General features: G+C 39.2%; 2 protein-coding genes across 3 annotated transcripts; both read left to right on the forward strand.

The window, feature by feature from the left end:
- Nucleotides 1-2,146: 2,146 nt before the first annotated feature.
- ntng2b (netrin g2b) lies at nt 2,147-105,372 on the forward strand. Of its 2 annotated transcripts, XM_049466593.1 has the most exons (15): nt 2,147-2,525; nt 5,611-6,269; nt 34,762-35,405; nt 65,823-65,995; nt 73,175-73,204; nt 77,347-77,400; nt 78,455-78,670; nt 84,856-84,999; nt 85,269-86,267; nt 86,325-87,758; nt 87,798-88,577; nt 90,057-90,131; nt 95,397-95,564; nt 98,946-99,080; nt 103,509-105,372. In XM_049466593.1, exons 2-15 carry the CDS (start codon nt 6,036-6,038, stop codon nt 103,736-103,738), a joined length of 5,316 nt encoding a protein of 1,771 aa, XP_049322550.1. In that variant the 5' UTR covers nt 2,147-2,525; nt 5,611-6,035; the 3' UTR covers nt 103,739-105,372. The 2 variants fall into 2 exon arrangements, with proteins under 2 accessions (XP_049322550.1, XP_049322551.1); XM_049466594.1 differs by lacking the exons at nt 77,347-77,400; nt 78,455-78,670 and having other exon boundaries at nt 2,148-2,525; nt 85,269-87,758.
- A 12,856-nt stretch (nt 105,373-118,228) lies between these two features.
- Nucleotides 118,229-123,675, forward strand: LOC111193922 (uncharacterized). The gene is made up of 2 exons (XM_022676387.2): nt 118,229-118,280; nt 121,949-123,675. The coding sequence occupies exon 2, from the start codon at nt 121,957-121,959 to the stop codon at nt 122,983-122,985; it is 1,029 nt and encodes a 342-aa protein (XP_022532108.2). The 5' UTR covers nt 118,229-118,280; nt 121,949-121,956; the 3' UTR covers nt 122,986-123,675.
- Nucleotides 123,676-125,108: the final 1,433 nt, after the last annotated feature.

Below are 125,108 nucleotides of genomic sequence, written 5' to 3' on the forward strand. Positions count from 1 at the left end.
GGAATTACACTCTTTTAAAGACCGTAAACTTTCCATTCCCGTTCATGCAACTAATTTTGGAACTCTTAATTCCCAGCTTGAACCACAGTTTTATATATATGTCACACCATGACACATAGCCACAGTCTGTCCCAGCTGGCCCGCGTTGGACCAGAATAAAGACTCTGCCTCGGCCTTTACTGGAGATGGTGAGAGAAAGGCTGAGGCATGTTTTGAGTTCATTTACTTCCTGTGTCTGTGTCTCTCTGTGCTTCTGCACTACCAGGTCACAATGGCCACGCCCACAGTCACAATGTAAGTGTATTTTGTAAGTGCAAATACAGTGGCCGATATCACGATTATTAAAATGATTGAGGTCATGTCCATTTATTGAACTATAAGTTTATAATGTAGTTATTGTGACAGGCCTATTCCTAGTTATACCGCTGTTCTGTGTCTACAAGACCTGGAAAAGCCGTCTGCCGTGATTGGCTGAACTTTTCACCTCGGAAGCGGAGGTGTATTTTTCCTCGAAGTGTTTCCGAGGAGGTGCAGAGGGGCGTGCTAATAAACAGGCGGTGGCGAAGGCGGGGCTGAGAAGTGGAAATCTTTCCTTTCGACACACGGCAAGGACAAGCTATCGATCCAAACCCTGCTCCTGTCAGCGTGCCCGGCCCTAAGCGGAGAGTGGCTTCCAAGTCGCACCACTTTGAGCTCGCTCACACACACACACACACACACACACACACACACACACAGCCAAAAAAAGTCACTTAAGGAAAAAGTTCAGGGCTTTCGTTGCTATTATGAGTTGAGAGTATGGACGCTGGAGCTTTGATTCTGTACCATCTGTCTTTGTGTGTGTGTGTGTGTGTGTGTGTGTGTGTGTCAGTGAGTGAGTTATTGATTGTGGGTTATTTGAAGAGTGTGTGAAGCCCCGGTGTTAAACCCCGCCGGTTATGTAACTCAGAGAGCGGATGGTAATCACACAGAGCTACAGCACCTGCACTAATGAGGGCTATGAAATGAGTGAGAAAGTGTGTAAAGGAGAGAGAGAGAGAGAGAGAGAGGGAGGGGTGGGATTCAAAGACTTGTCCTTCTTGTAAATGATGGATTCGGGTCTCATCTACTCCAAAGGTAAGTGCTGGACCAATAGCAGCTCAGATCAGCTGAATACAGTGACAGTAGAGTAAATGAACACAGCTGGTGTCATTAGATCTCAGGGTGACGACCATAAACAGGAAGTAAATGTTGGAATTCACCATTCTGCTTTATATGCAGCTCCATTACTTAACACTTAACATTCTTATGAGGATGAGGAAAAGAGCTTGGCTGTTAGCCATAGCAAAAACCTAGGAACAAACAGCAAGCAACAAGTAACAACATGGGATATCATAGCAGCCATGTCGGAACACCACATCAACCACTTGAGCAATAACAACCATTTAAAATACAATAGCAATTACCTACTTCCTACTGACCAAGTAGCTACAGTCTTTTTGGCCTCGAAAATAGGGTGGTAAATGAGAAAGCGAGAGAGATGTAAAAGTTAAAAATGAGAGAAGAAACACCTGAGCTATAACAACCCTAAGATACCCTAGCAACCACCTGAGAACCAAGCAAGTGCTGGTGAATAGGGATGAATAGATGGATGAACCAGGCCTACAGATAAAAGCTCAGTGATGGAGAGTGGTGGAAAAGAGAGCAAGAGAGAGAGATAGCAGGGATAGTGAGTGAGTGAGTGAGTGAGTGAGTGAGTGAGAGAGAGAAGTAAGAGAGAAAGTGTGAGAGAGAGATTCACAGATAGGGAAATAAAATACTCATAACAAACACCTGAGCCATAACAACCATGAGGTACCCTAGCAACCACATGGAAACCTAGCAAGTGCATATAGAGGTGCGATAGTATATTAAGTTAAACAGACAGACAGATAGATAGATAGATAGATAGATAGATAGATAGATAGATAGATAGATAGATAGATAGATAGATAGATAGATAGATAGATAGAACCCATGCAGATAAAAGGATAAAAGCGAGTGATGAGAAAGTCAGGATTAGAGATAGAGAGAGCGCAGGGGTAGTGAGTGAGTGAGAGAGAGTGAGAGAGAGACACAGATGGAGAGATAGAGTGAGGGAGGGGTTAAAGGGGAGGGAGATTCTCCGCGTGTGTGTGTGTGTGTGTTTTCTGTCCTTCAGCGCGCGGGGTAAATCCTCCTCGCGCTCTAAAGTGCAGAAGCAGCAGAAGCGCGAGCGGCGCCGGACGCAGCGCGCGGGAACTCCACCGTTCTTACTGCTCTGAAGCTCGTGCCGCGCTCGCGCTCAGAAGTAGGACACTGGGCTTGCGCGCGCAGCGAAACTGCAGCGAGTTAAAAAAAGACGGAGAAACACGCAGGAAGCGCGTCCGCGCGCACCGGGGGAGCAGTTACCGGCACACCGGCGCGGCTCACGTGAGGGAAGCGCCGCCGGCGCGGGGAGGAAGAGGAGGAGGAGAAGGAGGAGGAGCACGAGCACTCACTCAGCACGCGGGACAGAGAGAGACTCGGTAAGTACTGAAAGTCCGAAGCTGCGATTAGCGCGAGAGCGAGCACGCGAGGCTCGAGCGGGGACAGTGCTTGAGGCCGCGGGGCACAAACTGGACTCGAGTTCTATTAAACGGAACCGGGAAAACCGGAAAAAACGAAAGAACCTGGAGAAACGGGAGAACTTCGCTTAATTTCGGTTCGGTTAAAAAATCAGATACAAAAAGTTGAATCCGAGCACGTTCACGAGGAAGCGCGCGCCCCGGTTCCGCGCGGCGCCCCCCTTTGCTGGAACTCCTCTCCGCTGAGGTTAACCGGGATAACGGGACGCGCGCGACACGCCCCACGCTACTGAAGCGCCCCCCTTCCTCCACACGCGCCGGTTCTCTTTTGATCAACTTTCAGAGCGCGAGAGCGGACGGATACCGGCGCGGATTCAGGTGTAGGTTCGAGGCTGTTTGAGAGGTTTTTGGGGGGTTCTTGGGGCTCTGAGGCAAAACCAGCATAAAAAAACAATTAAAATCAGAAGAAAATGTGTTTGTTAGCAAATCTATAATAACTAACTTGAAGGCAGTTTTGTCTATTTAACATAATATTTAGTCGTTTGATATAATTTAAAGTAAAATTTAAATCATGTAAAGCAAAGAAAAACAGTGGACATGTATAAAAAGAATTCATTTTTAAAGGGGGAGAGGAAAAGTCTATTACGACCTCCTTGTTTCTAAATACTCATTATCCGTTTCTTCAGCTCCGCTGAGCATATAGCTCTACAATTACAGACTGCAGTCCATCTGTTTCTCTGCATACTTTATTATCCTCCTTTCACCATGTTTTTAATGGTTACGAATCACCTCAGGGCAGGTAACATTAAAACGGGTAATTTTCAGCACTGCAGACACAGCTGTGCTGCTGGAGTGTTTAAACACTTTAGGCCCTATCCGGACAGGATTAGTTTTCAGGGGGTGTCTGTGAAAAATATTTCACACTTTTACTCAGTGACAAAACTCTAGCATCCGGACTGCAATTGAAAAAACAGGAGGTCCAGTTTTTAGGCTTTCTCGGTCATGTGACATCACTTTCAGCTATTGTATTAAGCACCAGTTGACAAACCTCAGAGATGTGAATCCAGACAGGACTAAAATGACCAGAACACCACAGAGTTAATTGAAAAATATTAGGAAATTTAGAAGCAGCTCTACTGTGTAGAGCAGCAACTAATGACTGTTTTATTAGTCTAATAATATGACAATATTCTTTTCAAATAGTTGATTAATTGCAGTTATTTTTAGTCACGTGATCAGCACCTCCTCTACATCTTCTCTCTGTGCGGCAGCAACTCGAATTAAACTCACTCTGCTTTTTTCTATCGCTTCAGAAAATGCAGAAGGCAATACATTTGGGAATTAAAACTGTGAGAATGTTTTAAAATGTATAATGAGCTGATATCCAGTAAGTACAGCTGTTGTCTCGTCCCTTATCTGGTGTGTTTAGACATTTGAGAGAGTGAACCATGTGTGTGCACCCATTAACCCTCCTCGGGTTTCTCCACATTCCCTCATGTACTGCACTCCATCACATATTAACGACACGTGCTATAGGCGAAGATGATTTGTTTATATACTTTAGTAAGCGGACACTCACAATATGCAAATCAGTCAATCAATATTACCGCCCCCTCTGTGATATCCAACCATCTGGGGGTCTTACCGCTATCAAAGGCACACTGCTCAGCCCAATTAGCTCTCGTTCCTGCCCCACCCCTAAACCCATACATCACAAAGTGTCCCCCTACCTCTCCCATATTTTTTCGCATTTTTTAAATTTGAGCTAAGGGTGGAGTCAGCCAAAATCAGGGGGTTTAATTATTGTTTAAAGCTCCCTTTTAGAAAGTTATTACATCAGATAGTTCATGAATAAACTGTATGGCACAAGAAATACTGTTTTACCAGTTTTGAGAAGCTAAAGTATATACATGGTGGAGGGATACACAGAAAAATAGTCCCAAAGGAAAACTATGTATAGTAGTTTTATTAGATTTCACACTATTTTAACATTATCAGCAGTACAACATATAACACTCAGCATATGTGTGTAGGTTCACTGGTGGGTTTAAATAATAAAATAATTATATTTCTGTATTTGTGAGTCACATGGTGACCTCTGGTTCCCTTCAACCACAACTGTTAAATAACTTGTGTCGGTAAGTTTCTCTAGAAGTCAGAGTTTGTCTCCAAACCCAAACCCATTCTGTAGGAATGTTTATATCACATACATGGAATTATGTAGGAGGTTTAGTAAGTTATTGGACTTTGCCTTTAACTTTATCTAGAGCAGATAAACACGAACCTGTTGGTAGGACTGCACGATATTGGAATTTGTTTTTGTCAATATATATCGCCCATGACGTCACCAGCCCCGCCCCCACCTGTGCTCTGTCTCGCGTCCGGACCAATCAAAAGCTGAGTCAGCGTTGAGCAAAAAAACAGAGGAAAATAGCAAAACAACAGTAAAAACACTGTTTTTCTGGGATTAAAAGCGTGACTGGTAATATCTGCGAAAAACTGTGCTGGAATGAGGTGCACAGCTTTCGACTTTTACAAGCACGTGAGGGGAGGTAACCGCATGGTAACCTAGGTAATCGCATAGTCATCCACATGGCTGGACACGTGCTTAAACCTCTTGTTTACTCCTGCCCCCCCCCTCGTGCTTCCCCTCCCCTCGCGCTTCACAGAGACAGCACTATGTATGTATTGCAACATGAAGTGTTTGATTTAATTGCCTTAAGTGTCATCGCACGTCCTGCGATGTGACTATTGCGCATGCACACATCGTGATGGCGATGCTTCAACGATATATCGTGCAGCCCTACCTGTTGGTAACTGTGCAACATCCTGATCTTGCTAATGCTGCTCTTGTTGCTGTATGCAAACAAATTTGTAGAGACAGTAAATCAAACAAAAACAGGATAAAATAACTTTTTTAATACCTTTGATTTTAGAGGAGGTAGTGAATGAGTGGATGTCCCAATACTTTTGTCCATAAAGTTTAAGATAGAGACTGAAGTTAGCATAACAAGAATCATAACATATCTTTTTTTTTTGTTTTCAGGCCCGGTGGTGCAGAACACTGTTCAGAAGTTTCTGAGCTCTCTTTTGGATCTTTGCTCGCGCACCAGCGGGCGTCTCCTCGCCCCGATGAGGGAAAAGAAACGGCGGCCGAGGACCAACAGGTTGGAGCACAGTGCAGCAGCAGCGTCTGAGGAGGACCTGAGGGAGAGCACAGGTGATCCGCACTGATCGAAATGAGCTGGACAGCAACAAAAACTCTCCCAAACTTTACAGATAATCTGTAGAACTCTGAGAGCGCATGAACATATCGAGAACTCAAGGCTTTTCCCGCTGAGGGACACGTGCAGGGCGATCATGGCAAAGTCTCCAGACGTTTCCACTTGACCGCTGTTCCATGTTAACGTCCCCTTCCTCTGAAGTTCCAGTGGACCCCCTCCCTCCCCTCCCGTTTCCGGTGCTCCTGTCATGCTGGTGCAGGTGACGCTCCTCTCTCCGCTGCTGCTGCTGCTGCTGCACGCGCCGGTGCTGACCCAGGCCCAGTACGACATGTGCCGGTCGCTCGTGAGCACGGACGACGGCGCCGTGTGGGAGCAGTATGCCTGCCAGCCCAAATCACAGGACATGAAGGACCACATGCGGATCCGGGTGGAGCCTCCAGGTATCACTTGTGGAAACCCGCCGGAGAGATTCTGCACGCTGGTGAGTCTGAATCACTAGTAGACTTAAGAATTAAACATCACTGAGGGGCTGATATTATCGTAATCAGGGATCAGGGGGATCGGTCACTGGGTCGGGAGTAATAAATAAGAACAGTAAGCTCTATTAAAATACTTACCTATTGTCTTCATCCTCATGGAAATGTGAAACTACAATTTACTGTATAGACTTCAAACAAATTATATATTTATGATAGTTGTGTCAATCAATTAAAAAATCCAATCTGATTAATCACAAAAATATACTGTGATTAACTGCGAGACACCACACTTGCTCTTCTTAAAACGGAAGTGTTTATTATGGATATTTAAATGTAAATAAAAGAATGAATATAAGAAATGTAAAATGGGCGCTGGAATAAAGAATGCAGGACAAATTTAACACAGATTTTTCTTTTACTTTATTGTAACAGTCTCAGTTTGGTTGTAAGAATTTCTGAATTAGAACTTAATTTCCTGAGTATAAAAGGACGTTTTTACACGTATAATTGGTTTCTATGGTCCGGATCAGTTGATGAGTTTGTTTATTTGGAGCGCTTTCTCCTTCTGTTTGGTTTGGTTTTACACAGGCACAAACCTAAACGTACCAAAAATGTGCACCAATAAACGACGCGAGCACATCGTCTCCTTCAATTGGCCAGAGCTGTTCAGCGCAGGAGCAAGAAAATAAATATAGCGAGAAGATTCTGTGTTTCAGGGTGTAAATTTGTGCTGTGTGAAGCTGCTTTAGCACTGAAAAGCACTGAAGCTGAAAATTTGTCGCTGTGCTTTTAAACACAATGTTTTATAATGGGATGTGCAGCGCAGATGTAGTAAATGTAGTAAATGTGAGCAGTGAATGCAGGACAGGCTGCATGTGTAAACAGCATTGAGCAGCAGCAGAGACAGCGTTTGTTCATCGTTCACAGTATATTATCTGGCTAATATATCAGATTAAACTGCGTCTTATCAGCAGTTTAGCGCAATTAAAAAGAAGTATATTTGATAGCTGGGTCAGTTTGAGACCAGATCACGTTCTCACCACAAGCGAAACGCTCCAGAAAAAACATCTGCCGATTGGACATGGGTGGGGCAGATTACGGCGGAAGTTGGGGTCAAACTTGTTGGCATAATTAATTGTGTTAAAAAATAGTAACGCGACACTGATTCCAAATTAATCGTGTGCATTGACGCTTTAACATTGACAGCCCTGTATTTATTAATATGTAGAATTCTTTTATTTACAGTATATGATGCCTTGCACGAGGAGTGTGATTTGTAAGTGGCAGGTCTTATTTGAAGGACATGTATTTTGTAATTAATGTGTTTTGTGTGAGGGGTGTGTCTTGTATAAGCAATGCTGTATTTGAAGGGGTGTATCTTGTAAATGAAATATATTTTGTGGAAGTAGCATGTTACATAAGAGAGGTGTGTTTTTGTGTTGGGCCGCAACTAATGACTATTTTATTACTCGTCTAATCTAATGCATGTTTTACTGCACCTTATCAGCTAATCTTTTAGGGATCCAGACCAAATTTGAAGTACATTTTGAAAGTTTGTACTGTATTAAGGCTACTGTCTGTTCCTAAATACACCATATGTCATAAGGCAGTTAATACATTTAGAGTAAAAAATGTAGGAGTCTTTATGTATTGTGCCCTGTGTTCATGCAGAGGATGCTGCTAATTCTGCTCATTTTAGGCTCGTTTACGTGGACTGAGTGGGTAAAATGCTGTATTTTTCTCCTCCAGAATGAAGCTCTGTAAGCGTTGGTTTCTTTATTCTGTCTTGTCAGAGATGTGATGTGGTGTTGAAAGAAAAGTTCTTCTGTGTAAAACTTGTCACAGGATTGCACTGAGCAGAAATCAGCGCTACACATAGCACCACAGCTTAATGCCCACCCTGTCTTTTGCGCTTCATCACACATTAACTAAACCTCGACAATGAAATTCTGCACAAAAACGTTTATAGTCGTTGTTCTCAATTATGTCAGCTAATTGTTGCAACCCTAATTTCAAGTAATGGGTAAAAAGTCTGGTAAAAGGAGTGTATTTTGTGGGAGGAACATGTTACGTATAAGCAGCATGTTATATGTAAAGGGAGTGTCTTGTATAATAAGCATTAGGGACAAGACAAAATATTGATATTGCAATATTTCTGTTTTCATTTGCGAAACATTATCGTTATCGGGATATTTTATTATTAAAACATAGGTGCCCTAAACTTCCCAAGATTTGCCCCCAATTTGACTTACTTTTGAGTTTATGAAATTCTGTAAAACTGACACCAATAAATACATAATTCCTGGTATTTGGTTATTTAGGAGTATTCTATCCTCCGTAATTCCCACCCCTGATAAGCCTGTTTTGTATTATAAAGTGTTTTTTGTGGTAAGTGGGAAATACATGTTTTGTGGGACAGGCAGGTCTTTTAGGAGGGATATACTGTATTTTTTGCACTAAAAGGTGCACTGGATTATAAGCCGCACAATCAAGAAACATCTATTTTCTGATCTATTTTCATACACAAAGCACACAACACTAGTAAGGAACAGGGGTCTCGCCATGTTTTTCTTCTAATTCAGCAAAGACATGTAAAGCTAAGCTACATTATGTAAACAAAACTGTAATTCTTAAAAAAACATTTTCTTTTAAAGTCAAACGAGCACTGTATGTTAATCTTTATAAATGTTTCTTCTGAAAACTGTTTATGTGGGTGAGTAAAACGCTTTCGTTCATTTACAGTAAGCTTAAATTTTCAGATTTCCAATTAGGCTAGCTGTGGTTAGCGGCTATCCACTAATGCTGCAAGAGAGAGCTACTCTGTCTAATGCTAATACTGCTCCAGTGTGTGTGCTGGAGAACTAAAACTGAACTGACACTCCTGTATAAAGCTGCATTTCAGCGTAGTAGGTTTACGGCTTTACAGATGCACTGACGATTCTTGGGAAAATGAAAGGATTTTAAGTGTGTCTTATTGTGCAATATATATTCATATATTATATTCTATATACAGTTTATATACAGTATATACAATAGGTGTAATGGTAGTGGACGTGCGTGAAATAGTGTGTCTTACATAAGAGATATTTTGCATTAAAAAATCTCACATTTTTATTTAATACATTAAAATATCAGAGAGAGTTTGTTCTGTAATACTGTGAGGGGCGTGTTTTGTGTGTGAGGGGCGTGTTTTGTGTGTGAGAGGCGTGTTTTGTGTGTGAGGGGCGTGTGTGGGGGCGTGTCGGGGTGGGATTTGCATAGAGTATGTATACGGTAAGTCTTATACTACAATATAAAGAATTATTGAGAATTATAGTGGGCGTGTCTTGTAGTAGTGAGTGTGTGTTTTTCATGTGGGATCCAGAGCTGAGTGTGTGGGACTGATCACCCACGATTTCTCTCTCGATTAAAGAGAGATAAAAACCTAAAAGGGGGAAGTGAAAGTGGCTGAGGTCAGCAGAGAGCGGGGGGCTCAGTGGGGGGCTCAGGAGTTCACACGCTGAGGTGTTGTTTACCCAGTAAGGACGTGCGGCCCCGCGGTCAGCCCGTTTATTCTCAAGGGCAGAAGGGCGAGCGTACAGGAGGCCTGGCACAGAGAGAGAGAGAGGGGGAGAGAGAGAGAGAGAGAGAGAGAGAGAGAGAGAAAGAGAGGATTAGTTTAAGGATTATTTCAACCCTGACGTAATCATAAACTCTCCACAGCGTAACGTTTTAGTATTAGATAACACACACTCGGCCCGAGCCATAAACTGTTCAACTGGGGCTCATTTCTTTTTGTCTGCTTGCCAGAGACACACACACACACTCACACACACTCACACAAGAGTCAAACACACACTCAAAAACACATTAAACAACTATTGGTATCAGGGGGGAAGAGAAGTAATACAACTCTGATTACTCTCAAGATCAAATTATCTAGACGGTCATACATATGCACAGGTATACACACACACACACACATACACACACACATACACACACACTCTTACAAACACACAGGCTCACAGCAAAAAGCCGAAAATGGACACAGCTCACAGATACTTAGCCATAATGATCTGTTTAAAACTACAGGAAAAGCTGATTCAGGGAAACAGCTTTACATGCACACTCATAAACACACACGCACACAAACACACACACACACACACGCACATAGTGAACTTTTTTAGCAGCCCTCCGCTACAGAAAATTGAAACATGCTCACTAAACTACTTAAGACGTTTATTCAAAGCCATTATCAAAAAACAAAACCCTAGCAAGCAGAACCCACACTCACAACACACACACACACAACACACACACACACACACACTGTAGCGTCCCATATTGATGGAGCAGGCTGCTAATGGACTGGGCTCTAGAATGTTCCTTGGGTCTTGCGGAGCTCTGAAATATTGATGGGGTCCTTAATGGCCCGGTACACGGGCGTCCGCCTTTTCCGCAGCACTCTGGACGAGAGCGGGACAGACAGGCAGGTCAGAGTCAGCAAATCAGCCCACGCAGGACTCCACCAGAGCCCTCCATCACTCAAGACGCCTGTCCGTCTCTCTGTTCGCCCTGTCCTGTCATCCCTTCTTTCGTTTATCGCTTCACAGGTGCATTCACAGCAGAAACAGATCTATCTGCTATTAAAACAGCTGTACTGTGACAGACGATTTAGGAGAATAGTAGAATACAGCAATCTTAAAAAAAAACACTTTAAAGGGTTAAAAAGTATAAGATCCATTATCGGGAAAACAACAATTTAAGTGTAGTTGTTGTGGTTTTAAGCAGAACTATTGCTTTTACCAAAGAATTCTTTACAAGAACAAGTGGCTTTTCGTCAAGGGTTCTTTAGTTATGGCCCAATAACATCCACTTTAATTTTCCCCATGTTCTGTTTTATTTGTTCTCATTTCTTTTTTATTTATTTTTCTTTTATTTTTTCTACAGTTTTTCCCTTAAAGACTTTAAAGACAAAAAAGCACTGCATCCATGTGTAGCACACAAACCCATGACTTACAGACAGTTGGTTTAAATTTGGATCAGTTTGTATTTAGTGAGAGATAAAATAATTTTGAATTTGAAAAAATGGTGCGTTTAATATTCCATAACCAAAATTATTTAAATAATTAATCATTTATAGGGAAAATGATGCTTTCAATTATGCAATCAAATTACAACAAGCATAGAGTGAGCTGCTCTTTGAAAATGCAGGAATTATATAAGCTGAGTGAAACATTTTAAAGTGTTTGACCCAAAAATGTATGTTTGCATACAAACTGTAGTTCTGCTGATAAAATGAACAAAATGTTGGTATTCAGAATTTATCCATGTTTCATTTTGTTTGCTTTCAGTTTTGGCACAATTTTTCGTTTTGTTGCATCTGTATTTGAAAGTATTGTGTGTTACGGTTTTGCTTGTATGGGTGACTTTTTGTCATTTTGTCTGTTTTTTATTTTTTTTTTAATTTGTTACACATTTTTGATAAATAATATTTTTTTTACTCTTTTTTTTCATGCTTATCCATCTTTATACCTGAAATCCGTTTTGTGGAATTAATAGGGCCTGATTTATTTAAAGCCAATGGTGAATAGAACCTTGAGAACTCGAGGAAAGCTTTGAAGCTTTTTTAACACTGCATTACATTACATTACATTACATTACATTACATCGCACACAAGGAATGATTGTAGGATCCTAATAGCCTTCATAGGCAAATGTGCAATAAGAAAATCTTTCATCTCAATAGTATTAACAAGGTGATAGATATGAAACTGATAGAAATATAATCTCTGTCCAGTGAAAAACACGTACATACAGGGGTTGGACAATGAAACTGAAACACCTTTCATTTTAGTGTGGGAGGTTTCATGGCTAAATTGGAGCAGCCTGGTGGCCAATCTTCATTAATTGCACATTGCACCAGTAAGAGCAGAGTGTGAAGGTTCAATTAGCAGGGTAAGAGCACAGTTTTGCTCAAAATATTGCAATGCACACAACAGGACATACCAGAGTTTAAAAGAGGACAAATTGTTGGTGCACGTCTTGCTGGCGCATCTGTGACCTAGACAGCAAGTCTTTGTGATGTATCAAGAGCCACGATATCCAGAATAATGTCAGCATACCACCAAGAAGTACCAACCGCATCCAACAGGATTAACTGTGGATGCAAGAGGAAGCTGTCTGAAAGGGATGTTCGGGTGCTAAAAGACATAAAACCACGGCTGCCCAAATCACGGCAGAATTCAATTTACACCTCAACTCTCCTGTTTCCACCAGAACTGTCCGTCGGGACAATACATTATTGTGGTCTAAAACCAGGTGTTTCAGTTTCATTGTCAAACCCCTGTATAACCAAAAAGCACTTTTACAGGAGAGAGATAAAACTTTCTTACATTTCAATGGAAGGCAGTGTAAAGTAGTTTATTTCAGGTCATTTTGGAAAATTTCTATTGGTCCATTCATCAAGAAATTTTTACACAATGTAAGGAACTTTTTGTGTCTTGACATGATGTAATTAACTAAAAATCTGCAGAGATTGGATAGTGACAATATGAAAATGAGATGTATAAGTGGAGGTCTTTTAAAAACAGGCAAAACTGGTGGTTGCTCGAGACATAAATGATGTGGATTAGAGTCTCACTATATAACCTATGTTAAAGCTTCTCCTTCAAGAGGTTATTGGGAAGTGTAGACACTTTACCACGATGTAAAAAAGACCCAGGCTGCCCTCATCAGTTTTAAGAAAAAGTTGTTAGTTCAGTTGTTTAGGAACAATTAAAGGCCTGCTATGAATTGGAAGATTCTGGAACACAAGTGTCACTGAACACAGTCAATAGAAATGTACATTGCCATGGCCCGAGAGTCTGCCACCCAATTAAAAGATTTAATAAATCACAGTTTCATTGTTATGTTGATGTGAATTTGTCACCATAAACACATTGAAGGAACTGTAATACCATTGCGAGCACATGTTAACAGCGAACTCAAATTGCAATACCCTCGTACAGCAACAGTGGGAAGCTTTTCATGCTGCTGACTGTTCTTATGTGACATAACTAGTAGGGGTGGGAATCGATTACTATCTCACGATTCGATTCGATTCCGATTTTGGGGGCCACGATTCGATTCAAAATCGATTTTTGATTCAAAACGATTTGAATTATAAATATTTCTGCTTCTGGCTTATGAATCGTATTGAAAAAAAACCCTCCATAATATACACTGGTCCTGGAGCAAGTAATGTGTTACAAAAACAATAAAATGTGCAGGAATGTGGGTCCTCAGTGACAGAGGAATCACTGGGATATCACAATGACGTTAATGAACAATAAATAAATAATAAATAACACTGCTTTATTACCAGGCTACTAGCGGTGGTGTGTAGGTGACGCTGCTGGGCTGATGTGATGATAGCAGTGGAGCGCTAAAGTTCAGGAGCAGCTGCTGATTAACTAGTTAATTTAAGGTCGTTGTATTTCTTCAGAAAGGGGGCAGGAGGTGGAGAAATTAATTCATATTGTCCATTCCTTAATTCCTCTGTGATGAGGAGCTGAAATTAGCTCTGATTAGCTTATTGTTATTTTTCCGTTCCGCCTTAAATGCTGCAGCCCGCAGCCACCTGTAGCGTTATTTAAGGTGGAACTGGAAAGTTAGCTTGTTAGCTAGCTAACAGTTACTGAAACTAACTACTAGCGATCTTTTTTATGCTTGTTATGAAGCATTCTGCCATAAAACATTAAAACTACACGTTAATCTAAGGTAATATAGTGCTTGTTCTGCCATCTTACCGGTGATTCTCAAACACCTACTACGCTCTGTGTGGGTCTGGAAGACCTCGGTTTGAAGGGACCAACGGATTGAAGCGGGTTGCCAGGTCCAACAAAAATACCCAGCCCAAAATCAGTCCAAAACCCGCCCCTCAGAATCGATTTTGGGACATTTTAAATCGATTCTGAATCGTAGTAAATGAGAATCAAGATTCTTATGTGAATCGATTTTTTGGCACACCTCTAATAACTAGGCTGGAGGCAGAGCGAGGTAGAGTGTAGTAGTGTGAGGTAGAGATCCAAAGTGAACACACACATTAAACAACTTCTACATCTGGAAAATATAAGTGCTATTTTATTAGTGAAAAATATTGGGTTTGGTGGAGTTCTAGCTTTGGACTGTCCATGTTTTCTATACTCCAAACGGAGCCATCACCCTCAAATCAGCATTTTACAATACACCAGTACATGTTCCCACCACAAACAGATTACCAGCGTATAAAGGGTTCTTTGGTTGCACAGGGAACCCTTTTTGTAGGAGATGGTAGTGTGCTCAAAGAACCCTTTGTAGCACCTTTATTTTCCAAGAGTGCGGACTCCAGGGATCCTCCCTCCATCCATCATTCCATCCCTTCATCAGTCTGTCTCTTCATCCCTAAATCCTGTCATCCTTTCTATCTTTCATCTCTTCATCGCAGAAAAGCAACGGGGGAGAATCAAGCAGTGCTGTTCTATGTAGGACAGACAGACTGGCAGGTCATGGGCCACCTCTCTCCGTCTCTCCATCCAGCCATCATTCTATCCTCCTAATCCCTTCCTCCCTGCACGAACCCTAAACGCTGAGACGCAGACTCAGACGAACAGTGGAGTTAATGTTGTAGGAGCTCATTTAGCACCACTGATCGTCCTGCAGGCAGACCTGGAGGAGAAGCTGGATGTTGAAGCTCATTTTGGGGAAGAGCTCAGATAACCCATATAGGACACACAGGACAGAATCAGTGCTTCTCAGCAGAGAGAGGGAATCGTATCTTTGCTCTACATCTGTACTCTGTCTTACCTGCTGATGTCTGTCAGTGTGTCTGTGCATCCCTCTGTCTTTTCCACTCTTCTGTTTCATCATAGGGCAACACAATAGTGAAATTTTACAGACTATTGTTTCACAATATGGACAAGAAATGGTACATGCTGATAATATTGTTAGATATCCTGAGTTTTTTGCGAAAAAATCATCAATTAGTTTAAGCCCCTTAAAGGTTTTCATGACTTGGTTTGACTTTCGTTACTAATTTTTCCCAGGCTAGGAAGTAGTTTGGTGTTTGCGTTCACTGTGAACCTCTACCTCGCTCTACATCCAGCTTTGTTATATCATGTGATCACTGTGTGCAGCGTGAAGAGTTCCCTTTGTTGCTGAACACAGGCGATGCAGATTGACTGTGCTGTTCTTCACAATGTTATTCCAGCTCTTCGATGCATTTATTGTAAAAACCCAATCACGATAACATTAAAAATACAATTTATCTATCAAAGATGCACTACCAAATTTTTACAAGATTTTAAAAGATGAGTTTCACCTAAAAGCTTATCCATAATGAAAGGATACATGCAGTGTGTACATGCAAGCAAAATAGTCCCACAAGAATGTATATATATATTAGATGTGCCTAGATCAGGCCTGTTACAACATATTAAGCAAATACTGGCATGAGCTGTTATAAGATTCATAAGTGTGTTATTCAGTGTCACAGAGAACCTGTATGTTCCTCATCTTGTATCCAGCCTAGAGGTGCCCAACAGGCCAACATGGTACTAGAGCCTCATTTCAAATGTAAATTTAATTCTACTATAATATTGTAATCACTTCCATATAGGGTTGCCACTTAACTATTTTAGTAGTCAGCTTATCTGGCGATAAGTCGATAAGTCACAATTATTTTTATCATGCTCTCCATTTGTGCTTCTTATTAGTGAGGCTCCTCATCCAATGCATGTTTTACTGCATCTTGACAGCTAAACTTTAATGGTTCTACTAGATTTTGCAGGACATTATATAAAATTATATGCATATTAGAGGGGACATTCACACAGACAGGATGTTGTTATTTTCAGGAAATTCTACTTTAATGTCTTCAATTGAAAGAGGGAAAAGTAAATGTATTAATACTCTAATGTTTTTTAATTAATGTAAATTGCCAGTAAGTCTGTTCATTATTTCTATATTACTTGTAATATTGCCACTGTCACCTGTGTTGCCAGGTACACAGTTTTCCTGCCAAACTAGGCTTGCTTTATAGGGGCAGGTGAAAATTCAAAGGACAAGATGTGCATTTTTTGTGCAACTTTTCTGTTTACTGAGGTTGCCAAAAGGCCTTAATGGTAAACTGTTCAAAATGAAAATATACTATGTTGTGATCGTCTGGTGCAAGCTTAGATATTGGGCTAGTTTAAGCTTCTGATGGGCAGGATTTTGAGCAGACAGACACTGAGCGTGTACAACATGCACGGCGCGCCTGCATGGCTAAGATAGAATTGGGCGGCTGATGATTCACTTGTTTCATGGTTTTAATCAGTCAGTGGCGCAATTGTAGTGTTGTATTTGCTGCCGCCAAAATAGAAACACACCAGAAATTTACTTGAACACACGTCACTTCCAGACCACCACTATGTCCATCGCTGTAGATATATTCCTAAACTCCAACACTATTTCACAGTGTGTTAAATAGCAACGAACATCATGACTCGCCTTCCGCAGGGTGTATGATAGAGCCCTATGTGTTAATATTCTACACTGAGGAGAAATTTTGTGGGAGTGGATGACGTGAAATCTTGTAGGAACCAGACGAAAACTTGTGAGGGCAAAAGGAATTCTTGCAGAAGTGAAATTCTTGTGGGACGAAGTGGAAGAAGTAGGTTGAAATCTTGTAGGAGTGGACTTATATCATTGTATAAGAGTATATGGAATTAAATCTAATGGGAGCAGGATAAAACCTTGTAGGAATTAATGGGGTCAGATTTAGTGGGAGTGAGAGGAAATGTTGGGGGAACAGTGAAATCTTGTGGGGGAAATTTTAATTTTATCAAATAAGAATTCATTCTTAATTCTTGGAGAGCGTGGTGCCCGTGTGAAGATAAATGTGGGCAGTTTGAACATATTTGCTGTAAATGAGTCAGTTTCACTCTGGAGATCTGAATCAGAAACAAGAAGAGTGAGATATATAGGAGGACTGGAGGAGAGGGAATGAGAAACAGTAACAGAGAGAGTGAGACGAGAGATTTTAGAAGACTGAAGTGTGTAGAGTAATGTTAGGGACCCTCGCTGAGCACTCGGACCACGCTGTGAGGTTTTCTCTCGCTGGCTTTGAGCGCATGACGTAATGCTGGAGCGGCAGCAGTGCAATTCTGTTAGTAAGTCAGATTGTGTGTATTTTTCTGCCTGGATTTGTTTTTTTATATATTGGCCCAATTATCTTCCCCAACTTCAGGCTCAGCCAGCCCAGCCCGTCTGAATCGTCCCTTTCATGCAGCACCAACCAATCTGGACCCGCCGAGGCTAACACGTGTTTCCTCTGAGACGCTTGAAGCCAGCGACTCTTTTTGAAGTGCGGCTCACGCAGCAGTGCAGGGTATCGGGATACGTAGGCAGGAGAACGCTGACCGCTCGGCTTTGTGTACGTGAGCTGGCAGATGCTCCTGATTAGCCAGCACTGCTCGGATGGACAGAAAAGAGAAACCGGGCCAAGTTTTCTGCCCAGAGAGCAGCAGGGATGGCTGTTTTCTGTTGGACTAGAGGTCTGCAGTCCCGCGGGAGCCACCACAGTATCTTGCGGCGCAGGCTAATTATCAGTGCGTGAGAGCGGGACAGAGCAGGACAGTATATACATTTAAAAAAATTCAGCAAATTAATCAGCAACCTAAATAAAATGATAGAATGAATCACATGATACACATTTCAAAATATTTGTGGATACCCCTTCTAATGAATAGATTCAGCAATTTTAAAGTTACACCCATGTCCTGGTGCAGGTGTGCAAATGCACACACACACACACACACAGCTTGTCTAGTCCCTATAGAAAGAATTGCCAATAAAGAAAGGTGAATCTTTTGTGCAGATAAACATGAACGTATTGGCACAATGCCTCATGTCAAACGTGGGATAGAGGGATATAAAGACCCCAGCACTGATCTGTGAAGCACTTGAGGAGTTGGGGATGAGGCGGAGTGGTGATGATCCAGCATCCTGGCCTCACTAATGCTCTTGTCACTGTATTCACTCAGAGGTCCAAAATCTAGTGAAAATTATTATGGGAAAATCTCATAAAGGTGGATGAGATTAAATCCTACTGGAGTAGACAGGATGAGTTTTTGTGAATCTAGGATTTGATTTTGTGTGAATAGTATGAAATATTGTGCTAGCAGGCAGAGGTGAAATGGAGTAGGAATGTGGGAAATGTTGGGGAACCTGTTAAGTTTTGTTTGAGTGATTAGACTAAAATTTTGCATCACCACAATGACATCCATGGAAGTCTATGAAGTCTTATGAGAAAAAAATCTTGTGGGGCGAGATAAAATCTGTCTTGATTGGATTGGATAAAACCCTATTGGAGCGGGAAGAAATCTTGAGGATGAAATCTTAGGAGGCAAGATAAAATCTTATGGGAGTGGGATGAAATCTTGAGGGGCATAATAAAATCTTGAGGGGTGGGATGAAATCTGGCTTGAATGGACAGGATGAAATTTTAAAAGGCAAGATAAAATCTGTCTTGAGTGGACTGGATAAAACCTTATGAGAGTGAGAAGAAATCTTGAGGGATGAGATGAAATCTTAAGAAGCGAGATGAAATCTGTCCTGAGTGGATAGGAAAGAACATTATGGGAGTGGGATAAAATCATTAGGGGCGGGATGAAACCTGGCTTGAGGAGCGGGATGAAATCATTAGGGGCGGGATGAAATCTGGCATGAGGGGCAGGATAAAATCTTGAGAAGTGGGATGAAATCTTATAGGAGCCAGATGAAATCTTGAGGGGCAGCATGAAATCTTATGGGAGTAGGATGGAAGCTTAAGGGGCAGCATGAAATCTTATGAGAGTGGGATGGAATCTTAAGGGGCAGGATGAAATCTTGGGGGACGGGATGAAATCTTGATAGGCAAGATAAAATCTTAAGGGATGGGATGAAATCTTATGGGAATGGAAGGAAATCTTGAGGGGTGGGATGAAATCTAGCTTGAGTGAACAGGTTAAAATCTTTTGGGAGCAGGATGAAATCTTATAAGTTATGATAAAATCTTGGTGGAAAGGATGAATTCTTGTGAGAGTGGACAGAAATCTTGTATGAACGAATAATATTGTAAATCTACAGACAATTCACGTTTTGCTGTAAAATCATAATAAGAGTCCACTGTATCAAATCTGTATCATGGGTTTTATGAATCAATACAACCCAAATGCAAAACTGAAAGAACTGGTAATATGTCTAAGAGGAAATAATAGTGTAAGAGAAAGGGGCTGCACTGCAAAAAATCCATTGGCAAAAACTAGACAAAATATATGCAAATTAAGACAAATATATGTAAATTAAGCAAAATAAAATCTGCCAATGGGGTAAGCAACATTTTCTTGGTAAGATTTCTTCCAAAAAACAATGTCAAAGTCTCAAAATGAGTGAAGTAACACCTAGTAAAGGAAAAAAGTCACTGTTTTTGGACACAAGAATCAGAATAACTTGATTGCTGCTTGATTGTGCTTACTTTGAGTTCAAATTACTTAAAATAAGGTACAAATTCCAAGTAAGAATAATTAAGATAATTATCCCTAAAATAAGCAAAACACTTACTATGCTTAGTAAGACAAAACGTTTTTGCAGTGTGAAATTAGGTGATTCTTGGTGGAAAGGGTCAGGGGTCATCTTTAAAACCCTAAGTGATATTACCCAGTGAGCACTCTGTCGGTCTTGTCCTGTTTCTTGAGGTTTTTGTGGCAGTGTGTCTGTGTGTACGCACTGCCGGTGCATTTTTTCATGAGCTGGCAAAGCTCCCTGGCGTAGAGTGTGTGTTTGAAGTGTGTGTGAGTGTAAGTTTGGCTTCGCTAATGATAGAGAATAACCAGCTAAGCGGAAATCAGAAAAAGAGAGCGTGCACACAGCAGCACGAGCATGCGTGTGTCATGCGTGAGCAGTTCAATTCAGCAGAAGAAACATATTGCTGGCTAGTATTCAAAACCTGCCTGTGAGAACATATGCCTGTGCAAGTGTGTGTGTTTGTGTGTGTGTGTGTGTGTGTGTGTGTTTGCTCCACAACAGAGCTGCCTGTTTTAGAGGCACAAATGAGCCAATGCTAAAAATAGCTCAGAGAGGAGGGAAAGATAGGTGGAGAGAGAGAACAGGGGAGGAGATGGGCAGACGGAAGTACAGTTAGAGAGAAAGAGAGAGAGGGAGAGAGGTCTCTGGGGGCATCTAGGTTAAATCAACATTCATACTCCAAATCAACACTGGCTTTAGTGCTGAAATTGCAAAAATAGAGTCATCACTGTTTCTGGTTACTAAATGATGTGTTTTGAATTAGCAGCTATCGACATATCAGGCCTGTGCGAAACTGCAGTGCATGATGAAATTCCTTGTAGAGAGACAGAAAGGGAGGAGCAAAAAAGAGGGGTGAAAGATAAAGGGAGCCACAAAGAGCCTCTGAGAGAGAGAGAGAGAGAGAGAGAGAGAGAGAGAGAGAGCTGCTGGAGGTGCAGGGGGAGAAAGGAGAGGATGTACACTTGAAAACAAGGTTCTATATGGGCACTGAGTGGTCCAGCAGTCGATTGGTTCGAGTGGTTCGATTTCAAATCCCAGGATCATTCAGATTCACCATCAGCAGCCGGAGTCCGAGAGAGAACAACTGGCCTCTCTGTCTTAGGCGTGGGTAGATGGTGCTTGCTCTCCGTATCACTGCTAGTATGAGCCAGTTAGCTGATGTATTGAAGCTGGGGATCCTTAGCTTTCCTCCGAACACACTGGCTATGTAGTCACACTTCAAATGTATCAGAGGAGGCAATAAGAGAACTACTAATTAGTGGATATGGAAATCTACCTTTCAAATTGGGGAGAAAATGGGACAAGATTAGAATTAAATCATTATTTAAGCAGTATCATAATGAAGGAGTGTCATTTAGCTCACTAAGGTTGATTTCAAACCTAATTTGTTTGGTTTGGACCACTGAAGTCCTGATCAAATACCACAATTTGGCTTTAGCAAAAGAGTTGTTTTCACTCAATTATTTTGAGCGAAACCTAATAGTGACCTCTAAACTATATTAACAGTGTTTATTTTAGGCTGTGTATCTTTTCTAGCCTTTACAGTAGGGGTGTGCCGTATTGTATTGTACACAATAATACCGCCAAACTTTTTAAATACCTTTATCGCAAATGTTCCCTGAAAAATTTTGACATTTTTGCTGTATGTTGAAAAAGAAAAATTCGCACTGTTCTCATTTCCCAATAAATATCTACTAGATACAGATTATATCTGTGCAGTATCATTTATTTTACTTTAATTCTAGATATATGGAGATATTTGGAGTGCGTTATTAGTATCATGACATGTTGGATCATTGACTTCTCTTATAATCTGGTAAAAATCATAGGCTGTTTCTCAATACGGAGTACACAAGTCTGGACTCATGTATTTGGCAAAAACGTAAATTTGGCTCGCGAGTGTGCACACTCCCGAGGACAGGAGGAGGCAGTACTTTTATTCTGTAATTGGAACAGCTGCGTACTTGATGACGTCACCCTCTCTGGGGCGTGGAAAGTGTTCCGAAAAATTTTCCCATAGTCACTTTTTTAATAACCACATATCTGAAGTCTAAGTCACCTAAAAATAACTTTAAACTATAATTTATTACACAGCAGTATTATTTTTTTTTAACGTAAGGTATCTTCCCCTCCGCTGATACTGCTGCGAGGTGCATTGTGGGTTATCGGACTGCATGAAAACCACACAAGTAACTGTGATCTTCTGAAAGGAACAGTTCTTGGGCTGGAGCTGATGACGTTAAGAGTCCATAAGAACACAAGTACATACAAGAATGCAGATTGAGAATCGGCCTCAGTTAGAGGTGTACTATATCATATTTTACGCAATAATATTGCTAAATACAAGTTAAGGTTAATTTTGTTACAGTAGTTCAATTCTTTTTTTTTAAACCAATGTTTTGTCATATTATTATCACAAAAATAGCCTAAAAATATTGTAGGATTATTTTAGGACCATATCACCCACCCCTGCTGTACAGTACAGGCTTTGCCGTTCAGGAAATTCACAGACCAATCACATGCGTCATAATTATTCCAAAGGTATTACTCAACCAATCAGATCTGTGCATTCTGTGACTCTAGGGAGAGGCCTCAGTGGAGATTTGAAGCGAGAAACAGCAGTGAGAGGATAAAGTGAGCAGAAGGAAGATTCATTCAGACAGATGATGAACCTCCACTTCTCAACTGAATCATACCTATTTATTTATTTATTAATTAATGTAAAACACCACTACTAACCTAAATACCAATCTTTAGAGTAGACACACCCATTCAAAGCTGAACTGATAAGCTCCTCCACATGTGTATGGAAATAGATCTAACAGAGTTTCTGTAAAGAAATTTTTTATTTATTTTTATTTAGTAGTAAAAATATATTTGAAGTATCTTTTTGGTTTATGATTGATTAATGTAATTGAATGTGACTTTCAGTATATAATACTTGCTGATACTCAGCTACTCCAGTATACAGGATACAACCTGCTAATTAAATACCCCTGAACTAAGCACTGGTTTATATCATTTGTAGTTTTCATTTACACAGTCAGAACATAGAGCATATATATATATATATATATATATATATATATATATATATATATATATATATACAGAGCCATCATGATAAAAAAAAAATAATGTGTGGCCACGACTTAATGATATCATAAAGGTATGTAAATGAGATTATTTAAATCGGGTTATTAAGGTGTGGGAATGGGAGAATTAAGTCATAGCCAGAGAATAATAAAGCTTCCTTTTCTTTAAATAAATGCCCATGAAGAAACTGAATATTACATCAAAGCTCGAACCTTTACCTTAAACCTTATCCAAATGGCAAAGCTGAATTTATAGTGCGACTCACTAAAGCCACGGCTAGTATAGAGAGGCTCTGTTTTGAGGAGAACTCCTTTAGGAATCTACTGGTGCATGAGGGAAAATATTTTAAAAATTTCATTTTATTACTATTTAAAACAGAAAATGATCAAGAAGAGCCATTTTCTACTTAAGAAAGTGTCATACCCATTAGGATTTAAAATAGTATTAAAAGTGTGAATTGCATTTATTCCCAGTTATACACATGACAGTGTTTTCCCCGCTCCTTGACAGATCTGGGATGAGCCCACAAAGCCAAACTTTGCACTAACTATCGGGAGACTGCGACATTTCAAGTCTGACAACAGTTCCACACCGAACATGAACATCCACACCACTTTACTGCTGATTCTGACCCACATGCAGCTTCTGCCTGATGCAGGCCAGAGATACAAATATAAACTTTCACCAACAAAATCCAGCAACTAGCAGGGCATCACTAAATCATTAAAACAAAAACAATGCATTGTGTAAGTCCTGCCAGGTCTGGCTTAAAGGCTGTCTTCAAAAGGTCATTCTCTGCTTTACACCAGTGCTTCACTGCTATCCACACTCTTTCTACAGTGGTCAGTATAGTGATTTTCTTCTCCAAACCTTTCACAACACAATCCCACATAGATTCACATGTTCTGATTGTGTTAACATAACTTCATCTGAACCTGCTCAGCTCCATTCACATCAGTATTAATAAGCTCAGAGACGCTTCTTCAGCAGCTCCTTCTGAACCGCATAGAACCGTCTTTATAATAGAACTATGATTTTTTTTATCTAATAAATCATTTATAAATTGCTGAGGGCCATTGACTCATGTATCTAGATTCAAGTTTTAACATTTTAATGAAGATATACAAAGCCTGCTTTTATTAGAGGTATTTCTATTTACCAAGTTGTTTTGTTTCTTGAGAAAATATGCTTAAAAATACAGATAAAAATCCCCAAAAAAGATGTGGAAAAGTCAGGAAATACTCCCTGTTCTACTCTATATTCCCCTATAATACCCTACACTACCCTATACTCAACTATGCTACCGGATACTTTTTGTACTCCCTGTTCTACCCTATACTATAAGGTGCAGTTAAAATCCTTTATAACCTTATAATCCGGTGCACCTTATGTATAAATTTTACGAGCCACTCAGGAGTATACAGGAGTTTCAGTTTCAGCATTAGCTGCTAACCGCGCTAAGCTCTAACCCTTTTGCCGTTCTGCTAACCCCCGCTATCACTGCTGGAGCAGCATTAGCATTAGCCACTAATCGTGCTAAGCGATAGCTCTTTCACTCAGGGTTGCGCGGAAAGAGCTAGAGGTTAGCCCCAATGCTAATGCTGCTGCACTCAGCCTTAGTGGGTAGAAATTAGGAAATCTAAGCTTACTGGAAATAAATGGAAGCGCTTTACCCACCCAGATAAACAGTTTTCAGGGCAGAAATCGGTGTAGATTAACATCCAGCACTAGTTTGACCTTAAAATATGTATATATATTTTAGGAATTACAGTTTTGTTTACTTAGCTTAGCTTTACTTAACTTAATTAACACCCTATTGGTTTATTAATTACGTCAGATTATGTGGTAAACTAAAAATCAACAAAAATTTAAATACTTGTTTTTCATTGGACAGTGACAATATATTTCCCTTTAGTACCTAGTGCTGGGGAATTATGGGCGAAAAAATAATCTTCGGATTATTTTAAAAAATCCGCTTTTAGATTATAATCAATTATTTTCCCCCCTACTAAAAATCAAACTACAGATGACAAAGAAATGGTTCAAAACTATGTTTTGCGCGTTGGTCCGTGGGAGGTGCCAAGTTAAAACAGATAAACAGTTCAGAAATGAGGAGTGTTTTTGGATATTTTAGATTTTAAAAAAAATCACATTAAAACTGTAATTCGAATTATCAGAATTAAATGTGAAAATCGCCCAGCACTAGTACTACATTATGATTCTCCTTTATTTTTAGATTATTTATAGATTTTTTCCCATATCGCCCAGCCCTATACAAAATGTTTCTACTGAACTACACACAGACTGCTTTTCTTATAAGTCTAACAGCCTTTGTATTACTTTATAGAGGAGAAGGACGTAAAGGATTTCAATATAACTATATATAGACTTGGTCTAAAAGCATTTTGGTATCTTTGGTTTTAATTTAGAGCAGGACATTGTGCTGGGGCTCTCTGTAGGTTGCTCCAAATATGTTTTATAAAGGACAAATGTTTTTTTCTGGGTCTTATAATCAGATGTGCAAGGATCATATTTCTTCGTCACCTTTTTGTGGTTCATCAGTATTCACACCTGGGCTGAAGCTCAGCTGTTTTTTATATATATATCCTTAAAGAAAGGGCTTTTAATAACTTTACTTTGTGTGTGTTTGTTCATTTTTGTTAGGTTATGATATGTTTATAGAGTATAAGCAATGACCTGAGACTCAGACCCCAGAGAATAGACACCCCAATATGGACTCTAGAGACTTAAATCTGGGCTCACTGATAAGACTCCCATTCCAGAGAGTGAGAACTTAACTCAGACTTGGAGTTAAATTCCAGTTAATCAAGACTCCTGCTGACAATCTACTGTCTACTGAGAGACTCAGATCTTGCCTCAGATTTACACTCCAAAGGTGAGACACAACTCAGCCTCAAACCTCGGAGTCTTATCTCAGAGTCACACCCTGTGACTTGAGACTTGATATGAATTGACCCCTCAAAGATTAGGTCTGACTCTAGGTGAGTCTCACACCCCAGAGACTCTAAACTCAATTTGAGCTCATAGATTTGAGTTTTAGCTTTGCCTTATTTCCCAAAAACGTAAGACTTGGACTCCGAAGACTTGGCTTAAGCTTTTTTTGAAGATTCAAGTCTTAGTTCTTCCTCAAACCCCAAAAACGGAGACTTAATAGACTGGAGTCTTGTTATAATTTGGTCTGAATTAGTTAACAAGTTAGTTCAATTTTAAAGTTTTCCCCCATTTTGTTTGGTTTAGTTTCACACAAGGAAAACCACAAAAGGAACAAAATGCGGCACGTGATCATGCTGTCTTCACTTATTGCTCGGGCTATGAGAAGTATATTTAATAGTTGGGTCTGATTGAGGTTGGATCACGTTCATACCAGAAACAAACTGCTCTGTAATTCGATTGAAATCAGGCTGAGACCAGTTTTTCTAACAGGTTTTGGTGCAGTTGTTTTGTGCACCAACAATACAAACAGACTAGAGTCCATTTTAGCCAAACTAAACTGTGCAGGTGTCAAAACTGTTTATGCAGCTTGCCTTTGGCTGCCGAAGCCCTGAGAGAGCCCAATTGGCCTTGCTCTCTCTGCATAGGTAGATGGGTAGACTCCAGGCAGTGATGGACTTTACATGTGTCGGAGAAGGCATGTGCTAGTGTAGTGGCTTTGTAAATTAGGGGAAAAATGGAATAAAAAATTGAAATATAATTATTTTAAGAAAACATCCTAAGAGGTACACTCCGAAGATGAGACACAACTCAGACTCAAAGTTTAGACACTTGAGTTGCACCATATAGATTTCAGTCCCAACTCAGACTGAGAGACTAAACTCTTCACCCTCAGAGACTTGAGTCTCAACAGGGATTTGCCCCCAAAGATCAACCCAGACTTAACCCTGACTTAAACCCCAGAGACTCAGAACTCGACTGGGAATCGCTTGAAATCACTTGTGAACATCTAGTGTTTTTATTGATTATTAAAAGTAGGTTAACCAATAAAGTGAGTAACTTTACAGATTAATTTATCAAACAGTGTCAATACACACACACACCCACACACACAATCACACACAAAACGAGATTAAATCAGCTGCAGCGTGGATCACATGTTGCTGGTGTTAAAAGCTAATTGATTTTTTGAGTCAGTGGGTGAAGTTATACATTCTAACTAGTGTGTTTCTGCTGATTCTCTCACCTCTCTTACTCATTCACACACTTTTTCCACACACACACTCTGGGGAGGGTCCATTTATCAGGTTGCCATGTGTACGCGGCGACAGGGCTCCAGCGCCATGCCGATTGTTGTTGCAGCGATGGGATTCCAGTGAGGATAATTGCTTCAGGGGCTTAGTGATGTAGGCCACCTGCTGAAACAGTTGGCCGAGTGTGTGTGTGTGTGTGTGATCCTCTGTGGGCCAGGCGGCTAAGTGAGGGGGAGGAACGGATTACACACTCTTGCTTTACTTTTGTAGGTATCCCGCATTACGCATATTTTATCAGCATCACACACACTCTCACACAGATACAACTAAACTGACATGATAAACATGATGTACAGGTAGATATGCATGGAGACATATGGAGGGTATGTGATGACACACTAACACTAATACATACATACAGATGCACATCAAAGCTCATGACCTGCATCAGGTGGAGTAGAAGCTGGCAGGGTTTCACTGAAGGTCTCTTGAATACGTTTGTCCTTTTAGTTTATCATCATATACAGTTTCTTTGATTTTTTACCAAATTGAAAACTTCTCATAATAATCAAGAGGAAGATGGATGATCACAAGCCAAGCTGAAGTGCTTGAATATTTGCACCAGGAGTGGCATAAAGGTATCCAAAAGCAGTGTGTAAGACTGGTGGAGGAGAGAAATGCCAAGATGCATGAAAATTGCTATTGCTGCTTTTGGCTTTTGTTGTTTGCTGCTGGTTGATTCAGAGGTATTGCATTGCAACAAGGTATTGCATTGCAACAACATAACACTATGTGCATTGATGCAATTCTTATGGAGGTAATGTTTTCTTGACACTGTCTCCTTTTTACAAAGAAAGCATAAAAACATCATGCAGCTAAGTATGGGATTGGTCAATGCTGAAAAGGAAAAAAAAAGTAAAATCTTATTATATTAGCAACTCACACACACACACACACACACTACATGCATGCATGTCACAGTCCACTGTCTGCATCAGCTGGCAGGGTTCCAGTGGAGGTCTCTGTCTAACATCCTCCTCGTTAATCCAACTAGAGTGCTAGTTTGTGGGGTTAATAGGTTGAGGAAGTGTTTACGTGTGTGTGTGTGTGTGTGTGTGTGTGTGTGCGTGTTCATGCACAGATGCAGCCTGTCTGCTTTCTAGACTTTAAGAACTAGATCTCTTTAACCCTTGAAAATCCATAGCTATTGCTTTAAGTTTGTTAAACCATGAGTCAAAACATTATGCCTAATATGCTGCCGCTGTTCGGTGGGGAAGACCTCTCAGTGTATGGGATTTCTGGGATCTGGCACCAGAGCATTCCAGCAGATCCTTTCAGTCAACTGAAACAGATTGGACTTTGTGTTTCAGCACCTCACGGGTGAAGTAATTGGCTGTCCACATGATGGAAAAGAAGGTTGGACTCTTTTTTGGATCAGGCTATATTCTTCCATCCTGTCCTCATTAATGATCTGCGTTACTGAATGCAATCAAATACTCAGAGAAACACTCACTTAAAAACAGGATACATGTATAACTGTGTATTTGCACTTTTTGTATGGCTGGCATCAGATACCCTCATTATATGCACATCTATCTATCTATCTATCTATCTATCTATCTATCTATCTATCTATCTATCTATCTATCTATCTATCTATCTATCTATCTATCTATCTATCTATCTATCTATCTATCTACCTATCTATCTATCTATCTACCTATCTATCTATCTAATGGAAATCTGTACCTACTACTGTCTGAAAATTTAATTTAAGACTTTGAAACCTCCTTTCACAAAAACTTTAATACTTTAGAAATAAAAGTAGTCAAAATAAATGAATGCTCAATATTATTTGCATATAGCAAAATAATAACATGACATCCCTGTCAAACATAAGCCTATATAACTATTACCAATAAAAATAACTTTAAATTACAACAGAGGCAGAGCTTCTTATTCTTTGTGAACAAATTTAACAGATTAAAACAAGTGTTTTTAACTAGGATATAGAATACAAGAAGCCTTTATATACGTAAAAGCAACAAGATTTTCCCGTCAAATAAACAAACCTACAGGCTCTATCAACTATGAATAACTTAGTTACAACATAAGCTATAAAAGTGCTTCAGTCAGTATAAGAAAAATATTGTATGTAGTGGAGTTGCTTGAAGTGGTGGAACAGATTAGATGTATTAACATTACCGCTGCTGGTCGGCTGCACTCTCCAGCACAATTTGCAGCAAAGCGGCAAGGGAGCGGACCCGCGGCCGGCCTCGAGGACCCTCGGCCGAGCGAGCGGACCTGCGGCCGAGAGAGTCTACCTTAGCCTTGGATCCGCTCGTCCCGGCTCCGTTTGTCTCCAGCGCGAGACATTTTTGCTGTGTAGCGAAGCGGACCCGAGCCTAGCCATTTTAGCCTAGCCTAGCCTATTTGGCTACGTGCCTGTGTGGTTACGTCATCACGACTGACGTAGCCCAGCTACGGGGGCTGAATGTGTTGAGCTCTGCGGCGAGCTAACGCCAGTAAAAAACGCCTGTCCGTGATTCTAATACATATCGATATACCACAAAACTGATATCACCGTTATTGAAACATTTCTTATTGTTGAATAGTTGAATCAGAGGCATCATATTGCAACCAGCTTGCAACACCATAAGCCTTTGATCATTGGTACAGTTCTAATGGAGATAATGTTTACCTGACTTCAGTTTTACTTTATTAGTTATATTATTGTTAGTCATTCCAAAACCTTGTGACTTACTGTTTGGGAACATAGGTCAGGTACACATGTTTAACTGATCATTAATGCAAATGTTGAATCAGCCAATCACATGGCAGCAACTCAATGCATTTAGGCACGTAGACATGGCCAAGACGATCTGCTGCAGTTCAAACCGAGCGTCAAAATGGAGACGAAAGGTGATTTAAATGACTTTGAAGTGGCATGGTTGTTGGTAACAGACGGGCTGGTCTGAGTATTTCAGAAACTGCTGATCTACTGGGATTTTCACATACAACCATCTCTAGGGTTTACAGAGAATGATCCGAAATAGAGAAAATATCCAGTGAGCGGATATCAGTTCAGTGGACGCAAATGCCTTGTTGATGCCTGTGCTCAGAGGAGAATGGCCTGACTGATTCGAGCTGATAGAACGACAACAGCAACTCAATTAACCATTCAGACCAAGGTCTGCAGAAGAGCATTTCTGAATGCAGAATACGTCAAACCTTAATGCGGATGATGAGCTACAGCAGCAAAAGATCACAGCGGGTGCAGCTCCTGTCAGCTAAGAACAGGAAACTGAGGCTACAATTTGCACAGGATTACTAAAATTGGACAATAGAAGATTGGAAAAACGTTACCTGGTCTGATGAGTCTGGATTTCTGCTGCGACATTTGGATGGATGGTAGGGTCAGAATTTGGCGTCAACAACAGGAAAACATGGATACATGCTGCCTTTTATCAAGAGCTGGTTCAGGCTGGTGGTGGTGGTGCTAAAATAGTGTAATAGTGTGGGGGATGATTTCCTGGCACACTTTGGGACCATTAGTACATATTGAGCATCGTGTTAACAGTGACCACAGACTACCTGAGTATCATTGCTGACCATGTCCATGTCCTTCTGATGGCTACTTCCAGCAGAATAATGCGCCATGCCATAAAGCGTGAATCATCTCAGACTGGTCTCTTGAACACGACAATGAGGCACAAAAGGCACAGTGGAGGATCTGCACACCACTAGTTTTAAACTAGCCATGGTCAACTTATGGTTCAGGATAGACTGCAAATGACTGCAGGAGTATAAATAAACCTATACTGAACTCTATAGTCACAGTTTCAGTTCAGATCCAGCTCTACAGAGCCAGGAGGATGTACATGATCTGGTTACTCATAGTCTGTACCGAAGCAGCTGCATAAGTTTGTTAGAATATTTAGAAAGTTGGAGAATTCAGAATGAATGAAGTTCTGCTGAGCTCCTGTTCTGGAAGACGGATGCGCTCTCTCTTTCATAGTCACTGAGAACGCTTGCTCAAAAAAGCCTGGATGACTTATAAGTCGTTCACGATGTCTCTAAACCTAAATCTAAAAACACGCCACGGGTGGCTGGAAGGACGCTTTGATAGTGGATGGATCTTCGGCTGTGTGTGTGTGTGTGGTGTGTGTGGTGTGTGTGTGGGGGTAGTTACAGTGAATGGTGAATGAGGAGTGTTGTTAAAGGAGCGAAGGCCTGGAGTAAGCGGAGAGAGGGAATAATGAATCCTGCTGAAGAAAAAAAAAAAAAGAAACTTGCGCTTGCTTTGTGGTTTTACCACCCAGTTAGATCTCGTCTGCTCTTTATGTTTCTCTCACTCTCTCTCACTCGCTCTTTCTCTCTCACCCTCCTCCCTCCGTCTCGCTGCTCATGCTTTGTTTCATCTCTCCTTTTATTTATTTTTTAGTTTTCTATCTTCCTGACTTCATAAATCAAATGATTTATTTCCCAAGACGCAGCACTGTAACAAGCTGCTCTTATGAGTGTGTGTGTGTGTGTGTGTGTGTGTGTGTGTGTGTGTGTGTGTGTAAGAGTGTGTGAGTGAGGGTGAGATGATATTCTGCTTTAACTTTTATGTGAAGATGTGTGCAGTGTTATGTGTGTGTGTGTATGAGATGTTAATCTACTTTTGCTTTTATGTGAAGACAATAAGGGTGTGGAATTATGTTTTGTGTGTGTGTGTGTGTGTGTGTGTGTGTGTGTGTGTATGTGTCAGTATGATTATTCCACTTTTGCTTTTTAGTATTGTAAGGTCTAAATCGCCCGTAATGCCAATCCGCCTGTACACTAATCGGCCAAAACAGTAACACCACTGACAGGTGAAATGAAATGACCCACATTGATTACAGTTTTCCCCAAAAGTTTAAACACATTTCTCAAAACTATGAAAATTATTAACTGCTTTGTTTAAATTCCACAAATCTCTAGCAAAACTGATTCCTTCCACCAAAAAAACACATACAGCTATTTATATACTTATCTCCAGCAGAGCATCAAATAAACACTGACAAGATCAATTCAGAGCACTATAATCAGAAATATTTGTTTTTTATTTATTTTTATTTGTTTTTTTTTTTTTCATTTGTATTTGTTTTATTTGTACAGGCCAAGTCTATGGAAAAGGCTTTCTGTTATATTTATTTAGTGAGGTGTAGGACCACCCCCCCCCCCCCCCCCCATATAGCATTACAGTACTACATGTATATGTGACACAAATGTAAGCTGTTTTTACTGTATGTAGTTTGTTTCAAAACTGTAATTTTGACCTATGTAAGTACAATGAGAAACATAACGATGAAAAACAGTTCACAAACAAAGAGGTAACAAAAATGTATTTATAATTTATGCATCTGAAGGTCAGTGATTCTTAGGTGAGCAATGTGTACTAAATGATTAACTAAATAACTAAATAACTTAACTAAATTTGTGTTTAGAGATTTGTAAAGTTGTGATTTAGAATGATATTTGAGTGAGAACATGTGTGATTTTGCTTAGAGTTTAGCAGTTTGGAATCAAAATGTTCACACATGAGCTTCATGTTTTTGGTTTTGTGTGCATAGTTCCATATTTTGTGTGTATACAATGTGGAAAAACTGTAAATAAACTTCATCTACAGATGCATTTTTTAGCAGTCAGTAAACACAAACATTACTAGCTTCAAAAACACAACGTCAAATTTAAAGAAACTCCATGTGGACCAGTGGGCCAAGCGCTGCCACCATGATTAGACATGCTGCCAGTTCGAATCCCGTTCATGTAGCTTGCCATCAGCTGCCAGAGCCCTGAGACAGCACAAATGGCTTTGTTCTCTCTGGGTGGGTGATGACGCTCTCTTCCCACACCACTCCAAGGGGTGATGCAGATGCAGGGTCCTCGTGTTGGGGCATTACTAGTGATAGGGGGAGTCCTAATGAGCGAGCTGGGTATCTGGCTTTGTAAATTAGGAGGAAATTGGGATAAAATTTAGAAAAAAGTTTGGAGTCGCAGCTGCACACTTACAGAACAAGTCCCAAAGGTGAAGCAAAGCTTTCAGTAAAGTGAGTTTTTGCCAAACCGCAGTTTAATTGTAGCCATGTAAGATTAACCAAACCATTCACCAACCCAAAAGAGACAGAACAGTAATAAAGAGAATGAAGATGTTAGTTAACAGGACAGGTCAGTGTTTATTTACTGAGATTAGATCAGGTATACTGACACATGAGGAACTGCTGACAGTGTAGCTTTTAGCTTCATCATTTTAACCTAAACACCAGCAAGGGACCGTACTTATTAACAGTAGTGATGTTTCTTCCATCTACCAGTGAAATGAATCCCATGCCACTGGCCACATTTATTATAACATTTGTCTTGCATACTGTAATACAGTTTGGGGTAGAGCATTTCTTTTACTAGTCTAAATAAAATTCTGGTTCTTCACAAACAATTTGTTTATTTTGCACTGGCAAACAGCAGCGTGCTGCCACCTAGAGCTTAGGCAAATCAAAGCACAGAGAAGATTCATGCAAATAAAGCCTAAACACGCGTGAAAAACAGATTCATTAATGTTTTTGTATCAAATCGATACATTGAATCTTTTACAGTTTGGATCGATGCATCAATACAGATCAATGTATTGTAACATCCCTAGTATCTCACCCACAACCCTAGAGTTGTTTCAATTTCTGTATCTCTGCTTTTTTCTACATGATAAGTACGATATCCTACAACATTTGCTGGTGGAACACACAGCTGCAAAATATATGCTTTTCTCACTCAAATCCAAGATGTGTTTCTGTGTAGTTCATTAATATTTTATCCCTCGCTCCGACAAGGCTGCCTTTAAAGTCATGTAATTTAATATGCTGTGCTCTCAACACTTCTTCTAATAACACTTCTAATGCTGGATACCAGAATAAGACTTTAGAATGTTAGAAGAGCATTAATACCGTCATTAACCTAAACACTGCACACAGCATGCACACAGCGCTGTCATTAATCTAAACCACTAATGCAGTGCGTAAGCTGAACAGAGATCAGTTTATCATTGTAAGAGAGAATATTCCCAGAATCTTATACACACATAATCCCCCACAATCTAGCAAAAGACACAAGATACAAGATTGAAGTTATGAGAAAAGGCCTTTTGCAGGATCCAAAATGTAGATTTCTAAGTAACATTTCTAAGAAATTTGCAAAGAAATTTTCATTCTTGGAGCAAAAGAATGGGGTTGCTGAAGCTGGTGTACTAGCTGATCCCATTGGCAGGCCAAAGAAGTGTTGCAATCTGGTGGAGACATTCCTAGGAAACCCTTCCTGTGAGTGGGTGAGCATCATCCTGCTAAAAAAAATATCAGTTGGAAGCCCTGTCATTAAAGACAACATATGTGGCCACAAGATGTCCTGCATATATTGCTGTTAGCTGATAATGTCACTTGTATCACTACTAGGGGCAAACAATGGCTATCACTGGTGTGAGAGGATTCCTGACTGTCCTTCTAAATAATTCACATATAGATATACAGTAAATGCTGTATAAGCCATATTGGCCACTGAAAGTAATTTCTAAGATTAGTAAATGAAATCTAAGCCTAGAATAAACCCTCTCTTTCTGTCTCTCGTTCTCCAGGAGAATCCGTATCTGTGCAGTGACGAATGTGATGCATCTAATCCAGACCTGGCCCACCCGCCCCAGCTAATGCAAGACCGCGAGCGGGGCGGTCTCGTCACCTACTGGCAGACAGTGACGTGGAGCCGCTATCCCGAGCCGCTGCTGGCCAACATCACTCTGTCGTGGAATAAAAGCCTGGAGCTGACCGACGACATCCAGATCACCTTTGAGTACGGCCGGCCCACCGTCATGGTGCTGGAGAAGTCCCTCAACTACGGCCGAACGTGGCAGCCATTCCAGTACTACGCCGACGACTGCCAAGACGCGTTCTCCATACCTCCCCGACGCGTTCAGGACCTGACGGCGGCAAACGTCACGCGAGTCATCTGCACCGAGGACCACTCCCGCTGGGTGGGCTCCAAGAATGACAAGGTGGTGAGCTTCCAGGTGCGGCCGCGATTCGCCATCTTCGCCGGGGAAAAGCTGGTAAACATGGATGGCCTGTACACGCGCATGGAGAGCATGAAGGGCCTGCGTGACTTCTTCACCTTCACCGACCTGCGGCTGCGGTTATTGAGGCCCGCGCTCGGGGGGACGTACGTGCAGAGGGACAACCTGCTTAAGTATTTCTACGCCATCTCCAACATTGAGGTGAACGCCAGGTAAGAACTGAAAAACGCCGATGTTTTTAATTAGTGCCTACAAATAGGCTTGTGACGAGAAACTCATCACAAGAGTCTTAATCTTCTTTTTATTTCAAAGTTGAAATATATAAATGAAAATCAATCTCCTGTATGAGCCTCTTTAGACCTTTTCCCCCAGTAAGGGGTTCTGTATTCAACTGGCAACCCCCCTTGAGGGTACTATACAGACCTGTTTAAAGTGAGAGTGGGAGAGAATCTGAGAGGTGACGCTTTGTTGGCAGTTTGGAGGAAAATGAAGTGTCGATAAAAATAGCTGATGGCTCCACATAGTGCTTGGTGCTTGAGATTAATGCAAAAATGGAGTAATTTTACATACAGACATTTTATCTTTTTAATCTAAAATATCTGAAAATGCTACTCATTTCTGAAGTGTTTATCTGTCTTACCTAAATTTTCGAAATATTCCGCATAGGACCGCGCTCGTACCGAAAAATGTTCGGCACTTACAACACAAACACCCAGAAAAAAAAGCAAATATTTAGCTAGAAATAAATCCTACCATCTCTAAAAACTGCAGCTTCATCGCTCTCCATGATTAATTGTGGAAAACAATAATAATTTCTTCTTCAACGTTTCTTTTGGGACTCGTTTAGTACGTTATTTTTCAATTTTTAGTCACAAACTTGCCTTCTGAAGTATAACTCAAGTATCCGTGTGTGTGAGTTTCTCCACGGCTGTGTGTACACGAGGTCATCACGTGATATGAAAGAATGGGCTTGAAAACAAAATTTTCAATTTGTTTTTTTTTGCAGGTAAGCCTATTTTTGAACCATTTCTTTGTCATCTGTAGTTAGATTTTTAGTAGAATATTTTTTTTTTAAAGATTCAAAGAATCAGAGTTTTTTTTTAGGCCATAATCGCCCAGCACTAGCTTCATAGGTAGCTTGCTGCCCACTTTCCCATCCTACCAGCAACTAGCTAATGGCTCAGCTCACTGCACACTCATTTTGCCTGAACAATACACCACTCATGATACATCAGCGATCCGGATACTTTGTACTCGATTTCGTTCCTTTGAAAATTACATTTTCAGAAATTCAGACATTCACGTAAATTTCAAAGGAATTAAATCGGGTAGAAAGTATCCGGATCACTGATGTATCATATTTCTGTAAGTGGTGTATCATTCAGGCACCGTGTGTGACAGTGATTGCTGCTGCAAATAATCAAACATTTGTTTTGGTTACCTGTGCATAATTCCCGCACAAGATATCAGAACACCACTAGTGTTTAATCAGCTGCACATATGGAAGTAATAGGGATAATTTTGAATTGACCGGACTGGACCAGCACTTTCTGTTTTAGGAATTTGCGTCAGTAGGATATGTTGCTCATTTGTCTTCTCTTTATCTGTTTATTTCAGCTCAGTTTTATTTATGTTTGTGTTTTTTTTTTCAACATGCATTGTCCCAAAGCAGGAGAATGCAGGTGCAGGCCCTTAATCAGTGTAGCCTGGAGAGACAAAGGCAGAGGCACGGTGAAGGACCAAGATTTAAAATGAGAAGATCTGCTGAATGAGACCAAAACTCAAAAATGGAAAAACCTAATAAAAGCTCTGTAGAAGCTGTAGTGAGGAGGGGCTCTCAGAACAAACAAGGCAATAGGCTTGTTGGAAATGAACTGCATCTCACCTTGCTGGTTGAGGCGAGTAGCCTGTGCAGGTTGGGCAGATCTTGCAGTGTTTACACCAGATCTCATGCTTTGGCTTTCTTATGATGAACAGCTGAATATGATGAACAGCTAGGCTACTCTTAAGAGAAGTGACTTTAAGAATAAAGGGCAGCTAAATCAAAAGCATTAAATACTTCACATATGATCTGTATGACAGGACATTATTAAAGAAATAAATATTATACTAAAACAATTGAATAAAAAAAACAGTCCTACCTAATATTTAAATGCTAGTAGAATAGTATGAACAATCAGTAATAAATGTGAATGAGTGTGTGAAATGGCTACAGGAGTCCAAACACTGGATAGAGTTTTTTGCCCCACCCTCTACCTCCCCAGACGCAAAGCTTACACGGGTTGCCAGACTGACACAGAGTAGCAAGTGGCGATAAGTCTTCTTCTTTAGCTGATCATTAAATATTTACGTTTACAATTGCCAAAATATTCGTTTCCACTTCACTATATGTGGTGGTATATTACCTAGCTATGCTCAACAACCTTACTGAAGCTCAGTGATTACCTGTTCAGCTGAAAAATGGCCAGCTCGCCAGTTTCCATGACTGCAGCACACTGTTTGCATGCTATTGTATATGGCTGGCAACCAGTGTTGTGGAAATAGGACTGGGGAAATAAGAAAATACTGGCTGAAGCTCTGCTGTCAAGGAATGCCAGTGCTTAAACTCAGCATGCTTCCTTAATACATACATCCTGATAATGTAATAAGTTGCTACAAAAAAATCTTTAATGGTCCTTTAAGTCTGCAATTCCTATTTTTTACAACACCGATAATAATAATATGAAGAATAAGAAAAACAGTTAACATTTTTAGAAAGTAAAAGAAGTAGTAAAGGCGTCACAAGGTGTCAGGAGCTCATGAGTTCTAGAGCGATAGATATGAGGTTAGATATGAGGACCAATCCCAAGCAAGAAAGAGGAGGTCTCAGAACAATTAAAATCAGGGAGAGGAAAAAAGAAACGTTCAAACTTTTGCAGTAAGTGGGCGGTCTTAGAACAAACAAGACAATGATTTGGACCAGTCACAAGGAGGGGGAGGAGTCAATCAAAACTAATAGAAGATCAGGGGTATCAGGACTGAAAACAAACTCAAACTATTTTGCTTTAACTAATCCATTGTTAAGGAAGGAAGGAATAGGTTTAGGAAAAGGAAAAGCCTGGGATTACTGCGAGGGTCCTGACAGACGGGTATTAAATAGAACAGAGGAGAAGTAGAAGATATGTGATGTAAAGTTGCTCCAAGCAGCTTATAAAACTTTAGTTTTGTATGCGGATGATATGCAGATCTAACGGATAGAGCCTTATACATCCAGAGACACAAACAAATGAAGGAGGTAATTGTTGAGGCTGGTATGAAGATTTCTGTCGCTGTGTGTTCCTGTGCATCGTGGATCATGCTGTAACACACACACATACACACCCCGCCTATAATACAGATTACACTGATTTCAGAGTGTGTGTTGAATCTATGAATACTGAATAACGGCTGCCTGCAAGATTTATTGAGTGTCATTCCCACACTCACACACACTTTATACCTCTGTATTAGGATACAGCTCATTTCACCAGTTCAGCTTATATTGTGTAACACGACAGCATACACACTCACACACACTCGCACACACACACACGCACACACACACTCAGACACACACATTGTCCTCAGTTTGAAACCATGCCAGGCCACGTAGAGTATATTTCTATACATTATGTCGTAGATGCTGAGGTAGTAACTTGCTTTGATGAACGATGCAAACGTCCAGGGCTACTCTCTCTCTCACACACACACACACACACTCTCTCTCTCTCTCTCTCTTACACACACACACACTCTCTCTCTCTCTCTCTCTCTCTCTCTTACACACACACACACACACTCTCTCTCTCTCTCTTTCTCTCACACACAATCTCTCTCTCTCTCACACACTCACTCTCTTATACACACACTCTCTTTCTGTCTCTCTCCCACATAGACACTCTTTATCTCTCTCTTTCCCTCTCTCTCTCTCACACACACACTCTCACACTCACTCTCTCATACACACACTCTCTATCTGTCTCTCTCCCACATACACACTCTCTCTTTCTCTCACTCTCTCCTTTATTTCTTAAAAAAAAAAAACATATCCAAACATGTTGGAACACACACACACTCCCGAGGCAGGACACTGAATCCCTGACGTTAGCAGTTTCAGGACAGTGAGTGATGATGACATCACAGAACTGTTTACCATCAGAGGGATGACCTGTGACACGCGAGTGGCATTGATTCTCATTTCAGCAGTAATACATCTGTAGTGGCTTCAGACATATTTACAGTATAGTGATAGTAGTAATTATTGCTTAGTAATTAGGTTAAAAAATAAACAAATAATTAATAAGCAGTTACAACACATAAATAGAAAGGGCAAAAGTGGCCTCTCGTGTACCAAATTCTTATGTAGCAGCAGATGCTTATCCTACTTTGTCTTATTCATCAGTCATCATTAACATTTTTGTTAATAACTTTATTCATTTAGGTATAATAACATATTAAATGACTAACTTTTTTTAGTATTATTTTATATAACATGTTTAAAAAGTTATTTTCACTGTTGTTCTTTCTATTTATGTGTAGTAAGTGCTTTTTAATGTTTTTAAAGAACTTACAATTAAATTTACAACCAAGAATCTTTTTTTTTTTTATTATATAAAAAGGAGCCTTATTTTAATGTGGGTAAACACAGGGTAAATGCTGTGAAAGTGCTGTGAAAGTAAATAGAAACTGCATTATCTGTGAGCACCAACAGAGGGAGCTCTTCACATGACATTAACAGGCTGCGGGTTAAGTGAGGTCGAGGTCAACAGTGAACACACAAACACTAAACTACTTCTTGGGCTAGAAATATACTTGCTGTTTGGTTTTGCGTTTGCGTAAACAACCAGCTGCACTGTGAATGTAATGGTTCACATACTTGCCTATATGCTACACGTGCTACTGGAAGCTTCCTCTAGAGGGCAGCCCAGCGTCTCATGACTGCGGAAAAAAGACTAGAGTGATTTCTTTCCATTTCAAAATAGTAAAAAGTGTCCTTTTCCACAATGCTGATCTCTTACCAGCTGTTCTGACAAGTATGTTTGTGGCTGTGCAGCAGCAAGGACACATTATACAGCTGCTTCTCAAAACGTATCGACATTCAGGAGCTGCTCTGCTACTCTACTGCCCCTAGTGGTTAATTTCTGAAAGACATGCACTACCCTTACACTGATATTTTTCCAGCAGCCTCAGCACTTTACTGAATTCCAAGACACAAAATAGAGGCACAAAGCGTGTGTAAAGAGAGATCAGAAGACAGGAGGGTTGTTGTTATTCAAAGTCAGTGGCTGTTAGCAGCTGTTAGCATTGCATTAAACTCCTCACAGACAGTCAGGGAGGTAGTATTATATTTTAATAGCACTTTACTTGAATGGTCCATTGTTGATGCCTTATTAATAGTTTGAAAAATACGGTAATTATAATGCTTTGTTCCATTTGAACTGGTATGTCACAATATTTTTTGTTCCAAGTAGGAATTTTTAACTGGAACGCTCATACAGGTAGGAATTCCTATTCTGAAAGCAGGGAGAGGCTCTCCAACCGTGAGTTCAGAATCCAAGATGGTCGCCCCCATGTCAACATTAATAAAAACAGTAGTATTATACAGTTTATTAGCAAATATATCTATTTCAATATCATTTAATCAATTATACACACAGTACAGTTCAAGGTTTTTTTGTGGACATGCATACATGGGGTTTAGATACACAAAATGTTGCATACTGTGTAGTTATCAACTAATATCGCTAGCCAAGCTAACCTGGGGCAATGCTAACAACAATAGCTGCTTAACTGGAACGTAGCAAACTCGGGTGTGCCCTCATTCCCAGCTTTGATCTCTGACATCCGAGCTAAACGTCAAATTAGAGTTCAGTTGTATTTAATAGATAAGTTAGTTGAATCTTATTTGAATGTTGTGTGAGCATCTACAACACATCTATAACAGACCACCCAGATATAGTGATATTTTAATATATATATTTTTACTTATATCATGCTGACTAATCTGGAAGAGAAATCTGTTCTCTCCTCTCCTCCTCCTCTTGCAACCCTATTTAGAGTATTAATTTAAACTTTATAATACATAGTGGATACTAAATAATGTACAGTACATACTGACTATTTTATAAGAACTACTGAATAATACACATTACATGCTGAATATTTTAGCTACATTATTTACTGAATAATTTATAGTACATCCTGAATATGTTATGGTTCACTCTGAATATTTCAGCTACAGCACATACTGACTATTTCACAGAAGATGCTGAATAATTCATAGTAGATACTAAATCATTTGTAGTACATACTGAATATTTTAGCTTCAGTACATACAGAATAATTCATAGATCATATAGAATAATTGATAGTACACACTAAATATTTTAGCTTCAGTACATATGGAATAGTTGATAGTACATACTGAATATTTTAGCTTCAATTCATACACAATAATTTTAAGAACATATTGAAAAAATTTGTTTCAGTATATACGGAATAATTAAAGGTACATACTGAATAATCTATATTAGATACTAAATAATTGATAGTATATACTAAATAATTAATATTAGATAATGAATAATTCATAGTAGATACTGAATTATTTAAAGTAGATACTGAATAATTTATAGTAGATTCTATATAGTTTATAGTAGATTCTAAATAATTTATAGTAGAATCTGAATCATTTATTGTAGAATCTGAATAATTTATAGTAGATACTGAATCATCTATAGTAGAAACTGAGAATTTATAGTAGATTCAGAATTATTTGTAGTAGATACTGATTAATTGTTATAACTTACTACAACAATTTATAGTAGATGCTGAATAATGTATAGTACATATTGAATAATTCATAGTAGGTACTGAATAATTTATAGTAGATACTGAATAATTTATAATAGCTACTGAATAATTTATAGTAGATTCTGTATAGTTTATAGTAGATTCTAAATCATTTATATTAGAATCTGAATTATTTATAGAAGATACTAAATCATTTATAGTAGAAACTGAGAATTTATAGTAGATTCTGAATTATTTGTAGTAGATACTGATTAATTGTTATAACTTACTGAACTTACTAAATAATTTAACCCATAGTTATCAGTCATGTGCAAGAGACTGAGACACACTACAAAAGAAAGTGTACATCAAGAGAGAGAGAGTAGTAGAGAAAGACAGTGTGAGAGAGAGAGAGGGAGTAGCAGAGAGAGAGAGAGTGTGAGAGAGAGAGGGAGTAGCAGATAGAAACAGAGAGAAGGAGGGAGAGAGGGCAATAGAGTGGAGGTTCATTCCTGATTAGGGTGAGTTTGTCTATTTACTGTGACTGTAAGTTATACTGTCAGCCTTTTGAAGAACACACACACACACACACACACACACTTGTACACTGAAATCCTATCGTGGGATCAATGAGTTTTTCCAGGCTGGTAGGAGTGAGCTTCTGTATGACGGGTGAACGCAGGGCTGACAGCTCACTATCGATTGCAGTGTGTGTGTGTGTGTGTGTGTGTGTTTGTAAGAAGACATTTTCCAGGAACGCCCTACTGCGCTCTGTAAGGCCGGGATGATGGTACACAGAGCCGGAGCAAAGCTGATTGGCTTTTGATGTTCCAGGTCTTCTTGGGATTTTCCCAGTTTTCCCAGCTTTTCCCTGCTGAACACTAAAGTGGGTTAAAGCTGGAGTCTGGGGTTGCCACGGTAATCACATCCCCGAAGTGAGAGGCAGGAAGTGATACTCTACAGGGAGCGATCGAGCACTACAGTGAAGGTGACATCCAAACGGGCCAGAGAAAGAGAGGGAGAGAGAGAGAGAGAGAGAGAGAGAGAGAGAGAGAGAGAGAGAGAGAGACTACAAATTCAAGAGTATAAAAGAAAAAGAATAAAGACACAAGCTCAAAAGAAAGAGGGCAAAAGAGAGATTGGAAAAGAGAGAAAAGAGTGAATAGGAAAAAGTGCTAAAGAGAGAGCAAAAGAGTGTGCAAAATAAAAAGGGAAGAAAGGAGTTTAAAAGAGAATGCAAAAAAGAGAGCACAATAGTGCAACAAAAAAGTGTAGAATATATATATAGAATATAAAATTGAGCAACAGAGAAAGATCAAAAACAGGGCAATGATGAGAGTTCAAAGTGGAGCTAAAGAAAGAGTGCAAAATTAAGTGGGTTTGAAAGAGAGTGCAACAGAAAATGTGCAAAGGTGAAAGAGTGCAAAAACAAAAGGCAGTTAAGAGTATACTAAAGTGAGAGTATAAATGAAACAGTACAAAAAAGAGTGCAAGAGAAGAAAACCACGCAAAGAGTGCAGGGCAAGAATTAGAAAGTGAGAACAAATAAAAGAGTGTAAAGAGTGATAGAGTGATACTATATACAGACAAAGAGTATGAAAAAAAGACAGAGAGAAAGAGAACAAAAGAGACAGATCAACAGTGAGAGTATAAAAAAGTGTAGTGTAAAGAGTTCAAAATGTACTTGTTTAAACAAGAGTATGATAAAGAGAGAACACATAAAAAAGAGGGTACAAAATAGTACTAGAGAAAATACAAAAGAGAGACTGCAGTTGTGAGAAGAGAGATGGAGAGAAAGAGGTAGAGAGAGAAAGAAAGAGAGAGAGACAGAGAGAAAGGAAAGAGAGAGATGGAGGGGGGATACAGGAAAACGGATTCAGTCTGCTGTGAGGAAGCTTCATTTGTTTAGTTCCAGTTCTGATTCTTCTGGATGATTCTGATTCTAAAACTGAGTCAAACTCTTCAAACTGAATCAAGTATCTGAACTGATGATTCAGTGATTCATTAAAAACCATCAGTACAGGTGAACAGATCTAAGTATTACTCATCCAGCAGCTGAATGAGAACCTGCCGGAGTGTACCGTTCTGAGTGTGTGTGTGTGTGTGTGTGTGTGAGAGAGAGAGAGAGACAGCTAAGGGTTGGCTGTGAATAATCTGTGGTCTCAGAGCTCCACGGGGCTGTCTGGTGTCACTGCACAGGGGACCTCCAGCACACACACACACACACACACACACACACACAGTTACATTGAGAAGGGCAATGAGAGAGTGAGGGCCGCAGGCTGCAGAGCGGAGCAGCAGAAACAGCACTGCACCGTATTGCAGCTGTAGTTGGACAGCACTACCCATGATGCATTGCAAGCCCAACTAATTTCACTAACGCTACATTTTATAATGTTGGTCAAATTGTTTTTGAACCACTTGCCACATTTCTATTACAGTGTTTTATTATACAAGAATAAATAACATAATATTAGATTACTTGGCCGTAATTATATAACTGTATTTTTTGCACTATAAGATGTATGTAAAATCCTTTAATTTTCCCAAAAATAGTGTGCCTTATGTATGAATTTTACCAGTCAGTTTGTAAGGAGCAGTAAAGCTACTCTGCTGAAGTACAGCGCTATAAAGGAGTTTCAGTTTAGTTCTCCAGCACCGAGGCTGCAGCAGTATTAGCATTAGCCGCTAATAGCGCTAAGCGCTAGCTCTTTTGTTGTTCAGAGGTGAGTATATCAGACTGTAGTCTGTGTGTTTACTGTGTTAAAACAAGCTACGTGGGACGAAACTGCTAGCTAATATCAGCCTGTCTTACTGGAACACTCGGGGTCCCTCAGTGTAGTGCTGTCGGGTGGCATTAGCTGCTAACTGTCATTAGCTGCTAATTCTAATGCTACTGCACCCAGACTTAATGGAAATCTGGAAATATAAGCTTACTGTAAATAAATGGAAGCGCTTTACCCACCCAAATAAACAGTTTTCAGGAGAAAAATCTGTGTAGATTAACATCCTGTGCTCATTTTTTTTTAAGAATTAGATAGATAGATAGATGGATAGATAACCAGTGTACTAGTGAAATTAAAATATACCTGAGATATTTAAGTTCAGTAAACTTAAGTTCAGTGAGCTGGTCTGGTGGTCTGATGGTAAACCCAGATTACGATGGATGTGAGCTGTGGGGGGAGTGGGGGTGGGTGTGGGGATGGTGAGGGGAAGAGGGAAGGGTTAAGTTGACAAAGGTTATGAGGGCAGAAGGAGTATAAATCCTTTGTACAGTTTTACAATGTGCTTTATTTTTGTGATCTGAACAGGATGATAGAAAGATTGCTGACATCACAAGGAACTCACTCAGGGGTCTTTCCATCAGTGCTAAATCTGCCCCCCCCCCCCCACCATCCTGTCAAAGAGAGCAAAAGACACACAGATAAAGAGACAGAGAGAGAGAGAGACTTAGGTGTTCATTAAAAAGGGTTAATTTTAGGGCTGTCCACGTTATTATTTTTTACGCAAATTAAGTACATCACCAAGTTTGACCCCAGGATTTATTAGAAATACAAAAAAATTAATAAACAAAGAATTAAGAGACTGAAACAAAAAAAACACAGAGTACACTGAAACACAAACCCTGACTGACGTAAAGAGGTACAATAACCAAATAAGAAAACAGGAAATGTATAAATACACATGTAGGGAAATGGAAGACACCTGGGGAAACAGGTAATGAGGGTGCGGAGCTACATGTTATAGTCACATGAAAGAACACGGTTGAGAACATTCAGACAGAGACAAGGAAAAAACACAGAGCATGTTCAGGAACACAAGGGAAAATAATTAAATAAAATAAACAGACAGGAGGGCCAAAATGACAGTGACAGACAAAAAAAACACAGAACAGGACCATCACAGGATGTGATAGTTTAGGGTTATGCCTGTTGTAGTAAGCCCCTGGGGTTAGGGGCGTGACCACTGTGACCCAGAAGGAGGAAGCACACAGAGAACACAGACACGGGGAGTAAATGAACTCAAATCATACCTTTTATTGGCTTTCAAACGCCCTCCACCACACCCAAAACAAACTTAAATAAACATAACTCAGCCCAAAGGGGCTCTAGAGTTCAGTAGTCTCTTTTTTGTAGTTTTTAAGGTCCGTGCAGCCTCAGCCCTCAGCTCCCCAGTCAAGAGTCCTCCCAAATGATGACGAAGGCCTGTCTCAACTGGCGGCTCAATCAGCCCTCATGCGGGCCAGCTGAGACAGGCATGGCTTTGCGCTCTGGCGTGGGGCGGACCCACAACTCCCCCGCCTCCTCACGCCACACTGTGTAAAACCAAACCAAACAGAGAGAGAAAACGCTCCAAGTAAACAAAATTACCAAAGGATCCGGAGCAGAGAAACAAACTACAAGGGTGAAAACTATTTTTCATACTCAGCAAATTCAATTCTAATTCAGAAATCCTTACAACCAAGCTAAGATGTTTACAATAAAGGAAAAAAGTTTCCTCTAATCATTTTATCATGTATTCTTTATTCCAGGGCCTCACCTTAATTTTATCTCCCCCCAAACATACAAGTTTATAGTAGTATTTTAATTGACACTACTAATATAAATATAATTGCATTTCTTACATTAATTCTTCTGTCACTGAAACGCCTCACAAGCGCACTTACATGTATCTTCTTCACCAACAACAAAAAACCTCATATTTGAGAGACGACTCGTAGCTTTATTAAGGTAAAATGGATGAGTTAGCAGCTCATATGTGGAGCATATTTTGCTGGAGTGGAGAACAAACAGCTTGTCCGGAGAACATGCTCAGATTGAGGTGGTGAAAAAAGACCAGGCGGTTTGCTTTGCTTTGCTTTTACAGCTATAGCTTCACAACTGCACCAAAAAATAGAGTGCGGGAACGAGACGCATAAATTCCTATTTGATCGTTTACATTCATGTCGAATGTCTGTGGAACAGATATGTAACTGATTTAGGACCACATATGAAAGTGACTCAAATCTGATTTGAAAAAATCTGATTTGGCACGTTCACACTGCCAAAAAATCTGATTTGAGTTACTTTAGCCTAGTAATGTAAACGTAGCCAAAGTAGTCTACTCCTCATCAGCTCTGTGTCGTCAGGAAAAAGTTTTGAGAGCCACTGCATTAGAGAATTGTCTCACTTCCTTGTTTTTCACTGTGAGCGACAGACTGATAAGGTTTCAGACAATCCGCCATCTGATAGAGTCCATTAGAGAGAGACTTTCCCAAACCTGGATCATTACCACCAGATCCTTCTAGAAAGATAATTAGCCTGAGACTGCTAGCAACAACAGACTGCATTAAAAGCCTGATGAGAGGAGACTGTCCCGAACAGGCCTCGTTATAAACCGCTGTAATTGAAACCCCGCTGTAGAAAAGGAGAGAGAGAGAGAAAGAGGGAGAGAGAGGCGAATAGAACCTGTCGAGTAGAGTGTTAAAGAGACTCACTCTTGTTTATTCATAAGTACTGCAAGAAAGAGGCACAAACAAGCCGGGGAGGGGAAAAAAGAGAGAGAGAGAGAGAGAGAGAGAGAGGAAGAGGGAGAGAAAGATGTGTCAGCACGGATGGTGTGATTTATGCTGTGGCGGTGACAGCTGATTTGATAATCAGTGTGTATTCCTCCTACGCCCCTCGCCCGGGCGGCGTCAGCAGATTTTAATCTTGTTTCCTTTCTTCTCTTTCTTTCTCTCATTCTCTCATTCTCTCCTTCTGGAGTCGGGGCCCTTTTCCCTTGTTAGATCCCCTTTTTCCTTTTTAATAGAGGGAATAACAGAATAAAAGAGCAGCCGATTCTCAAAACACACACATACACACTCTGTCCATGTATGAGACAATCCTGCACCACATGGGGGAGCGTGAAGGAGGGAGCAAAGGGAAGGAGAGAAAGAGGAGAAGAGTGTGTCCTTGGAAAGGCAGACCGTTTCTCAGAGGCTTCCTTCATTAGCATAACATCGTCAAAGCTGCCGCACTGCTTCAGAACGTCTCCTTAACTTAATGTTAGTATGGGCTTAGTGGTTTCAACACAGGTTAATACCGCCGTGAACAGCACACCAAGGGACAAACCACTTGACTAGAAGACTAGAAGTTCTTACGTCTTTGTTTGGTTGTGAGATGTCGTGAAAGTTGCATTTCTTTGTCTTAGGATGCTCTTAACTTTTCCACCAACTGACAGAACAAACGTGAGTGACGTCAGTGATGCGACATTCCTGTAAACAAACATGGTAGTGTTGTGCCAAAATCAGAAACCAACGCCAAGAAAAGCACCCCGTCTCAGGAGTGCGTGCTATGTCACAATGTATGTAACCGCGACTGAGATAACCGTGATTTTGGTGTGTATTTCTATGTAAGTTAAACCAGATTATCTCCGCTTTTATCTTTTATCTTGAGACGGTGTGTTAGAATTAAGAAGGTGTTTTTCATGGCAGGGCTGTTGAATTCAGCACAAAAACAGAAACCAGATAAGATTTAAGTCAAGTTTAAACTGCCTTACCTTACCTTACATTATCTTAGAAATGCAAGGTAATGTAATTAAAAAAGGCATCTAATTAATCTAACCCAGCTGATTTTGTATAGTAGCATCTAGCAGGAGTAGTTCATGCAGGTCCTCTTTCTCAGCAGTGAGCTTGAGAGAGGTAATGGTTAATGGTGTGGACGGGAATGCAGAAGAAACTGGCCAAACTGGAGAACACCTTGGAGCTGGAGAGCAAGCCAGAGGGGTGTTAGGGTCCTCCAGAGTCCACAGTATGGAGAGTTTTCCTGGAGTCCTTGTCAACTGAGCTCAGCTAGACACAAATAAACTCCGTTAGAGTGAAATCTGCAGTGAGAGAATTTAGCAGCACTGTGGTTACTTATCTCGGAGTGTGTGTGTGTTTGTTTGTGTGTGTGTATGTGTGTGTGTGTGTGTGTGTGTGTGTGTGTGTGTGTGTATGAGAAAGTGTGTAGTGTTAGTTCCAGTATCATTTTCAGCAGCATCTATAAGGGTCGATTAGCGGCCATCCCGTCTCTCTGGAGTATCTAAATATCCGCAGTTTACACACACACACACACACACACACCTCAGAGCCCCCCAGAAGAAGCTCCCAGATACTGTACACCCCAGGGGGCCTTTAGGAAGACAGGAGACACTTTCTCTCTTTTTCCTCTGTATCTCTATATCTCTCTCTGCCCTCCTTTCTCTCCCACAGTTGTGTCGTTCATCATTATTTCATACCCCTGTCCCACTGCCAGCTTCCCTTCTTTCTCTCTTTTTTTCTTTCTTTCTCTCCCTTTTCTTTCTCTTTTTCTCTGGTTTCAGTTTGCTAACACGACACACTTATCTGATAAACATGTCATTTAATTTAAAAAAGTAAGTTTCTCATAGATGAAACTTATTAATGAATCAGTATACCTGAATAAATTTAGAATAAAAATCTCAACAATAAAAAGGAAACATGTCTGCTAAGTAAAAGTCTTGTGACGGCCCTGTCGTCGGTCCAGGTCTTGTAGCTTCTGGACCTTTGCAGATCCTGCTACACTTAGGGAGTTTTCACACCTGAAGGTTCGGACCAGATTCTGCACAAAAGTTAAAGTTTTTGTTACATTTTGTACATTTGGTTCGGTCAGTTTCGGTTTCACCCTGCAGTTTAGCCACTGATTGGACGAAAGAGATTTACTACATCCTGTCATCATCAGCTGTCATCAACATGGGCAGAGTCTCTCTGTACTTTATATTAGGTGTTGTAACTAATTCTAGTTTTCTGTTAGAATCCGACTCTCTGTCATGACCATCCAACATCCTCCCTTACTAATGCTCTTGTTCCTCACAGCAACATGCTGCAAAATCTCGTTCTCTTGGCTGTAGAGAAATTAGAGACAGTTGCTCCACCAAGAGCAGAATAAACATTTTTTTTAAAGAAACAATGAATGAGCATGAATGTGTGTCCCATTACATTTGGTACGTATAGTGTACAGTGGCATGAAAAAGTATTTGCCCCTTACAGGTTTGTTTTGTTTTTGCATTTTTGTCATACTTTTTACTACTAAAAGTAAAAAAAAATACTGTCATACTAATTTTTTCAGATTATTAAACAAATTTTATATCACATAAAGGTAACCTGAATAAAAACAGAAAAGCACTTTTTAAATGATGATTTTATTTATTACGTGGAAAAACTATCCAAACCAAACTAGCCCTTTGTGAAAAAGTGTTTGCCTCCCAGACCAGTAGAATCAAGAAATCACTTAAATAGAACCTGTCTGACAACATGAAGCAGATAAAAGATCTCAAAATGCAACATATAAAATTCAAAAACAGATGAGAAAACAAAGTCATTGATCATCTATTAGTCTGGAAAAGGTTGAAAAGTCATTTCTAAGGCTTTGGGACTCCATCAGACCACAGTGAGAGCTACAATTCAAAAATGGAGACAACATGATCTAGCCGACCAAAATTGTTTCAAAAGGGCATGGACAACTCATCCAGGAGGTCACAAAAGAACCAGAACAACATTTAAAGAACTGCAGGTCTTTTTTCACACAGAGTAGATTTAAAAAGGTGCTTTTTTATTTACTCTATTTACTATCTTTGTCTGATATTAAAGTTTGATAATCTGAAAAATAACAGTATGACAAAAAAGCAAAAGCAAACTAAATCTTTAGGGGGGCTAATACCTTTTTTTACGCCACTGTATATGTTTATTTGTATGTTATTTACCCTATTTTGCAGTCAAATACAGGTTTTTATTGTATTGTATATTATGTTATTATGTTATTATTTTGATAATGTAGTGAACAAAAGACATGTGGGTCTGCAGCCAGGGATTAAAGGGCTCAGAAAAAAGAAGCACTTTGAGAAGCACTTTGTGTAAGTCTTTTGTGTGGGTTCTCTAATTTTATACTTTCCCACACACAGTTCTGTAAAGCTGTGTAAAACTGTGTGTAGGACACAGTGTGTTATGTGGACAGTAAAGAAGCACACAGGCCTTTTTGCTGCAGTCTGTGTAAATTATTCACTTTGTATGAAGCAGTTCCTCATTTAACCGCTGCAGCACACAGCTGTATGCAGGCCTGTGTACAGCACTGAACAATCCCACCAGTTTATCACTGTAGTTGTAATATACTGTTAAAATAGGCCTAGTTTTATCCACTTTGTACCACCAGGTTTAACAGACGCTTTAACACTTAACAGAAACTTTTAACACCTTATCTTTTCTGCTTATTTAAAATAAACCGAATGAATGTGGCAGGATTTCTGGACTGCATTTCTGAATTCAGTGATTTCCAGTACAGATTCATGCCTGTTGTAGTGCCCCCGAGGGCCAAAAGATCACCAGCATCCAGTATTGACAGTCTGGCCTGTTGCTTGTAATGTAGATGGTGGGAAATCCAAAGTAATTGCAATTTTACTTGAGAATTTACAAATTACTTCATGAAATTTACTTTATGAGATTTACAAATTCACAGCTCTGGAAAAAAATAAGAGACCACTTTAGTCTCTGAATTATTTTCTCTGATTTTGCTATTTATAGGTACAAATGTGAGTAAAATGAACATCGTTGTTTTATTAAACTACGGACAACATTTCTCCCAAATTCCAAATAAAAATATTCAAATTTTCTTTCAGATCTCAAATAATGCAAAGAAAACACGTTAATAGTCATAAGAGTTTTAAGAGTTTAGAAATCCATGTTTGGTAGAATAACCCTGTTTTTTAATCACAGTTTTCATGCATCTTGGCATGTTCTCCTCCACCAGTCTTAAACACTGCTTTTGGATAACTTTATGCCACTCCTGGTGCAAAAATTTAAGTAGTTCATCTTGGTTTGATAGCATGTGATCACCCATCTTCAAAGGTTCTCAAATCTGGTAAAATCAGAGAAACTCTTCACTTTTAAGTGGTCTCTTAATTTTTTTCCAGGGCTGTATTTGCATAAATCCCAACATTACGTTAACAGTAGGTTAACAGTAGGTCAACAGTAGGTTTATGGATAATTTGTAATCTAGTTTAAATACTTTGGATCCTTGGCTAAGTGTCAGAAAGCTCCAGAAAATGAAAATAACTGTTCGAAGAAATAATTAAAGACCAATATTGCATGACCTTTGTGTCCATGATAAGCGTGTGGAAACAGAAGGTCTCTGACTGCTCTGGTAAATTTAGGGTTTTCTCTCGGTTTTGAGTCTTTGCTCTTGAGTATGTCTCTCAGCGTAAGTATAGAAAAAATATATTTAATAAAAAAAGATATATACTGTACATTTCTTCCTCATTTCCCCTCTCTGGCATCAGTGGGGTTGAAGTTATTGCCCCACTTTTATGTTTCTGCTTTTCTTTGTGCTGAGGCCGGTCCAGCCCTGCTCTCTGTGTGTGTTATTGTGGGGCTGAGAGCTTCAGTGCCACAATCACTGCTAATATTAGCCTGGTGGTCCGGGTTCATGCCTGCGGCGGGACCATCCCGAGTTCTGTTCTCTGCAGTTATTTTCTTTTCTCAGAGTTTTATATACAGAAGCTCCTGAGTTTCACTTGAAGTTTTGTGAACAGCTCTTGTTAGATCTGCATTTCCGTCCATTACATTACATTACATTTGGATACATGAGGTTAGAAGTAGTTAGTGTGTTAGAGGTGTTAGGGGAGTAGGTGCTCTTTGAAGAGCTCTGTCTTCAGGAGTTTATTAAAGATAGTGAGAGATTCTCCTGATCTGGTAGTAGAAGGTAGTTAGTTAGAGGTGTTAAGAGAGAAAGTGCTCTTTGAAGAGCTCTGTTTTCAGGAATTTATTAAAGATAGTGAGAACAGTCTGGATTGCTTTGTGTGAATGTTTGGCAAAGTGAGGCGACGTCCACCACAGTGCATATAGTAATGCTAGAGATATACTTATATATGCTGCTAAAAGTACATGTACAGTAGCAATGCTAGAGATATATTTATATATGCTGTTAAGAGTGCATGTAGTAATGCTAGAGATATACTTATATATGCTGCTAAAAGTACATGTACAGTAGCAATGCTAGAGATATACTTATATATGCTGTTAATGTTTAAATAAATACATTAACAAATAAATAAATCAGAGAACAAATAAATGAAGAAATGCATCAATCAGTAAACATATAAAAAAATAAATGCAGAAACAGCCCTAAATAAAGGGTCATGCATGAAAATATGGAAATATATTTCTGATCAAATTTAAAGTGTGTACTTTTTCATGACAAAATGTATTTATTAATTAATTTATTCATTTATACAATTAATTATGCATGTATTTATGTATTTATATACTTATTTATTCATTTATATGTACATTTATTTATTTATACTTATGTCATTTTTTGTCCTCCATAAGAAAACCGTACAAAAATACAAATAAATAAATGAGCTTTATATGATCCTGAATTAATTCCATTAATCAATTAAACATTTAATTTAAATCCATAATGCATTTTATTTTGAAATGAGACTTGACGCATATTGACAAAACACTATAAATAGATAATGGTAAATAATTTATCATCAAATTAATTTTTTATATAATATCTAGAACAACAAAAAATAAAAATCACATGACTTTTGAAGTGTTTTATCATATTAAAATCATTATAATATTCTCGCAGCAGGGATAATAAATAATTAATTTTTGTTGTTTTTGTACATTTACTCTGTAAATGCTCTTTATATCAGCCACACTTAGTTTTCTCTCTCCACCATGACTTTACCTTCTCAGTCAGGTCTGGAGTCGTAGACTCTCCTGCTTCTTGTTGTCTGGACTTAAGTAAATTGAATTAAACTGCCCATTTAATCCCTGTTGTTTCATTAGTGAACGGAAATGCTGTACAGGGATTACAGTACAGAGCACGTGTTCTTCAGACGTCTATTGGTTTCAGCTGACCTGCTGTCCAAAGGAAAAAAAAATGTTTAAATGCTCTCTGTCATTTTGTAATGACAGTAATTAAGGTGCTATACTTTATTTAAACTGTACTTAAAGTACCACCAGTACTTAGATGCAAATGTTATCAGGTTCAGCCAGAACAAAAAAAAAAATTATAATTCTATAATAATAGCAAAAGATGTATTGGCTCAATGTCTGTCTGGGGTATGTTTGGTGTAAGTGGCTGATTCTATGCTTTTAAACAGCTTTTTTAATTTTACCGTTTTTTTTTTTTTTGGTGATTTAAAATAATATAGAAATATTTCTTTAGTTTCTCTGGATTCCCGACATTCAAATTGGCAAGTTGGCAAATTTGAATTGCCATGATCTTTTGGCATGGAACTGAGCTACATTTGCAGGAACGACACTGTGTGTGTGTGTGTGTGTGTACTGCATGATCCACAAAAGCAGGCCATCAAGGTGGTTTGAAGGTCGTCTCTGAAAGCACCGACTGAACTCCTGAACTGCTGAGTTTCTCACTGACCGTTTGAACTCTGTACTGAATAATTTGCAGAGGATTGGGGTTACAGATGCTGTTTAGTGTCCTGGGGTCTCGCTGTCTCACACACAAACACTGTAAAGTATGCTAAAGCTAAACATATTGAGGTAGAACGAGGCAAAATGAGGTAAAGCTAGACAGTCTGAGGTAAAGCATGATAAAATGAGGTAAAGCTAGGTAGACTGTCGTAGAGCATGACAGTGAAGCAGAGCCAGGCACATTGAGGTAGTTCAAGGCAGAGAGGTAAAGTGAGGCAGAGTGAGGTAGAACAAGGCAGAGTAAGGTGAAGTGAGGTAGAGCCAGACAGATTGAGGTAGAGTGAGGCAGAGTGAGGTAGATTGAGGCCTGAGTATGGGAGAGCAAGGCAAAATCAGATAAAGCTAGGCAGATTAAAGTAGAGCATGGCAGATTGAGGTACTGTGAGGTAGAGCAAGGCAAGGTAAAATACAGTGAAGCAGAGTGAGGTACAGCAAGGCAGACTGAGGTAGAGCAAGGCAGAGTGAAATAGAGCGAGGCAAACTGAAATTAAGCAAGTCAGATTGAGGTAGAGTATAGCAAAATGAGGTAAAGTATAGTGAGGTAAAGTGAGATTGAGCCAGGCAGAGAGAAATAGAGCAAGGTAGAGTGAGGTATAGCATGGCAGAGTAAAACAGAATGACGTTGAGTTAGGTAGAGAAAGGCAGAGTGAAATTGAGTGACGTAGAGTGAGAAACAGCAAGTAGAGTGTAGTAGAGTGAGGTTGAGCAAGGCAGAGTAAAACAGATTGAGGACGAGTTAGGTAGAGAAAGGCAGAGTGAAATTAAGTGAGGTAGAGCAAGGCAGAGTGAGGTAGATTGAGGTAGAACAAGGCAGAGAAAGCATAGAGTATGGCTGAGTATGGTAGAGCGAGGCAGATTAAGGTGAAGCGAGGCAAAATGAAGCAAAGCTAGGCAAACTGAGGTAGAGCATGTATGGTAGAACAAGGCAGAGTGACATAGCAATGTAGAGTGAGGTAGAGTGATGTAGAGTAAGGCAGGGTGAGGTACAGTGAGGCAGACTGAGGTAGAGTGAGGCAGAGTGAAATAGAGCGAAGTAGAGTGAGTTAGAGCAAGTAGAGTGAAATAGAGAGAGGTAGAGTGAGGTGGAGTGAAATAGAGTGATGTAGAATAAGGCAGGGTGAGGTACAGTAAGGTGGACTGAGGTAGAGTGAGGCAGAGTGAAATAGAGTGTGGTAGAGTAAGTTAGAAGAAGTAGAGTGAAAAAGAGAAATGTAATGTGAGGCAGAGTGAAATAGAGTGATGTAGAGTGAGGCAGAGTAGAGTGAGGTAGAGTCAAATAGAGAAATGTAGAGTGTGGTAGAGTGAAGTAGAGTGATGTAGAGTGAGGCAGAGTAGGGTGAGGCAGAGTGAAATAGAGAAATGTAGAGTGAGGCAGAGTGAAATAGAGTGATGTAGAGTGAGGCAGAGTGAAATAGAGCGATGTAGAGTGAGGTAGAGTGAAATAGAGTGATGTAGAGTGAGGCAGAGTAGAGTGAGGCAGAGTGAAATAGAGTGATGTAGAGTGAGGCAGAGTGAAATAGAGTGATGTAGAGTGAGGTAGAGTGAAATAGAGTGATGTAGAGTGAGGCAGAGTGAGGTAGATTGAGGCCTGAGTGAGATAGATCAAGGCAGAGTATGGGAGAGCAAGGCAAAATCAGATAAAGCTAAGCAGATTAAAGTAGAGCATGGCAGATTGAGGTACTGTGAGGTAGAGCAAGGCAAGGTAAAATACAGTGAAGCAGAGTGAGGTAGAACAAGGCAGAGTGACATAAAGCAATGTAGAGTGAGGTAGAGTTATGTAGATTAAGGCAGTGTGAGGTACAGTGAGGCAGACTGAGGTAGAGTGAGGCAGAGTGAAATAGAGCGAAGTAGAGTAAGTTAGAGCAAGTAGAGTGAAATAGAGAGAGGTAGAGTGAGATGGAGTGAAATAGAGTGATGTAGAATAAGGCAGGGTGAGGTACAGTAAGGTAGACTGAGGTAGAGTGAGGCAGAGTGAAATAGAGTGTGGTAGAGTAAGTTAGAAGAAGTAGAGTGAAATAGAGAAATGTAGAGTGAGGCAGAGTGAAATAGAGTGATGTAGAGTGAGGCAGAGTAGAGTGAGGTAGAGTCAAATAGAGCAATGTAGAGTGAGGTAGAGTGAAGTAGAGTGATGTAGAGTGAGGCAGAGTAGAGTGAGGTAGAGTGAAATAGAGAAATGTAGAGTGAGGTAGAGTGAAGTAGAGTGATGTAGAGTGAGGCAGAGTAGAGTGAGGCAGAGTGAAATAGAGAAATGTAGAGTGAAATAGAGTGATGTAGAGTGAAATAGAGTGATGTAGAGTGAGGCAGAGTAGAGTGAGGCAGAGTGAAATAGAGCGATGTAGAGTGAAATAGAGTGATGTAGAGTGAGGCAGAGTAGAGTGAGGCAGAGTGAAATAGAGCGATGTAGAGTGAGGTAGAGTGAAATAGAGAAATGTAGAGTGAGGTAGAGTGAAATAGAGTGATGTAGAGTGAGGCAGAGTAGAATGAAGCAGAGTGAAATAGAGCGATGTAGAGTGAAATAGAGTGATGTAGAGTGAGGCAGAGTAGAGTGAGGCAGAGTGAAATAGAGCGATGTAGAGTGAGGTAGAGTGAAATAGAGCGATGTAGAGTGAGGCAGAGTAGAGTGAGGCAGAGTGAAATAGAGTGATGTAGAGTGAGGCAGAGTGAAATAGAGCGATGTAGAGTGAGGTAGAGTGAAATAGAGTGATGTAGAGTGAGGCAGAGTGAAATAGAGTGATGTAGAGTGAGGCAGAGTGAGGTAGAGTGAAATAGAGTGATGTAGAGCGAGGCAGAGTGAAATAGAGTGATGTGGAGTGAGGTAGAATGAAATAGAGTGATGTAGTGTGAGGCAGAGTAGAGTGAGGTAGAGTGAGGCAGAGTGTAATAGAGCGATGTAGTGTGAGGCAGAGTGAAGTAGAGTGAGGCAGAGTGAGGCAGAGTAGAGTGAGGTAGAGTGAGGCAGAGTGTAATAGAGTGATGTAGAGTGAGGTAGAGTGAAATAGAGTGATGTAGAGTGAGGCAGAGTGAAATAGAGTGATGTAGAGTGAGGCAGAGTAGAGTGAGGTAGAGTGTAATAGAGTGATGTAGAGTGAGGTAGAGTGAAATAGAGTGATGTAGAGTGAGGCAGAGTGAAATAGAGTGATGTAGAGTGAAATAGAGTGATGTAGAGTGAGGCAGAGTGTAATAGAGCGATGTAGAGTGAGGCAGAGTGAAGTAGAGTGGTGTAGAGTGAGGCAGAGTAGAGTGAGGTAGAGTGAGGCAGAGTGTAATAGAGTGATGTAGAGTGAGGTAGAGTGAAATAGAGTGATGTAGAGTGAGGCAGAGTAGAGTGATGTAGAGTGAGGCAGAGTGATGTAGAGTGAGGTAGAGTGAAATAGAGTGATGTAGAGTGAGGCAGAGTAGAGTGAGGTAGAGTGAGGCAGAGTGTAATAGAGCGATGTAGAGTGAGGCAGAGTGAAGTAGAGTGGTGTAGAGTAAGGCAGGGTGAGGTAGAGCGAGGCAGACTGTGGTAAAAGTTTACAGAAGTCAGACACCAAATTACTTCTGATCCTGGGAAACAGCATTAGTGTATCCAGGCTAAAGTGCTGAAAAGCTTCACAGAGCTTTAACTAATTCAGGATCTTAAATGTTCACTTTCTACATCATTACTGGGTTTTTAAACAGCATCATCACACATCACATTTATGTCCACACCGTGCATCTCTTTAAGGTAGTGAGATCTGTGTTTAGGTAGAATTGATGATTACCGAGCCGAGAGGAAGAGAAAAAGAAGAGGAAGAATAAAAGGCAGAGAAGATAAAACTATGAGGAATATTATGAAATATAAAATGATAATTAGACTTAAAGACGTATGAAGGAGAGAACCAGACAGGTGTGTGAGAGGTTGAACAGCATGGTGTAACTGCACGTTGTGAGTGTGTGTGTGTGTGTGTGTGTGTGCTGTTAAATCAGTGGTAGGCGGCGGAGGCGATAACGAGCGAGTGAGTTGCCGGGAAAAGGAAATCAATATCCTCCTTCAGCCGAAACATATTTATGAACCTGCAACACAAACGCAGTCATGTCCAATTAGAGCGAGCAAATTTACTATCTACCTCCTGTCTCGCTTGCTTACACACACACACACACACACACACACACACAAACACACAAGTCTGTTCCTCGTCAGTGCTGCCTCTATAGCCAAGCTGTGTAGGAGAGCTAGAAAGGCCAATCCAAACCAGCCCCTGTCTGTAAAAGACCTTCCAGAAGATTTAACTCTGGAGTGGTGGTTCACTGTTGTACTCTCTGCAAGTTTTGTGGAGAAACATTTGATAAAACCTGATGCCTATCGGTGGGTATAAGCACTGATGAAGTTGAAATAGACCTTCTTGGCTGCAATGAGTATGTAAAATTTCATTAAAAAAGATCACCTTTCCAACTGTTAAGCATGGGGGTGGATGCATCCTGCTTTGGGCTTGTGTTGCAGCCAAGTTATGCCAGGGCCCCCCCACAATCTAAACACTATGAAACAGGATAGACCTCTTAAGAGAAGTGCAAGAGCAAGAGGACCCATGTCCAACTAAGAATTAAGAACTAGAATACTAGAGGAACTAGAGGAAAAATGGCTGAAAAACAAGTATGTCTTTAACACAAAGTAGCCAAAAGTGGTGTTACTAAAGGTTACAAAAAAGGCATTTACCAGTTATACCAGTTTATATACACATATATACCAGTATATATACCAGTCAATATATACCAAATATGTACAATTCAAAAGTTTGGACTTGAACACTGATGTCGTCCAGACTATGAAGGAACACATGAACACATAATGAATCATGTAGTAACTTTAACATGTTAAGCAAACCAAATATACTCTGTAAAGCATTTGGGTGGCTCTTATCTGGGGTTAAGCTGTTAGTTAACCTACGGTTTCTGAGGCTGGTAACTTTGATGAACTTATCCTGTGTAACAGAGGTTACTCTTGTTCTTCCATTCCTGGGGTAGTCCTGATGAGAGCCAGTTTCATCATAAAATGTTTGATGGTCTTTGTGACCTTTTAAGGATACTTTCACAGTTCTTAAATTGTATTGGACTGACTGGCCATTATTTTATCCTGAGGGTCCTATTCTATTGGCTAATCTGTATGCAAACTCCAGAACTTTCAGTTCATTTTTTCTAGAGCTGACCATTAAAGGTCTGCCTGCACTGATCCTGCAGATTAAAAACTGGGGTCAGGGGTTGTCTTGGATATACTGTGACTGATGGGGCTTTGGAACAATGACAAGAAGGTGTTTAGGGTTAGCTCCCTAAAATAAACTGGGTTAAACTACAGTACCAGTCAAAAGTTTGGACGCAATTTTTTTTTTGCACTTTTCTCATTTAACATTTTTATGATCATAAATTTAATTTTGAAGTCAGTAAAGATACACAGGACCCTTGGTTTTTGAATCTTAGTGTCTTCATAAGGTAGAGTCAGCTGGGATAGTTTTCTCAGTATCTTAAAGGAGTTCCTGGAGGTGCTGAACAATAGTTGATTAGCTTATTTTCCTTCACGCTGTAAAGCTCCATCTCATCCCAAATTACCTCAAATCACCCATCTCAGTTTCAGGGTTTAGATCAGGAGATTGTGAAGGACAAACACTTTTTTTTATTACATAATTCCATATTTGCAAAAGTTGTTTTGATGTATTTAATATTACATATTTAATATCTACAATGTGAAAAATTATATTTAAAAAAATAAAGAAAAAAAGAGAATAAGAAGGTGTGTCTAAACTTTTGACTGGTACTGTGTATTCCAACCTAGTAGAATGTTTAAGTGAATGAAGGACACAGTGAGTCTCTCTCTCTCACACACACACATGCATACACGCATACACACACACACACACATGCACACATACACACATATACAGTAAGTAAGGCAGAAGTTACTTTACATCTATCTCTTCTTTGCTTGCTTGTTTTCTTTCTTTCATCTTCTCTTTCACCCTCATCTCCCGCACTGTACGCCCTCCGAGGACAAGAATACTTAATTAAATCCCTAGAGAGAGAGAGAGAGAAAGAGAGAGAGACAGAGAGAGAGAGGAAGAGAGAGAGACATAAAGATTGAGTAAGAGTGTAGTTTTAAATGTGTGTCTGTGTTAGTGTGTGTGAGTTGTGCGTTGGGTACTCTGCTGAAAGCAATGTGTGTGTATATGTGTGCTTGAGAGAGAGAGAGAGAGAGAGAGAGAGAGAGGATGGAGTGAACAGAGTGAAGGAGGGATAGAAACGACAGAAGGAAAAACAGAGTCATTAGCTGCTCCTCCAGCTGCTCCTTGTCTCCAGAGTCCCGATGCTCCCGCCTTCATGTTTGTTTTTCTTTTTCTTTATTTATTCCTCTAAACACCACTCTCTCTATCTCCATCCCTCCATCCACTGCAGCTTCACCCTCTAATATATAGAAAGAGAGAGAGTGCCTGTAACAACAGTGCTGGGCGGTATACCGGTTCATTCAGTTAACCATGGGGGAACTAGAACCGGTATGTGTTTCTCTCATACCGCCACACCACTAGGGGGCGCTACGGAGCGCCGTGCAGAACAGAACCGTCAAAGAAGCACGTGCAGCTGTGTGGAGTTAAACGCTGGTCTACCGCTGGAGAGAAATCAGAACAGCTCATTCCAGTAAAATAGAGCAGTTACGACAGCCCTTTTAAATATATAAATATTGTAACTTGAAGGATAATCTGAATGTATTTTTTGGATCGAAGAAAGGGGAATGTTGGCTGATTTTAACACTGTAATGCCTTAATGACATTAAAATATCTCTCAATACTTAAACATTGAGTATTCTGTGTCCATTTATAGTGTTTATGGAAATATTTGTAATATTTTGTAACCAAAGTTGTGTTAAAGTCGTTGGTGTATCTCTTTTTAAGGTCTATTATTTAAATTCTTCAGCTGTTTTTCATATATTGTTGCATGTCTGTAAGAGCATGTTTGTAACAGCATGTTTGTAACAGTGTGAATGTATCAGCATGTCAGTAACAGCGTGTCTTTAATACTGTGTACTGTCTATAACTTTTTTAAAGCTTGTCTGTCTTATAGGCTATGTGTTACTGTGTCTGTAACAGGTAATTTCTAACTGCTTATAGTAACCAGTAACAGGTTGTCATAGTGTATATAACATAGTGTCTGTAACAGAGTATCTAACAGCATGTCTAACAACATATGTGTTACTCTATGTCTGTAACAGAAAGTTTATAACTGTGAGATAGTGCTGGGCTGTGTGGCCAAAAATGCATATCACTCTATTTTTCAAGATTCTGACGTTTTCACGGTATATCACAGTATTTTTATTATTTTTTTTGTACTATTATTTTTTGCATGGCTGGGCTTTGTGAGTATATAGGTGATATAGGTTTGTGAGTAACTGTACTTTTAGGAGTATATATAATATAAAACACTAAGGCTTAAAATTAAGGCTTTGATTTGTATTAAGTTTACTTTGTCCCACAAATTTACAAAATATATGAAGAAATCAGACTTTATTATCAAAAAAATAGCTAAGGAATTTAAACAATAGTCATTAAAAATAGATACGCTAACAAATTTAACATGGCTCCCTTTACAAAATTAAATATTTTAATAAATAGTTCCATAATACATTGTTTAGGTATTCAAAGACATATTTCTCAAAAGATATTGCACAAGTTAGATACAAGTTTAATATCAATTTACTATATGTTTTTCCTGAAGCCATTAGAGGATTACAGTATTTAAATTAGCTACAATTCCCTTCTTTTTCCAGTTAACAAAAACATTCAAATCATCCTTCAAGCTACATTATTAATATATATTCAAAAGGGCTTTAGTTACTGCTCTATTTTACTGGGATAAAAACACTCATACAGTAGAAACAGCAGCAGGAGGTGTTCGGATTTCTCTGCAGGATGGAGCTACACCAACGTTTTACTGTGTGCGTAACAGCATGTCTGTAAAATATATCTGTAACGATTATTTGTTACAGCATGTCTGTAACAGTTTATGTCTAATTGCTTTTTCTGTTATGCATAACCATTTGTAGAGTTTCTTCAGGTGATTTGTGTTATATGTTACTTCTCAGTAACTCAGCAACTTCTCAAAGTATCTGCACTATGAGCTTTAACACTGAATTTAGTAATTATCACCTAACGTTTATCACTCAAGTGTAGCAAGTTGTTGTAGTTGTTGTACACTCAGTCTGAGCTCAGACACTGGAGTCAGTCTGTACTTTGTGTTTAAAGCTGATATATATAAATCTGATACACTTGCTCCCTTCTTAGGGCCGTTATCAGATCTCCTCTAAACCTCAGAAATTACACTTATGCAGTTCTGTGTTTAACTTTCAATCAAATGCATTAGCCCAACCCCACATGTGTGTTTGTGTGAGTGTGTGTGTGTGTGTGTTGGTAAGAGGTAAAGGAGGTGCCAGATGGGTCTGGTGGATTTCGCTGACCCAGCTGCCCTCTGTGGCCTCTGGAGCTCCCGGACTGTGCTCCAGTACCAGCAGGACACTGGCACTGCCCTCAGGAGATGAGCCTTTTCAGACTGACCAGCAGAGTCACTACATACACCACTCCCTCCACACACTGTCCACGCCATCCACACACACCCACCACCCACACACCAAACACATCATTACATCACTGTCAGAGAGAAGATGAATTGGAGCCTAGTCGTCGATCAACACGTTATATGAAGTTGTGAAATATCATCTTCCACTGGTTAAGGGCTGAAGACGCTCTGTAGAAAAGGGCATTTTCTGTGATTAATTACTCACCTGCTTCATTCTCACACAGCCCACTTCTCAAGGTTAAGAAGAAGAAGGTTCTCCGGAGTGTTAGGAACTTTTAGAGATGCTGTTACAGGAGTTTTCCTGGACTTTTAGACTGCTTTCTGGAATCTAACAGTATATGCAGACAGGCAGTAGACCTGTAGATTAATACTTAAGTCAAAATCCAAACTATGAAGAAAACTCTATATTAAAACTCTAGTTATATTATAAACTCTAGTTATATTCTCTTGCTTAGATGAAATAAATCTTCAGACATCTTGGCATACAGAGCAAGTCTGAACCCAAATTTGCAGATCTGACCTGATCAGGCCTGCTTGATTTGAAACCCAAATCTGAGACAGAGAGAGAGAGAGAGAGAAAGGAATGGAGGGAGGGAGGGAGGAGGAGAGAGAGATTGCATCCAGATTCTTTGCACAAAATTATTCTCACATAAATAAAATCTTCAAACCAGTTTCCACTTTTTATTTGGCTTGTTTATAGTGTATTCTGAATAAAAATAGGTCTCAATTAGTGTTTTGACATTTGAGCAAATAAGAAAATACATGATGTCCATTGCAATGGATGCAGGGTCTAAAAGGGTCAACTGAGATAGAAACACAAACACACATTATTTGAAAGTACTTCCATTTCCCTCATCTGTTGACTAGCCAAGGACAGTAGGTACAGATCCCTCCCTCAGACGAAACACTGTGGTCATGAAAATCCAATTCCTACCAATCTGTAAGGGGGTTGTGTTTAGATTTGTACTTCTGCCTGTGTTCTCTGCATTGCGAAAATCATGTGACTATAGCGCATGTATACAATATTCTAATAGAATATTAGATTCTATATAATATGACTGGGTCCTATTATGACATCTAAACAATCCTGGTATATTTGGTAATAAGTCTGGTGGACTTGTAGAAAATCATGTACAGATAAACTCTTCTCCAACTCTAAAGCATGGGGTGGATCATGATTTGAATATGTTTTTGCAGTCAGAGGCACAGAGAATAACGAATATATTGAGTGAAATTCCTGCAAATTCTGGACACAAAGAAACATCATACCACAGTTTTTTTTTTCACTTTGGACAGTCTGGATGCTTTTGGATTTTTAGTGATGCGGAAAAAAAAAATCCGATCAGGTGATATAACAGTGAGGACAGTGTGAACAGAAGCGTCTTTTTTGCCTGCAGTCTAAACGTAGCCTAAGAGATCTGTCAGACGCTGGAGTGCTGGAACACTGTTCTACTGTGCAGAAACACCTGCACTAATATGACCTTCATGAAAGAGTTCTCAGAAGGTCACGTCACATCTGAGAACACAACAAGCAGGAAAGAGAGAGTGAGAGAGAGAGAGAGAGAGTGAGAGGGGGATGGAAAGAGAAGGATGAAGGCTGGTCAGAGGTACAGGACCATGTTGTGAATATTTGATGCTGATGGATCTGTGCTCACTCCAGCAGAACAAACTGGATTGGAGCAGTGCCGTTTTCTTACACACACACACATGCACACACACACACACACACACACACACAGCTGCTCAGGTGGAAAAGGCTTGTTTAAAATGAGGCCTGCTAGGTCTTACACAAAACCCTCATTTCTATGCAGGATATCCAATCTACAGCAGCACACCTGAGCACCGCAGCTACATACACACACATCAGACAACACACACTGCTGTAATAAGTGCTCCTGAAAACCCATCAGCAGGACTTTTGTTGGATTTGAGCGCGAGATGGAGCGCATTTCCTGCGGCATCGCCGTCGTTTATGTATTTATAGATTTCTAAATGGTGCTTCATGATTTAATCACACACACTCACACACAGATACACACACACACATACACACACCTGAGCTCCAAAGTTTGAGACCTGACCCTGAAAGAGAAGGAGAAGTTTGATGGCAAAAGATGTTCAGAAAGATTTCTCAGACTCTGGAGTGCCGGTACTCTGTGTATCAAAGGTTGGAATAATCAATCATATATAATTGACATTATGTATAAGTTAAAAAAGAGAGTATATTAGAAAAGCATTTTTTTAGAACTCTTCTCCGGCTGTTAAGCATGGGGGTGGATGGATCATGCTTTGAACGTGTTTTGCAGACAGGGGCACAGAGAATGACAAATAGATTTAAATGGATGAAATACTTGCAAATTATAGATGCAAAAAAACATCTCACCATCTGTAATATCATTTAAAATGTTGTAAATAGATCTCAAAAGAGCAGAATAGCAAGACAACATGATTATCTTACAGAAACAGAAACCTTCTGCCAGAAGAATGGCTGAAAAACAAGAGTCTCAAACAAGAACTAAAAGACTCGTAACTGCAACAATAAGCATATCCAAGCTGTGAGACTCACCAAAGAAAAGTCCTGATCATGCAGAGCACGCAAATGTTTGCTTTAGGCCCTGTAGATACTGAAAAACAAAAAGTGTGGATTAAAAAATGTATTGTGGCTACATTAAACTTAAAATCTCTCTCTCTCTCTCTCTCTCTCTCTTTCTCTCTCTCTCTCTCTCTTTCTCTGTCCCGCTCTGTCTAAATCTCTCTCTCTCTCTCTTTCTCTCTCTCTTCTCAGGTGTAAGTGTAACCTGCACGCGTCGCAGTGTAACATGGTGGACGGGAATCTGCAGTGTGTGTGTGATCACAACACCACAGGTCAGGACTGCCAGCGCTGCAAAAAAGGCTACAAAGCCAAGAGCTGGAAAGCGGGGTCCTACCTGCCCACCCCTAACGGCACCCCGAACACATGTGAGTGTTAAACATGCCTGAACACACACTTTCTCAAACACACCTCACACACCTTACAGCCAACCATGTTCATACATTGTTATTACACAATTATAACAATAACAGTATATAACATACAATTATATAGTATATATTACAAGTAAACTAATTATTTAAAAGCATGATGCACTTGCAACATACATAGACAAAAGTTACACTGTATTCATGCTTTTGTTGAAGTAACTGTCTCTACTGTCCAGGTAAACCTTTTTATTAGATTTCAAAGAATTGCTGTCTTTTTACATCGTTATTCTTATAAAATCCCATACAAGCAAACAAACACACACACACACACACACACACACGTTACAGCATTTCAGAAACGCAGTTACCAGCAAACAAAAACAATAGCATTATATGTAAATGTATTACTGTCCTAGTTACACTGTGTTATTACCTTGTAATAACATATATAACATCACGTTGCTTTTTTTATAAAAGTTTTAGTTTTAAAAGTGTTCTTTTTGGAAAGCAGTGGCTCTCCTTGCAACCATGCAGTGAACATCATTCCTATTCAATGTTCTTCTGATGGTGGACTCATAAACATTAACATTAGCCAACGTGAGAGAGGCCTTCAGTTGCTTAGAAGTTACCCTGGGGTTCTTTGTCACCTCAAAGACTATTACAAGCTTGCCCTTGGAGTGATCTTTGTTGGTCTAACACTCCTGGAGAGGGTAACAGTGGTCTTTCATTTTTCCCATTTTCTGTCTGACTGTGGATTGGTGCAGTCTAAACTCTTTACAGATGTTTTTGTAACCTTTTGTAACCTTTTCCAGATGAGCATCAACAGTTCTTTTTCTGAGGTCCTCAGAAATCTCCTCTGTTTGCGTCATGATACACGTCCACAAGCATGTGTTGTGAAGAGCAGACTTTAATAGATCCCAGTTCTTTTGATAAAACAGGCTCCGCCCACTCACACCTGATTCTCATCCCATTGACTGAAAACACCTGACTCTACTTTCTCCTTTAAATAAACTGCTAATCCTAGAGGTTCACATACTTTTGCCTCTTACAAATATTATAAACTTATAATTTTATAATTTTGGATCATTTTCTTTAATAAATAAATTACCAAGTAAAACAGGGGTGTGCCATATTGCATCGTACATGATAATATCGACAACATTTTTAAAAACCGTGAACAATATTATACCTTGAAATATCGTTCCATATCATCCACCTCTAATTATCACATCAGGGTGCTACTTTTTTACTATTTTTAGTAAAAGAAAAATCCACACTGTTCTTATGTTCTATTAAATATCTACTAGAGACGGATTATATCTGTCCATTATCATTTATTTTACTTTAATCCTGGATATATGGAGATATTGCATTATTAGTATCATGCATGACATTCGGGATCATTATATTCTGTTACAAATCTTATAAAATTCCTGTATTTTTTTATATTTCAGTTAGGGTTGTGCCTTGTTATATTGTATGCAATAATAAAATGTAATTTTCATTTTGTTGTAGTAGTGTGTTGTTGAAATGTATATATTTTTAATTCCATCTTTTGTTATATTGGAGAAAGTATCAATATTTTAAAAATATAATGAAATATCGTGATTATTTTAGGGCCATATCACCCACCCCTACTTTAAAGCACCACTGTAGAATAGTGTATTATTAGCGAAGACTTATCATATAGTCATATCATGTTACTACACAGTTATAACATGTTAACACCATTTATAAATAGACTTTTATGCATGTGCACAGGCATCCTTACTGAACCACAATTATTACACTGTAATAGCACATCAGTAACAACAGGGCTTCAGGATCCGTGTAACAGCTGGGCCTATGCTGGTGAAGTCTTACATTCCAGTGTGACTGGAACTCCCAGAGAGACCCCACAGCGTTCCCCTCAGAGCAGGGCTTTAATAATTTGTGAGGTACGTTTGCGAGCTCAGAAACAGAACAAAGATATAAACACTGACAACAACTCCAGAATGTGTGAACTCTGGAGGACGGGAAAGAGTGTTGCAATAGGAAGCCAGAGGGTGAAATTAGAGAAGAGTAGGATAGAGCGGGGAGCGAGGCGAGGAAGAGGAGGGAAGGTGCACCATGTGTACTTTATGTACAACACGAATCAGATCAGATTTAAAGCTGATTTATGCATAATTGAGTTGTTTTTCTTCTGCAGTAAGTTCCATGTTCAGACATTTTCATGAGATGTTTTAAATTGCATAGACAAGATAGCTGCTGGAGCAACTTACCTCATGCAAGGATGTGAATGCTGACAGTTCGACCTACGCTTATTGGATTTTGTTCACATTTCCTTGCATTCAAAAATGCACTCAAAAATAAATGCATTCAAGTACTAAATAAACCACCGCTGTAACGTAAGAACACATATGCAGTTTATACAGCATGCGTTTGCATGTCATTCTTGCGTTTAGTATGTTTCTGACCTAACTCAAGTTTCAGAAAAGATCCTCCTTTACGGAATAGAGAGATGTGTTAAAGAATTTATTCTGAAGTAGTTTGCCTTCTTTAACATTTCATCTTTGAACTTTGTGCAAGGCACCAGATTCTCCAGCAGCAAAACAGCTTTAGAAGCATGACACTACCTCCACCATGCTTAACAGCTGGTACAGTATCCTTGGGGTTGAATACACATACCTTTATTCCTTCAAACACACTTAGTCATCTGCTCTACATGCTCTTCCCAATAAATGTTATGGTATTTCCCAAATAAATTATATCTCTGGAATCTTAAAATGACAAATAGTTTCTTAAACACCATGTGATTTTACTAACAATGCTGTATAAGGGGAATTCATGTCGTCTCCTTCCTAAAATAACAGTAATTTTTGGTAAAAAAAGGACTTTTGTAGCAAACTATATTCCAATCAGAGAACATTTTTTTCTGTGTGTGTTCATGTGTGCGTGTGTGTGTGTGTGTGTGAGTGTGTGTTTGTGTGTGTGTGTGTGTGTGTGTGTGAGATGAGATAAGTCTAAGACTATCATTGTAAGACTTAAATGTGTCTTAAAACAGAAGACAGATGGAGAGAGACACGGTGAAATGGAGAGAATAGGTATGTGAAATAATGAGAGAGGAATGAGAGTGTGTGATAGAGAGAGGAAGAGGGAGGAAGAAAGAGAGAGAGAGAGAGGGAGGGAAAGAGAGGGAGAGAGAAAGAGAGAGGGAGAGAGAGAGCGGTTGCTCCTCTGTTGAGCGAATGAAGGGAAATCCTCCTAAAGAGAAGAGCAGGAGCCATCCAGCCATCGAGCAGCTTCTGTGATCAAATAATAATCTAGGGCAACACACACACACTATATACACACACACACACACACACACACACACACACTCACACACACACTCTCACACACACACTATATACACACTCACCGCACACATCCAGCAAATTGCAGCCCCAACTTGCTGCAACACTCACTCTCTACTCTCTTTTTCTCTCACACACACAAATGAATCCAGCCGACTGTATCCCTCAACGTATGCCAACACTCTCACAGACACACACACATACACACACACACACGCTCTTTAGAGCCGCAGTGCCTTTTAGCTTGCACAGATCTGTCAGTTCACAGCAAGATCAAGACCACTGGTATGGAGGCCCAATTCCCAAAGAACGCACACACACACACTGACAGACTCAACCATTCAAACAGACAGACACACACACACACACACACACATATATATACACTCTGTAGTTATAGGGTGTGTCAGGCATGCAGAGGTGCAGAAAGGTGTTTGGAGTTTGAGCAGAGTGTACCAGTCATTGATGACGTCACGTATTTTCATTTTTAATTGATTAATTAAATGTAAATCTGTAACACATCAAAATACATTCCACAAAATATATATAACAAAATACATCCCAAAACATGCCCCCAGGGTATGATACTACCACCATCATGCTTAACAGTTGATAGAGGGTTCTTGGGGTCAAATGTCTCTTGTCTTTGTGGCTATCTTTGTCTCTTGTGGCTATTAAACTGCTCTTCCATTTATTTTATTTGTTTATGTACATTAATTAATGGAACAATAAGTAATAACGGTGCGCGAGTATGTGCAATGGCTACTGAAGTCCAATTGCCAAACACTGGACACTTTTCTTCCCCATCCCTCCTCCCCAGTTGCGAAGCTTATGCGGGTTGCCACATTGACACACAGTGGCAAGCTGCGACGAGTCTTACTCTGTAGCTGATCAGTGAATATATAAGTGTCAGTGTCCAAAATGCCCTTCTCTAGTACGCTAGTGGTTGTGGCAAATTACGTAGCTATGATTATCAACCTTACTGAAGCTCAGTGATTACCTGTTTGGCAGAAAAATAGCCAGCTTGCACGTTTCCATGACTTCAGCACACTGTTTGCATGAAAATGGGACAAGAAAATGGGGGTTGTCCACAAACCACACAGATTACTGTGACATATTGCACAGTTCAAAATAAAAAATATTATTATTGGTCTTTTAATAGTACTTACAGCACAATGTCTCAAATAATTATTATTTGACGCTAGTTGAGACAATATTCATTTTTTTAACTAATGTCTTTATTCATTATTTTTTATAACAATGTCATGAAAAAAGCTTTGGCATAAAGATAATTGTTAAATGGTAGAACGAGCTTTACGCTGAACACTCTCTGTCTCCACCAGTTAGAAAGATAGCAGCCTGATTACACCTGGACCTGGATATAGGTTGACCAGATTTCATGTAAAGTTCATAATTGTTTTGTTTTTTGTTCTGATCTGGTAGATATTGTATGTAAGTGACTAAACATTGCAGAAACAGCCTGGTAACCTCCTGGGATGCCATAGTGGCCATTAACTGGAGCAACTGGAGATTGGCATTAGGATTAAAATTACTAAATTAAAAATACAATTGCCTGCTTAGCAGTGCCAAAGCATCCACTTAGAATCAACATTTGTTACTTTTGGCTCCTGACAAACTTTTCATCGGCTCAGATTTCTTGGCTGAAAACCCCTGGACCCAATTTTGAGAATCATGGCTGTAGACCCTTTTAAAATGTTTTTTAAGCACTCAAAAAGTTTTAAGCACTCAAAACCAGTCATCAATATCCATCAATAAGTTACACACACTTTTGATTACTGTTACTTTTGGTGGACATCCATCTCTGATCACCTTCGAATACAAACCTAATGTATGTGACAACAATCCAGAAACACCAAAGTTTAAAAATTCAAATTTTCATTCATTTGAAAACAAAACAGTTTCCTATTTTGCCTCAGTCCATTTCAAATTACTTTTGGCCCAGAGAAGACATGACGATTCTGGATGGTGTTGCTATCTTTTCCTGACACAGCTTTAACTTGTATTTGTGGGTCACATGGGCAGCTGTGTTCATCTGTGTTTGAAGATATTATGTACTGTAGAGGAAGTAATATTAAAAGTAGGGGTGGGCGATATGGCTCTAAAAAAATATCACGATATTTCATGGTATTTTTACGATAACGATACTTTTGGCGATATGACAAAACACTGAATTAGAAAAAATATTTAGAATTGTATTATTGCACGCAATATGATATGGCTAACTGACATATAAAAAAAAATAATTTTATCAGATTTGTAACAGAAGTCAATGATCCAGAATGTCATGATACTAGTAATGCACTCCAAATGTCTCCATATATCCAGGATTAAAGTAAAGTAAATGATACTGGACAGATAAAATCTGTCTCCAGTAGATATATAATAGAAAATGAGAACAGTGTAAATTTTTCTTTTGCTAAAAACGGCAAAAAAGAAGTACTCTGATGTGATAATTAGGGGTGGGTGATATAGTACGATATTTCAGAGTATGATATCGTTCACGATATAATTTTTTTTTGCGATATAATCACGTACGATACGATATGGCACACCTCTAATCAAAAGTCTTAAATTTTATTATGAACAATTTCTTAAACTGTTCCAAAGCTTTTAGACATCATTTTTACAGATTGGTGTCACTGACTCTCTAAAATTGCTTATACTATTTTTTTGTAGCTTTTTACATTTTCTAGCCTGTTGTTGCTCTGTACCTCATTGTTTTTAGATGTTTTTTTCTGAAAGAGTAAATGTTTTTAGATAAAATGAAATAAAATTAGGGGTTTTGCAGATACTTGCGTTCTGTTTTTATTTATATTTGTTTTCTTTTTACACAGCGTCGCTTTTTTGGAACTGGGGTTGTGTATTTTGAAGTCAGTATGAAGCTCTTTTACTCTGGACTATAAACTTGTCCGAGTTTCAGCAGCTCTGCCCCAGAGTGTGCAGCAGTCAGTAAAGAAAGCAGCAGCCTCTGTGGTGAAAATCCACCATTAATTGAAACATAATGAAAATACAGTCATATACTGCATCTTTACTGCTGTTTCACTCCCTACAGCAGCTGCAGTGTGTGAGATCTGGGGGGACTGCGGCCCCCTCGGCTCTCCCGCTGCACTCCCCCGTCCCACGTGCATAAACACATTAATAGCTTCTGCTGTGCTGTAATAACTTATGATGAAGAATTATCACATACTAATGTTACTAACTCTCTCTCTCTCTCTCTCTGTTTTCTCTTCATCTCTCCCTAACTTTTCTCTTTCTCTCTTTCTATTTTTTCTCTCTATTTTTCTCTCTTTCTGTTTTCGCCTACTCTCTATCTCACTTTCCACTCTCTCTCTTTCTGTTCTTTAATTTTTCTCTCTCTTTTACTTTTCTCTTTCCCTCTGTTCTTTCCTATTCTCTCACTTCCCTCTCTTTTTTTCGAATACTTCATCTCTCTCCACCATGTTCCTCTCTCTTTTTCTTTTCTCTACTATCTCTCTCACTTCCCTCTCTCTCTCTTTCTGTTTTCTCGTACTCTCCTCTTTCACTCTCTCACGTTACTCTCACTCCTTGTTCTCTCTTGCTCTCTATTCCCATCACTTTTCTCTATTTTTGTTCTCTCTTTCTTTCTTTTTGCACACTTTCTGCTCTCTTTTTCTACTCTCAATTTATTTTCTCTTCTCTCTCATATTGTCTTTCTTTTTTTTCTCTTTCTGCTCTATTCTCTCACTCTATTTTTCTGTTGTTGCTCGGTCTCTCCTGTGGTCTCTTACTCTCTCTTCCTGCTCTCTCTCTCTCTCTCTCTCTCTCTCTCTCTCTCTCTCTCTCTCTCTCTCTCTCACAGGTGCACAGGCCGGTACTTCCTCTGGTTCCAGTAAGTAGATTTGTTCTTATACACTCCCCCTTGTCTCTCTGTACTCCCTCCAGCCCTTATGTCAGTCATCCCTCCTTTTCTCTCTCTTTCTCTCTCTCTCTCTGTTGTTCTGCGTTCTCCCCCTCGTTCTCTCTGCTTCATTTTTAATAGGCCGCCTGTCCCAAGCCTTTCATCATCATCACGGCAGCACAGAGAGAGAGAGAGTGAGGGAGAGAGAGAGGGTTAAAAGGGAGACAGTTAAGAGAAAGAAGTGTGTGGGTAGAGAGAAAGTGAGAGAGAAAGAGAGAGAGAGAAAGAGAGGGAAAGACAGTGAGGTAGGAGAGAGGAAGGATGGAGTGATCCCCGGAGGGGTGGAACAGAAGGAGTGTGATTAGAGATTCTCTCTGAGGACACGCCCCCAGCTCCACGCACTCCGAAAGGAAGATCCGGAAACAACACACACACACAAACACTCACACACACACACACCTACATTCATGCAAACACACGCGAGTGGTGTTCTCACAGCTGCTGTGAGTTTTTCCGGCGGGAGAGTAGAAGTTGGTTGTCGTTCGACTGCAGGACCACAGCTCATCACGACTCGCAGCGGAGCCTCGACTCCGGAATAACGTGCTCTAATTCCACGCGCTGATCTCTGCAGCCGAGTGTGTTCTCAGCCTCACTGTAACTTTAAGCAAGTCTGAGTGCAGGAATCTGAAGCATCTATCCCGTTTAAACTCTAAACATTGTTTTTTTTTCATCAAAGGATTTGGCTTACTACTCAATTGGGCAGAATTCCAAAATTCATTTTGTAGCTTATTTAAAAAAGCTGGATGTCTATGAATGGAAATTATTGTGGTAAACAGCGAATGTTTCAAACAATATGTGATTTATTTTGTTGAAAATTTTCTCTGAAAACATCACTAAAAACTTGCCTCTGGGTGGCGAGACCTGTAAAGCTAAGCTAATTTAAGTAAACAAAACTGTAATTCTTTAAAAAAAAAACTTAAAAAGTCAAACGAGTGATAAATGTTAATTTACACAGATTTGTCTCCTGAAAACTGTTTATTTGGGTGAGTAAAGCACTGTTATTCATTAACAGCAAGCTTAGATTTCCAGATGCCAGATTTCCAGATTTCCTGACAGTGTTTTCCAGTAAGCCAGCGCTACATTAACTAGCCGTTCGTCCCACGTAGCTTGTTTTAACACAGTAAACACACACACTACAGTCCGTTATACTCACATCTGAATGGCAAAAGAGCTAGCGCTTAGCACAGTTAGCAGCTAATTCTAGTATTGTTCATCAGTGTTAGCCTCGGTCTAACGGATCAATAATACTCACCTCTGAAAAGCGAAAGAGCTTGAACTTAGCGTGGTTATCGGGTAATGCTAATACTGCTCCAGCAGTGCTAGCCAGGGCTAGCAGCAGGCTACAGTGCGATAATACTCACCTCTAAACAGTGAAAGAGCTAGCGCTTAGCACGGTTAGCAGCTAATGCTAATACTGCTCCAGCCTCTGTGCTGGAGAACTAAACTTAAACTCCTGTATAACACTGTACTTCAGTGGAGTGGCTTTACTGCTGCTCACAACCTGACTGGTAAAATTCATACAGAAGGCGCATTGGATTATTAGGTACACTGACGATTTAAGGAAAAATGAAAGGATTTTAACTGTGCCTTATAGTGCCTTAGAGGATTGTGTGCGACTGTCACACCTGTATGTCATAAGGTGTTATTGTGTGAGTAAGAGGAAAGAAACACTGGCCAAAAGTTAAAAGAGAAGAAATTAAAGAGAAACCTGACAAAAGGTGCCAAATAGAGAGGGCATTCCATTTCCAAAGTTGTTTAAATATTTAACATTTCTCAAACCACAGTGTTATGTGTTTACTGGGAATTCATCATAGAAGACATTACCACCCACAGTAGACAAAGCAGTGAGTGGTAATGATCGTGAGTGAGCAGTGAGTAGAACCATTTGATATCTGGCTAGAATTGTCAATGCAGATAGAAAAATGACTCTGACTTACCATACCATACCTCTGAGAACCATACCTTAAAGAATTGAAGCTGTTTAGAGGAAGGGCAAATGGAATCCCTGCTCAATATTAGTGTAGTGTTCCAAATAAGGTTCAGTAAATTATCAATACGTTGATTTTTATCGTCCCTTGAGAACAATGTTTTTAAGCTATATGGATATGGACTGGGACAATGTTTAAACCTGAGGAAAGAGTTGAAGTGTTTTTCTATCGTATTGGTCTGATAAAGATGAAGAGCTTGTTAAAGTGTTAAAGTGAAGCTGCAGTGTAATGGAGCTGATCTACATTCACAACTAAAGAATAACATCTTTCTCAGCTGACGCAACTGCACCAGAGCAAACCACCATGGTGACGGTTACCTCAACACAAACCAAGACAGCAGTTACCACGACTCCTGCCTCTGGGGCCACGGCCACCGTCCCTGACATGACCACAAACCGTGACTAAACTACAGCTCCCACAATGCAACTGACTTTGGGCAAAATGCATAGCCACAAACCACGGAGACTGGGCCGGGGGGCGGGCAGATATGTGAGCCAATTATAACAGTGATCTACAGTCTACTGATACAGTGTATTACTCAGGATTCTATTTTGTTGAAATTACAATATATTGGCTCAAATATGTATTCATTGTTTTAGAAAACAATTTTTTTTTTGGCTTTTAAATTACAACTCATTTTCTTTTGATTATTTTGTTGAAATTAGAACTATTAAGAGTTATTTGCCCAAGATTTTGACATTTTGTTAAAATAATGATTCTGACCGGTTAACAGACACTTTTTCATGAGATTGTCATGACCTAAGATGTAAAATAATTAATTTCTTATGACTTTTTAAATTATTAATTATTCATTACAACAAAATGTACTTCTCCACTTTTATTTAAAATGATGTTTTATGATAAGAAGCACACAAGCCCTCACAGTTAACAAAGACAGTTAAGGCACTTGTAGGTCAGATATGATGACAGAAAATCCATTGTGGCCAAAAACAAATCAAAATGTAGTTGTTGTGGTTGTGTTCTGGCATCTGGAATTGGATGATATCATCATTTCACTGCAGTATGCAGGACAGATGAGCAGATGAGTGGAAAAATGTGGGCTAGAACTGGTCCATTACTTACTTACTATCTTAAAGACTAACATGCTAACCAGTAACTAGCATGCTAACATGAGGTAAACATGGACTAACACACACTCAACACAAGCTAGTTAAAAAAAGGGAACTAACATGCTAACCAGGAACTAGCACTCTAAGGACGACTTTGTGTGGTAAACGCTGCTCTTTTGTAATGTGCTAACGTTACAAGTTAGCATTTTACAACCTTGATGCTTTTCAACGAACCAGACAGTATTTGCACCAGCACACAACAGGGCTCGGTTCTTTGATTCCAGCTGGAAAGGAACTTTTTGGGTTTCAGAACCTTTTTTTGTTTGGTGGAAATGGGCTAACTGGAAGCTAATCCCTTGCTAACATGCTAACAACAAGACATTTACGTTACCTGAAGTCTGTTAAATGTAATTAATGGTAGTCTACTAAATACAGAGCAGAAACATGGAATAAAGTGCTTAATTAACCAGATAGGGGAGTAGCGGAGCGTGAAGTGTGTGTGTGTGTGTGTATACAGTACAGTACAAATTTACCTCTCTGAGTTCAAACCCATAAATCATCCTGTTCCTCTTCCCATGTGGTCTAAAAGTCTAATCACTAAAGTTCACCAATCACACACATACACACCCACAGACACACAAAACAGCGTGCACTTTTTCCAACACTTTTTATTTATTACTGAGTGTGTGTGTGTGTGTGTGTGTGTGTGTTCTTACACAGACTTGGATTATCAGGTCAGTGTCAGTGTTTATCTCCATCCCCCAACAGCCATCTGCCCAACTGACCAACCAGCTCCTAGAGGCTCGCCTTACACCCACACACACACAGACATACACACACACACACACTATATGTGTGAGTTGTTGGGGTGAGGGGCACCAGCATATATTGTAATTAGTATTGTCAGTAAATCAGTTAGTTAATCTAGCACTGGTTGAATGCTTGTACAGTAGGTGGCACTGTTGTGTTTTTGGAACTGTACTAAAACACTGTTGTCCCTCTTTACTGAACACAGCCACTCCAGAGATCATCACAGCACTCATCAGTGAGTTCATCACCCGGTGCCCAGGTCAGACCGTATGGCCGCTGTAGAGCCGCAGTAGAGCTGTAGATTGTAGAACACTGGTCTCGCAAAAAATCCATGTGAAATGGTGTGAATAATTTCTATTAAAAAAAGGTCTTATAAAATACAATTCCTACCTCAATCCCATGTCCATGGCGGGTCTCTGCAGCCCTTTCCAACCGCCCCTCACTTTAACACAGTTATCTTTTCTTCCTAACACTTTTTTAACACTTATCAGAGAGGGGACATACTTCTTACAACAAGTAGAAGCTGCCTGAACTCCATCCCAAGAAGTTTTCTGAGTTCTGGTCCCTCTCGTTTAAGTCTCATTCCAACAATCACGAGCAGATTAAAATTAAGGAAATAAATAAATGTTATTTTTACAAGCCCCTAAATTAACCAGTTATAAATAAGCAGCTTCTACTCATTCATACGGATTTGTGATTGTGAGATCATTGAAAATAATAAAGGCAAGGCAAGGCAAACAGCTTGTGTAGTAGAGCGAGCACCAGCAGCAGCACAATACTTGCCTTCTCAATTGGTAGACCCATCTGCCCATGATTTTTACAGTCATTAATACAGTATATACAAAGATATGGCAGATATTGTGGAGATGAGGTGGTATGCAGGAGTGAGTAACTACGAATGGTGGTCTGAAAAGGAACAGACCACTAACAGGTAATTACATCATGGGGCAACGGAAGCTTTCCAGTCTGGCCAGAATAGTTGCCCGTGCTGCCCTCTGCTCTCCACCATTTAAAGCTCATAACCCTCCCTAAACCCTGCACTCAACAGTACTTGGGAATTAGGAGTACAATTGCACTATTCTTAACCAACTCTTACCACTGGGTGGGAGAATGCAATGAAAGTATAATGTTGAGGGTTTCTAATAAAGTGGACAGTGCGGGTATAACCAGCAGCAAAGTTACCCTCCAGTGGCTATTAGTGGTATAGCAAGCGTGTAGTTCAGAGGGGATTAGGTACAATCCTCTCTTTACTCAACACCATTTAAATGAGTGTGTTTTAATACTAACTACTCTCATCATGACTTTTCCTCAAGACCCCACAAAGGAGACTCCGCCCACCAAGCCATTCCTTACAGACCTTCCGCCAATTACAATGGCTGATACACCCACTACAACTCAGGCTGAACCTGCTCTACCTACCACAACCGAACCTCTGCCCCCTTCACTTCTTGCCAATGAGCAGATTGAAGCTCTGCCCTCTATAGCCACACCCCCAGAGGAGAAGGATGAGCTTATTGTGGAAAGGGAAGGTAAGCTAAGCTAGCGGAGACTTCTTAAAGAAACGAAACAGAATGTAGCAGAAATGCTTATCATTCGGCATGGCAGTCAAGAGGACAGTAACTCCCATGTTTTTATCAGACAGACAGGGCTTCCAAATCTCCTTCGCATTCTCTCCAGGGTACTGTGGGTAACCACTGTGCATTGTGGGAAATTAGTGCAAGCTTAAACTGTTTAACAGCAGCTGTATTGCAGAGCACAGAGTGATACCAGGTCCAAAGGAGTTTATGGGTTTGAATGGCTTACATATTTTAATGGAAAGTGCAGGCATGGTTAGACATGTATATAAAAAAAAAGATTTACTATACTGAAGAGATTAAACACATTCATTCTCTGGACTTCTCAATAACACAGTCATTATGCCTCTATGACTTGATGTCAAAGCATCTTCTTTCCTCTAAAAATACACTTAAATAAGAGCACAAAGTATCTTCTATTAAAATGGGCATTTATTCAAAACATTACTCAGGCAAAGGATAAAAATGTAGCACACTCCTACCCATCGCATGGAAAGTGAACAGAAGTTCAATACAAAAAACATGCAAGGCCATTGACTAACTCCAGCCTGCTCGTGAGATAAATGAATACTTCATGAAGCCAAATGAGTCGAACTTCAGCTTGCGTGAAATGTGCAAGTTCAGGGAGGAGAGAGAGAGAGAGAGAAATGAAGGAGGGATATGAAAAATGAACGAGAACAGGGGTAGTGAGACTGAACAGAGAAGCAAAACAGTACTTCAACTTAAAATTGAAAAGCATGAAGCCCCGTGGCAGGTAGTGTCTGGCTGAGTAAAGGGAGTGCTATGAAGGGGGTGGAGATGTAGAAGCCATCGAAATAGTTTTTGATAATCCCTACAGATTTTGTGTCACAATTTTGAGAACTGATTACCATCAAGACTTTGTATTGTCACTGTTCATTGAAAAATAATAGTGGTGTTAATCGATAGAATTTTTTTTATCTGATTAATCACAACAAAATTCTGTGATTAATTGCGATTAATCGCATTTGTTTTTCTTCAGATGCTATTTTTTAAATGTAAATAAAAGAATGAATGTAAGAAATGTAAAATGCAATTATACGTTAAATTAGTGGTGTCTAGTATAGTATATACTTGTATGTTTGTGGGGAGATGAAATTAACGTAGGGTGCTGGATTAAAGAATGCATGATAAATTGGATTGTAAATGTCTCAGCTTGGTTGTGAGGATTTCTGAATTCAAACTTAATTTGATGACTAAGGGGTTACAGCAGAAGTAGGGGTCAAACTTGGTGCCTTAATTAATTGCGTTAAAAAAAATAGTAACACTTTTAAGTTGACAACCCTAAAAAATAAGTATCTACATTTTTGTTGATTTTTAGTCTACCACATAATTTGAACACACAACCTGCCATTTACACTGTGCAAAAATGTATTTATTAATGAACCAATAGAAATTCACCAAGGAGGGAAAGTGAAGGTTTGGGCATGAAGTACCATCATACGGCATATTTTTATAGATTTAACAGCACCTTGGACTGTGGGTCATAAAGAGCAAAAAGGTCTTTAGGAAAGGGCAGAGTATACATGTTGTTGTTGATGATGTTGTTTTTGTGGTTCTGTCATGTTAGACACAAACCAGACTTCAACAAAAGCCAAAGAGTCTGATGAAGTTTGCCGTTTATCCTTGCCTTACATCATCTTTTTTGACATGAAGGAGTAATGTGGCTGAACAATTAGAAACAGAAAACAAAGTAGTATGAGCCTTAAAAAACATGCAAGATCTTTTATTTACTTATGTGCTTCTTAAAAAGACTCTTGTAAAACCTGTCTTTATCCACCAGTAATACCTCAACACGCTCTTAGAACACAGGAATCTTTTGCTATCAGCTGCCAGAGCCCTGAGAGAGCACAATTGGGCGTGCTCTCTCTCCGTGGGTAGCTTTTTCCCTCATCACTCCTCCAAAGGGTGATGTCGATCAGCACAAGGCATCTATCAGAACCGAGTCGCTGCGCTTTCCTCCGAGTGCGCTGTGTGGCATTGCTGTATCAGCAGCAGTTCAAAAAGAGGCGGCTGACTTCACATCTATAGGAGGAGGCAACTGTTAGTCTTCACCCTCCTGGTGTGTTGAGGCATTACTAGTGACATGGTTCAGTTCCTGTTGATTATACAGCCACCTGTGGAGGATTCCCAGTGATCAAGAGTTTGATTCCAGCCAGAGGCATTTAAAGAGCTGTCATTTAGTGGCTCCAGTGGTGTTGCATTAGAGGCATTAGGGAAGCTGAGCTGAAGCTCAACGTTTACCTGATCAAGAGAAAATTTGCCAGCTCAGCAATCATCTTGTAGCCCTTCTGGGCCCTAAGATGTCTCCATCTGTCAACCCCACTGCGAATATTGACTTACATTTACTCTGGGGTCTCTGGTCAAAAAGCTTTTGAGAAGGATGCAGAAGCTGCAGCATACTGTGTTTGCCTGCCGTTGTGTTCCTTACTTGGCAACCCAGGTGTGGAAATAGGACAGGGCCCAATCCCATTTCACCCCTTGGCCCTACCACTTACTTGATTCTGCTTAGGCTGGAGGGGTAGGGGAAAGGGATAGGGCTTGTTAGCCCTTTATTTAGAGATTTTTCAGATGCACACTTCAAACAAGCAATTAAAAAAGTTTGCTAGTAGTTTGTCTCAGTAGCTAACTAGCCAACTTTCCTGCTCCACCTTAAATGGCGCAACAAACAGCAGGGGCTGCAGTATTTAAGCAGGAATGAAAATTTCAGCTTCCCATCACACAGGAATTAAGGTGTTGACACTTTCCCCTTTCTGAAGACATACAATAAACCCTAAAGTTTAGGGTTAACCAGCAGCTAGGTCACTGAAATTTAGCGCTTCTGATGACGTATCAGGTGCTTGAGGGAGGATTTTAACCCTTTTAAATGTAAGTCTGTTCCATAAATGAAAATTCAGAGAAGAAAACACTGACACTGCTGCCAATAGATGCAAATGCTTTAACTTTGCATGTTTCCTTTTAGATCTGATGACACATCCTGATGATTTTGTAAGTTAGTACAGATAATATCATACACATGAATCCTTTACTGTTATATGATTGAAGACATTTTAGATCTCTTTAGGGAACCAAAAGTGTTTTACCTTTGGCGCTGCTTAAAAAACTTATTAAAGATCCATTTTTAAGAGTGTAAATGCCAATATAGGTGTGACATGTTCTTGAAGAATCCTCCTATTTGCATATATGCCTGTAGAATTATTCATGACACATCAGATACGGATTATTCAAGCCAGGGTCACCAGTGTTTGACCCTAAAACTGAGACGTCCAATGTGTTCATATGATTAATAGTGCCGAAAGATGCAGCTTAACTAATCTGAATCCAACAGCTGCTTAATGTTAAAATAATTGAATGTTAGCGATGATGAAGGAGCAATGTTTGAATGTGTGTGTGTGTGTGTTTGTGTGTGTGTCTGGCTTGCTTTTTTGCTGACACACAGGAATACACACGTTTAATTCGATTGCAGACCCTCTGTGTGTGTGTGTGTGTGTGTGTGAGGGAGGTTACTGGACCTGCATAGCAAGTAGTGTCCATTGTGTATGGTGTTAAAGTTTTAAAGTGAATATCACCCTGCGTCAGGCGTGTGTGAGAAGGCTACAACTCGAGCGGTCAATAAGCACTTCCCATGCAGTGAAAGCTCCTGAAGGATCATGGGACAGTCTAATAGATGTTCGATCTGCGTGCCTCTGGGAAAGCGACATTCGGGTCAGTGCAGAAACGACTGTATTTGCAGCTTTGTGAATGAGAGAGATAGATAGAGAGAGAGAAAGAGTGGAAAAAAAAGAAAAAATGTGAAAAAAATGTGTGTGCGTCTGTATGTGTGTGTGTGTGTGTGTGTGTGTATACCTTGTAGTTTGGAGTAACCCTCCGGCAGTCCCAAAACCTAACACAGAGCATTCTGGGAGAAAAAAGAAAACTCAAGCCTGAAAGATGATCAAAAGGAAATGTGATCAAAAGAGAGATGGAGCCAGAGAGATAGAGAGAGATGCTGAAGGAGAGAGTGAGTGGGAAAGAAAAAAAGGAAGAAAATAAAAGGTTTACCTGCTTCTGCTGAGTTGGCGAAAGCGGTGGCTGACAGAATAGAAAGTGTTATTCTAACGTCGATAAGAGTAAGTGAACATCTTATGGGAAATTAGAGATAGTGTCGACTCTGGTTCTTAAAAAGATCTGCTAGAATTTCAGAAATGTTTATATTTTATTTGAAATCTGAAACTAAAGGTTTTGAATTAGCAGAGAATAAGTGTGAATTTCTGTTAGCATAGTCAGATCTACAATATGGGCAATTAGCGTTTTTGCTTTACGCACCAAAAACTGTTAAGTCTGTCTCCAGTAACAAATATGCACCACTAAATATGCCTTCATCTGCATTGTGATCAACGTTAGTGAACTGTTTGATTAAGCTCACACTCGTTGTAGATTTTTGGAATCCACTGAGGAATGTAAGAGTGGCTCAAGTATTCATACCCCTTGATTTTTTTCACATTTTGTCACCTTACAATCCCCCCCCCCCCCTATCAATACTTAGTAGAGACACCTTTTGCTGCAATTTCAGCTGCAAGTCTTTTGGGGTATATATCCTCCATCTTTTGCATCTAAAGACTGATAATTTTGCCCATTCTTCTTTGTAAAATACACTGCCTGGCCAAAAAAAAGTCTTAACCTTTTTTCAATTTTAAAAAAAGGTTTAGGTTCAGCAAAAGTATGTGCTGAAAGAATGAGGTCAGCTGACTACCTGAATATACTGGATATAGACCAGATTATTCCATCAATGATTTTTTTCTTCCCTGATGGAACGGCCATATTCCAAGATAACAATACCAGGTTTCATGGGGCTGGAATTGTGAAAGAGTGATTCAGTGAGCATGAGATCATCATTTTCACACATGGATTGTTCACCACAGAGTTCAAACCTCAACCTCATTGAGAATCTTTGGGATGTGCTGGATGGAGAAAACTTTGTTCAGAGGTCAGACTCTACCATCATCAATGCAGATCTTGGTGAAAAATTAATGAAACACTGGATTGTAATAAATGTTGTGACATTGCAGAAGCTTATTGAAACAATGCCACAGTGAATACGTGCAGCAATTAAAGCTATAGGCGATCCAACTAAATATTAGAGTGTTTGACCTGTTTTTTTTTTGGGCCAGGCAGTGTGGCACAATCTCAGCCAGGTTGGATGGAGAGCGTCTGTAAACAGCTATTTCCATGTCTTGCCACAGAAGCTCAATTGGATTTAGGTCAGGACTTTGACTGGGCCATTCTAACACATGAATATTCATTGATATAAACCATTCAACTGTAGCTCTGGCTGTATGTTTAAGGTCATTGTCTTGCTTTAAGGTAAATCTCCTATCTACTCTCATATCTTTTGCAGCCTTCAGCAAGTTTTCATTCTGGATTGCTCAGTATTTATCTCCATCCATCTTCCCATCAACCAATTTCCCTGTCCCTGCTGGAAAAAAGCATGCCCACAGCATGATGCTGCCACCACCATGTTTTACAGTAGGGATGGTGTGTTCAAGGTGATGAGCAGTGTTACTTTTCTGCCACATATAGCGCTTTGCATTTTAGGCAAAAGTTTAACTTTGGTCTCATCTGACCAAATGTGAACACCTTGTTCCACATGTTTGTGTTCCAGGCCTCCGTGGCCACACCCCTTTTCCCAGGATAATACAATAGCTTGGGAAAAAAGTGTCCAACTGATGGAAAATGTAAAAAAGGTTGTATTGGCTAGGGTGGCTCTTTCTATGATTTATTTGCATGAGTGCAAGATAACCAACAATAAAATTCATCCGGTTCTTTCTGCTGTGCCAATCTTCAAGTTGAAGACTGCTTTTATATAAATAGAAAAACAAACTGTGTTTAGTGAAAACAGAGGCAAAAGGAAGCAGAATTTGCCACATTAGTAATAGAAAAAGGACATACTCTACTTTGATCACAGCAAAATCAGATTACAGATTACAAAAAGATTAATAATAATCATCATAAAAAGTCGTTTTCTTTTTTATAAAAGAAGATAATTCCATCAAGCAATGTGCTGTTTTTACAAACTCATATAGACTGAGTTGGAATTGGATTTGAAGTGGATTTGTCATCCCTCATGCCCCCATTTCAATCAGCCAACAGAGAACAAGTCACTCCAGAACCAGAGCAAATCAATCCAGTGTCTGAAGCCGTCAGGCCCATACCAGAGAGTGGTGAGGAACTCTGGGAGACAGAAGGAGAAAAAGAGAAGGAGGGCAGAAAAGAGACAGAGATAGAAGGTATGAATAATAGAGCTATTTAGCTCTAGTTAGCATATAGTAGTAGTTTAGTAACCCTCTGGATCATTGGAACATTGGAACATTGCTTAGCTGGAATATGTTTCTCCTATAGACCCCACAAGAAAATACCTGTAGATCTGCAAACCATACAATGTCAAACATTATCGGTTAGGTAGATATTCTATATCTGATTCCATAGAAATGTTTTCATTCCATAGAAATTTGGAAAATCTTTTCTGGCAGCTTCAATTTACTGTTGTGATCTGTAGCATCAGAGGAAAAGGAAAGAGAACGAAAAGAAGACACAGAAGACAAAGGATGGGGAGAGAAAGAAAGAGAAAAAGCAGAAGATGCTGAAAAAGAAGAAGCAGAGAGCAACATATGGTCAGAACAAGTGGATGGGTTTAAAAGAAAAATATCTTCTGAAAGCGAAGAAATTGAAAGTCTTTCCAAAAGAAATGATGAAAAAAGGAGATCTGAAAACAACGAGAGAGGCAGACTTTCAGAAAAACAAGATGAAAGAGAGTGGAAAGAAACACCATTAGAAAGAGAGGAAATAGAGAGATCCCCTGAAAAGGAAGGTACAGAAAGTATGTCAGAAAAAGAAGAAAGGTCCTCTGAAAACGAGTGGGAGGAAAGAACCTCAGAAAGAGAGAGATTCCCTGAAAAGGGGCCTTCAGAAAGAGAAGAAGGATGGAAGATATATTTAGAAAGAGAGGAGAGGGAACCAGAGGAAGACACAGAAGAGAAAAAAAAGGGACAGACAGGAAGAGAAAAAGGAGAAGAGGCTGAAGAAGACAGAGAAGAGGAAGAAGAAGGAGCAGAGAGCAAGAGGTGGTCAGAAGTAGTGGAGGAGTTTAAAAGAGAAAGATCATCTGAAAAAGAGAGGAAGGAAAAAAACTCAGAAAGAGAAGAGCGAGAAAAATCTTCAAAAAGAGAAGAAGAACAAGAGAGAGTAGAACCTTCAGAAACAGAAGATGAATTTGAGAGATCATCTAAAAAAGAAGAGAGAGAAAGAGAGAGATCTGAAGAAAAAGAGGAAAGAGGAAGACCTTCAGAAAGAGAGAGATCTTCAGAAAAAGAGGAAAGAGGAAGTCCTTCAGAAAGAGAAGAAGAAAGAGAGAGATCTTTAGAAAAAGAGGAAAGAGGAAGTCCTTCAGAAAGAGAAGAAGAAAGAGAGAGATCTGAAGAAAAAGCGGAAAGAGGAAGACCTCCAGAAAGAGAAGAAGAAAGAGAGAGATCTTCAGAAAAAGAGGAAAGAGGAAGTCCTTCAGAAAGAGAAGAAGAAAGAGAGAGATCTTCAGAAAAAGCGGAAAGAGGAAGACCATCAGAAAGAGAAGAAACAAGAGTAAGGCCTTCTGAATTAGAGAAGAGGGTGAAACCTTCAGAAAGAGAGGAAAAAGAAAGATTTTTAGAGAGAGAAGAGGAAAAGGAGAGATATTTAGAAAGAGAAAAAGAAATATCTGAAAATGAGGAGAGAGGAAGACCTTCAGAAAGAGAAGAAGAAAGAGAGAGATCTAAAGAAAGAGGGGAGAGAGGAATGCTGTCAGAAAGAGAAAAATCTTTGGAAAAAGAGGAGAGAGAAAAACCTTCAAAAAGAAAAGAAGAAAGAGAGAGATCTGAAAAAGAGGAGAGAGGAAGACCTTCAGAAAGAGAGGAGAGAGGAAGACCTTCAGAAAGAGAAGAAGAAACAGAGAGATCTGAAAAAGAGGAGAGAGGAAGACCTTCAGAAAGAGAAGAAGAAAGAGAGGAGAGAGGAAGACCTTTAGAAAGAGAAGAAGAAAGAGAGGAGAGAGGAAGACCTTTAGAAAGAGAAGAAGAAAGAGAGAAATCTGAAAGAGAAGAGAGAATGAGAGCTTTAGAAAGAGAAGAAGAAAGAGAGGGGAGAGGAAGACATTCTGGAAGAAAGGAAGAAAGAGAGAGATCTGAAAAAGAAGAGAGAGGAAGACATTCTGGAAGAAAGGAAGAAAGAGAGAGTTCTGAAAAAGAGGAGAGAGCAAAACCTTCAGAAAGAGAAGAAAAAAAAGAGGAGAGAGGAAGACCTTCAGAAAGAGAAGAAGAAAGAGAGGAGAGAAGAAAACCTTCAGAAAGAGAAGAAGAAAGAGAGGAGAGAGGAAGACCTTCAGAAAGAGAAGAAGAAAGAGAGAGATCTGAAAGAGAGGAGAGAAAGACCCCTTCAGATAGAAAAGAAGAAATAGAGAGATCTTCAGAAAGAGAGGAGAGAGGAAGACATTCTGGGAGAAAGGAAGAAAGAGAGAAATCTGAAAAAGAGGAGAGAGAAAGACCTTCAGAAAGAGAAGAAGAAAAAGAGAGATCTGAAAAAGAGGAGAGAGAAAAACCTTCAGAAAGAGAAGAAGAAAGAGAGATATCTAAAAAAGCGGAGAGAGAAAGACCTTCAGCAAGAGAAGAAGAAAGAGAGAAAAGAGGAAGACATTCAGGAAGAAAGGAAGAAAGAGAGAGATCTGAAAACGAGGAGAGAGAAAGACCTTCAGAAAGAGAAGAAAAAAGAGAGGGGAGAGGAAGACCTTCAGAAAGAGAAGAAGAAAGAGAGGAGAGAGGAAGACCTTCAGAAAAAGAAGAAAAAGGAGAGGAGAGAGGAAGACCTTCAGAAAAAGAAGAAAAAAGAGAGGAGAGAGGAAGACCTTCAGAAAGAGAAGAAGAAAGAGAGGAGAGAGGAAGACCTTCAGAAAGAGAAGAAGAAAGAGAGGAGAGAGGAAGACCTTCAGAAAAAGAAGAAAAAGGAGAGGAGAGAGGAAGACCTTCAGAAAAAGAAGAAAAAAGAGAGGAGAGAACAAGACCTTCAGAAAGAGAAGAAGAAAGAGAGGAGAGAGGAAGACCTTCAGAAAGAGAAGAAGAAAGAGAGGAGAGAGGAAGACCTTCAGAAAAAGAAGAAGAAAGAGAGGAGAGAGGAAGACATTCAGAAAGAGAAGAAGAAAGAGAGGAGAGAGGAAGACCTTCAGAAAGAGAAGAAGAAATAGAGGAAAGAGTACGACCTTTAGAAAGAGAAGAAGAAAGACCTTCAGAAGTGGAAAAAGAAGGAGAGAGGTCTGAAGAAAGAGAGGAGAGAAGACCTTCAGAAAGAAAAGAAGAAAGAGAGAGGTCTGAAAGAGATGAGAGAGGAAGCCCGTCAGAACGAGAAGAAGAAGAAAAAGGGAGATCCTCTGAAAGACAAGAGATAGAGACAACCTCAAAAAAAGTAGAGCGTAAGGAATCACCTGAAAGAGAAGGAAGAGGACACGGGGGACATGGAGGACATGGAGGACATGGAGGAGGAAAACATGGTGGAGTATCCTCAGAAAAAGGAGGGAGAGGTCACTCCTCAGAGAGGCCTGAAGAGAGAGCTAAAAACGAGCGAGAAACAGAAAAGTACACAAAAAATAAGGAAGAGAAAGAAAAACCCTCAGAAAAGGAGCGAGAAAAAGAGCATGGAATGAGACGGCACTCTGAGAGAGGGGAAGAAAGAGAGAGGTCTTTTGAGAAAGAAAGTTCTCATGTAAGAGAGGAAAAAGAGAACCGCTTTGAAACAGAATGGGAGAAGACAGACAAAATAGAAGACAAAGACCATGAAAATAAGAAAGGTAACCTGAAGCTAGGTAGATGCAGAGTGCATTGTGGGTAGTGTAGTACACTGATGCACATTATAATAGGTAGTCAAATCTAGCTGTAGTGTCTGAAAATAGCCACCAATGGCAAATTCTGGTAATGATGTCACAGCAGTGCTGATTGTAGGCCAGTTAAACATTAGATCATTTTACACATTTTAAAGAACTGTTTGCTTTTACTTCATTCACTGATAATGTGAAGTGCAGCCATCTTGGATTCTGAATTCAGGTTTGGTGAGACCTGTTCCACCTCTCACCTTTTTTCCAAGTAGGAAGTCGGAAGTCCTTCTTTTGGTAGTGTTCCATTTGACATTTCCTACTTGGAAATTCAGAGATCCAGGTTCAAATAGAATGCAGCATCAGTTTTTTTGGATTGGAGAGCTCTACTACACCTTCAGAAGAAGAGCGAGACCTTCTGAAACCTTCTGAAAGTGGCACGACAGAAAAGGAAGAACTTCAGAAAGTTAGAGTAGAGAAGAGGGATATTCTAAAAGAGAGGAAATGATAGAAAGAACTTTAAAATTTGAGAGAAGAGAATATAAGAAAGATCTTCTAAAAGAGAGGAAATCAGAGAAAGAACTAGAAATTAAGAGGAGAGAAGAGATATTCTAAAAGAGAGGAAATGAGTGGAAGAACTTTAAAATATGAGAGAAGAAAAGGTGAGAAATTGAGAGGAGAGAAGAGAGAACTTCGGAAAGAGAGAAAATGAGAGAAATAACTTCAGAAATTGAGAGAAAAGAAGAGAGATCTGAAAGAGAGGAATCAGAGGAAGAACTTTAAAAATTGATAGGAGAGAAGAGAGATCTTTAAAAGAGGAAATCAGGAAGAACTTTAGGAATTGAGAGAAGAGATCTTCTGAAAGAGGAAATCAGAGGAAGAACTTCAGAATGAGGAGAAGAAAAAAATGGATCCTCTGATAGAAAGGAAAAAAGAAAAAGAAACGTTTTGAAAGAAAGGACAGCATAAGACCTTCGGAACAAGAATAAGAGAGAAGTCTTTGAAAAGAGAGAACAGGGTACAATCTTCAGAAAAGAAGCGGAAAGAGAGGGATCTTACGGAAGAGAAGAGAGAATCAGTTGGAAAAAAAAATGCTGAGAAGGGAATGTACTAATTGGACCTGAATTTGCTGTTTCTGAAAATAGTTCAATCACCTATAGATTCAAGTCTAATTCCTCAATAAACGATTAGCTTAGCTTGTTACTAGCATGTTCGTGCTTGGTACCTTGCTGTAGCTAACTTGCTTCTGCAGGTGTGTGTGTGCTCGTTTAGGGAGAAGGGAATCCTTCCTCCAGAAACAGGTGTCCAGTTAAAATGATGAGACGTGTTTGAAGCTCCCTCCCTGCTAGCGCTCATTTATTAGTTGAAGGTTGACATGCTTTAGTGAATCCTTTTCCTGAACAGAGTTGTGTGTGTGCTAAAGGAAGTGTGTGAAATTGAATAATTTTCTCTCTAAAGCTCTGTTGAAGTTTCTGCTGTCTGGAGGACCTCAGCCTATGAGGCTAAAGGGCATCATATATGATGACTTTAAAGGTGAGGGGAAAATGATGCGTAGATTTCAGCTTACTCGTAGTGGATGGATGATAAGAAAGGTGTATGCTTAGATCTTAGTCTTCTACTAACAGTAGATTGTTTTTTTAAATGTACTTCAAATGGTTAAATGTAAGCTGCACTGTTTGCTGTGAATAGTAATGTTTGTTAGCAATGCTGTGTTGCTGTTCTAATAGCTACTCAAAGAAAGATGCACTCTCGAGAGGGGTAACAGGTTAGCGGTGATAAAAGTTCTTTATTCTCTTTCCTCCACAAGACAATTTTTCAATATATAAGACAAAAAAAAACAAGACAAATTCTATAGAAATGACTGATGGAGTCAAGCCAAACCTATCCCAAACTGCACACACTGTGAGGAGCTCAGTCTTCTTCTTGTGGACATTGAAGCCATCTTATTGTGGGTGAATGGATGGATAGATTGATGGATGGATGGATGAATCTTAGCCTGCTCATTGTAGTGAAGGGATTCATGCATGGGTGGGTGGATGCATGGACAGACAGATTGTAGTCTTCTCATTGTGGATCCATGGATGGATGAATGGTTGGATTATAGTCATTTTAGAGTAGGTCATAGTCTTTTCATAGTTTCGGGAAGAATGGATGGATTAGGAAGAACAGCCTTTTCTTAGTGGATAAACGTATTTAAACATGGATTAATAGATGGACGTATGCATGGGTATATCACTTTAATTAGTAGTAAAAAGTAAAAGTGAAAGTGTAAATGTTACACCTGTTTGATATTTAGTATCTCCACATGGACAATAGCTACACACAGGAAGCTCTGATCCCTCACAGGAAAGTTCAGCTAGAGAGAGAAACGTTTATATTCATCTTTCACATGTTCTTTTCATTTTTTTCTCTGACTTTCACTGATTCCTAACTCCTGCATGGTCAAAGGTAAGTTTACATGTGTTTATATGTAGATGCAAGTTAGTGTGTAGAGTTTGCTTATAGGAGATAGAAGTGTGTGTGTGTGTGTGTGTGTTGAAAGGTGACAGCATGTGTGTGAGCATGAGTGTTTAGTAATTGGTCATTTATATTTCATTGCCTTTCCTGTTAGTGTATGCTGAGATAGGCCCTTTACCAAGTCCTCCTTCTAGAACAGCGCATTAATATTTTACCCACCCCACACACACACACACACACACACAAAAGCAACTAAGCAGTTCTGAGGATTAAACTTGATTATGCTCTAACCTCATTTAGCTGCCAGAATGAGTTTTTGGTAAATCTCAGGAGCTCTCAAATGTAAACACTAGAGCTGTACAATATTGACCAAAATATGGGTAATATAATTTTACAATGATGAAAACACTCATTTCATCTGCAGTTCTTAAGAATACATTTCCCATAATGCCACTCCTTCTCAGGTCAGTCACATGCTCTCCATCAACCAACCATGGGCAGTTTATGCATCTATTATCAGAAGAATACTGATTTAGTTTCTCTTTTAATTTAGCTATTTGCAAAGTATTGCCAACACTTTTCTTAGAAAGAAAGTGAAGTAAGTGACCCAATCCCGGCCTTGTTTTTCACCCAAAACTGAGTTTGTTTAACTAGTGTCTAGAAGCTTAGTTGGACATTTAACTCGGTCTTCATACTAGGCTACATACGTCTGCTATGTTCTTGTTGGAGTGTGGGCGTGACATGCAAGTGTGATGGGTCTCATATAAACCAATAGGATGTCAGAGTGGTATTTATACTTTTTATTCAACCACAATCAAATTCAGTCGATCAGGCTCTAGATTACATTTTTTTAACTAAGATTTTTTTTTTTTTTTTTTTTAATGTAGAGAGTAGAAAGTTCAGACATTCAATGTGACATTGTTTCTATAAGATTCTGCAATGTCACAAGATTTATTTCAATCCAGAGTTGCATTAATTTTTCACCAAGATCTTGCAGCAGCATTGATGATGGTAAAGTCTGACCGCTGCACCAAGCCTTCTCCAGCACATCCCAAAGATTCTCAATGAGGTTAAGATCTGGACTCTGTGGTGAACAATCCATGTGTGAAAATGATGATCTTATGCTTCCTGAATCACTCTTTCACAATTCCAGCTCCATGAAACCTGGAATTATTATCTTGGAATATGTCCGTGCCATCAGGAAAAAAAATCCATTGATAGATTAACCTGGTCTATATTCAGTATATTCAGGTAGTCAGCTGACCTCATTCTTTTAGCACTTTACCCTCCTAGTGTTGGGGCATTGCTAGTGGTAAAGAAGTCTTAATTATTGGGTTGGGTAATTAGCCTTCTACACTGGAAAGAAAATAGGATAAAATTAGAAATCAATGATATATAAAATAAAATAAAAACAAGAGTTTTCAGGTCACAGAGGAAGATCAGTAGGAAAAAGCAGAGACGTTTGGGGTTAGTTCCTCTGTCACATATTGTCTGTTTCTCAGCATCCATTTGGCAAGCTCTTGGTGAACTCTTGCCCCACAGTGTGCAGCCACTCGGCACAAGTACAGGGAGAGTGCCACAACACCGGCAATCTCTTTCTCTCTGTCTCTCTCTCTCTCTCTGTCTCTCATCCATACACACTCACCTTCTACACACACTTAATGCCATCTGCTTCTCTTTGCCTGGCCTGTTTCTAAATCGACCTGTCTCTGCCCCCGGGGGGCTCCAGCGGGGGCTAAACGAAAGTGACTCCCTTTCAGGCCGAGTCAATACGGCCGCTGCAATTAGAGATTCAGTATGATCAGCTGATTCACATTTGCGAATCGGGGAGCCATCGATTCACTTAGCGGTTCACTTAGCAGTCCTCATCAAAGAGCATGAGAGAACACACCGGGAGCAGGAGAGAGAGAGACAGAGAGAAAGACAAAACGTGAGAGAGAGAGAGAGAGAGAGAGAGAGAGAGTGAGAGGTGCGCTTTTCAATAAAGAGTGAAAGCTGCTTTCATCATGTTCCCAAAAAAGCTGAAACACACATTTCAAATAGGTGAGACTCTTTACTGACTGAGTGAAATAATGCTCTGTCAGCATCCGCACACATCTGACAACACTGAGAGTTAGGCAGAGAGGGAGTGAGGTAAGGAGAGTGAGTGTGGACATCATCCTGGGCTCAATGAAAAGCTTTTTGTAATCACATTTCTCTAGAACTCATCACCGTCTCTACTTTCATTTGTGACTCAATCATGTTTTTACTGTGATTTGATCTGAATAGTGCTTCCTCGCTGTGAGAAAAAAAAGTGTATCTCTATTTGTGCTCTTTTACACTTTTTTAACAGTTTACATTTTGTCATTACGTCAGAATGTCATAGTGATTGTCATAGTTTTATCACAGCACATATTGACCAGTTTAAAAGGACAACTGCATTTTTATCTAAACTTTATCTAAAGCGACTTTTTTACTGCATTACTGTGAATTGAAGATACTGTTTTTCCAAAAAAATTTCAAGTAAAAAGGTGCAAAATACATTTTATTTTGTGGCTTTAATTTTGTAAACCTTTTACATTTTTAAAACACTGCTGTACTGGTTAAAAAAATAAAAAGATAAAACACAAAAAATAATAAAAAGAAACATTTTAGCATGCAAAGAACTGTATAATCTGGCAGAATTAAAACAAGTGATGAGTTTCACCAAATGGAATTAGCCAAATAGTGAACCAAGCTACACAAATAGCTAGCTAGCTAATGTCACCAGATAATAGAATTTACTTTGTTATTAATTTAAATTAATGTATTATGCTTACTAAGTTAGATGTACTCTCTGATGTCTCTCTCTCTCAGTGCAGTGTAGCTAGCGTTAGCTAGGTTAGCAAAGCATTACCGTAGAATGGTGGCAGGGAGCCAATAAATATTAAGTTTATTAATACATTCTACTTGACTGAACTGTAAGAAATATAAAAGCCACTTTTTCAAGCTGGGTAAACTTTTCTACATCTTTACACACAGACATACTTAATGTCTGTCATGCTGAGCATTAGCACTCTGAGGTAACTGATGACTAGCATAGCCCACATCTGCTAAGATAAACTATTGTGACTTTCTCTGAACATTTCTGCTAGACATTTTGTAGCATTCTGCATCTATATATAGTTATGGAGAATATAAAGATTAATTATGCATGAAAATTAAAACAACTGTAAAAAACATTCTTGTTTAAACTGCTGAAAAAAAATAGCTCTAAAATTACAGTATAGTGATTCATAGAAAAATATATAGTACAGTAAATAATGATTTGCAGATAATATGCTGTAAACAGCTTCTACAGCAGGATTTTTTTATTATACAGTAGTAAGACAGAAATTTGTTACAATGTATGCGCAAATAAAAATAGATGTACATATTAGAATTTTAAAATTTAATACGTTTTTTTCTTTCCCTTTACAGTTGACATTTCCTGATACAACATTTTTGCATTTGTATTTTACAAATTTAAATTACAATTTAAATTTAATTTACAAATGAATCAATTTAAATTGTATTTACAAATTAAATGTAATTAATTTAACTCATCTTGATCTGAATAGTATTCACAGTAGGCCTCGAATTGATGACTATTTTCTGTCACACTTTGTTTTAGGGATGTATTTTTAAATGTTCAGCTTTTTAAATGTATATTTGCAATTGTTGTTGTTGTTTTTTTTTTTTAAAGCAAATATGAATTAATTTAATTCATGCAATGGTAAAAAATATGTCCTGTGTTTGGTATTTGGCGAAATTTGCATTTAGTTTGGTTTCGGCTTCAAGCTAAAATGTTAATTTTGGTGCTCTTCTACTTGATTTGAATACTGTTTGCAGTCAGCCTTGACTTGATCTAAAAAGTTTTTACAGTTTACAGCGCCTTTATTTGGATAGTATTTACAGGTGTTTTTTGATCCTGATGACATTTATAATCATCCTTGTGCTGAGTAGCTGTATCTGTATCCTAAATTCGCTTTGTATAAATTTGCATGTTTAGCCTTTTTAGCTGTTTTGTAAAGCTTAGGTCACACTAATGACAAAAATCTAATTTTTTGTGTCTCTATATAAACTTGACCTTTCTCCCTTTTGAATCTGGCTATGAGTTGATCTTGCCCTTTTTAGGCTGTTCTCCTGAACTTGACTTGTCACAATCTAGTAAACTACAGCTGTTGAAACCTCTACAATTCCAACCCACACATGCATGACAATCCCATCTCTTTCAAGCCTGAAACTCTTCCTTTTATTTTTCACACTCTCCTCTTCTACTGCGTTAATATGGTTCCTATAGTATTAGTTTTAACCTGTGTTTTTTCTTTCCCTCTCTCTCAGACTGTGAGTGTTATGGCCATTCCAACCGCTGCAGCTACATTGACTACCTGAACATTGTCACATGTGTGAGCTGCAAACACAACACCCGTGGCCAGAACTGCCAGCACTGTCGCATGGGCTACTACAAGAACGCCTCTGCAGAGCTTGACGATGAGAGCGTGTGTGTCGGTAAGCACCGTGCCTGTATCTGTATGTGTTTGTAAAGGGGTACTACCCACAGAGACACCAGCATCCTGGTACTGGTGATAGAAGTAGAGTTAGAAATCTTTGTCCAAACCTGATGGGACTGAGGCTGTACTCAGAAATTCCATTTGGGTTCTCAGTGGTACTTAGCATCATGACTTTGCTCTGCAGGTCTCTTTGTTTTTAGCAAACATGGGAGGAGTTTGACAGAGGAGAGAGGCGGAGTGGCCTACTACTTTCTGGCTTACAGAGTGAGAACCGTGCCTCCAGAATTTCAATCGAGTTGCACAAGGCAAGGATACCAGGAATACGAATATTCTGGGCTCCGGTATTACAGCACACAAACTGTATAACGGGGGCCTTGAATGTTTGATTCTGTTGAATTTTCACTGCGATGTGTTTTGCTGGTGAATAAGAAATCAAGTAAATGATTATCATGCCTCAGGGAAGAGAAGGAAAAGAGGCAGGAAAGGGAGGGGGGAGTGTGTGTGTGTGTGCGAAAGAGAGAGTGCTGGAGCACATTAAAGAGAGTCTGTTTCTGGTTTGTGAACTATGCAGACGAGTGACAAGCAAAGCCAACTGTCAGCACGGTGCCTCAAAGAGATCTTCTGGCCATGTAAGAACACCAGCCTGGAAAATCCCTCCCAACTGTAGCAAAACAGAGGACAAAAAAAACATGACTGGAAAGAAAGGCAGTTGAAAGCCAAGTAGCCTGAGATAAAAAAAGAAAAGAGAAGGAGAGCTAGGAAAGGCAGCACACAAGAAGGAAACATAGGGGGAAGCACAGAGTTCAAATGGCGATGTACTCAATTCGCAGAAGCACAGAAACTTTGAACTACAGCCTCCGTCCATTGGATTTGGAGGAAGAGCTCAGGTGGTAAAGGAAAACTCTTGGCTTAGCTGGCAGAAACAGGACAGTCTTCAGTTCCAGGCCCTGGGCACCACTCACCTGGCACAGTTCCGGAGCTCCACAGAGAGCCATTTGGCTCCATCAGAGCGCACACAAACAGAACAGACGGTAACAGACGAGGGCACAAAGATACTGTTCACGTTCGCTTTGAGCCTGGGGTCATGCATTATTACCGAAACAATCTCATCTCTCTCTCTCTCTCTCTCTCTCTCTCTCTATATATATATATATATATATATATATATATATATATATATGCATATTTTCTTTAATTATGATTGCTTTAACAGTGTAAAAATAATAAGTACAGTGGTATGAAAATGCTTAAAGGACAAAATTAGGACGGCTGTTATTTCTGCAAAAGGGGTGCCCAAATGTATGTATTGCCTAATTTTGTTTAAAGAAATTATTGCGCACTTTTTGTAAATCCCATAAACTTCAAATAACTTCTTAAGTATCCCTGTGTTTGTCTGCTATATGATGTATTTAACTGAAATTGCTGATCCGAACAACCAATGATTTTTAAAGGAAAATGAGGAAACCTTTTTCATACCACAGTAAACATTTGGGCACCTTGCATGGTTGGTACTTATTAACACTCTTATTTGCAACCATCACAGCTTGTAAACACTTTTTGTAGAATCTAATAAGGCTTTAGATCTAGTTTGGGGGATTTTCACCCATTCATTCCGCTAAAACATTTAGTTTTGTAAAGAGTCGTCTTGCTGCACTACTCTTTCGAGGTTGAACTACAGATGTTTGTGATGGAACTGTAAGGACCAAAGTAAAACCTACATCATGTGCCTCTTGTGGTAGCATTGTGGATTTTTAGTTATGTCAGGGTCATTAAGTGTGCTAAATCGCGTTGAAGGTCTTTTGTTCTAAATCTAAGGTTTGTATTAATGTTAATATTAAGGATGGGAAACAGCCTTGTTGTGTTGTGTGAATCTTATATTGAATATCAGCTAAATGATCTGGTACAGGTATTAGATAATTATGTGGCTCCACACAACTGAAAAAGATGGATTGGTGTATTACTAATCATTAACACTGTATATCACCACTGTAAGTTCGTCTTCTGCTTCCATCCTATTTGAAGCTCTTGTCCTGAAATGTGTTCCCATGAATGTGCAAAATCTGTTTTTCCTATTTTTCTCTCATGTTGAGAAACACAATGCTGGTTTCTAATATTGCCGAGGGTAAGGACAAACATGTAAGAGCTCCTTAAAAAAGCTCACCTGAATAAGATGAATAGCAAAGGTTCTCCAGCTGGTCCTCAGAGACCCTCCTGAAGGTCAGGAATTTTGCTCTATCCATAAGCATCTGGAATCTTTGGAGGTCCCTTAGGACTGGTGTGAGTACTGCAGAATCGCAGAACTGCAGTTTGAAGCATCTTAGTCTATCCAGCAATTATTAGCTCAGGATTTTTAGATTTGTTAATTCTGAAGTAAAGTCCTAGAGCTGAAAGTGAAAGGTATTAGCTACAGAAAAGAAGTATACTAGTTTCAGTAATAGTCAAATGAACGAATAAAACCCTATGACAAGGGTGGACAGGGTGCACATGGAATTTGTGGACATGTTTAGATAAACTAAAAAGAAAATATACTTTTTAGAAAATGTAGTGTTTTATTTAACCACTTAGAAAAATGAATAAATTTAACCAGGCAGAACGGCAGACATGGAAAACCTCACTTTGGCTACGTTCACATTACAATCTGATTTTTTACTCAGATCAGATTTGGTTATCTTGACGGTTCACATTCACAAATGTAAGTGAGCTGTATCTGTGTGTAATGTGAACGAATCTGATCCTCACATGCGCACATAGATACATGTAAAAACGTCGCCTTCTGCACCAACAACAAAAAAACGTCATATTTGAGAGACGACTCATAGCTTTAGAAAGGTGAAATTGATTATTTAGCAACTCATATGTGGAGCATATTTTGCTGGAGTGGAGAGTAAACAGTAAATACATGTTTAGGTAGAGGAGGTGAAAAAAGGCCAGGCGGTTTGCTTTTGCTGTTTTTGCAGATATAGCTGCACAGCTGCACCAAGAGATTTGTGGGTACGAGAGAGAAGCACGTAGCACATGCATAAAAGCAAAAAGAAGCATGAATTCTGATTTGACCGTTACGTTCATGTCCCATGACTGTGGATTGGATACGTATCTGATTTAGGACCTCATATGAAAGTGACGCAAATCTCACCTTCATACAGCCATGAAAAAATCTGATCTGGCCCAATTTTGCAAAAAATCATATTTGAGTCACTTCAGCCTGGTAACGTGAACGTAGCCTTTTTTATATTTGTAATAACGTGTTAATTCAGAGGTTTTGACTCATGTTTGCATGTAACGTAATGTAAAATTTTAAAAAGTATGCTGCAGACACATAGGAAATATTATATAATGACTCTAATGTATTATTTTTCTTTTTATCTATTCCTCCCTTTAGAGTGTGGCTGTAACCAGATGGGCTCCCTCCATGACCGGTGTAACGGCACTGGATTCTGCCAGTGTAAAGACGGCACCACAGGGACTAAGTGCGACGAGTGTTTTCCTGGTTACTACTGGAAACAGGGCTGCTACCGTAAGTAGGCCACACACACACACAGACATACAACTTTAAATACATGATACGGCCAAATGTTTGAGGCCACCCTTCTAATGAATGTATTGAGCTATTTAAATTTTTTTGCACCTATTACTGACACTGTTCTGCCAATAGAATAATGGCCTCGGCATACTTCCAGCGAAACGAATTTCGTGAGCATTGCACGAAGTCATGCACGCTTTCGCGAGCTCTTGATCTGGCATACTTTCTGCGGCTTTGCTTTGTCTTTCTCGTATGCTCCACAACCGCAGCTGGTGCTGTGACATTAGTAAAGTTAAGTTTCATGACTACCGGAAAACTATCACCCATCGCGCTCTGTCTAGACAAGCTCCGGTATGTATCTCTCAATGAAGAATCATAAAGGTGATGGTAACACTGTGCCTGCTCAGCGAGCCTCTCTTTAAAAATGTCCATTTTTGTTTTCTTGGCACGCCTCTTTTTTGACGACCAATCACAGGCGTTGTCGAGTTGTGTGTTCGGCCGCGGAGTTCGCCCAGCTTCCATGTGCACGACACAGTGAATGAAGCCCCTGCGCGACTTCTGTTGCTGTTCGTTTTCTCCGCAACTACGTCACATTGTTCGTTGAAGCCACGCGAACGTCGTCTCCGCATGAAGTATGTCGAGGCCTTAAGCCTCTCTGGTGCAGACAAATATAAGCATATTGGCACCATGCCTAATGGCATGGGTTAGAAGGGTATAAATCCCCAAGCACTGAGCTGTGGAGCAGTGGAACTGTGTTCTTTGGAATGATGGAGCTCCATCCAGTACTTTTGAGATGAATTTGGGAGTTGAGGATGACCTTTCTATTGCTCTTATAGCTCAATACAATCAAATCCTCACATAAATGCTTCATAATCTAGTAGAAAGTCTTTTCTGGACAGCAGGATAAACTCTTTTTTTACTAAATACATGATCCAGGTACTTCATCCAGCACTGTTTAAAACTATGAATAGAAAAGTTTGAACTTTTGCTGACTTTCACTTTTTGCTACTTATAATGTAAAACTGCAATGCAACCACTCATTTCAATGTTAATAGAAAAGTGAAAATCCACAATATGTAACGTCTATCCTCGCAACAAACAGAAGCGTGCAGCCCAGGAAGCCTTTATTTATGAGTTACTTTGTTTGTAGGTTAATGATCACATTTGTACCTGATTCCCCAGCTGCTTAGAAAACCTTATCTTTGCATTTTCATTGTGATTCATCTTCAAAATGAAACAGGCTGCAAGCCAGAGCTACTAACAGTGGGGCAAAGAAAAGAGAGGGTTCCTGTGTGGATTCTCATATGAAGTGCTATAGAATCAAAGCGTTTAATTCAGCCGTTTTTACATACTGCTAGATACAGGCCAGAGAGATATTCTTTTATAGAGTCTATTCTCTATTGTTTTCTGCACTGCTGATTCATGTTTCACCGCTTTTTCTCAGTTAGTTATCAGCCAGTTTCCTTATTATACACAGTACTCCCATGTTCTGTACAGAACTCATATCTGCTCTGTAAATACTGTAAATAATGTTCTGTCATTTATATCAACTAAGTTCAGTTCAATAAATACCTACCTACTGTATCTGACAGGTCTGTGGGAAGCTGGGAAGCCCCACCCCTTATTCTTACTACCGTATTTTGTGCACTGTAAGTCGCACCGGATTATAAGGTGCACTGTCAATAAACTTCCATTTTCTGGTCTATTTTCTATTTTATTTACATGAGGCGAGCTGGATTATAAGGTGCATTATACAAAATAATAAGGAACAGGTTTGTCGCCATGTTTTCCTCCTAAGTCAGCAGGTTTCTCCGCTGGGTGGCTAAGCTAAATTAAAAAAACTGTAATTCTTAAAAAAAACTTTCTTTTTAAGTAAAACGAGTGCTGGATGTTAATCTACACAGATTTCTCTTCTGAAAACGGTTTATTTGGGTAATTAAAGCGCTTCTGTTTATTTACAGCAAGCTTAGATGTCCAGATTTCCACTAAGGCTAGCCCAACAGTGTTCCGTAAGCCAGGGTGATATTGTGTTGAATGCTAGCTAGTGGTTCATCCTACGTAGCTTGTTTAAACATGATAAACACAAAGGCTACAGCCTGATAATACTCACCTCTGAATGCCGAAAGAGCTAACTAGCGCTGCAATGCTAATAGCCAAGGTTAGCAGCAGGCTACAGGCTGATAATACCTACCTCTAAGCAGCAAAAGAGCTAGCGCTTAGCGCAGTTAGCGGCTAATATTAATACTGCTCCAGTCTCAAGTCTCGCTGCTGGAGAACAAAACTGGAACTCCTTTATAGCGCTGTACTAAAGTGGAGTGGCTTTACTGCTCTTTACAACCTGACTGGTAAATTTCATACATAAGATACAAATTCATTTTTACCCTCAGGGATCAATTAAATATCTATCTATCTATCTATCTATCTATCTATCCATCCATCCATCCATCCATCCATCCATCCATCTAAGATGCACCAGATTATAAGGCGCACTGATTTTGGGAGTATTATTTCAAACGAAAGATACAGGTTAAGATAAAGGTTAACAGGAACAATAAATGATTACCATTTTAGACTGCTATGGGCAATATTTATTAAGCTACACATACAGAAGTAGTGCATAACGCATGTGTGACACAACATGCCAGGTGTCTCAGCATGAAAGTTGTAGAGTTTCCTAATGGTGTTCTGTGATAAACCATCCCATTCAGCGTAAATACTCTCACAAAGTTCCTGCAGATTTTGTGATAGGACTGGACTGCTAATAGCCTGTCCAATAGCATCCCACCATTTTTTAATTTATTTTTTAAATTAATTTAATAATTTAAATCATTTAATAATTATTCTTTTTTTTCCCTTTCTTTTTGAAGAAGTGCGTTTGGGAATGCAGCAGTGAGGCGACATTGCTAATACCCAGCGGTCCAGCGCTACTTCCGTCTCTTACTGCCTTGTTTTGGTAGACATTGGTGCTAACTCCACTTATGTTAGGCACACGTTCTTGGATCTACAGTAAACCTGTCAGCTTGTTTGTCCTCATAGGATCCTGCTGGTGTCTCCACAACGTCAGTACTATTGTCTAGCTTTTATGTCAATCCCCACAAGAAGAGCCCCACATGCAGGTGTACACACACAGGCTTATATAGACACACACACACACTCACACTTTCCAGTGTCATCGTTCACCTGCGTGAGGCAGTTTGAGGTCAGCTGAAAGCAGCACCTGCTCTTGTTAGCGGTGGTAGCATGCAGAGCCTCTTTAGGGTTTTTAATGGTGTTGGGTTTGTGTGTTAAATGTGGCAGGCGGAGTGTCCTGCTGCCGGCTGGACATCCCACCCCCGCCCCAACTCCCAAAACCGCTGACTCACAGAACACACACACAAACACACACACACACACACACACACAGAGCTGCAAATTGAGTGACCATGCACAAAGTGACTCATCAGGTATGGTGAGTAGTGTATAGCTGCAGGCATTGCTCTCAGTTTGCCACAAAAAAAGTTGAGGAGAGTCAAGGACTAACTCCAGGACTCCCTGGAAATTTAAATAACTGTACAAATGTTGCACTCCAGAGTGTGTCTGTTATAAATGTGTATAAATGTGTATATGTAAAAAAAAGTGCTCCAGTTTTAGTTCCTTATCAGCTGAAAATATGTTTAGTTTGTGTGGCTGATTCAAATCTAAATATATTATCTTATAAGGCATATTCCGTCGAAACTGTGCCATTTCTGTCCCCAGGAATCTACATGTATAAATGTGCTCACAAAATAACTTTAAAATACATTTTACTATTAAGCAAAATATCTTGTACATTGATCTAAATGCAAAAGTAAGATATGTAAATATATATATTAGGACACTGAAAAATAGCATTTGTTGCCCGTGCCCACTGTCTAACTTTTAACTTTAACATAAAATATAATTATTAAATTCCTTAAAAAATGCTATTTTTTCTACATATTTCTTTCCATACTGAATCCACAATATTTAAGTTAAAATACAAATTTTAGTTGTGACCCTTGGTTTTACTCAGTCCTGGTACCGTAACACATTACCCCATCTGAAAAATCTGGCACATTCTACAAGTCACATCTACAACAGGAAGTTACATCAGTTGGTTCTGAAGATCATGTAAAATCCAAAATTCATGTTTCCTCATTTGTTTTTCTGTAGACTTGCTCTTATTGTAACTTTGACTGAGGAGGTTAATCTCAACACTCTATCCTGTTACCTAAATTTATTAATTCTGTACTAAAACAGAATTCAGTGGAATGGCCCTTATATTATCTTATATCTAATTATATGTCTTCTGATATGATACACTCATCCCTCCTGGGAGGGCGGTGTGATTGGGTCTCTGATACAGTGAACATCGCATTTACATCTCTCTCTCTCTCTCTCTCTCTCTGTCTTTGTGTGTTTTAGAGAACGTGTGTGATGAAGAGCTGCAGATGTGTCAGAACGGCGGCACGTGCTTTCAGAACCAGCGCTGCATCTGCCCGCCTGACTATAAAGGCGTCCTGTGCCAGCACTCGCGCTGCGAAGGTGGGAAGAAGTGCAGCCACGGCGGCAGCCCCCCTACTGCGACCGTGACGAGCCTCGCTCTGCTGCAGCTGAGCCTCCTGACCACGCTACTGCTGACCACCGCACCCTGACACTCCCTCCGTCCTCCTTACACACCTAAACAAACATACACACACCCACACACACCCACAGGGGCGTAGAGCTGAGGACCTCACCCCAACACGGGAGCTCACGTGACTGATTGCTGCTGTGGGAGACAGATGAAATGACAGACAAACAAACAAACAAACTAAGTAACTAACAAAAGAACTCGTCATGAGACATTTTGTTGTTGTTTTTTAAATCACAAAGGAAAATCATACCAAAAAATATATTTAACACACAAAACAAACACACCCACTGCACCAGTGAGTACGGACGCTTTGCGGGAAGGGGCGGAGTTACAGCAGCTTCACTTCCTGCGCCGCCACCCCTTGACCTCAACCTACAGCCAGCGCTGCACCTTTCTGCACTTCCGATTGGCTGAGTACTGAGGAAGCGAGGAAGAGTCTGGAAACACAGGTGCTGTTTTCACAGTACAGAGACGAGCTTCGCCCTCACGAGGTCACAGAGCTCTGCTGCTGTTGTTTTTTTTTTTGTCTGTTTTTGTTTATTTTTTGATATTACAATATGAATATGTTAAAATATAATAAGCTCAAGGAAAAGACAAAAAAGAGGAAGAGAAAAGGTAAAAGGTTACAAATCAGTAAATATTAATGATGTAACTTTGATAAAGTATGACTTTAGGCACCACAGTTAGAGAGAGGCACACAGTATATTAAGAACACTCACACTGTAACTGAGCCAATTTACGAAACAGGTGCCATTTTTACATTTGCAATTTGGGCATTATTAGGGTACAAAAAAGGCATTAATTAAAAAAAAAAAGTTGAAAAAAAAATAAATAGTATGTTTTACATACAAAAGGAACTCTCTTATATAATTCTAAAAATTATGAAGGCTTATTTCGGCTGTTATGTTGGTCGACACCGATATTACGATAACGATGGTCATGTACAAATAAGAAAAGATCAAAAATAGTACACTGTCATAAATCATGTTAACAAGGACATTTGATTTAACAGCTTTTAGCTTTGAAAAAAAAATGCTTTTGGAGCATTTCTTGTGCTTTAATGCATCTCATCAGTCATCAGTGGACACAAATGGCACCCGGTTCATAGACTGACTGAATTACGGGGGTACAGAAAAAAAAAGCCAGTACACTCAACGTCCTACAATTTTTTGGTAGAGATGATTATTTTTGTTCAGATTTACAGTTCTATAGTTAAAGGGGGGGTTGTATTACACTGTGGCTGTACAGTGAACTTTACAGCACTCTAGCGTCTGCCGTAGTAGAGCAACTATAAGAGTTTTATCACAGAGGAAATGTCTATTGCACTGTAAACTTTGCAGATTTTGAGATATTACAGATAATTATTCTATTAAACAAAGAGAGGAGCAGGTTTATGGACACAGATTATATTTAAGAAAGAAAAAAGAGAATATAATAAGGGTTTATTTACCCCCCCCTGCCTAAAATATACCAGGCTTATTGCAGCAATGGATGCTCAACGAGACAGTAATGTAAATGTTACAGAAATGCAATATTTATTATTATGACCCGACTGTTTCAGGACCTTGCTGTACACCAGAAGCATTAGGAGATGCAACGGCTGAGATTTTACCACACTGTAAACTTTACAGTAAATGTGACTGTTAACATGGACCTTGTGTGTGTGTGTGTTTGTGTGTGTTATTGACTCTTTTGTTTGTGGTTTTATTATTATAAAGAAGAACAGGCTAAAAAAGAACACATAAAAGATTCCCATGTTTAGTCCTGTTGATCTACTGCCCTGAACAGTAAAAAGACTACTTAGAATTAGGGTTTGAATAAGGTTAAGACTAGGTTTAGGTTAGAATGGTTAGGTTTAGGATTGGGCCTTGGGTTGGGGTCATGGCTATGGTTGGGGTCAAGGTTGTGGCTAGGTTTGGGGTAAGTATTGGTTAATCATTCACACTTAATACTCACTCTACCATCTTAAAGCTTAGACTGGGCCCAGGGCAACAGATCACTAGGTCTCTCTGTGCTCTCTCGCACTCTGGCTGCTGATGGCAAGCAGCATGATACAGGATTCAAACCAGTCATCCTTGGATCATAGTGACAGCAGGGTTCAATTCTCTGGCTGGGAAAGCACAATTCAGCAAGAGTAGTTATAGTTTTCCTTTGTGTATGTGTGTGTGTGTGTGCGTGTATAGGCTGAATACAGAATATGAACTAGGTTTAGTGAAACCCAGAAAATGCTCTATTCACTTTAGACACACTGAGTTTAATAAGCTCTTTCATAAAACTACACTCCAGAGAATGTAGTAAGCAGGACACGAGAGGAAAACCTAAATAATGGCAAGAAAAGAGCCACATATAAGAGGAAGGAGCTCTGGACCTGCACAGTCAGCAAGTTTATGAATAGAAACAGTAATGAGGGTTGAATGGGGGCGGGCTAGTAGGAGACATTTTAAAAAGTGCTATGTCACAGTGACAGAGATACACGCCAGCTGAGTCCACCTGGAGAAATCTAAAAGCACATCAATGGATAAGTGCATATTTAATAGTAAGGATGTCCCCGATCCGATCCTGTTACTCCACATATTCACTATAGACTCTACTGTACGCATGCCGGTGAGAATGTCTTTAAAATTTTAAAAAGGGACAACTGAGAAGTTATTTTTTTTCTACATTGCCAGTATCAGATCAGGACTCGGTTTTAGCAGACACTAAAAATCTAATTACTAAATTAAATAACAATGCAAGCATGAAGATAGAGCAGCAGAAGTGGACTTTTTTTAACATGATCATACGAACCTCTTGCATTTAGAGTGATGGACTGAATTTATTCTATCCTTAAACTTTATCATCCTTACCAACAGAAATGCAATGCAATATTCTATTTTTATATTTACACTAAATGCATTTTTTTTAACTGTAGTAGTTAGCTCTTTCCCCATTCAGAGGTGAGTATTATCGGCCTGTAATCTGCTGCTGAAATTGGGCAGCATTTGCCACTAACTGCAGCTAGACTTGGTGGAAATCTGTAAATCTAAGCTTACTGTAAACAAATGGAAGCCCTTTACTCACCCAAATAAACAGTTTTCAGGAGAGAAATCTATGTAGATTAACATCCAGCGCTCGTTTGACTTTAAAAGATTTTTTAAAATGTGTATTACAGTTTTGTATACTTAACTTAGTTAAGTAAGCTTAGCTGAATTGTAATTCCGAGGATTTAGTGAAGTTTTAGAGAAAAATTTCAACAAAATAAATATATATATATATATTTTTTAAATTTGCTGTTGCTGAATTAGAAGGGGGGCCTCACAGCAAGATGGCCTGGGTTCGATTCCCGGCTGGGGTGACCCGGGACCTTCTGTGTGGAGTTTGCACGTTCTCCCTGTGTCTGCATGGGTTTACGCTGGGTGCTCCGGTTTCCTCCCACAGTCTAAAGACGGCACATTCAGGCTAATTGGATGTCGGATAAAATATCCCCTAGGTGTGAGTGAATGTGTCTGTGTGTCTGTCTCCCCTGCGATGGATTGGCATCCAGGGTGTATTCTGCCTTCCGCCCGATGCCTGCTGGGATAGGCTCCAGCTCCCCCCTCCCCATGACCCGGATAAAGCAGTGGACGACAGTGAGTGAGTGAATTAGAAGGAAAACATGGCAATACCCCTGTTCCTTACTAGTGTCGCATAAGGCACCTTATAATCCAGTGTGCCTTATAATCTGGTGCGCTTTATAGTGCGAAAATAATGACGAGAACTGAAAATAAATACTACTGAATAACAGCAAACTCAAGGTGTCTTGTTTAAGTTCAACGCTGAGTCAATAATCAATAGATGAATAGCATCTCAGGCCCTGATGGTCGCTCACTTCAGAATGCCCATGCTGTCCACTATCAAAAGTGCCTACAGTGGGCAATACCTGGTTAAAGTAAAGAGGACAAAATGAGACACTGACACAAGCTGAATACACCATTACTGGTGCTAGGATGTAGTATGGAAATAGGACAAGGCTTCTGCGGGGAAACTCAGAGTCTGTGCATTCATGTAGATGTTGAATTAACATATGGCACCTGCAGAACATTACTATGGACCAGGTACACCTTTTTTATGGCAACAGGATTCCTCAACAGCGGCGGCCTCTTTAAGCATCTGCCTTACTGTTATTATAACTAACAAATCATTCAGGAATGGTTTAAGAAACATGGTGAATAAGGTACTGCCCTGGTCTTTCACACTACAACACAATTCCATCAAGCATCAGCGGGATGTGCTGAAACAACACCTTTGATCCATAGAAGCTCCACTAAAAGATCTGCTGGACCATCTTCAGGCCAGATATCACAAGGACCACCTTCAGAGATCTTGTAAATTTTATGTCACAGTGGGTCTGAGAGGCCACACAGACGACCGTGTGCATTCGAGACAGGTGGTCATAAAGCTGTGGTTCATCAATGTACTCATAGTTCACCACAGCTTACATTAGTATTTACCTTACATTAGATCATAGAGAGGAGAACTGACTTACCATTGAGCTTCTCAGGCCTCGCAATCCATTTCCTGTTATAAACATGTCTGATCAACATTACCACACTCTAAGGATGTTTTTTACACCTATTGTCCACATCTCTGGCCCGGTCCGGTTGATGAGTTCGTTTACTTGGGACATTTTCTTTGTGGGCAGACTCCCCTTTTGAACCTGTGCAGTGCTGCATGTACATATTTAAAATGACAAAAAAAAAAAAAAAAAAAAAAACATTTTAGCATACCTCATTTATTAGTTTGATCCTGTATGGTCAAATTATTTCATTTTCTTAAACAAATGTTATACAGTGTTACAGGTTCCAAAAAAAATTGTGGAAAGAAAGGTAAAAAAAATAAAATAAGGATTCCATTTCATTAAAAAGAGCTACAGCATTGGAGAACCTTATCCAACCTCCAGCACTACAGCAGGAAGGTGACCAATGCTCCACCCTAAACAACTCAATCAAACAAACACATATAAAACACAACTCACAGCCCACACCCCACACACACACACACAAAAATGAACATAAATCACACCCTCCCAAACTCAGCGCTCCACAATCGATGTTTCCAGATAGAAGAGATCAGAGAAGAGAGTTATAAAAATTAATAATAATAATAAAATACCCAAATCAAAAAACATACTGAAACATATGAAGTACAGTTTAGGTCAGTATAGTATAAATTTACTGGCACATCTAGTCCTGAGTAATTATTTAGATGTTTAGTCATAGAGTGGAGTAACAGCAGCCTCTGGTGGTTGTTTACTGTTTTACCATCAAAAATACCATATTTTTCCAGCCTGTTACTGAGATTTTACTGCTCAGTTTCCACAAGTTGCAACAGAGGTGAAGGAAAAACGAGAAAGAGCATCAGTACAACATTTAACTTTGTGTCAAACATTATATATATATTTACTGCATCGCCACTGAGGAGCAGTGTACATTAAAACTGATACCATGACAATACCAGGATTGTTTCTAGTTGGTTTGAGATGATCTAAGCTGGGATTTGATTGTGAAAGTGGGTGCAAAACTGGTACAGAAATACAAAAACAAAACCCAAAAGTCCAAACTACGGCCCGTTTTCTTTTTTGGAACGGCCTACGAGGTATTTTAGACATAAAATCAAAGTTGGCCTGCTTTTAAGCAGCTTTTTATAATGTGAGATTCAACGTTTGAACGCTAGGTGTCGCTATCAAATAAACCCAATCTAAAACGCTCCTCATCTCCTTTCCTTCCTTCATTACGCCAGGTTCGCGGTGTTTCCGCCCAAAAAAAGTCACAAAAAACAAACAAACAAACAAACAAAAAAACAACGTGTACCCAGTTCAGGAGGGGCGTAAGTAAAAGTCTATATATTTTTTTGCTAATTATGTTACTATTAAATGTTCTTAACTGGGATATAAGACTGTTAAAAAAGGACTAATAAAACACTAATGTTACAATATATTTAATGACTTTAAGGTAAATAGCAACATTGATAATAAATTCCTTAAAAAAACCACTAAGTCGTACACTCATATTTGTTTTGCCATTTGTGACAAACATATATTCTGGGCTAGTTTAAGCTTCTGTAGGTTTTAGACTGCCTTTGGGTTGGATATGGCAACCCTGCCTACATTAATGTTCCTAAGCTTTTAGGAAAACAAATGCTGAAAAGTTCAGAGGGAAGTGTATAATATGTCAGGAATCATTTGCCGTAATGAAGGAGTAATATATTAAGAGACATTATGAAATGAAACATCAATTTGAAAAATTTGATTACTCAACACTGTCAAAGATAGATAAAGATAGTAACTCAAGTAAAATGGTGTGTAACTTAAAAGGATAACTTAAAAAAATAAAAAAATAAATGCAGAAACAAATAAATGAGAAAAGGGGAAACTATGCATCCAACTGGAAAAGTACTTTTCTTTTTGGAAAAGATAGAAATGTGAGAGGAAGAGAGTAATGAGGCCTCTACCAGAAGTATAGGCTGGAACTGTGAAAGACCCATCAATAGCGATGTCAAACGTGAAACTTGCAAAATTTTAACTGAATTGATTCCTTTGAATCACAGTGTTTCGATACATTGTTTTGAAGTCCATATCAAAATGGAAAAGGTCACAACCATCACAGTATTTAAACGCTTTAAATTATTTTGAATTGCGTGTTTTGATATGCGACTGATCTGAGACCAGAATTTTGTCCGCAAATGTTTCTAAATGAGAGTTTAAAAATCTTACCTCTGGTCTTAGAACTGTGTTTTTTTGTAACAGCACACACTGTTGCAAATCATTGTAAAGTTTTTTTGTGGAAAAAAACACATGTTGCATTAAAGTGCCTGATTTGAATATCTCACAAGATCAAATCTTTTTCTGAATCAAATGGTTCATTTGATTAGATTTCCCAAAAGCCCACCTTTGCCATAATTTCCCAGCAACCTGCTTTGCTGTTCATTTTATAGCCATTTGCCCATGACTGCGTACAGAAACTTTTTCTACTCCTCCTCTCCTCCTCCTTTCCTGCTCCTCCTCTCTTTGATTCCTTCACTTCCTTCTGTGGTAGGACAGGAGCAGTATTTGGGGAAATAAAACAGCTCATCCTTTTTATTAGGATGTTGACTACTGGCAAACTGAGCCAATCACAGCGCGTATTTTCAGCTCTAAAATTGCCCACCCAATAACAGCTGCTGCAGACAGTGAGCACATATATGGTCATCCTGTTAAATGTGGATGTTTAAACTCTTGTTCATTGCAGAAAAAAACCTACATTTCTGAAATGATGTGAAATATTTGCCAATCAAGTAAAAGTGGAACAGCAGGAACAATTCTCCACCCTAAACAACTAAATCAAACAAACACATATAACACACAACTCAAGTATGATGTGTTCAGGTAAATCTCTATATGAAGGTATATTGCTATCTTGGTAACAAAAAACACATGGGCACCACTGACTGAAAAAAACCTTGCAGTCATGTTGCAGCAGTTCTTGTGGCTGTGGAACAATGTGTAAGGGAAGGTTTAAATTAAATTACGTCCACTGTTTTGAATGCTGTTTACCGCTAAACGGAAATGTCCTAGGAACAGTTACGTCACTTACTACGCTCATGAATATTCATCTGAAACTGTCTATACCGAATGAACTACGGTATACTGCCCAGCACTACTTCATGATTGCTGAAGTTTCATATTTTGCCAGTTGCATAAATCACAAACATTGCTGGCTACTGTCAGCAATTAGTGGAAGGGGCCAAATTACATTTTAATTATTATACTGACATTTTGAAAATTTGAGCCTGGGCAGTGCTGCATGTACATATTTAAAATGACAATAAAACACATTTTAGCGCATGTTATATGCTGTTTTTAATAGTCCTGTACAGTCAAATTATTTTATTTTCTAAAACAAATGTTATGCAGTGTTAAAGGTTCCAAAAAAATCTGTGGAAAGAGGTAAAAGGTAAAAGATAATAAGGAGGTGCACCAGTGGAGACCCTTATCCACCCTCCAGCTCAACACCAGGAAGGTGAACAATGCTCTACCCTAAACAACTAAATCAAACACATATAACACACAACTTACCCCCTCTCCACACACACACAACTCAACTTAACAAAAAGCACACCCTCCCAAACTCAGCGCTACCACAGTATGGTAGATGTGTCCGATATGTGAGATCAGAGAAGAGAAAAAAATAGAAATAAATAAAATACTCAAATCTCTTATCTGAAACATATGGTGTAGAGTTTAGACCAGTATAGTATGACTTCACTGGCACATCTTGTCCTGAGTGACTATTTAGGTTATTTATTCAGTCATAGAGTGGAGTAACAGCAGGCTCTGGTGGTTGTTTATTGTTTCACCATCAAAGATACCCTGTTTGTCCAGCCTGTTAATGAGATTCCACTGCTCAGTTTCCCCAATTTGCAACAGAGGTAAAGGAAAAACGAGAAAGAGCATCAGTACAACATTTAACTTTGTGTCAAACAGTAATAATCTTCACTGTATCTTTACTGAAAAGTAGTGTTCATTCAAATCTGATCGATACCAGCTTCGATACCAGCCTAAAAAGGTGTAGAGTTATGAATATAAATACATTTTGGGAATTAGATCCACGCCCTTACTCCTCCCACTCTCAGCCCTATATATAAACCGTCACTTCCTCTCTACTTGCGTGTCGAGTTCACACTTCACACCCACCTCCTCCCTATCTTCCTCCTTTTTTCCTTCTCCCTTTTCTCTTCCTATATCTCTTCTTGGGAGGGGGGGTCACACCCCCTTTCCCTTCTCATTCCAGTCCAAGGGTGTGGGAAAAAACTAAGTGAAAGATTTCATGTAATTATAGGATAAGTTCTTGTAAAATTAATAATTGTTCCGTTTTAAAAGGAGTGTATGACGCTTTTTTAAGAATTCAAATCTGTTGAAAGTGAAAGATTTCATGTAATTATAGGACAAGTTCTTGTGAAACGACAGTAATAGTTGTTAAACATAGTAAATACTATAACTGTTTTTTATGGTTTATATCTGTTTTAAATGTGACAGTATTTTTCTGTTTTTAACAGACATTTTCTGGTGCCCTCTGCTGTCGGAATTTTTTTTTTACACTTTTTTTTAAACAGTGTAGCAAAAGAAATGTTAGAGGAAATGCGTGGCATTGATTTATTATTCATTGTTCAAAATTGTTCAAAAACGCCCAGGTCTGTCGTTTGGGATCATTTTAAACTTAAGTAAAGTGCTTGTTTGCCCAGCAGATGTCACTGTGGTGGATGATGATTCAAATGTTTCGCAAGATCAAATCTTTTTCTCAGTTGAATCAACTGGTTCATTTGATTCAATCTCCCAAAAGCCCCACTTTTGGCAGACTGAGGTAAGGTGCTATCTGGGTAACAAAAAACATAAGTGAGCCAAGGACTGGAAAAACCTGGACTATTACCTTTTGACGTTCACTGTTGTCTTGCGTGCCCAGCATGAAAAAAACAGAAAACAAAAGAAAATAACACTGTTGTTCCTGTAAATGAGCTGCCTTTACAGCATGGACATGCAGGTCAGTATCCTTTGCTGAGAAGCGCAGAAGCACTGCGCCATTAAAATACCAATCCACCAAAGTCGGAGCACACCTGGCTCTTAAAGGCAAAGGCAAATGACACGCTGATTGGTTTGTTTCAGTATATGCCTTTTGTGTGTTTTCCCACTGTTATGAAAACAAAGACATACTTACACCTTAAATCAAGAACGCTAAAATGGAGCCCCAGAGTCAATCGTTTTTTCTTTGTATTTTACATTTTGTCCCAGCTTCAGATTTGGGGTTTTAGCTCCACTCACTGACAAGACTAAACTGTTTACCCTGGACACGCTCTTTCGTGCTAGCACTTAAATCACACACCACTGCACATCTAATCTCCATTCCTACAGAGCCTGTTTTCATGGGTAAACTGCAGTATGAACAAACTGCCCTATCTGGATTGTTTATCATTTCTAACCATTTCAACTAGGCCTGGACAATAATTCGATATCGGTATTTATCGCGATAAGAAATGTTTCAATAACGGTGATATCAGTTTTGTGGTATATCGATATGTATTAGAATCACGGACAGGCGTTTTTTTACTGGCGTTAGCTCGCCCCAGAGCTCAACACATTCAGCCCCCATAGCTGGGCTACGTCAGTGCGTGATGACGTAACCACACAGGCACGTAGCCAAATAGGCTAGGCTAGGCTAAAATGGCTAGGCTCGGGTCCGCTTCGCTACTCAGCACATATGTCTCGCGCTGGAGCCAAACAGAGCCGGGACGAGCGGATCCAAGGCTAAGGTAGACTCGATTCGGTCGGCCCCGGATCCTCGAGGCCGGCCGCGGGTCCGCTCGCTCGGCCGCGGGTCCGCTCCCTTGCCGCTTTGCTGCAAATTGTGCTGGAGAGTGCAGCCGACCAGCAGCGGTAATGTTAATACATCTAATCTGTTCCACCACTTCAAGCAACTCCACTACATACAATATTTTTCTTATACTGACTGAAGCACTTTTATAGCTTATGTTGTAACTAAGTTATTCATAGTTGATAGAGCCTGTAGGTTTGTTTATTTGACGGGAAAATCTTGTTGCTTTTACGTATATAAAGGCTTCTTGTATTCTATATCCTAGTTGAAACACTTGTTTTAATCTGTTAAATTTGTTCACAAAGAATAAAAAGCTCTGCCTCTGTTGTAATTTAAAGTTATTTTTATTGGTAATAGTTATATAGACTTATGTTTGACAGGGATGTCATGTTATTATTTTGCTATATGCAAATAATATTGAGCATTCATTTATTTTGACTACTTTTATTTCTAAAGTATTAAAGTTTTTGTGAAAGTAGGTTTCAATGTCTTAAATTAAATTTTCAGACAGTAGTAGGTACAGATTTCCATTAGATAGATAGATAGATAGATAGAGAGATAGATAGATAGATAGATAGAGAGATAGATAGATAGAGAGATAGACAGATAGATAGATAGATAGATAGATAGATAGATAGATAGATAGATAGATAGATAGATAGATAGATAGATAGATAGATGTATGTGCATATAATGAGGGTATCTGATGCCAGCAATACAAAAAGTGCAAATACACAGTTATATAATAATTTAAATTTGCAGTGCTGCAGGGATTGCAGGGCTTCTTAGCAGTTTTCTGAGGCCTTCAAAGTATTTATATCAATATCGAAATTATATCGTATCGACCGAAATTTAAGGAATATATCGTGATCTAAATTTTGGCCATATCGTCCAGCACTACTTTCAACCATTAAAAATGAATTGCATTAATTATTCTTCAACATGGACATGGCAATTTATTAACAACCAAACAACCAAATACTCTTAATTTTTAAAACCACTGGAACCTGAGCACAGATTTAATTTAAATGTTTTACAAAAGACCACCAATCATCTAAGAAAGTTTATTTATAGGTAAAGATATACAATCACGATTATTTCTATTTCGAAAAGCACATTAAAATTGTTATTCAAATAAAGCTATTCAAATCACTTTGATTACCATTCCAGCCCAAGTTAGGATGTTAACATTGACACCACCAGTCTAAATATACTGATATTTCCCTGTCCTGTCTCTTTGCAGAACCCTTGCCTTCCCTGAAACAAACATTTGTGTTATCATCAGAGGGGTTGTTGTGGCTGGCCCTAAGGCATGTAACAGAAGGTCTTGTATTGTTTTTTGTCATGCCATTGGTTGGCATCATCAGCAGTAGGCGGAGATATACAGTGTATTTACTGATGGGTGAACTGCAGTATGAACAAACTGTCCTGTTTGGACTTGTTTATCATTTCTAATCCTTTCACACAGATTAAAATGAACTGTGTTCATCATTCACAACCAAACAAACAAGTAGTCTCAATCTTTAGGACACCTGATATCTGAGCATAGGTTTCATTTAAATGTTTAAAATGCCACAAATTATCTTAGAATGGTTTGCTTATTGGATGATTGAATTTATTTACAATGCCTTTTAATTTACATAACTGAATCTGTTCAGAACTACCACTGACTATATTAGTATAGACTGAGCACTGATTTGGTGAATTCATAGAGGGGAATGATTGGATTCATTCATAGATGGCACTAATTGTATTAACTGGCAGTGGCTCATGGCTTAATTTATTCCGAGAAAGAATAGCTTGGATTGGCTGATAGTAGGCAATGATTAAATAGATTCAATTTGAAAATTACATAATTCCTTTGTTGTGGGCAATGATTAGATCCAATCAGAGTTGGCATGGATTCAATTCATTTATAGTGGTTATAGTGTCTATTGTTAAATAGACAAACACAGTCTGCTTAAACTAATACCACACAAAACAACTTCCTTGCATCTGAAATTCTAATGAAGATGAAGATGAAGAACACATTTAATGACCAATTTATGCAGAAATCTAAGTAATCCCAAAGGGTTTACATAATTTTTCTTGCAACTGTATTTAGAGCTGATAGAAATTGGATTCATTTATTGTGAACAATGTTGGAATTCAACAAATTAATTCAACAAATTAATTGGATGTATTTATTTCGGGCATTGATTGGATAAATCAATTATTGGGGTCAACACTGTTTGAATTCAGTGTAATACTATAATAGATTGTGCAATGATTGCTTACTCTTATGGGACAGTTCTGCTGTCCTCTCAGTGGCTGGAGTAATCAGGGGTGCTTTACCCAGCTGACAGAGAGGAGGAAGGAGACACCAGCTAGATTCTGTGCAGATGAGATTGCGTCTCTGCAGCAGTATCTTATAATCATGTAACAGTCTTACAAAACGCGTACACTTTCCACAGAATGCAGTCAGACAAAGAAGCAGAAAGAAAGCAGGTGAACCAGCAGGTTTGTGCAGTGTTCAGTTGGCAATGTGTACTAAAACAGCATTTGTAATGAGCTGCATGAACTGTCACGCAAAATGAAACTTAACTTTTAAAAATTGTTAGATATAATAGAATTAATATATTTTTGTTAATAATTACATTTCTTTTTAAAACTTAATAAAAAAAATAAATCCCCACAGAAGCACTACCATGTTTATTTTTTTTATCAGGCTCTGTACAAAGAGGGAATTAAAGCATGGCATTGGGGCCAAGCTTATTAATGTAAAAAAATATATTAATGTACAGTTTCAGGGCTCTGAGTGGTCCAGCAGGCTAAGGGCTGCCACTATGATCAGAATATCTCCAGTTCGAATCCCGTTAATGTAGCTTTCCATCAGCTGCTGGAGCCCCGATAGAGAGCAGAACTGGTCTTGCTCTCTCTGGGTGGGTAGATGGCGCTCTCTCCCCACATCACTGCAAATGTGGGGAGATGTCATTCAGCACAAGGCGTCTGTGAGCTGATGTATCTGATGTATCTGTCCCTGCGCTGTTCTCCAAGCGTGCCATAATGCGAAGCAATGCTGCATCACCAGCAGTTCAAAAAGAAGCGGTGGCTGACTTCACATGTATCGGAGGAAGCTTGTGTTAGTCTTCACCCTCCTGGTATTGTTGGGGTTTCACTAGTGATAGGGGGAGTCCTAATGAGTGGGTTCAGTAATTGGCTGTGTAAAATTGGGGAGAAAATGGGATAAAAATTAGATAAAAAAAAAATAATAATAAAAATGTACAGTTTCCAGATTAATTGCGTGCATTAAAGCCAGGGCTGGGGAATATTTTAATATTTATATTCTTTAGTCTCAATCACAATTTCATTAAAAAAAAGCTGTTATTATCTTTCTTTACATTTAGGTTCAAGTGTGTGAAAACAGTGAACGCACAATAAAACTTAAAATAACACCAAACATTTAATTTAGCTACTTATCTTACTTATCTTAGCTTTTAAGAATAGCCATCAGCTTTTATATCGATAAAGGTACAGAAATAACCTCCTTATATTTTACCTAAGGAAAAGGCCAAAATATGAACATCACTGTCACATAAGAGTTCTTTACAGACTTCTGACAGAAGCAAATGTCTAACTACTGAGATTCACTTCAGCAGCTTCTATAGATAAAGACGTACAATCCTAAATATCAAATTTTGAAAATCACCTTAAAACTGTTATTCACATAAAACAAATCACTTTGATTAACCTCCCAGCTCTAGTTAACATAGCACCAGTCTATATATCGTCGCTGTCCAATGAAAAACAATTATCCCTATTTTTGTCACACACAAACTCTTTTTACATTGATTTTCATTAAAAGTTTTGTAGGGTTTTTCTCTCTCCTGAAAAGTTGCTGTTTTGGAGATACATGTTTTTCATTGAACAGTGATGATTTACTGATATTTCACTGTCCCGACTCTTGTAGAACACTTGCCTTTCCTGAAACAAACATTTGTTTTATCATAAAGTCTTCAGAAGTGTTGTTGTTGCTGCCCGCAGGGCATGGAACAGGTCTGGACTTATAGTGTTTTTATCATGCCATTGGTTGGCATCACCCACAGTAGGCGGAGTTGTACAGTATATTTACTCATGTATCACTGAACATCATTCACTGCTTCCAGCAGGGGAAGAAATCCTTTACTTCAAACACACTCAACTTTGCAGCACAGCTTAACTGTAAGTATATTTTTGTTCTGCATTGAAAAAGACAACGACCTTTGCAATTTGTATGATTTTTAAAAAAACATTTGATCTTAATTTGAACCATATTAAATGATGGAGGTAATTTAACTAAATCATAAAACTGAAAAAAGTCTTTTAAACATCAATTAAAAACTGGAATTAATATAAATTGAATTCCGTTTTGTTGTGAGAAAACATTAAGAACATTTCTATATTTATTACTACTTCATAATGTGTCAAATTAGAATGAGGTAAAGAGACAAGTAGAGCATGGATAGAGAGGACATTGGAGGAAGCCTGTAAAGATGCAGATACAGTATATTTGGTAAGTGATTTGATCCACCATTCCACTTTCCAGAAAATCATTTATGAGAGGAACAACTGCCAACGTGACCAGACTCTGAGACTCACCATTTAAACAAGTCCAGCACAACTAAAAGTGAAAGCAAAAAGTTGTTTTTGCTATTTTTTAAACAGAATTAAACATTAAAATCTATGATAAGCAAAAACTATTCAAATCTTAGAAAATAGATAATAGTTATTGGCTTTTTTTCAAAAGCAAAAAGCAAGTTCAGTTTTAAGTAAAAGAATAAGGTAAAAATAAACGATAAGTGTGAGCAGCTGCCCTAAAAAATCCATTGTTTTGATTAGCTTTCCACCTCTAGCTTTTTTTACATTAGTCCAAATGATGTAGAATGCAGCTATGGGAGTAATGTTTGGTAAAAATATGTTAAAATGTTCCCAACAGTTTTATCTTCTTATCTCCTGAAAAAAAATCTAATACAATGAACACATCTGTCTAAGTTTTGCCTATGATTTAAATCTAAATGATTTTATTGGTTGGTGGGGCTGGGTTTGTTGGGTCCTACAACCTAGAATTGAACCTGTGATCAGATTAGGTCTGTTTTAGCCTAAGATCAGAACACAAGATAAGTAAAGAGATCCCAACATTCCTAAAATGCCATCATGGGAACAACAGGAACCTCTTTCCACAGTTAAAGTACCATTATATTTTCAGTAGTAAATAATAAAATGATCAGGATGTATAATCAGATATTAAGGAATCATGCTGGCAGCTCTGTCAGCAGCACATATGCCCAGTCTTCACTGGTTTCACTTGACAGCAGTGAGGACATATCATAACTGAGATCTAGATCAGGCTGCAACAAGATAAAACAGTAAGATACTCAAATATAGATGCAAGGGCGTAGGAGCGGGTTTGATATTGGGGGGGACACATTTGCTTATATGCACCAAAGCCCACATAGTTTCTTAGAACAACATTTAAGGAATTACTTTTAATCACAAATAATCCCTTTTTTCTGTACTCTGTTTATTATTAGTTACATCCAAGTAAAGGTGACTTTACAACCGCCATGTTACTCCAAATTACATTTAAACAAATATGCGTGAAATGTCTCAATTATATACATATATGACAAAAACTGATCAGTTATCATCTGCGCTTTTAATTGTTTCTACTGAAAGCACTTCTTATGATGGTGTCCTTTTTTGAAAAAATAATGTAACTTTACGTTTCATAGAGATTTTTGACAGAAGTTAATATAAATATTAGACTAAAGAAAAAAACATTTGGATTCGCCTGGAATCCCTCTATTTACTCAGGATTTAGTCTTACTGTGAACTACAAATAAACAGAAGTCAGGTTAGAGCAGTGTTTCTCAACCCTGTTCCTACACATTCTACTGCATATCCCCACTGCCTACTCTGCTTTAAAGTCACTTAATCAAGTAAGTGGAGGTATGATGTGTCTAATACACTGCTGACATACATAATGATTTATGCTCAATAGGGGGCTAAGGGGTTTTAACAGGTAAACTCAGTAAAGGACTGTTTATTAGCTAATCAGTTGGATCTGGTGGAAAACACACAATTTTAGGGCAGAGATCAGGGTTAATAAACTGCTTTAAACTACCAACATAAAGTATTGTACTAAATTCTGGCTATCCACTACATCTGGCTTCTAGCTAACTATTTTTTTAGTTTACTATAGCTTACAGTAAGTCCTGCAATCCTAAATGAATAAACACAATTTGAAAATGAAATAGTGATTAGCTGATCAGGCATATCAGGGCAAGCTGAACATAACATTTATGTTTTTTTTAAGCCTTGACTCCCTGTCTAGCTAATTCCAAAGTTAAGCTAACTGACTAACACAGCTGCAGTTTATTATCACACGGTGGGTTTAATCTGTGTGTTTTGATTTGGAGAGGAGTCTTTTTAACCAGCTATCAGAAATAATCTCAACACAGGTCACATGGTTAGCTCCGTTACCTCTTAGAAAAATCGCCGTATATCCAGATTTACTTCAACACCAGCTGATGCTGGACACCGCTTCTAAATCTCACAGCGAGGGGGAGGGGCTTCTCCTCCACCAGCACGCTGGCTCTGGCTAACTCTTCTCGCAAGACCAGCGAGCTGATTGGCTGTTTATTCTGAAAGGCGGGACTTTCTCCCTGAAACGCACCGTGATTGGTTTCCCAGCGCTTAGCGGTCGGTCTCTTCATTAACAGTACGACTGAGCTGAGCGAAACTATTTCATTTTTGGGGGGGACATATCCACCTGTTTCTAATATTGGGTGGGACATGTCCCACCCATCCCCCCCGGTTCCTACGCCAATGTATAGATGTATATGTTATCTGCTAAACTAAGCAGTATATTACTAGGTCCTGTAAAGTAGTAACTCCTCTAGAGCGTGTATTTTTGAAGCTGTGGGATTTTCCCTGTATATCAGGATTGGCTTAGGCTAATGCAGCTAGCAGTGCATAGAGCTAGGTTAGCTAACTATGGATAAAGTTCACATGAGTTGGTTTATAATGTGCAAACAATAAAAACACTCCAAACATATTCATTAGCTGAGAAATGTACAGAGTATGACTCGTAGTTGCTTGCCATGGTAGAATTTACTGAACTCATCTTGCACAGGATTGTGTAGATTCAGCCTCCTCAACTTGGCAACCCAAGTGAGCTTCGCATCTGTGGAGGGATGGGCGGGGCTGCTGTAGCCATTTCACACGCTTGCTCTCATTTCTTACTGAATGCTCGTTTAATGTTAAAGTCATCAGCAATCAGAAAGAGACAAACTATTTCTTTTAAAGAGAATGGAAAGTGATACGCTGATTGGTTTATTTGACGTTACGCCCAAAACACACCCATAATTATTTAAGGGAATTAGTACATGCCTTGTGAGCCGTTCAAGCCGAGCAAGGTGTACTTTTTCCATTGTAACATTAAAAAAAGCACACTGACACACCCTTAAACAAGCTGCACAGTGCACGGTTGATGGCTCTTCTATAGAACTCTAAAAGAGGGACCATAGTGTGTCCTCTCTTCCTACACCAACAAAACAGTGATCCCAGTGATTCTGATTATGGCATGATTGATTTTCAGCACAACAGTCTTTTGAGTCAACATATTCTCCCGAGCTTGTTTTAATATGGTGTCTGAATTTGGCCTAACCTTTATCCTAATCACAAAGATCCTGATCTACTGTCAGACTTTTCACTGATTCCTTAAATATCAATGACACACTGCCATTCCATTATCCACTGCTGTACAAAATCTGAATGTTAATCAGAAAGAGACATGCATATAGCCTGTTGCGTTATTAACAGATATTCTGTTTATTTACTTTTTTTAGACAAAAAGATGCCGGGCATTGTCTCAAAGAGCCAAGCTAAAGGTGTTGATTTCTGTGGAGGATATGAAAACTACTACATAATTCACGCTGATCTTGGATGTTATATGTACTCGACAAATTTCCACCGAGGAGAAAGCCTCACAGTTTACAGCATACATCCCTCCTGCCAAGGTGGAGACCACTACTTTGCTGACACCAAATATTGGTACATCATTAAAGGCAACACTTACCGCTACTTGTCTGATATAAGCAAGGATATTGGTACGGAAGTCTATGACCTCCACCCAAACTGCAGAGGCGGCGACCACTATCTGTGTTCTTATGGCTATTTCTACATAATCTTTCAGCGCAAAGGTGTGTTTCGCCAAACGACTGATTTGACAACATATAGTTATGGAGCCGAATACAAACTGCATCCCAACTGCAGGGACGGCCTGTACTACTGGGGCACATCGAAATACTTTTATTTAGCCAAGCCAAAAGGTGAGTGGGGGGTCCAGTACCACAAAACTGCTGATCTTAAGGAAGATACTTATGCAAACACATACTCCTTTCACCCTGATGTGCTGAACTTTCTTCCTGGAGGACTGGCTGAAACGCAAGGCCCAGCATTTGGGAAATGGGACCTCATTAAGACCATTACCAATGATTCTAAAACTCCGGTAACTTGGGAACAGAGGATAACCCGGAAAGTGGGCTACACCAAATCCAAGTCATCAAGCATAGAGCACAACTGGAAAGTATCAATGACCACCACATATCAGGCGGGGGTTCTGACTGAAGGAATTTCCAAATACCAGTTCTCACTGACTGCAGAATACGGTGGAGCACATGTCAGAACAGAAAATGAAAACTGGGAAGAAGCGACTGAGATGGAAGAAAAAGTGACCCTGACTATGCAACCCAATGAGAAGGTGTACTTTTGGCAGTACAAGCTCGGCTTTGGCCAAAAAGATGTCCTCTTCTGCCGTGACTTAAAGTTTAAAGATGATCCTAATCCCCCTACTGAAGTTCCTCTCCCACCGTCCAAGATGTAGCTGGTAACCAATACTTTGGATGTGCAAATTTTTCGACAAGGTCTCAAAACTTGATATAAACAAGTAAAGTAAAGAAGTCAAGAAGTCTGAGGTATTTTACCAGATGAAATTTGGAACTCTCAGCAGAATAAAATCTTTTGTAATTCTCTTCAAACTTTGTGAACATGATGTAACTACATAAAGATTGGAAAACTAAAGTAATCAGTGTGAAGGCTGTAATGACTTACACAGCGTGAAATGAAAAAAAGAAACGGCAGTTCAGGAGGTCAAAATGAGATTTGAGAAGATTAAAGAAAATTTTGCAGAAACCTGATGTTAAAAGCTTGACTTTTACAACCGGATTATGATCCAAAACATACCTTAAAATTTTGAAACGGCCTGACTCTCCTCTGACTTAAACATCATGGAACCTTTGTAAATAGACATTAAACAAGTTTTGCTGCAAGCCAAGCCGTGAATCCCTCCGCAACAACAATCAGGAAAAACTCGGACGACAGGAACTAAAAGACTCTTAACTGATATTAAAACATTACAAGAACAAACTCAGTAAAATCCTTTATATATTCTTACATTTCTGTAATGAAAATGTAATTTAGCTTTAAACAAGTGTGAACTTATTCAAATAATCCATTCAGATAACTCATAAAATGTTGTATATTTCTATATAATAAATCACATTATGAAAAAAAAATGTCATTACAAAATACATTGTCCTGAACTGAGTAAATCATTACTTTACACACATACATCCCACTGGTTTTACACTGATTACATTTGGAGCGACTCTGACCAGGAAGAAGCGGATAAGAAAATTAATGAATTTTTATTGGTTACGTTTCATTTAATTTTTTGCTTAATGTTAAACTCCCATAATAACACAGCAGGAAATCTTGCATTAGTGTTATACATTTGAACATAATAAAGAAAAACACAGGGTAGTTTGAAATGTTTAATAATTTTATTTATAAACAGTTAAAGGCCATTTTGGGAACATTGAGCCCAACCTGATACATTTATATCTTAAAATACTATTATCAGAATAATATGCCTATACTATATAATATACTTGTTATTATATTTATTATTAATAATAAAAATTAAATAACTTTGATAAAATATAATGTAATTATTTAACCAGGCAGCGCTTTGCACATGGCAACACCCTCTACATCAAGGAAAATTTAGTGAAATATACTAAAGTTCAACATTCTTCTGTATTTGTAATGATGTCTTTATTCAGAGTAAATCTTGAGAAATGTATTTTTACACAGTGCTTGTATGTAATTAAACAACTATGATGGACATAAAAGGCTTGTTATATCAAAAAAGAGAGAGAATGAATGCAGTTTAAACATGGCAGCAGATGTATAAGTAAAGTAAAATTTTAATTTGTTAAAAAAAAAGCTATAACGTGTCATATTGGCACTGCTGTGATGTGGTCGTAGGCTGATTGGCTGTTTCTCCACAGAGGAAATTTATTTGGGGCTTTGATTTGGTGCCCCCTCTAGTGCAGCGCCCCTATGCGTCGCATAGGCTGCATACCCCCTTTTTGCGCCACTGTATACCACAGTTCCATTATCACTGTTTATTGAAAGATTTTGAGTTAAACAGGATGAGAAAATGCGATTGGTTTGGTTAACAACACTCCGCAAGTTAAAATAGTTCCATTACTGCTCTGCTTTTAGCTGCACTGTAAGCTCTGCATTATCGGCCATTTCAGTCAAAATTGTGGAAATCTAAGCTTACTGTAAATAAACAGAAGCGCTTTACTCAACCAAATAAATGTTTTAGGAAAGAAATCTGTGTAGATTAAAGTCCAGCCCTCGTTTGACTGAAAGAAAATGTTTTTTTTTAAGAATTAAAGGTTTTGTTTAACTTACTTCGGCGCGGCCCATCTGTGAGACCTGCGGAATTACAAGATTCCACCTTATATTCAGCTTAAAATACCCCATATTAACTAGAAAATATAAACACTAATGCTTTTTATTTTAATAATAACAAGTCTTACCCTGATATTGGCGGCTGATCATGTGGGTAATAATGCGTATTTTCGAATCACTGGGCTTATTTATTTGTGGGAGCGTTTTCGTTTTGCGTCGTTCTCGGGGGACTGGCAACACTAC

The sequence above is a fragment of the Astyanax mexicanus genome, chromosome 17 (genome assembly GCF_023375975.1).
Source record: "Astyanax mexicanus isolate ESR-SI-001 chromosome 17, AstMex3_surface, whole genome shotgun sequence".
Taxonomy (NCBI): Eukaryota; Metazoa; Chordata; class Actinopteri; order Characiformes; family Acestrorhamphidae; genus Astyanax; species Astyanax mexicanus.

What these genes read in the sequence shown, in the direction of transcription:
- ntng2b (XM_049466593.1), top strand. Translation starts at nt 6,036, where the DNA reads ATGCTGGTGCAGGTGACGCTCCTCTCTCCGCTGCTGCTGCTGCTGCTG. An exon ending in CGGAGAGATTCTGCACGCTG is followed by an intron (nt 6,270 to 34,761) that starts GTGAGTCTGAAT and finishes CTCGTTCTCCAG; the next exon opens with GAGAATCCGTATCTGTGCAG. An exon ending in AACATTGAGGTGAACGCCAG is followed by an intron (nt 35,406 to 65,822) that starts GTAAGAACTGAA and finishes CTCTCTTCTCAG; the next exon opens with GTGTAAGTGTAACCTGCACG.
- LOC111193922 (XM_022676387.2), top strand. Translation starts at nt 121,957, where the DNA reads ATGCCGGGCATTGTCTCAAAGAGCCAAGCTAAAGGTGTTGATTTCTGT.